The sequence below is a fragment of the Zootoca vivipara genome, chromosome 2, assembly GCF_963506605.1.
Source record: "Zootoca vivipara chromosome 2, rZooViv1.1, whole genome shotgun sequence".
Lineage (NCBI taxonomy): Eukaryota > Metazoa > Chordata > Lepidosauria > Squamata > Lacertidae > Zootoca > Zootoca vivipara.
Window position 1 is genome coordinate 107,748,287 of NC_083277.1, and position 125,345 is coordinate 107,873,631.

Consider the following 125,345-nt stretch of genomic DNA (forward strand, 5'->3'; position numbering starts at 1 on the left):
AATTAATTTATATATACATTAAAATACAAAACATTATGCAAAAGCCACGAAGACTTACAAACTACCAAATCTGAAATGAACTAACTGTTGACATCTAATTCCAATGAACTTTTCAATTTTTTGACTTAATCTACATGTCCACTTCAAATACGTTTTATGTTTTAATGTATATATAAATTAATTTGGAGATTATTGTGTGTCGCCCACGTGTTGCATGTTTTATACACCCCTTTTTTCCAGCAGAAACGATGCGATTGGTAATGCACTGCTCCTCCCATGATCCAATTATATTCTGAAGCAAAGATCTGATTAATATGAAGAAGATACGGCAAGTGCATTTTGGGGACAGATAACATCCTTTCATTTTACAGCTTTCTGTTGGCTCAAACTTGTTCGTTGGGCAGCACAGATATATGTAGAACTGGGGATACAGTGATTTGCAGATTCACGAGCTTTGATGTGGACACAGAAGTCTCCTTTCTCCAGTGGATTCCCTGCTAACTTCAATGGTGCTAATGACTGTGCAAGTGCAAAGGGGTGTGTTGAGCTAACAACCTCTACTCCCCCTGAAGTGCACAAAAAAGGCACAGAGGATCTTTAGGGGATTGTCTGCAGCTGTTTTTCAGACACAATTGAATGAGGCTAGTCCTCATGATTGCTAATGACAGCTTTGCCTCAAATTTTGAAAACTTCATTTATCCAATCCAATCCAAATAATTTTTATCGTGCTAGCCATTGGCCATGACAAATCTGAATCAAAAATTAATACAAGCAATAGGGGTGTCATGCCTTAATAGTATCTACATTTAGATCTCTGTGTCTCCCTTACAGTTCACTACTATATTGCCCAGGGTCTTCTTTCTGAACTTTCTGGCCACCAAAGCAAAAAGGGCGACTTTATGAGTCACTGAAGTGTTTACATTGCTAAGAAGCCATAGAATCTTCTCTGCTGGGGAGAGACATCTTTCCTTTATGGACAGTAAGGTGAGAAATTACCTCCTGGGTCCAATGTATAGCGGGCAATATACCGTAGTAAATAGTGCAAAATGTCTTCCACCTGTGATTACCCAATATACAGAGCCTAAAGGTAAAGGTAAAGGGATGCAGGTGGCGCTGTGGTCAAAACCACTGAGCCTCTTGTGCTTGCTGACTGGAAGGCCGGCAGTTTGAATCCCTGCGACGGGGTGAGCTCCCGTTGCTCTGTCCCAGCTCCTGCCAACCTAGCAGTTCGAAAGCACACCAGTGAAAGTAGAAAAAAAAGGTACCACTGCAGCGAGAAGGTTAACGGCATTCCCATGCGCTTTGGTTTCCATCACCATTGCGCCAGAAGTGGTTTAGTTCTGCTGGCCACACAGCCTAGAAAACTGTCTGTGAACAAACACCGGCTCCCTTGGCCTGAAAGCGAGATGAGCGCCGCAACCCAACAGTCGCTTTTGATTGGACTTAACCGTCTAGGGGTCCTTTACCTTTTTACCTTTACCTATACAAAACCTGTCTTCATACAGTACCCTGTTATATTGTCTGTCTAGGACAGGCATAGGCAAACTTGGCCCTTCAGATGTTTTGGGACTACAACTCCCATCATCCCTGACCACTGGTCCTGTTAGCTAGGGATGATGGGAATTGTAGTCCCAAAACATCTGGAGGGCCGAGTTTGCCTATGCCTGGTCTAGGACAGCGGAGGGCAGAGCTTGAAAACACAGCTTGGTAAAAATGAGTCTTAGTGAAGCTGGCTGGAGGTTCAACAGGTTCTAAAATTGACTGTGTGTTTTTTTTAAAGAAGGGGGGCATTTATCCAGAGACTATGACTGAATGCAAGGACAATCAAATGCCTTAAGTAGAGAGGAAGAGGATAAGGTGCAGAAGCCACAAGCCCTGAATAGTTTAGGAAAAGAAGCCAGCCAGAAGACCAAGGCACGGGAAAGGCAAAGAATAAAACCCAAAAGTTAGCACAATCCGTTTTATTATAAACTTCTAAAAGGGCATTATTGTTTGATGCCTGTTACAAACTGCTGAGGATTCATATCTTCAATCTGTCATCTCTACTTACAGTTCTCTGCGTAATCAAATTTACCTTGTGACTTAACATGGAAAGCAAGCAAGGCAGGATTGTAATGTTGTATGCTTTTAAACATAATCTGCTTTAATATACACTCTGGGTATCGATACGCGGCAGTAAAAAACTGCGATCCGGTGGTAGCTTATGTGACCAGCTAGCGTTAAGAAGCGGCGAAGCAGGAATAGCAATCCACTTCAGAAAAGCCATTAATTAGAAAGCAAAGATACACAAACAACTCCAGATTGCTGAAACATGATCAGGTGGAGATGAAGATTGTAGCTATGGCCATTAGTGGAATGATAAAAACCTTGACCTAATTAGACTCAGTTTATGCCTTGGTTGGAAAGGCAATGCAAGTGAAGATTTGGGGCTGGGAGGAAAATGCATCCATTCTTTGCTAGGAGCAAGAATTGCTTCTGCTTCCTTGAACAGAAGACCATTTCAGATTAGAGCCATGGCCGCTGTGCTGAATTGCCCTGGAGCAACGCTGTCTGAATTGGGCTACAGATTTAAGCTAGTTCAGTTGCCATGGTGTTTCTCAAGGACCCTGGGAACTTTTGCTGCAGGATCATACCAAGATCCCTGCTACCTTAACGAGTGATGGTTCTCTAGGGTCCCTCAGTGTGTGGAAACCATGGCAGGGGAAGTGATTTAGGATTATAGGTGTTGATTTAAGAACCCTGTTGGATCAGACCAAAGGCCCATCGAGTCCAACCAGATGCCTCTCTCCACTTGTGATCCCCAGCAACTAGGATGCCCTTAGCTCCATGTTGCCCAAAAGGTAACCCACTGGCCACTTGGAGCCTACTGAGTCTTACCCACTAGGGCTGGGCGAAATCTGGTTTTCAACAACGTGATATATCAGTAGCTAAATACCGCGATACACTCCCCACCTTAGGAGGGGAGGAAGAAGCAGCCAAGATGTAGCCCAGGCCTACTGAGCGAGCTCCGATCCCTCTCTGGCTTCTGCATGTCTGTCTCAGGCTCTGTGTCACAGGCTCATGTTTTCGGGCTCCGTACATTTGTCTGCCTTTGCCTTTGCCCGAGTGGGCAGGCCGAGTCTTTCCTTCTGGAGCAACCTCCTTCCCCAAGTGGAAATACACTGCCCAGCCGCTCGGGCGAAGGCAATTTGAGCCTCTGATACATCACAGCTGCTGGGGAGCTCAAAAAGTCTGAAACCTTTATCAAGATGTGAGCACCATATTGGTTTCAGGCAAGAATTCGGAGTACAGTGGTACCTTGGTTCCCGAACGGCTTAGCTGCTGAACAAATCGGCTCCCGAACGCTGCAAACCCAGAAGTGTGTGAATGTTTTTCGGAAGCTGAACTTCCGACACAGATTCCGCTTGAGTGCAGGAAGCTCCTGCAGCCCATCGGAAGCCGCACCTTGGTTTTCAAATGGTTTCTGGAGTCGAACAGAATCCCGGAACGGATTAAGTTTGAGAACCAAGGTACCACTGTATTGCGCAGCCCTGCGACCCACTGAGACTCTGGGTCTTCCCCTAGCAAAATGGTGAATGATGAAAATCTCCATCCGAAGATCGCAGGGCGGTGTACAATATAAGAACACAAAAATAGGTAGCATAACAACAAACAAAAACAATAACCCCTCCCTCCCTACAGTTTAATAGGCCATAGATTGTTTAATTCGCCAAAGGCCTGGGAGAAGAGGAATGTCTAGTCTGGGCTATCCTGTCCAAATCATTGAAGAAGTATGCTGCTGAGTCATTAAGCCGATACTCTCTTGATCTGTTGAAACAAGCTTGAACACCTCTGTGTTTCCATCGTCTCTTGATAACTCCAGCAGATTCTGTCGTCTTAAAGCCTTCCTCTGCTGATCCAGCTGGAAGAAAAAGTGGACGAGCGTCATCCGCTCTGGCAGAACCCCCAAAATCTGCCAAAAACCACTGTCACCGAGGGCTGGGTCACAGCATCAGGGGCAGAGGGCAGATTTTGCGCAAGCCACGACTTTGCCCGCAATTGTATTGCTTTACTTTTCTCCATGAATGGCAACCATTGACTCATACATGAGCAAAAAAAAACTGGTGGAATGTTGGGGATTGCCTTTTATATGTACAGGCTATAGATATACAAAGGATCAATAGTATTAGGCGGAGAAGCAGGTGTGAATTGCCGTTTTTTTAAATTAAAAAAACCCCAGTGGGCTTGCAATACTTGCTGCAAATCATCACAGGTGCTTGATCTGTGCGGCTGGGTTTATCTATACACCAGAGAAAGTCCGTTGACGCAGACTGCGACTTATTTAGCTGGCAGACTACACAAGCGAGAGCAACGTTGATAAATTGTTTCAGATGGAACTAGTTCATGGGAGCTAGACTATTGGAAGTAGGTCATCTCTTGACAATTGCGATGATACCACCATTTGCATCTGTTTTTTGCCAGTCGATGTTCTCAGCCTTTGAGATCTGGAAGCTCTCTGAAGCTATCCTCCTCCTCGTTCTCTTCGGAGCGTGGCAAGGCCAGTACGTGGGTGACAGGATGGATCCAAGAAGTTGTCTGAGTCACGTGGCTGGAGGGGAACAAAGAGAGAGAGAGGGTTAACAACAACAACAATTTTATTTGTACCTCGCCCATCTGGCTGGGTTTCCTCAGCAGCTCCCGGCACATATAAAAGCATAATGCTAAGCATTAAAAACTTCCCAATACCATGTTGCCTTCAGATGTCTTCTAAAAGTTGTGTAGTTCTTCATTTCCTTGACATCTGATGGGAGGTTGTCCCACAAGGTGGTGCTACTGCTGAGAAGGCCCTTTGCCTGGTTGCCTGTAACCTCACTTCTTGCACTGAGGGAGCTGCCAGAAGACCCTCAGAGGAGGACCTCAGTGTCCCGGCTGAATGATGGGGGTGGAGATGCTCCTTCAGGTATACCAGGGCCGAGGCAGTGTAGGATTTTTTTACAGTCAAAACCGACAATTTGATTTGTGCTCGGAAATGTACTGCTTACCAAGTACTCGGAAACTTAAAAGCTTACCAACTCAAGACCTTTCCTGACAACAAAGCAAATCCCTATAAATGGTGGCTTCTTCCACCAGCCCCCCCCCCCCCCAAGGAGAAGGGAGAGCCACTTGTAAAGAGTTTCCTGGATGTTACGAAGACTCAAGGGAGCTATCAGTAGGGTGGCCCTGCTTATATGCATCAGCAAAAGAGGAACGCATAATCTGCATTGACAGAGGTGAATGCGGGGGGTGGGGAGGCTATAATTTCAACAGATATATAATTCACCTCTCTGGTCTGTTGCCCAGGTGCTAACTGTTGATGGGGATTTCCTGGGGCTCTTCCTTCTTATGGTTCTTGGGCCAGGACAACCTTCAGGAAGAGGACACCTCCAATAAAGGGTTGTTCTCTGGAAAAGGTAAAGGCAAAGGACCCCTGGATGGTTAAGTCCAGTCAAAGGCGGCTATGGGGTGCGGTGCTCATCTCGCTTTCAGGCCGAGGGAGCCAGCATTAGTCCGCCAGACAGCTTTCCGGGTCATGTGGTCAGCGTGACTAAACTGGTTCTGGTGCAATGGGACACTGCGACGGAAACCAGAGCACATGGAAACACCGTTTACCTTCCTGCTGCAGCTGTACCTGTTTATCTACTTGCACTGCCGTGCTTTTGAACTGCTAGGTTGGCAGGAGTTGGGACAGAGCAACAGGAGCTCAACCTGTCACAGAGATTTGAACTGCTGACCTTCCAATCAGCAAGCCCAAGAGGCTCAGTGGTTTAAACCACAGCGCCACCTGCATCCCTGGAAAGTAGAACATACAGCTACCCTAACCATCACACACCCTAGTGACTTCATTTGCTGTTCTCCTGCTGCTGTTGTTTTTAAATGTAAAATTGTAATTTATTTCCCTCCTAGTATCCAGAATAGCCCATCAAAAAACAAATGAATGAAATGATGCTCATGCGGAAGTAAAAGGATAAGGCGGGCAGATTGCACCAAAGGAAACCCAGAAGTCCTATTAAGGTGATAGCCCAAGTTAACAGCATGTTGCTGGCCTTGTCAACACCTTCATTTGGATTTTTTTTAAAAAAGTTTTACTTAACAATCTGATGAAATAAGGACGTCAGAAAGATGCTGTCCGAAATGATGCTCACATATTTACAAACTGGCTCTGAGGCTGAATTATGCCATCCCTCCCTTTATTTCTTTTCTTTTTATTTGTTTGTTTGTTTGACAAAGTAATAATAATAATACATTAATAAGAATAAAAATGTGCACCCCACCACCAAGAGCATTCTATTGTAACTATCCAACCTCCCCAAATTTCAACACCTCTTGCGATAGTTGGACCCCTTTCCGTTTTAACAGTACAAATTCTACAAACACCTTCCCATATCTCCTCAAAATCATTTCTCCTGCATATTCCCCGCCTTACCTTAATGGCACATTTATTGTTAATAGCTATATCCCACACCTCTTTATACCACTCTTCCATTTTGCTTGCCCCTTCCACTTCTTAGCTATCATAATTCGTGCAGCTGTCAATAAATTTGTGAGCAAGTCTTTCAAAGCCTGCGAACCTTCCACCCTGTCGTAAATCGATAATAACACTACCTCTGGACTTTTGGTCAGCTTGTTATCCCTCTCTTTTGCCTTTCCTGGCTCTGCGCCACTGCTAGAGTTCCCATAAATCTTCTTCCATCGCTTCGTAAATAGGGGTGGGAGCCAGTAACTCCACAGAGGGGTCTCGTTGAAATTCCCTTTAATCAACTTAAATAAAATGGAGATGGTTGGGGAAAGCACTCCAGGAATGAGACTGAGTAAAAAGTAGGTGATTCTTCCACCTGTAACCACCTTAAGCGTCCTCTGAAAAACTGTGCCTATTTTCCTCAGGGTGCTTCCCCAAAACATTCATTTCCATTTCGTTTCATCTTAATGCCAGTGACCTGCTTTTCTTTCCAACAGGAAGTCCCAAGTCAGTTAACAATAACATACCACAACGAAGGCAATAACAGCAAAGGAAACAACCAGCAAACCAAACAAGAGGAAAGATGATTTAACAATGAAAATGCCACAATAGCCTCTCGGTAATGTTTCCACCTACTGCACAAGGGGGCCCGGGAGAAATGCACTTAATAAACCTGTTGCAATTCACCCGTAAACAAGAAATTCAATAAATTTAAACCATTTCAATGAATAACAAGGGAGCTAATAAAACGCAGCACATGCTTTACTCAGAAATGTCTTTTTCTCCCCCCCCCCCAATTATAATTTTTTATTGAATTTTCCCCAAAAATTCAAATGGTTACATCAGGCATCCCCAAACTGCGGCCCTCCAGATGTTTTGGCCTACAACTCCCATGATCCCTAGCTAACAGGACCAGTGGTTGGGGAAGATGGGAATTGTAGTCCAAAACATCTGGAGGGCCGAAGTTTGGGGATGCCTGGGTTACATTTTCCGTGTATTGACTCTCCACCGTGTTTCATTCAAACCCCTTTCTCCTGCATTATATATCCAACTCTCGTCTATTGCAGAAATCCCTCTCAAACAGTTACTTTATCTTTTTCTTCCGCTGCCCCTTTCTCAACTCCTGCCCGCAATTTCATTTGCCTGCAGCGCTTTCCCAAACAGTCCAGAAAAGGCCTCCATACTTCTATAAAAAGTTCGTCGTTTTGACCTCTTAATATTGCTGCCGGCTTTGACTTTTCCGCATGGTCCGTTACTTTTAAAAGCCATGCCTCCTTCATTGGAAGAAACCTCCTTTTCTGGAAACCTCCAGCCCAGCAGCCAGAACTTTTAGAAAATGCCTCTTCCCATTAGTGGTGGTGGAAGGGAGTGGGGGTGATGGTTGTAAACTGCCTCTAAACTACTATCATCCTTAACCATTGGTCATGCTGGCTAGGATGGATGGATGCTGGAAGTCCACTGCATCTGGGAGGCATCAGGCAGTGGAAGGTAACTCTAGCACAGAAATGGGAAATCCTTTTCGGCCTGAAAACTCAATTACCGAATGGGGAATTTTCTTTTTCTTTTCTTTTCTTTTCCATTTTCATTTTCAAAAACAAGAACAGAGAACATATTTAACCCCTTCCCCTTCCCTCTCCCTGTCCCACTTACAACTTTGTACCAAATACAGCAGGCATCCCCAAACTTCGGCCCTCCAGATGTTTTGGACTACAATTCCCATCTTCCCCAACCACTGGTCCTGTTAGCTAGGGATCATGGGAGTTGTAGGCCAAAACATCTGGAGGGCCGCAGTTTGGGGATGCCTGAAATACAGCATGTGACTTCCCTTCCACCCTTTTCCTGGTTACTTTTGCTTTTCTACTACTCCATGTAATCCACATCTTTTCGATCATCCAAATTGTTATCTATTAAATACTCTACCTATTTCAATTCTGTTGGATTGATTCGAGACCTGCTAAGCTATTTCTTTGTCTATACTAGTTCTTAAAACATTCAATAGACGAGTATCCATTCCTCCTTATATTCCTTATTTTTGTCTTCTCTTATCCTGTTACTCAGACCAGGCAGTTCAGGATATTCGAACAATCTACACTGCCATTCTTCCTTAGCGGGTACTATACTTGTTCTCCGCCTTTGTGCCAATAATGTTCTAGCTGCGGCAGCGGCGTATAGTAATAAACTCTTTTGTTTTGGGGGGCCTCCGTTGTTACGCCAAGAGGAAAATCTCAGGGGAAGTTTATTTTAAGTATCTTTTTAAATTCATTATATACAGTTTCCCAATATTCCTTAAATATTTTACAGGAACTCCACGTGTGAATCAAAGACCCCCCCTCCCAATTTCAATACACTTCCAACATCATAACAGTCGTACCTTGGTTCTCAAACAGAATGTGTTCCAGGAGTCTATTCGACTCCTGGAGAAACCGTTCGAAAATTGGCTTCTGAAAATTGTTCGAAAACTCACTTCCGGGTTTCGATAGTTTGGGAGCCGGTTTGTTCGGGAGCCAAGGCATTCAACTTCCAAGGTACGACTGTATGTTTAGTTGTTTAGTCGTGTCCGACTCTTTGTGACCCCATGGACCAGAGCATGCCAGGCACTCCTGTCTTCCACTGCCTCCCGCAGTTTGGTCAGACTCATGTTGGTGGCTTTGAGAATACTGTCCAACCATCTCGTCCTCTGTCGTCCCCTTCTCCTTGTGCCCTCCATCTTTCCTCCATCTTTTCCCTCCATATTTCCCAACTTCAGGGTCTTTTCCAGGGAGTCTTTTCTTCTCACGAGGTGGCCAAAGTATTGGAGCCTCAGCTTCATGACCTGTCCTTCCAGTGAGCACTCAGATACTGTATACCTTTCCCCCTTTTTAGACATTTTCACCAATTTGGTGGTGTTAAATGCCATCCCCCAAATTGATGCTTTTGAATTATGGTGCTGGAGAAGACTCTTGAGAGTCCCATGGACTACAAGAAGATCAAACCTATCCATTCTTAAGGAAATCAGCCCTGAGTGCTCCCTGGAAGGACAGATCGTGAAACTGAGGCTCCAATACTTTGGCCACCTCATGAGAAGAGAAGAATCCTTGGAAAAGACCTTGATGTTGGGAAAGATTGAGGGCACTAGGAGAAGGGGACGACAGAGGACGAGATGGTTGGACAGTGTTCTCGAAGCTACGAACATGAGTTTGACCAAACTGCGGGAGGCAGTGGAAGACAGGAGTGCCTGGCGTACTATGGTCCATGGGGTCACGAAGAGTCGGACACGACTAAACGACTAAACAACAACAACAAGAAAATGCCATCCCCGAATGGGGAATTTTCAGGGAGTTGGGGGCGCATACCAGTGGTGGCTGGGGACAGAGACAAATGTGGATGCAGAAACGGATGTGACTCTTACCTTTACAGAAAATAAATCAAAGGCTTACATATAAACACACACACCTGGGAAGAGGCATCATCACACTTTGGGGACTTAGTATATTCAAGGAAAGCACCCTAGGTGGGCAGGAAGCAGGATACGGGAGGGATAAGGAAGAGGCATGACCTCGAATAGCCCTGAGGGCCAGAAAGACAGGATTGGAGGGCCACATCATCAATACAATCATTTTATCATTTATACCTGGTCCATCGGGGTGGCTTCCAACACATAGAAAAATGTAATACAGTGGAAACTCGGTTGTCAAACGTAATACGTTCCGAAATGTTCGACAACCAAGGCAAAATCCATTGAAAAAATGGAGAAATGCATCTCGGAAGCCGTTCGACTTCTGAGGCGCATTCAAAAATGGAAGCATTCACTTCTGGGTTGTTTGCTTTTGAAAGCCGAAAGGTTCGGCTTCTGAAGCGTTCAACAATCGAGATTCTACTGTAAAGCATAAAAAACTTGATACAAGGCTGCCTTCAGAAGCCTCCTAAAGGTTGTACTTATCTCCTTGGCTTGAGGTTTGCATAACTCCATACCCTCCAACATTTTCCCGATGAAAGTACTGACATCCTAAGGAAAAGTGGGACATTCCGGGATCAAATCAGAAACAGGAACGGCTTCTGTAAATCCAAGACTGCCCCTGGAAAATAGGGACACTTGGAGGGTCTGTGATACAAAAACATTGTGCTCGGTGTCATACAAACTGGTCTATGCGGAGGAATCCTGTTTTCTCAACAGGATTAAATCTTTCTCCTGGGGTTCTTCATGGAAGTTTTTTTTTTTTGTACCTGCAGCACCTGAATGGGTTACGCAGGTGGAGGTGTCAAAGTCTTTTCCTGGCTGACAACACATAGAGAAATGTAACAAAGCATTAAAAACTTCCTGATAACAGGGCTGCTTTCAGATGCCTTTAAAAAGTTGTGGAGTTCTTTATCTACTTGACATCTTATTGTTAGCACAGCTGTAATGCAGGATTCGGGGTGGGTGGCATGCTCAGTACAACGTGGTCAAATCTTGACACAATACAAAACCACCTGACTACAGTCTTGGAGTGCCATTGTTTTGCTCCACGGACAGCGAAGGAAGCCCAGCGAGATGTGTGCTAAATGAGCACAGCAGGAGCCTCCAAGCCTCCTTTGCAAAAAAGCCCCGTCGTGTCCGGAAAACAGCTTGCAAGGCGAGACGGCATGAAGGCACCGGTTTGTGCATGGGGGGGGGGGCAAAGGTGAGGGGACACTGATGGTGGGGAAACACGAGACAAAGCACATTGCACCCCCTGTGTGTTCATGCAGAGCCAGCCCGAGGCCCCTTGAGAGCGGTGGGAAGGCTATTCCATCTTCGCCGCAGCAATCGCCCGGTCACGTTTTCCCCATTCAATAGCTGAAGGCTAGCTTTTGCGTCACAGGGCTACAGCCCTGACTTACCGGGGGAGAGATCATTCTGTTCTGAGGATGACGGGTGAATGAATGACGGCATCACCCCTCTATTCCTGCCTTTCTCCCGGCTGTACCAAGCTAATGTTAAATTGAGCATGACAGGCAGAAGCAGGGAAGAAGGAGGTTGTCTTATTATTATGACTGAGAATACTATATAAATCTAGACCGGGGAAAATCTTTCCCATTTTAAACCTGAGGTGTGTTAATTAGATTAACCCATCTTTCGAGCAGACGGGCCGCATATATCTCTACAAGGCTGAAGGTTTTGTTTTTGGTTGTTGTTGCTAGAATTGCTTCTCAAATGTAGACTGGATAAGAACATCAGGATTTGGCCGGCTGAGGTGCTTCCTTCCACTTTTCTGTAGCCTTTAATGCCGGCAGGTTCAAGAGGAGAGCTCAGGATGAATGTTAAGCCGCAGATGAAGGCTGCGGTAGACACACAGTAAAGGTAATTATGACTGCTAATTATACCTTTATTTAGCTGCTAAAATTTACTACTGCTACGACTAATTTCAATATGTATTCCATTTCTAACTCCATCTCAGATGAGAGCCCAGAGCGCATTGCCTTTTGCAAAGACAAACTCAATATGACCATTAAAACGCCAATAGCTATGCTACATTCCAAGCATATTTAAATAATAACAAAACGTCTATAGCTGGAATTGAAAACAAAGGAAGCAAATTAATCCCTGATGCCTCCTTCCAAAGAAATGCGCAAGCATACCTCTCAAGCATTTTTCCTTTGTGGGAAATTGCCCCCTCACTAAGGACTAGGAACATGAGAAGGCTGAACATTTATTATTTATTAATTTCATAAAATTCTTACTCCACTTGATTGTAACAAACAAACAACAACAGCCAAAGTGGTATGCACAAATGCAAGCTTTTGCTTCCTGAAAGCAGATGACATTGACCTCAGCTGGGCCTAGCTTTGTAAATCTCGTGGAGAGTTATGGAAAGTAACATTTGCGTTAAGGCAACTGAGCAGGGAAACCTCGGTAAATTGGAAAGGCATTTTCTTTTTTTGTTTTCAGAGCGTTTTGAAAGCCCTTAAATAACTTATGTGTTGCCAGGCAGTAGAGAACATATTTCTGTAGGTTTGGAAGCTACTTCAGTGAAGGGAGAGGTGCCGTCAAGGAGAAAAGATGTTTATTAGGAACCTACTTCGCATGGTTGTCATCAATAATGAAAGCATGGTATTCAACTAAGGGTTTAGGACACAGGTGGCGCTGTGGTCAAAACCACTGAGCCTCTTGTGCTTGCTGACTGGAAGGTCGGCAGTTCGAATCCCTGCGACGGGGTGAGCTCCCGTTGCTCTGCCCCAGCTCCTGCCAACCTAGCAGTTCGAAAGCATGCCAGTGCAAGAAGATAAATAGGTACCGCTGCGGAGGGAAGGTAAAGAGCATTTCTGTGCGCTCTGGTTTCCATCACAGTGTCCCGTTGCACCAGAAGTGGTTTAGTCATGCTGGCCACATGACCCGGAAAGCTGTCTGTGGACAAACGCTGGCTCCCTCAGCCTGAAAGCGAGATGAGCGCTGCAACCCCATAGTCGCCTTTGACTGGACGTAACTGTCCAGGGGTCTTTTTTTTAATAAAAAACAACAACAACCAAGGGTTCACTGAACGTAATTAATTAGGTCCATTAATTTCAAAAGGGCTACTCTGAGTAAAACAACAAATTTTAACAACTAAACGGAACAGCACCATTGATTTACATGATGCTTATAGAGGGAAATAGGGACCCAGGTGGCGCTGTGGGTTAAACCACAGAGTCTAGGGCTTGCTGATCAGAAGGTCGGCGGTTCGAATCCCTGCAACGGGGTGAGCTCCCGTTGCTCGGTCCCAGCTCCTGCTCACCTAGCAGTTCGAAAGCACATCAAAGTGCAAGTAAATAAATAGGGACCGCTCCGGCGGGAAGGTAAACAGTGTTTCCGTGCGCTGCTCTGGTTTGCCAGAAGCAGCTTTGTCATGCTGGCCACATGACCCGGAAGCTGTCTGTGGACAAACGCCGGCTCCCTCGGCCAATAGAGCGAGATGAGCATCGCAACCCCAGAGTCGGACACGACTGGACCTGATGGTCAGGGGCCCTTTTATCTATAGAGGGAAATAAGGAAGTCCCTGCCCCTAGGGGAGGGAGTTATCTTTGATAGACGGTGTGGCATGGGTTGCCAACATTTTCGGGCCTGTGGGCACATTGGCAAACCAGGGTAGATGTTGTGGGCACCACACCACCTAATCTGTTGGCTACAATAGGATGCTTCTTTCAAGGCTCACTTCAGCTGGGGGAGAGAAACATGTGGGCACGAGGGATGGTCTCTGTGGGCACCTGTGTATCCAGGGGGGCATGCTGGCAACCCCTCGGGGAGGGAGGGGAGGACAGAGAAATCATAGAATTGGAAGTGACCCTGAGGACCGCCCCCCTGCAATGCAGGAATCATTTGCAGCTCTCCCATACAGGGATCGAACCTGCAAAATTGTCACGATCAGCGCCATGTTCTCACCAACTGAACTGTCTCAGAACACCTGAGAACAGAGCAAATGTTTGCTCCAAACTAGTGCTGGGCCAAAGTATTTGGCTCAGGTGAGTTACATAATTTTCAGGTGCAGGTGGTGGATGTTGTGGTGGAAGCGGGGACACCACCCCTAAAGACTGGAGGAGTGATCTTAAGAAGACAGATGAGTTTAATGGTAATTGTGATCATAGAATTGTAATGTTGGAAGGGACCCCGAGAGGCATCTAGTCCAACCCCCTTCAATGCAGGAATCTCAGATATGAGGTAGCCGAGGACTTCGCTCTCTGGAATCCAAAAAACCTTGCCACTGCCTGAAGCAGCTGCGTGCCCCCTGAGAGTGATGGCAACTTCATATTTAAGGTAAAACTGAAATTTCAGTTAAATTCATCCCCTTTCTGAAAGTCGATGGATATTCCTTCCCCCCAACCTACTTTTCAGAGGCAAATGGCCCTTCAAAAGTGTGTGTGTGTGTGTGTGTGTGTGTGTGTGTGTGTGTAATATTCAGAACTCCTTCATTTCAAAATCACACTTTATGTCTGTCTTCGAACGTTATTTTTGTCTTTGAGCTTTATGTCTGTCTTCACCACATGGACCAGGCTAAAGCATCTTCATATTTTTGTTTGTTTACAACTTTCTATTTTTATTCATTTTAGAACATTTTAATCTCAGCTTTGCATCCAATAAACTCAAAAGCTGCTGACAAATAAACAAATCAGAAAAAACCTGTTACATCAACTGTCTTCATTTGAATAGGGTAACAATTAACAGAAACACAACTGAGAACTTAAAACGCTGTAATAGCCAAAAGCAAAAATCATTCATCTCGTAGCTTCAGGGCATTACTGTAAGCTGCAAATATCAAATCATATCACTATGAGGATCAGGGCTTGGCATGCAGTGGGCTTAAATACCAGCCATAATATTTCAAAAGCCATGGATCTGTGCTGTTCGTGATCCGTGTTCTGTATCATAGCAGGGCTACAGCACTAAATCCGAGGCTTAGTTCGGACGTCTTCCCTTAAAGATCTAGAAAGGCTCCTCTCTTGTTTTGTTTGGCGTGATGCTCTCTTGTTTTGTTTGGAGTGATGAAGAGGGGCCCCATCAGAGCTCAGAGCACCCCCACCATTCAGCCCGGACACTGAGATCCAGCACCAAGGGCCTTCTGGCAGTTCCCTCATTGCGAGAAGTGAGGTTACAGGGAACCAGGCAGAGGGCCTTCTCGGCAGTGGCACCCGTCCTGTGGAACGCCCTCCCAGCAGATGTCAAGGCAATAAGTAACTATTTTACTTTTAGAAGACAACTGAAGGCGGCCCTGTTTAGGGAAGTTTTTAATGTTTAATGCTGTACTGTTTTAATATTCGGTTGGAAGCCGCCCAGAGTGACCGTTTCAAGCGGCGCAGAGCCTGGGGGCGCCCAAGCCACAGCATCACTCCCAGGAGATACGTTTGGCCCGGATATGCTGCAGGCTCTGCGGTAAGTGCCACCTGGCATTCTGTCACTTCCCCTTAGTGGTGACACCAGGGGTGGACCGCCCTCACTGCCCCGCTTCCTTCGCCCCTGGTCGCCTCCCCCCAATTTTGGGTGCAAGATAGCACCTCTGCCTCTGAGCACATGGGAAAAGCTGTGGAAAGCAGATATGGAATTTACTGCTTGCAGGTTCTCGGTGGAACCTGAGGATCACCTAGTTTGCTGGGATGCAGGTGGTGCTGTGGTCTAAACGACTGAGCCTAGGGCTTGCCAGTCAGAAGGTCGGCGGTTCGAATCCCTGTGACGGGGTGAGCTCCTGTTGCTCGGTCCCTGCTCCTGCCAACCTAACAGTCCGAAAGCACGTCAAACTGCAAGTAGATAAATAGGTAAATGGCGGGAAGGTAAACGGCGTTTCCGTGCACTGCTCTGGTTCGCCAGAAGCGGCTTAGTCATGCTGGCCACATGACCCGGAAGATGTACGCCGGCTCCCGCGGCCAGTAAACAAGATGAGCGCCTCAACCCCAGAGTCGTCCGTGACTGGACTTAACGGCCAGGGGTCCCTTTACCTTTACGCTTTAAAGTAATAATTATATGAAAATGATGTATAGATGCTACTTAACACCTAACAAATTATCTAATTATCTAACAAATTACATATCCATCACTGGAAATGTAAACAGCTAGATGGATATTTTTTTCATAGGTGGTGGACTTGCAAGAAAGTGAGTGTATTTTGGGAAATGATACAAGATGAAATAAAAAATATGTTAAAAATGAGTATATTAAAAAAAAGCCTGAAGTGTTTCTGTTAAGGATTATAGGGGCAGAACTCCCTCCCCCCCCCATGCTAACATTGTATGTATGTAACAATAGCAGCTAGGATTTTTTATATGCAAAAAATGGAAGGAAGAAGTAGTTCCCACCAAAGAAGAATGGATAAGTAAGATAATGGACTATGCAGAACTGGGAAAATTAACAGCAAAATTAAGAGAATCTAATGACAAACGTTTTATGGAAGAGTGGATGCCCTTTTCGGACAACTTAAAGAAATATTATAGTATGATGAACTCGCAAGTAGGATTTCAGCTATGAGCAGCAGAAGTAATTACAGCATAATATTGTGGGAACCCAGGTGGCGCTGTTGTTAAACCACTGAGCCTAGGGCTTGCTGATCAGAAGGTCGGCGGTTCGAATCCCTGTGACAGGGTGAGCTCCCGTTGCTCGGTCCCAGCTCCTGCCAACCTAGCAGTTCGAAAGCACGTCAAAATGCAAGTAGATAAATAGGAACCACTACAGCGGGAAGGTAAACGGCGTTTCCATGTGCTGCTCTGGTTTACCAGAAGCGGCTTTGTCATGCTGGCCACATGACCTGGAAGCTATACGTCGGCTCCCTCGGCCAATAATGCGAGATGAGCGCGCAACCCCAGAGTCGGTCACGACTGGATCTAATGGTCAGGGGTCCCTTTACCCTTTATTGTGGTTATGATTTGATAGGCAGAGATAGGGTGCAGCAGAAGGGGGAAAAAACAAAAATGGAAAGCAGGGTGGGAAATCGACAAAAATAAGACAGAATTGTGTTTTGTTTTGATTATGTGTGTTAAAAATATTGAAACTTAATGAAATATAATTGGGGGGGGGACAAGACAGCACCTCAGCCTCAGGGACTGACTGGCTTGCCATTGTCACCTCATCTGCCACTCTCAAAGAAAGAGAGGGAGAGGGAAAAGAAGAAGATGGCGCCACTATTACACATCAAACTGCCCACCACAGCTGCTATGGGTGTCATTTGAAATAAAGGTGAATCCCAGGAAGAAATTGGGACCTACTTGCATATTTGGTGGCAGTGTAAATTTTGGGGAATATATATATATATATATATATAATGAATTGAAAAAGATATTAATTTTTTTTTAAAGGAGCCAGAAGTGTTTCTATTAGGACTACTAAACGATGAAAATAAAACCGAGAGATAGATCTTTGGTGATATATGCGACAGTAGCTAGCAGACTGCTCATCGCAAGAAATTGGAAAAGTGATAAACTACCAAATAAGAAGGAGTGGATCATAAAGTTGACAACCTATCAGAATTTAACAATAAAAGCGGGGAAGGTGAATGGTTTGAGAGAAGGGAAATTAGAAAAAGATTGGAAAATGTTTAAACAATATTTAAGGAAACAGGTAGAAAAAGCCAACCTCCTGGGAGAAATATACAAGTTCCAAATTCAAACATGGAAAAAATAGGAAAAAGTATGCGTAAAGACAGAGATATACATAAACCAGAGTAGAGGGAAGACTGGAAGTCACACGAGGTGAAGGGGTGGGGGTGGGGGGTGAGGTGGAGGAATCATTTTATTATTTGTATTTTATTATTTATCTATCTTTCCCCCCCTTTTCATTGCCTGTTAGCCTTTTTTTGTTACATTGTTACATTGCCTGTTTCATTGCCTTTTTTAGTTGTGTATTTCTGTTATGTTATAACTTTAGTTGTGTATTTCTGTTATGTTATAACTTTTATGTTATAACTTTTTAGTTGTGTATTTCTGTTATGTTATAACTTTTGATGTTTATTTTATGATTTCATATAAGATTAATTTATGATTTAAAGAGGACTTATATATGAGTTGCAATTATGTATGATTTATAACTTATAATTTTTATATGATTTTTAAAATATGATTTATGTATGTTTCTTCCTTTTTGGTTTTTTGTTTGTTTGTATGCGAATAATTTTTTTAAAAAAAGAAAGAAAAAAAGGTGAATCGTTTGTCTCAGGCAGCCGGTGGATTGGCCTGGTCAGAAAATCCTAATGGGGGGGGGGAGACACACCAATAAGCTTTCTAAATTTTAGTGCGTTTGAAGAACTTTTGCCATTAGCTTGGATAAAACCTTCGTTCACATGGAGCGACAGGGGTGTGTGTGTGTGTGTCGCAGCTCTGCAGTACTTTGACTCGGGGCCTTTTGTCTCTTCCAGCCTGATCCTGCCTCTTCACTGGAAAGCAAATGCTTATAAGTCAACCCTAAGTCCACCCAACATCGCGGACTCAGCCACACAATATAGCAGAGACGGCTTACGCACAGAAATGATTACCGCCTGCCTTGCCACTTATTTATAGCCCTCTGAGAGTGCTGTGGCTAAAGAGCTTTGACATAATCAGTCCAATGAGATAATCCCAGATTTAATGTTTTGGGGGAACATTGTGATATTGGAAATACGTCCTCCCTGACATGCATGTGGGGAACATCAGTGAAGAGGGCTAGTCTGGGGCGGTGCCATAGCTGTCAAGTCCCCCCCCCCTTTTTAAAAGGGAAATTCCCTTATGCTGAATGGGCTTCCTCGCGAGAAAAGGGAAAACTTGACAGCAGGCACCCTCCAGATGTTATGGCTTACAACTCCCATGATCCCTAGCTAACAGGACCAGTGGTTGGGGAAGATGGGAATTGTAGTCCAAAACATCTGGAGGGCCGAAGTTTGGGGATGCCTGCTTTACAGCTATGGGCGGTGCGGATGTGTGCATGCATGGGTGGGAGGAGGGAGGGTTCAAATTTTCCCTCTAAGGTTGCATTTAGTGGGAGGATGTGTTTTAGAAATGTGGAAATCTGCTATGGGTCCAGCTGGCCCGCTGTTTTCTACTTTAACTGTGTGTCTCTCCAAAGGTTGTGGATGGTTAAATGCATGTCCACACATTTAAAATGCAAATTGCATGGGGGCGCACTGATAATTTAATAGAATCCAAGCCAATGTGCAGGGGAGAATTTAACCCTTTCCCCCCTTGTGCTCCTGAGGAATATCCCTCTTCAGAAGCTGGATTTCCACTATATGAAATACAGTACTAACATCTGATGAGTGATATTCCGTAGGGCAGCAGTGGGAGAGAAAAGGGTTTAACTCTTCCTTATTAGTCCCCACAGCAGATGCAATTTGCATTTTTTTAAAAAAGCCTGCTTATTAAGAGGCAAAGACACATTTAACAATTTCATCAAATAAATTCCTGACACCCAGGAAGTGGTCTTTCCAAATCCTTTTGTTACCCGAGGTCTTTGTGACAGGAGATATCAGGGAACTGAATGGGAAATCCAGCGAGCTTTGGGCAGAAACAAACAGAAATTCCCACATGTAAATACCCTCCCCAAGCAAAAAATAAAATAATTTTTTCTCTCCATTTAACAACATGCTTTGGGAAAATATCAGTCTGAGCAGAGGCAATAACCGGAGCAATCAACAGACCTATTTGAAGCACCGGATGGATTTCCAAAGGCCTTGTTTTTCAGAGGTTAATTTAATTGTAAGGTGTGCTTTGCTGTCAAAATTTACAGATACGTTCATCAAATCCACTGCTATAGTGAAGTTAGAAGAAAAAAAATATTGGAAAGATGAGAGAAAGCAACAGGTTTTCCGCTGCAGGCGAATGCATGACAATACCGCTTCTGAAAAGTGAAACACGACAATTGATGGTCTAGTCCTGCATGGGACAATTATGGGCTACCACTTCTGTATAGGCATCTGGGCACTGAAGCCAACACCGAACAGTAAAAAGCAACGAGGGATGAAGCCCAGAGGCAAATGTCTGTATTTCAGAAAATGAAATAAGCTTGCACCAAAGAGTTCAGACTATAACAGGAAAAAAAACAAGATGGCAAATCCTCCAGCTACTGACTCCAAGATCTGGCTCTTACAAACTTTTTTTACGTGACAAGCCACATTGCGATGCAACACTTATCCTGTGTTTTCATTTGCCATATATGTTTTGATATGTGCTGCCTGACAGGCGGGGTATAAACAATAAAATTATTATTGCATTAACCCCAAATGTATTTGCATCGAAGTCACATCTATCGTGAGACCATCTAGCAAGTCTGCCAGGCATGGCCAAACTTGGCCCTCCAGCTGTTTTGCAACTACAGTTCCCATCATCCCTGACCACTGGTCCTGTTAGCTAGAGATGATGAGAGTTGTAGTCCCCAAACAGCTGGAGGGCAAAGTTTGGCCAATGCCTGAAGTATGCCAAGGGAGGAAAAAGGAATGACAAAAAGAAAAAAAGGGATTTAGCGGAGGCTTAAATGTGGCAAAGCCTGACACCAAAAAACTAAAGTTTTCCAACACATGGTGGATTCAGAAGGAAAGTTCAACATGCAGAAAAAGCACAGCACAGCGATTTTACATTAGCAAAAGCGAACCAGAGAATCGGGAGGAAGAAAATCCTGAAGATTGCACAAAGTCTAACTGATCATTTATGCAAAAACGTTTGGCTTTCGTGTAGGGACCAAAGGTGTAATTCGAGATCGACCAAGGTTTCTGCTAAAGCAGAAGTGAAAAACAGCTAGAAACTGAACGGTTCTATTTCTCCTGAAGCACACATCCTGAAACCCATTCTCTAGCTAGCAACTGCCCTTTGCTACACTGTTAATTTTCTGTAAGCTGAATGCTGGGTTTGCTAGCAACACTTAACTTGCTGCAGTGCTACAGTGCATTGATGCTTCACAAAACGCTAACCTGATTCGTGCCTTGGTGAGCATCACGGCACACGCTATCAGAGCATGGTAGAGAGTGAAGCCTGCTCTTGAGCTGAAAACCAAGGCTGGGGCACCCCATTGCCCCCAAGCCTAGGAGTGAGCTGCAAAATCAATGGGATCATGTGGCATAGAGCTAGTCAGACTATATCGATTTGCATTGCATATTTAAATGCTCTCTGTGCACCTATCTATGGACACATGTAAAGCAATATGAAACCCTCCTTCCTTCTAGAAAACTAAGGGTTGTCTTCTTGGCATATTGTATGCTGAAAGAAAATTATATGAAAATGATGTCCCTGACTCCAAAGGAGCAGAAAAGACTTTAAATGTATGCAACGACAGCCGCATGGAAGTTATTAGCTCAGAGATGGAAAGAAGACAAGGTCCCTACCAGAGAAGAATGGCAAACCAGAAAGCTCAGGAACCAAGAAGACAAAAACTTCAAGAAAGAATGGAGGAAATTTGTAACTTATCGGAGAGACCATTGTAAGGAGATGAAAACATTAGCAGGATTGCAATAACACTTGTAATGTAGAAAATATTATGGACAAAATGGAGTGACTTAAAATATGGATTATTGAACAATATGCAGTTGAAAAGGTTGACAACAGGACCCATGGAAGGGAAAGTGAGAAGTTCAGAGATTTGGAGGAATTTTAAAGTACAGTGGTCCCTCGACTTACGAACTTAATCCATTCCGAATGCACATTCGTAGGTCGAAAAGTTCGGAAGTTGAAACACAGCTTCCCATAGGAAAAGAAAATTCGAAAAAAATTGTAAGTTGAGGAAACCGCATTTAAAATTGCCAATGGTTTCCGTTCGTATGTAGAAAAATTTGTAAGCGTGCGGCCATTTGTCCCGTTCATAAGTCGAAACCTACGGATGTTGAGTAATTTGTAAGTCGAGGGACCACTGTATGGATATGTATTTTGTGTTGTTATAATTTCATGTTTGTAAAACCAAATAAAAATTATTTCAAAAAAAGAAAATGAAAACTAAGGGTTGTAGTCAACGAAGTCCTACTCAGAGCAGACCCACAGGGTGCAATTCAAGTGTGGCACGAAAGTGGGGAACAAAGTCTGCATCCTCAACAAAACTTCCTCCCTGTGCAGTCCCTAGACCGGTTCTGGGGTTTCCCCCCCAACATGCCAGAGCAGATTTATGGGTTGCAGGGGAAGAGGAAGTCCTGTTGTGTGAGCAGACCTTGTTCCATGCACACAACAACATAGATGAATCCCACCCATGAAAATCAACGACCCCAAGTTAGTCATGTCCATTAACTTCAGTGGGTCCAGTCCGAGGAGCACATTGAATGACATCCTAAATGTCAGGAAGGCTACAAGAGAACTTGTGTGTTACTTGTGGCATGGGAAGTTTCTGTACAAAAGGAGCTTGATGGGAGGGATCATTGAAATGTGTAGTGCATCTCCTGCAGACTACAGGAATATTATTCAGCAAGAGTTGCACAACTCCTGAGTAGTTTGGCTCTTAGTGCTTTGGAACGTTTTATGGAAGAGCTCTAAGCTCCTTGGAGAAAGGGTGAGATCCAGAAATAATAATAATAATAATAATAATAATAATAATAATAATAATAATAATAATAATTTATTATTTATACCCCGCCCATCTGGCTGGGTTTCCCCAACCACTCTGGGCGGCTTCCAACAGAAAAATAAAACACAGTAATCTATTAAACATTAAAAGCCTCCCTGAACAGGGCTGCCTTCAGATGTCTTCTAAAAGTCTGGTAGTTGTTTTCCTCTTTGACATCTGTTGGGAGGGCGTTCCACAGGGCAGGCGCCACCACCGAGAAGGCCCTCTGCCTAGTTCCCTGCAACTTGGCTTCTCGCAACGAGGGAACTGTGATAAACAATAGGTACCGCTCTGGCGGGAAGGTAAACGGCGTTTCCATTTTTGGGGACAACATTGAATCTGATGCATGAGAAAGTTTGTGGAATGAAAATTTAAAATTTACGGCATGTATAATTCTGAAAGAGAATGTAATGAAGATGATTTATCATTGGTATTTAACCCCTGTAAAATTAGCCAACATGTATAGAATCAGAAATAAGGCATGCTGGGAATGCAAAACATCAGATGGTGAATTCTACCACATGTGGTGGACCTGTGATGAGATTAAACCATTTTGGGAGAGGCTGTACAATGAGCTTAAAAAGATATTTGGATACACTTTTGTTAAAAAGCCGGAAGCCTTTCTGCTGGGGCTAATGGGTAATGAAATTCGAAAAACAGACCAAAGATTGTTTATGTATGCCACTGTGGCGGCAAGAACATTAATAGCCCCAAAATGGAAATTGCTGGAGGTACCTTTGATAGCGGAGTGACGGACGAAAATGATAGAATATATGGAAATGGCCAAACTGACACACAGAATTCGCGACCAGGACGATGGGAGATTTCGGAAGGAATGGAGTAAATTTGTAGAATATGTAAAAGATAATTATAAAGAAATGAAGACACTAGCAGGATTGATATAAAACCTACATCCTTGATAATAATAATAATAATAATAATTTATTATTTATACCCCGCCCATCTGGCCGGGTTCCCCCAGCCACTCTGGGCGGCTTCCAACAAAACAGAAATTCTAAAATACAGAAATCCATCAAACATTAAAATACAGAGATCCATCAAACATTAAAAGCTTCCCTAAAAAGTAAATTAAATAAATGTGTGATTGGATTGATATAGTATACCTGCGGCCGGGGGAGGGGGGAGGGGAGTCAGGGCTTGATAAAGCCATATGTTTTGTAAATGTTATGTATATGTGATATGTAAGAATATTAAATGAAAACAATAAAAATTTAATGTAAAAAAAAGAAAAGAAGTGATAAACAAACATGGTATTGCCTTATAAAAAAGCAAGAGACGGGTCGGTTTTGCTACCCTTCGCAGGATTAAATCACTTACGTCTTCATCGCAATTTTTCTGCTTTCCAGCTTTGCAGGGGAATCTACGGTCCAAAGAAAGCAAAAGAACAAACACCGAAGCAAGTACAGTAAATCTCTCTCAGGAGCAGCTGGCAGAGACAATTTGAAGGGACCCAGAACACGCCGACAGCTTGGGAAGTTACTTATTTCTACAATCAGAACCAGATGGCTTGACCTTAAACATCAACATGTCTTTTAATAACTTCTGTTTATTTGGTAGCCAGTTGGCCTGGGGTCACAGGAAAATTCTGGATTAAAAAAAAGGGGGGGGAGGCACCAGTTAAGGATGAAGAAGGCCAGCAAGGCTCACCTGACCATTAGCCATTCCACCTTGGTGCAATGTACCTGGGCTGTCCTGGGACAAGAAGGGAACAAAGGAAGGACAGAATGCTATGCGAAAGAATGGGAAATGGACCAGGAATCCTCAAGGACCAGATGCTAGGCAAAGAAACAGTCTTAAAGAAAGGGGGGGGGGAAGGCTGGTGGTACCACCAATTATTGTGATAAACAGAAGAGAGGGAGTCTAGAGCAGCTATGTTAAGGAAGACCAACATCTGGCTCTCCAGATGTTGCTGGCTGGACCACAACACCCACCACCCCTGATCATTAGTCATGCTGGCTGGGGCTGATGGGAGTTGGAGTGATAGTTTTTCCACCCCTTAGTTAGGTGAAGCATTGGTAGGGATGAGGGGCAAAGGGAGTCCTGATTAGGACCAGACTAAATGGCTGAGGAGGCTCATTGATTCCATCTGAAGTGGTCAGAATGACCGAGATGCTATGACTTGTGTTCAGTGTTGGTCCCACCCAGAGTAAACCCAATGCAATGAATGGACTCGAGTTGGTCATGACTATTATTTCAGTGGGTCTACTCTGGGTAAGATTAGCACTGGAGACAACCCTGTGTATCTGATGGTTTCAGAGAAGACCAACAGAACCTTCACTCTTCTTTTGCCTTTCTAACGCTGCAGAGCCTGTTTACCTGTTGTAAATGGCATCTCAAGATACCTAAGGTTACTCCAGGTCTTTCAAGTGATTGCAACCAGAATCTCCCATGAAAAGGGATACATGCTTATTTACTGGCCTTGGTATACACTGCTTAAGTATATGGAATATGTACAACCAACCGATCACTCTGCTCTGTGGGAGAGGGCAGCTGAAGATAGCATCTTATCAGGATTCTCCATTCTGCCTGATGTCAGTATTGGGTGTTTGGTGTGGTGGCAGCTACCTTTTCAAACTCCCTCCCATAATATATCAGACAGACACAACCTCTACTGTCTTTCCAGCATCTATTAAGATTTTCTTCTTTCAACAGATATTTTTCTGGGTCGGAACCTGCATTGGATTTGAAACTTTTATATATGTAACTGTTTTTAAATGTTTTTATCCATGCTTTTGTTCTATACAGTGGTTCCTTGGTTCTCAAACTTAATCCGTTTCGGAAGTCCATTCCATAACCAAAGCGTTCCAAAACCAAGGTGCATTTTAACATAGAAAGTCATGCAAAATGGATTAATCCGTCCCAGACTTTTAAAAACCCCTAAATTTACTATCTAACGAGACCACTGATCCATAAAATTAAAGCAATAAATAATGTACTGCATTCACACAATCAATCAATCAATCAATCAGTAGCTAAACTGGGTTCCACACAGTCACAAAAAATAGCCGCAAAACAAAAAACTCAAAATAAATAGCAAAAACAGACACTCAAAACAGAAGTGTGGCACTCAAATCATCAGCATAATGCTCAAAACGGAGCACGTTCGGCCGCTGAAAAACGTTCACAAACCAGAGCACTTACTTCTGAGTTTGCAGTGTTTGGGTTCCAAGTTGTTTGAGTACCAAGGCGTTTGAGAACCAAGGTACCACTGTATATGGTTTTACTGAAATTGTGAAATCACTTTGAGATGGTTCATAAATGATAAAGTGTTCAAAATCACTAAGGGAGCTATGGCAGAGTGAAAAGGAGGTGGGAGCTTTAGGGTGAAGGGAAGGTAATAAATGGAAATAAAAGCCCCGGGTCATCTTGCAGTGATCTGGTGGGCTGCAGATTCCAAAAGGGAGCCATATTCCAATCAGCACTGGGATCCATTTGCTGTTGGTCAGTTAAGTCTGCTTTGGATCCCTAGTTTCGCGTGCTCTCGGGTTTGTTATTTTACAGCCCAGTCTTATGCATATTTACTAATGAGTAAACCTCACCACATTCAGCAAGAGTTACTCGCGGGAAATTGTGCATGGGATTGAAGCTTTGACTACTTCTTGTTCAGCTACTTTGACCAGCACCTTGCAGAAGAAAAGTGGCACTGACATTTCAAAGTCTGGAAGGGCTGGCAAACGTTTTTGCAAATGAAGGACTCTCTCGTGTTTGTGTAAACCCCCCCCCTTAAGATATTAGGGGTTCAACTCACATTTTCTTTGGCAAAGGGCCTCACTTTAAAAGCAGTTTGCAGGTCACAGGAAGCGATACTCTGAACAGTGGCTTCGAGGAATACTCATCTAAAACACTGCTACCTCTGACAGCAGACAGTGTATTCGAAAGAGCTGGGGCTTGCTTTTTTTGCAGACAGCAAAGCAAATTTGATAGGGGCAAAAATCCTTTGAAATTTTACACATATGCAAGCGGTGGGCGTGCGTGGGAGGATAGCAAGACCTTGCCTACTTTGGGGAGTCAGTCTCATGATGTTGAGCTACAATATGGCAAAGATGAATACGGTAGGAGGGTAGAAGAGACTGCCTGCGGTGGCTTGCTTCGAAAAGTGCAGGTGTGGCTACTATGTTCTTTGCTGCTATGCCTGCAATGTAGCCCATTCAAAACTATGTGCGCTTTGCAATTGTCTCCCTCCTACATGCTCTTTAGAGTGGGTCCAGGTGGGAGATTAATATAGTTAGCAGGTTATTCAGATCTTGCAAATGGAATGTTGCCAGCACTTTTTTTTAAAAAAACGTATTGCATTTTCTACAGAAAGGGCGAATCCAGAATAGATTTGAGAGAGAGAAATAGGGGATGCCATCGTGGGGAAAAATACGTGAGCAGAACTGATACAACACGTCTGAAACCTTAATCTCTACTAAGACAATCCAAAACCACAGCGTGAAAAGCCATTTCCCATGATCTGCATAAATTGTGCACATAATTTTACTTATTTTGCATAATAGATACGGTAAAGGTAAAGGACCCCTGGACGGTTAAGTCCAGTCAAAGGTGACTATGGGGTTGTGGCACTCATTTCGCTTTCAGGCCGAGGGAGCTGGCGTTTGTCCACAGACAGCTCTCCGGGTCATGTGGCCAGCACCACTAAACCACTTCTGGTGCAACGGGACACAGTGACAGAAGCCAGAGCACACGGAAACGCCATTTACCTTCTCTCCACAGTGGTACCTATTTATCTACTTGCACCGGTGTGCTTTCAAACTGCTAGGTTGGCAGGAGCTGGGACCAAGCAACGGGAGCTCACTCCGTTGCTGGGATTCGAACTGCCGACTTTCTGATTGGGAAGCCCAGGAGGCTCCGTGGTTTAGACCACAGCACCACCCGTATCCCTATTTTGCACAATATATTCTACTGGGCACAGGCTTCTCTAAGACACTGAAGACCTATCCTATGACGGCTGTATGTCCTGCTCAGAAAGGGTTCAGAAAGATCACGGGGAGCTGATGACACATTTCTAAGCCCATCCTTACTGAACTATGCAGTTTTGCCCACCTGTCAAACTTGGCTCACAGAGGGTGAGGGAAGACAAGAATATGGCCCACTGGCAGGGTTCAGTTTCCCACCTCTGCCTTACATTATTGACCTCCAAAACTGCTTGGAACCAGGGAGGTAATAATACCAGATTGAACTATGTGGCTGTTACCTTCGGGAGGACAACGTCTTCCCCGCACGATTACAAGAGGGACCTACAAGTATAGATAGAATCTGACTTCATGAGGCACCTTATGAAATCATGCTGGATGGTTTTTTTATATATATATATAAAAGCTTCAATGTTTTATTGTTTTTATCAGTTCCAGCTCACAGGGATCAGAAATGTTTTCCCCATCATCAGCATGTCTTTGTATAAATGTTTCGTTCCTGTCTGTTATGTACATCGAATGTGCTCCACTGTAGCATGCAACGCAAACCAGCTGGTTGAGCTCCTTCTAAGCTCCGATTTCTCATGCAGCGCTTCATCCTGCTACGCCACTCTGCTTCAGAGATATTTATAGAAACTTAAGCAGCATGCTCTTCCCCAGCTTATGGGATATTCAGCTGCCATATTCCTGGAGCATTTATTGCATTCAATTAACAGCTACCCAAATTAATAGATTCAAGCTACTGGCTACGTACTTGGTACTGAACCAAACGTTCAAAGGACCCCATTACCCACAGTGAACTATATACTCCCCCCCCCTTTTTGGCATGGTGTTAACTTATAATGAATCCACCACCACCTCCAGTTCCTATGCAATATGGAGCAAAGCACAGAACCAAATAAGGTTTAGAGGATTCAGATGCAGTGCAGATCAGGAATTGAGAGATTTGGGGGAATTATGACTGTCATGACAACCAAGAGACGTTTCTGTATCTAATTTTGTGCTCTGGAAAGAGACCAGTGGTGAAATAGTTCTAAACTCCTCATGACTGCCGCTCTTCCAAAAACCAGAGAGCGAAAGAATGGATTGAAAATTCACAGCCAAGCAGTACAAGAGGGTTATAGTATTAGCAGGAGTGCGGTTAAGTACCAACCATTCCACTAATCCCTATTTAAATACACAACAGTTATATTAAAGCCCATTGAATGGGATCATCTGATCAGAAGCACTTCCAAGTATGTTCTCCTCCAGAGAAAGGATACCTTTGTCACTGGACAGAGGCTTTGTTGCGGAAATCTGGGACACAACTCACTAGGGTTGAGATGATGGCTGCCTGGCTTCCATGGGTCAGGGCGGAAATGAACTTGCTGACCCTACTCCCTGGCTTTCAGTCACCAACTGTGCACAGAGCCCTATATGCGCACACCCCACTAGGCATAGATGCTGAACAGGTAATCTGTAGCAACGGTTATTGCAGGGCACAGATCATGCATTCAGGATGCAGATCACATTCCAGCCAATGGAGGGAGTGGGTAGGTGTGCGGGATTTTCATGAAGGGGTTAAAACCACAGAGTAGGCTGTCCTGCCCGGCTTAGCTAGGCCACTTCATTTCACCTTGGGAGGAAAGGTTACCAAACTCTTTGTTCTCTCACACATTCTCTCACACATGCTACTTACTAGCAAGGCAGTCTAAGCTGGATGTACCAAGTTTAGACTGTGTGGCTTAAGCAAGCAACTTTGGTGCTTCTATACAAATAATTTTGGGAACCAAAGTTATACTGCCTGTTTTTCCCTGCTGCTGCTGCTGCTGTGTGGAAAAGCACATGAATCTGACCTTTGCAGAGTTTGTCAGGAAACCATTTTCAACTGACCAAATGTGTGCTTTCTTTCTTTGTTAAAGGAAGCATAGGAACCAGACTCAGGAAGGCAAGAAGGATGCTAGAAATGGCACCCTAAGAAGCAGTGGACAATGCAAGGCAGTAACAGCTAAAAATAACCAGGATAGTGGAGGTGCCATGTCACTCTGATCCCCTGGCTTCCCCATGCACACAAGGGCCTGTTGTTGTTGTTTAGTCGATTAGTCGTGTCCAACTCTTCGTGACCCCATGGACCAGAGCACGCCAGGCACTCCTGTCTTCCACTGCCTCCCACAGACAAACTCATGCTGCTCGCTTCTATAACACTGTCCAACCATCTCGTTCTCTGTCGTCCCCTTCTCCTTGTGCCTTCAATCTTTCCCAACGTCAGGGTCTTTTCCAAGGAGTCTTCTCTTCTCATGAGGTGGCCAAAGTATTGGAGCCTCAGGATCTGTCCTTCCAGTGAGCACTCCGGGCTGATTTCCTTAAGAATGGATAGGTTTGATCTTTTTGCAGTCCGCGGGACTCTCAAGAGTCTCCTCCAGCACCACAATTCAAAAGCATCAATTCTCCGGCAATCAGCCTTCCTTGTGGTCCAAGACGGACAGGTCATAGCTGAGAGTTTAGACTAAATGGAGAGTTTAGACCTGGAGAAGGAACTGGCAATCCACTCCAGTATCCCTGCCAAGAAAACTCCATGGCCAATAACAAGGGCCTGACATGCATACAAAGGTAAGCATGTACATATTTTCTTCAGTGGGGCTGCCTGCATAAAACTTTCTCTCGCACTGAGAGTCCTGGGTATGTGGAGAACCCTCCAGAGATATGCCACTCGTTTCAAGCTGCTACCATGCCCTGATGAGACACAAAGTCTTTTCAAAGACTGCACTTGAAATTCTTTAAAGATCCTCCTACAGCTGCCAGTTCTCTTTCAAGTCCATTTGATTCATCTCAAGAGGCCCTGCATCTATGAAATTCATTGAGGATCAGCCCGGCCGAAAAGAAAATTATTCAGGAAACCCTTTAATTTGGGGGAGGACGAAAGAACAAATGGGGAAACAGGACTGGAATCTTAATTCTTTGCAGGTTTCTCTTTTTAAAAACCTCTCCCCAGAGGATTGCCCCTTTTCAAGTTTTTGTGAAATCTGACATTGCATATCAGATGGTGTTGTTACTGCAAAATCTTCTCAATGTCAGCTCTGGCTTACGTCTCACGAGGGATCTTTAAAAGTAATTCGTTTGCACAGATTGTCTCACTTTCCCCACATATGCATATTTCCCCCTTAATCTTTTTTTTTGCTTTGATGATACGAGTTTTCTATTAGAACACTGAGCATATTGGACATTTTGAAGTGATGCCTTGTTATTGACTAAGCAAGATAAAGGAAAGACAGGCAGGGAGGCACGCATACACAACATGCAAGCAAGCAAGCAAGCAAGCAAGCAAGCAAGCAAGCAAACAGGCAGAGACCTCAGCTTTTCTCACCCCACCCCTGCCTCCTAGGAAGAACTTCTTCTACCAGGTCGTGGGTTTGAGCCCCACGTTGGGCAAATAGATTCCTGTAATGCAGGAGGTTGGACTAGATGACCCTTGGGTCCCCTCCCAACTCCTCAATTCTATGATTCTATAATTCTACCAGGAAGTGCTATCACTGCTTCTATAGGAACAAGCAAATAAAAATACCAAGCAGCTAAGTGATTCCCCGCCCCCCACCTAGCCTTGGAGCTCTATCCAGACAAGCATTATTAGCCCCAATAAAATGTTCAAATGTGGCTTAAAAACCACATTTCTTCCGTGTACTGTGGCCTGGTCTTTGAAATCCACCACCGATATACATCTGGTGTGGTGGCATAGGGGTTACGGAATTCTCTACCTAGTGAAACAAAGCAGGATGAGAGTTTTAGGCACTCATTTCGGCAATCTTCCTCAGGAACATTATTTGCTCTCTTTGCCAAGCAAACCTGCCTGCTCTTCAGCTTCTTCCGCGTGTTTTCCTTCCATTTTGTTTAGCTACGTTGTTTTGGTTTCGAGATCTTGTGCACTGCATAGACCAGGCATGGGCAAACTTGGCCCTCCAGCTGTTTTGGGACTATACAACTCCCATCATCCCTAGCTAACAGGACCAGTGGTCAGGGATGATGGGAATTGCAGTCTCAAAACAGCTGGAGGGCCAAGTTTGGCCATGCCTGGCATAGATGTATTTTACGTGAGTTTCGGGTGTAGCAACGATGGATTGAATGATATCCACGTTTGTGACTGCAATGCACCTTTCCATCGGGGCTGAGTTCACAAGGCAGGATAGTAATAATAATTTAATAATAATTTATTATTTCTACCCTTCCCATCTGGTGAAGTGAGCTGTTTCAGTTGGCAACGTGGGAGGGGGTGGGGTATTAGATGAAGGCAGGAATTGGTGTCTGAGTGATGCAGTGAGGCTTTTACAAATACAATGTGATGATGATGATGATGATTCCAGATGAAGCAACATAGTGTGTGCTCTCCGTGTGCACCATCTGGGCTTCACTTCAGGCAGCATGATGTTTTGGACTGGCACTATTGTTAATGAAAGGACAAATCTGGACTCCCATAGGGTGCCACAACCCCATTTGGGTGCCACAACCCCTTGCCTACAACCAGTATTGGAGGGTATGGTGAGCCACAGCTGCCCTCTCAACAATGACCCACCTAGAGGAGGGGTAAAGTGGGACAAGCCAACAGAGAGGTTAGGTCAACTAGGAGATCAGGTTATGCCAAGGATCTTAAAATCACCTCACATCTGGCAGTGAGACTCCCGATATGTTATAATTCCAATTTTATTCTGCCACAGCTGTTATAGATGTGACTGGAGTGTTTAGTCCTCTGATTTCGTGTCTCCCCATGAGAAAATTGCTTTGACTATACTATCGGTATATTAAAAAAAACAAAAAAACCACCACAATCACAGAACCCAGCAAGATATTATTCGATTGGTTTTTATCTTGGTGCTTCAAAGGAACAGACTAGAGCTGTGTTTCCAACTGTTTAGTGTTTCAAAGGCACATACTCCAACAGTTTGGTAACCAAAGTCCCGCTGGCTGAACTGTCACGATTTAAACTTAAGAAGTTACAGCCCGCCACCTTAATTTTACAGATATGCATAGCTGTTAAGTTTCAGAGAGCAGTTCAGCTGGAGGCTGGTTTTGCTACCTGCATGAAAGATAACACATTGGTCGCTAGGGCTGGGCGATATCTGGTTTTCAAAATCATGATATATCACCAGCTAAACTTCACAGTATCACGATGTCTGAACTAAGGATTTAGCTATGGCTGGCTTCATGGTTTTCCCCCACATGGTGAATTTTGTTCTGGCACCTCCTCCTGCGATCCACTGCCCCTTGCATGAGGCAGGGGAGAACTGTACCGGCAGAGGTCACAGGGGCTGCAGGAATCGAGGAAACCATTGGCACACACACACACACACACACACACACACACACACACACACACACACACAAACGTCATGATTTGAGATATATTGCCAGGTCAAAAATTATGAAACTGATATCACGATATGGACTACAGACAGGTTTTGGATGATATATCGCCCACATTTATTAAAACATGCACCTCAAATGTAGATCACATGTAGAAGTCTTTTAATTGCCCCATTCCCTACCATAGCTGCCAAGTACCCCGTTTTCCCCGGGAAACCCCCCGTTTTTACTTACCTTTTCCCGGTGGTCCCCCGTATCACTTCGTCTCCCGTTTTTCTCCGTTATTTTCTCCTGCCGGCGGCCATTTTTTTCCTGATTTGCCCTTCTATGGGCACAAAAAATGGCCGCCGGCTTCAAAAGTGCGTCGACACAACTTTCCGGTGTTGCCCTGCTTCAAAAGTGCGTCGACACAACTTTCCGGTGTCGCCCCGCCCTTCTATGGGCACCAAAAATGGGCGTTGCCGACACTGGAAGTCGCGTTGACGCACTTCCGGTCATGCGTAGAAGCTACTTTTGAAGCCGGTGGCGGCCATTTTTTGTGCCCGTAGAAGGGCAAAGCGACACTGGAAGTTGACGCAACTTCCGGTGTCACATGGCTGCCGGTCCCGGATTCTGCAGTCCGGGACTTGGAAGGTAAGCTCCCTACTAACATAAACATTTTTGTCCACTGTTTTCCAGATAATGCTATTAATTGCATTCAGACAGTTGATAGTGCTACTCACTTGATGAAGTACTTGATTCCATCTGCTGTATAGGCCTCTTCCCAACCGTAAGGCAGACCTAGGTGGATGTCAGGGGGGGGGGGACAAAACAAAACAAAAACCCATCACAAATCTCAGTCAGCACTTTCAAGCCTAACATGGATCTACATTTCTGAAGGGACGCCTGTTAAAAATATGCACCAGTAATGAAAAGCTAGGTATAAATAAATAAATAATAAGTTGTTTATTATTTATGACAATATTCATATACATTAGGTACAATATAGAGGTGTTGTGCATTAAAAAGCACACAACCTAAAACTAATGCAACAGTATAAAAGCATATATAAAGGGGGGGGATTGATACAGGGGATCCATACACATAAAACAGGGTCCCAGTCTTATGGGTCAGGGAATGCATGGGCAAAAAGATACGTCTCTACAGTGGTACCTCGGGTTAAGAACTTAATTCCTTCTGGAGGCCCGTTCTTAACCTGAAACTGTTCTTAACCTGAGGTACCACTTTAGCAAATGCTGCTGCGCCACCGCCGCGCAATTTCTGTTCTCACCCTGCAGCAAAGTTCTTAACTTGAGGTACTATTTCTGGGTTAGCGGAGTCTGTAACCTGAACGGTCTGTAACCTGAAACGTCTGTAACCCGAGGTACCACTGTACAAGACAACTGAAGCAGCTGATGTTTGCTGTTTCACAAACGGCAGAGAACGTGGCATTCTGCAGTACAGGGACAACAGGAGAAAGCCCCCATTTTCGGATCCCCACCCTGATAGTCTGTAAGGTGTAGTGCCTGAAGTCAAATTTCCTCAGATAATCTCAGTGATCCTACAAGTCTCTGCAGGGACAGGAGGTCTGTCAGGTGACCGAGCCCCAAGAAATATGTGTGTCTGAGAGAGAGAGACAGAGACAGAGAATAATTTTCCATGTGTGTGTGTGTGTGTTGTGTGTCTTTTTCCAGCTGGATCTTGCTGGAGCGGCCGAGACCACTAACACTGGTCTTGAAAGACCTACATTGGCTCCCAGTGTGTTTCTGAGCACAATTCAAAGTGTTGGTGCTGACCTTTAAAGCCCTAAATGGTCTCGGCCCAGTATACCTGAAGGAGCGTCTCCACCCCCATCGTACACTGATGTCCAGCTCCGAGGGCCTTTTGGTGGTTCCCTCCCTGCAAGAAGTGAGGTCACAGGGAACCAGGCACAGGGCCTTCTCGGTAGTGGCGCCCACCCTGTGGAACGCCCTCCCATCAAATGTCAAGGAAATAAACAACTATCTGATGTTTAGAAGACATCTGAAGGCAGCACAGTTTAGGGAAGTTTTTAATGACTGAGGTTTTAATGTATTTTTAATTTTTTGTTGGAAGCCACCCAGAGTGGCTGGGGAAACCCAGCCAGATGGGCGGAGTATAAGTAATAAATTAAATAGCACTCTTGTGATGTGTGTATACAAACACACCACAATTTGTTCAATAATTATAAACAGCGCTATTTCTCTAGAAAAAGAGGTAACAGAACTCACCACAAATTCCTCCCTCATTCTCTTAAATGGCAATGGCGCCCACCTGAGAGGTGGCAGAACTAGGTTCCGGCAAGTTCTGGCTCAAAAAAAAAGGCCTTGATTGTAAACCTGTTCTTTTGGCTTCAGTAAAGTGCCCTTCTAGGTAATTGCATTCAGCAGCCATAAGCACTGTTCTGTCAATGAAGTACCTGATTCGATCCCAGCAACTGTCAATACACAGCCAGAAGCGTGAAATCCGAGAACTGTCTGATTATTAAACGGCCAGGTGTTAACATATATAACGGTGTCATCTAAAATGAGTGGCAAACTGTCACCCCCCCCCAATAATTACAAATCAGACACTTGCTTCTTTGGTAGCTGCCTCTCTAGCCTTGACAATATTACCGCAGACTTCTCTTGAAGAATCAAAGATTATATTTTCCAAAGGTCTCAGAAACGGGTAAGTTTAGGAGCTGGGGAACCTGTGGGCCTTCCAGATGTTTTTGGACTCCTTTTTAAAATTTATTCATTTGGTTTTTCAAATTAAAAATTTACAGTCACATATGCAACTTACAACATAAAGACAAGATTCTCTTGGACTTCCCTCCTTTCTTTTTCTTCTTTGGCGATCACTCGTAGCTGAGTAAGATTGTCTTCCATAAACACAGTTTTAATAATGAGTCCGTAAGTGACTGTGGAGGCCAATTCTGGATCCACACGTCCTTCCACAGTGGGGACATAGGTTTCTGGGTGAGAGTTGATCACGGTGTGGGTTTGCCAAGCGTGCCTTCCTCTTAGCATGTTTCTCCCTTGCATCCTGAGTTCGAGTGTCTTCAAAGCCCATGACACCTTTGATGAAGGCTGTTCTCCAATTGGAGGTCCTATTGTTAATCATTTCCTCCTGCAACTTTTGTAATAATCCAAAGTCTTTTATCTCTCCATTGTGTACAAAATTCACCATTAAAACTACATGTGGTATTCCAATCCTACTGGAAGAATCAGAGATCAGGAAGACCAAAATTTTAATAAGGAATGGGGAAAATGTATAATTCATCTTAAAAACCATTCTAAACAGCGAAAACCGTTAGTAGGATTGGAATAATACTTGTCATTTAATTGTGAATTTTGGACACAATGGAGATGTACAAGATTTGGATTATCATAAAAGATGCAGGAGGAAATGATTAACAATAGGACCTACAAAGGGAAGGAGGGAAGTCCAAGAGATTCTTCGGAATCTTGTTTTTATGTTTTATGTTGGATATGCGATTGTAAAACTTTAACCTGAAAAACCAAATAAATAAACTTATATAAAAAAGAAGGTGGCAGGCAAATGAGGAGCAAGGAGGAGGGGGAGCAGGCCCAGGGTGGCTTGTTTTGGCCCCCTTTGTGGGGTGTGGGCCCCAGCAAGTATCTGATGGCAGCTTCTAGTGCAAATCCTGCTCCCAAGGCGAAAGAGTTGGAAACGCAAATTGCAGGCTTGCTCTACAGACAGCCTCTAATTTTCTCCTGCATCGAGCGAGAATTTCCTCGTGAAGTGGCAGTTCATGAGCTTACATATTTCACTGATGTACACAAACCCAGACCTTGACTCCTTACGAGCCAGCTATTCATTCAACAAAGGGCTGCATTTACAGACTGGAATGCTGGCAACTTATACAAAGCCTGTTGATGGAAAACAAGCCTCCCCCCCCCTCCGACTCTCGGAAAGGGGCCCTGAAAGCTTCTGCAGGCTTTTTGTGCGCCACAGACTGTTTCCAAAGCTCACAAAGCCACGGAGTCACAAGTGCACAACTTAATTTGTAGGTCTGTGCCCCAAGTGCCAATTTGAAAAGAAATTCCTCCGTGATAATATTCCAGCCTTGATTGAATTTCTGTCTGGAGGAAGGAGCTTGGTTTCAACTGGGCTATAAATAACCAAGTAATGCAAGCATTTTCAAGGAAAGTTAGCTAAGTGAGAAAGCAAATAGCTGCTTAGGATGAAACGCGGGCGAGACCAAGCTAATGTATTTCCACTTTTTGGTGCAAGCGATGTGCCCGTTGTTGTGACCCAACAAGAGACCCAACAGAGATTGCTACCTCCCCGTCGGAAAGATAATAACCAAGCAGAAGCAAGACAAGCCACAGATCCACCAGGCTCTCGCTCTTTAAAACAAAAAAAAAGTGCGGCAACTTCAGTTCCAAGGGGCACCTTCTCACAGCGTTCGGAATTTGACAGGCGCATTTTGCACCTGGCTATCGGCCGCTTGCAAGCAAGTGAAGATGCCTTGGCGCCAGGATGGCCCCTGATGTCTCCACCATCTGGAGGTGCATGTCTGGGGACGCTTGGATCTTGACTGTTTTTGCACACAAGCAACACATCCCGTAGAATTCTGTCCATGATATTTTATGTGCACAATCAGAATGAATTTCAGGAACCAAAAATATGACTTTTCTCACCAAATAACAGCCTTACCTAAGGCAATGGGGGTCATTTGGGACTTGCAGCTGTCCATGGAGGTGCAGGTCAATTCTGTGTCCAGGGCAGCTGTCTGCCAGCTTCATATGGTACACTGGCTGAAGCCCAGCCTGACTGTGCATGGTCTTGCCAGCATGGTCCACGCCCTGGTTATCTCCTGCTTGGAACGACTGCAAAGCGCTGTACGTGGGGCTACCTTTGGAGGTGACTTGGAAACTACAACTAATCCAGAACGTGGCAGCTAAAATGGGCGAAGAAGGCAATTTTAAGATGGATTCTCTCTTCAAGCAGAGCACTGAGGAGGCCGAGTAATCTGAGTGCGTCCCTGTAACATGCCCTAGAATCAACTTCAAGGCACATGCCAGATGGCTCAGGCAGATGCTTAGCTACGTTTTATAGGGAAGTGCTTCCTGAAGGCAGAAAGCTCAAGGACCACAGACTAAAGGGTAAGATTTGACGTTTCCCCAGAAGTAAGTGCATCCATTAGGTCTTGGTGGATATAGCAAGAATGTATGCACAGATTCTCCAGTTTCCGTTCCTGCTGCAGTGACATGGAAGGTCCTCATTTCAGCACAACTGATACCCCCCCCCCCCGGCCTTCCTGTACAGCAGGAAATGGAGGAATGCAAGCAACTGACATAAGAAGAATCCTGGCCTCCTTTCATGCTTAAGAGCTTGACTCGATGGAAACTGACAACAGCTCCACACGGCATGGAAGCGGCTGGTACAAAGGAGGGTTGGGCTGAACTTTCTTCTTGCTCTCCCTCCATGGAAACGTGAAAGCTAGCAGGTCTTCAGCTTCATTTCCCGCCGAGCGGTGCTAATATCCACAATCTGCGAAGGGAGAAGAGCCCTAGAAATACGAAACTCCAGGACTCCCTCCCTCCGTCTTTCCCCTACTAGTACTTGTCTTCCACTGAAGTGTGTGCATGCGCCAGATGCCAACTTTCCACTCCAGGAAGCAGAGCTGGTGTTCCATTCTCCCACCCCAGCTGTGTTATTCTGGGACACGACTCCTCTTTGACACCCACATGGAAGACCTGTGACTTGGAGGCGTACACTTTCCTTCCATTTCCTCACTTGCCTCTACGCCTGCTCATTGCGGATCATTTCTAGGAGGAGATGCTGTCTGCTGGAAAGGCGTCCCTTTTGTTCCTTCCTGGCTTGTCACTATTGATTCCATTGCTCTTGGCTGCCTGTCGACTTTCCCGGTTGCATTCCTCCCTTTGATAAAGTGGGTCAGAGCTTGGCACCGAGAAATTGCGTTTCCTGGGCCTGGTGAGAGACTCTCTAACCCGCCCCCCACCCCAACAGCATATAGACCACATGTCACGTAAACGCCTGTCCATTATGGAGCAATATGGATTTCTTAGAGCAGTGTTTCTCAACCAGTGTGCCTCCAGATGTTTTGGGACTACAACTCCCATCATTCCTGACCACTGGTCTTGCTAGCTAGGGATGATGGGAGTTGTAGTCCCAAAACATCTGGAGGCACACTGGTTGAGAAACACTGTCTTAGAGCTTGCATTAATGAGAGAGGGGGTTGTATGAGATAAATTGCACAATCCTATAGGGACCCAGGTGGCGCTGTGGGTTAAACCACTGAGCCTAGGGCTTGCTGATCAGAAAGTCGGCAGTTCAAATCCCTGTGATGGGGTGAGCTCCCGTTGCTTGGTCCCAGCTCCTGCCAACCTAGCAGTTCGAAAGCACGTCAAAATGCAAGTAGATAAATAGGAACCGCTACAGCGGGAAGGTAAACGGTGTTTCCATGTGCTGCTCTGGTTTGCCAGAAGCGGCTTTGTCATGCTGGCCACATGACCCAGAAGCTATACGCCGGCTCCCTTGGCCAATAATGCGAGATGAGCGCGCAACCCCAGAGTCGGTCACGACTGGACCTAATGGTCAGGGGTCCCTTTACCTTTACCTATAGATGCCTACTCTAAAGTGAGTTCCTCCCCGGTTTACTCCCAGGTGAGTGGGCACAGGATTGCAGCTACAGTTACAAATATTTCACAAAAGGAAAGGTGTGTGTGTGCTTAATTAAAATAATAACTGCCAATTCCTTTGTGAATGGTATTTATTTAGATTAATAGCTCTTCCTATCCCAAAGGAAGCTATGACTCAGTGACAGAGCATTTGATTTGCACACAGAATGGGGTCAATCTCCAATTTAGGGGTAATAGGGGATACAAATGGCCTCCAGACTAAGGGGGTAAAGCAGGCACCCCCAACCTACGGCCCTCTAGATGTTTTGGGCTACAACTCTCATTATCCCTAGCTAACAGGACCAGTGATCAGAGGTTATCGGAATTGTAGTCCAAAACATCTGGAGGGCTGAAGGTTGGGGATGCCTGGGATGAAGGATGGTATCAGATCATATGCTGCGCTCTATTGCACGGCACTGAAGAATGACGAAAGAAAACACAGATAACTAGCAGCAGATCACCACACCAGGCATTATGCATGACACCCACATGCTCAGTTTTGGATTACCGTAACATCTGGCTCTCGGTTTGTTTAATCCAGGGTTTCTCAAACTTGAGATTCCAACTGTTGCTGGACTACAACTCCCATCATCCCTAGTTAGCTGGACCAGGTAAAGGTAAAGGACCCCTGACAGATAAGTCCAGTCGCAGACGACTCTGGGGTTGCGGCGCTCATCTTGTTTTACAGGCCAAGGGATATGGCGTTTGTCCGCAGACAGTTTTTCTGGGTCATGTGCCCAGCATGACTGAGCTGCTTCTGCAGAAACCAGAGCAGCGCACAAAAACGGCATTTACTTTCCTGCCTATTTATCTACTTGCACTTTTTGGCGTACTTTCGAACTGCTAGGTTGGCAGGAGCTGGGACAGAGAAACGGGAGCTCACCCTGCTGCAGGAATTCGAACCGCCGACCTTCTGATCAGCAAGCCCAAGAGGCCACAGCACCACCCAGGATAATGGGAATTGTAGTCCCCCACAAAACAGTCAGAGACCTAAGTTCGGGAAACCCTTGAGGTTAAAGTTCTTTGTGTGTGTCAAGAAGCCCTGTGGTGATTTTAACTTCAGGCAACTGTTTTTGGTAGCAATTAAAGCAAGGTTTTACAAGGTTTCAGTAACCCTTCTTGAAAATCACCATGGGTGCTGGGATATCAAGAATCCTGTTCCACACTTTTCACAAAAGTGGGCAGCCATTATCTATCTCACAGAAGACATTCTGACCTGTTCCTTTTGTGCAATTCTCACCAAATAACAGCCTTACCTAAGGCATTGATTTGTTTTTGCAGACACCCATTAGCGTTGCTTTTTGTTTCCTCATAGAAAGATTCACACAACTGTTGCTTGAATAATCCCAAAAAAAGCACTTTTGAATCTACAGTCGTACTTTGGAAGTTGAATGGAATCTGTTCCAGATGTCTGTTCGACTTCCAAAATGTTTGGAAACCAAAGTGCGGCTTCTGATTGGCTGCAGGAAGCTCCTGCAGCCAATCGGAAGCCACAGAAGCCCCATTGGATGTTCGGCTTCCAAAAATAGTTCGTAAACCGGAACAGTCACTTCCGGGCATAGCTGCCAAGTTTCCCCTTTCTCGTGAGGAAGCCTATTCAGCATAAGGGAATTTCCCTTAAAAAAAGGGAGAACTTGGCAGCTATGCTTCCGGGGTTGTGGTGTTCGGGAGCCAAAACGCTTGAAAGCTAAGCTGTTCAAAAACCAAGATACGACTGCACTGGTCTTTCATATTTGGCTAGAGAATCTCTCGAAGGAGAGGATCTTGTTGGCACAAGGAACAGGGCCCTTTTCTGATGTAGCTACAGACCCTTGGAGTCCTCCTGAGCAAGAACGGCAAGTGACCTTGTTGACTTCAGAAAAAAGCTATCCCACCCAACCCTGTTTTTGGGGTGGGTGGGTTATTAGTGTATCCACAGACACTGTGGATCCATGCTCTACACTGATAGGGAAATGTGGGGAAAGACAAAAAAAACAAAAACTTTTTGTGATCTTATAGAGTGGTTTATGCAGGACAGGCTGCGTAGCCCACACTGGTTTTACAGCAAGGAGACTGGGTTTTGAGCGGATATTCATTTCCACTCTTAAGTTCATTTCTCCACAATCCCACATCAGTTTGCAATCCATATTTTCCCCCCAAACACCCCATGAAAATTCAGCTGCGTGCTGGTGTGAATTTTTCCTAATCTCATATATTTGGACGCCATCTGGCCTAACATGTTTAACAAAGCAATTTTCCCCTAATATAACAACTTTTTGTGTAATTTCCACTAACACATGCATTTCAATCCACACTTTGCCCTAGTAAATGAATTTTTGCACACATTATTTGGTTGGACAGCTGTACTGCAAAATTGGGAGAAGTGTCCATTTCAAAGGATGGCCGTGTTTTGATTTGCATATGGTTTTGGAAAGGGTGTGTTGGGTAGGTTTGCCTATAAAAGCAAGCTGAGCCAAATTTCTCCCCTACCCCCAGCTGCAAGTCATACAAAACCCAAGGCACTTCACACTAAGAGCAACTCACCATTACAAGATATGGGGGAAAGATTCGAGATCCAAGTCTGAGAAACAAAATGTGTGCCTGCAAGTTTGCGTGCCTCTCCATTTTTAAAAAGAGGCTTCTAGCTCTCTCTCCGCCTAAACAAATATGTATTCTCATCTTAATAAGGCTCTGCTAAAGGGACATTCCATTCTCTTTTGTCTACATTGCAAATTCCATTTTAAGCAGCGGATTGACTTCTTTTGTTGTTGCTGCTGGTTTGGAGGAGATGGCGCTTCACAAATGGAGACACCAAGGACACCAAGTCTGAGTGTTTGATGTTGTCGCCCCAAACACCCACATCTCCACAGGCCTTATGTTTCAAGGCAGCATTGAGGGACAGAAAAAGCCTTATGTTCAACCAAGTTTTGTGGCTAACATGCATCTCAAAGCCATATCAGCGCAAGGAGAAAGAACATGAATGCACGTTAGTTAACAGTTTTCCCCTTGAAAGTTCTCAGACTCATCTGCCATTACCCTTGCAATGTACAGAGGTATTGCTAATGAAGAACTGTGACCGAGAGGAGCATAAATGTGCTTTAAATATTGCCCCTTTAACTTACTGCCCTGAATATTAACAGGGAGGCGTTTGTCTTCCAAGAAAATCACCAGCATCATAAACAAGATAGAATAGAAGAGGAGCACGTCCCCGTCAAAACAGTAGCCTTTCACAAATTAAAACCAGAGCATCCATCATAGATCTGGACGGTTATTAAAATCAAAAGTGGAGGAAAAACCCAGCTGTGACCTTTTTTAAAAAATCTAGGCAGGAGTTGAAAATTGAAAGAAATGAGTACACCCCACAGAACCGAGCAACAAATCACTTTTTCTTGCTCTACGGATGGCACTCACAAACAACCAATTATACTCAACTGTTGCATTCAATAAGCTGAAACCAACCAAGTTTGTAGCATGTACTTAAATCTAAGTATGTCGAAAAGCACTCCTGAGTACACATTTACATGAAGAGAACGTAATTTAAATTAAAAACCATTTCTCCCCTTATTCCTAGCTCTCTCCCCACTTGACTCTTATTTTCTGTAGTGACACAGGGGGTGGGGTGGGCCAGTAAGCCACAGGGTGCTCTATTGCAAACGCTCTAACTGCCTCTGTGCCATAGTTAATATTATGCAGAAAAGCCAAACCTTCATAACCCAGCGCTAGTACTTATTATTTATACCCCTCAGGCAGGTTGAGTGGGTGGGTGTCAGGAGAAGCCCCAAAACAGCTCTATGGGCGAGTGGGGAGATTGTTCTATCAGGCAAGCAGAAATGCATATGCAGATACAGTGATATCTCAGTTTTCAAATGTAACCCATTTTGGAAGACTGTTCGGCTTCAGAAACATTTGAAAACTGAAACACAAATGTGTTTCAATTGCAATGGAGAAAATTTGAAAAACAAAACTCAGCGGAAGCCGTTCGACTTCTGAAGCGCATTCGAAAACAGAAGCAATTACTTCCGGGTTTTCGACGTCTGGGTTCTGAAATGTTTGGGTTTGGAGACGCTCGAAAACCGAGGTTCCACTGCAGATCTCATTTGCGCTACACTGAATGTCTCTCTACGTTCTCAGGCTCTCTCTCCGTCTCTCTTTTAAAAGAAAAAGAAAAAGAGGAACACATCAAAATTTTGATTGGCACATTTCACTCTGGAATTCATCTGCTTCTTTTGCTTAATGGAGTAACTTTCCTTTGTAACTTATTATACCATCCGCCCACCTCTGTCATTGTCATTTTCTATTGCTCACTGACGCATGTGATTTTAAAATACAAGTTCATATATATATATATATATGTATGCATTTATTGTTAACAAATCCAATAGTGTCATCTAAATTTAGAATGAGGCATACACTGGCTATATTTCGCAGCAGTTACAAGGTTGAACGACAGACAAAAATATCTCTGGGTATAGGGTGGTATATAAATTCAATAAATGAATGAATAAATGAATGAATATCTTGACAACAATCCTTCCCATGCTTTGCCGACATTGGTGTCTGCCTCAAATCAGGTTAGATCGTTTGGCATCTAATCCAGTGTTGTCTACTCTGATTGAAAGCAGCTCACCATGGTTCCCCCCCCCACATCATCTGCTCCCTGAGTCTTAAAAAAATGGATTTGCCAGGGACTGAACCCGAGACCTTCCACATATAGTGCACAATATGCTCTGCCATTGAGTGATGATCAGATCACTGGATCAGATCTGTCCATCCCAGTTGATTGAGTCTGTTATCTGGCTCCCACCAAGACCCTCCCTTCCCTTCCTTCCCTTCCCTTTCCTACCAATCCTTTCAGCTACTTCCAAGAGGTAGCCCGCTCAGAAGTAGCTAGCCCAGTAAAAATCTCTCACATGAATAATAGGAAACTTATTTCCTGCTCTACCCTTCAGTAACCAATGAAGGAGTAAATACACAGAGACGTTCTTCTTGCCCCTGAAGCCAAGTACTCTTCCTAGCACTGATGGTCTTTGGAGAATTCTCCAGACTAGGGATGGGCAATGATGGGAGGTTGGAGTCCAATGACATCAGGAGAGCTGCAGGCTTCCCAGTTCTGCACTAGACATTTATGCCGAAGTTTTAGACCCCTGAAGCCTTTTCTGGTACCTCCCCTTCCATCATGCCTGCTGGTGAAGGCTGTCCACTTATAAATGCAGGCTTTGAAATGTAGATTCTCTTCTAGGAGAAAAGCTGCCAGGACATGCTCAGGGAATTCTTCCCAGGCACTGGGTGAATCTGGTAATTTCAGCTTCATATTTTCCCCGTCTTCTATTCCGTTTTGTATGCTATCGAAGCTAATATATTAATTTCGACGTATACTTTACCCTAGTATATGCAGTTTTGTATTGGACTGGAGCACTGCATTACAAAATGCAGAAAAGTGCAAATTTCAATGGGGGGCTATGTTTTGGTTCAATTGCAGTTTTGCAAAGTGTGAATCAGGTAGGTTGGCCTTTAGAGGCAAACGGAACTGAATTTCTCCCCTACCCCTAATTCTTGCTCAGAAAAGCTGGGAGATAAATGCTAAGAGTTATTTTGAGAAATTCCTATTTGGTCTGAGCACAATTTAAAGGGCAGGAGATTACCAGAACATTAATGTTTAAACCACCAAGCTTTACTTATTTAGTAGATGCCCTTTTCCAAAGTCTGCACGCCGAAAACTAACTGGGGGGGAAATCACATACAACTTCGTTGCTTGCCAATGCAACGCATGCACGTGTTAACAAATTTATCAAAGGCCAGTGTAAATAAGTTTCATGCCATTAGCTCAAGCTCCCCAAGCAGGAATTCTCAACAAACAAACAAACAAACAAACAGGATCAATTTAGTTACAGGTAGGTAGCCGTGTTGGTCTGCCGTAGTCGAAACAAAATATATAAAAAATCCTTCCTGTAGCACCTTAGGGACCAACTAAGTTTGTCATTGGTATGAGCTTTCGTGTGCATGCACACTTCTTCAGATAAGGTATCTTCAGATAAGGTATCTTCAGGGGTGTGCATGCACACGAAAGCTCATACCAATGAAAGCTCATACCCCCATCGTTCAGCCCAGACACTGAGGTCCAGCACCAAGGGCCTTCTCGTGGTTCCCTCCCTGAGAGAAGTGAGGTTACAGGGAATCAGGCAGAGGGCCTTCTCGGTAGTGGCGCCCATCCTGTGGAATGCCCTCCCATCAGATATCGAGGAAATAAACAACTATCTGACTTTTAGAAGACATCTGAAGGCAGCCCTGTTTAGGGAAGTTTTTAATGTTTGATGTTTTATTGTGTTTTTAATATTCTGCTGGGAGCTGCCCAGAGTGGCTGGGGAAACCCAGCCAGATGGGCGGGGAACAAATGATAAATTATTGTTATTATTATTAAAACTGTGAAAGTTGCTGGGGACGAGACAAAAGGTCTTCCATAAGCTGGTCCCAGAAGCTCCAGATTATCTCTGGATTCATGCAGCCCTACTGTGCAATGCCAAAAGCTGTGCCAGAGACAATCCTAGCCTGGCAAAACAAGGAAAGAACCCTTCCCTACATCTGGAGATCCAGGTGTCCTGTTGCTGTCGTGCTTATACTGCTCACAGACCTAAAATGAATGAAGATGTAGGAATCTGTGGTACCACACCAGAAATCCCTGGGGTAATAGTGAGGTGTGGGCAGGGCAAGCTGGCTCCCAGCACCCTCTGTCAGCAGTATGGCCCCATAGTAATTATGATCACTGTTGCAATTTCTAGAGCGCCGATCACGCATGCACATCCTCAGGTAGCCTCATACTGTGTGTGGCCATGGGGGTTGATGAAGAAGATGCTGGAAACCGTGGTCTGTACACTATGGTTACCAGATGTCCCCGTTTCCCGGGGACAGTCACTGGATTTACAAATCTGTCCCCGGACAAAATCCATCCCCAGAATGTCCCCGGATTTCATTTAATTTATATTTTAAGTGTTGTAGATTTAATAGTAGGGAATGAATGTTGCATGATTGGTTCAACGGCACAAGACACATCATATGGGGACTTCCGGTGAGGCAAAGTGGCGGGTGCCACGGCAGCGAGCAGCTCCTGAAGCCAGCCAGAGCCAACTGCGCTACCAGGCTGGCTCCGGGCTGCTGAGACTCCTGCTGCCATTGCCGAGGGGGAACCGGAGGGGAGATAGGGCACTGGGAGGGCAAGGGCATGTGGCTGAGCCCAGGCCTGACCCAAGCGTACTCCACAGTGGCTAGTGCTCCAAGAGAGCAGGCCGGGGCCCAGAGGAAGGCCGCGCGACAGAGGAGACCACAGAAGAAAAGATATTACTTTAAAAAAAACTTGTTTAAAAAAGATACAGTGGTACCTCGGTTTAAGTACACAATTGGTTCCGGAAGTCTGTACTTAACCTGAAGCGTACTTAACCTGAAGTGAACTTTCCCATTGAAAGTAATGGAAAGTGGATTAATCCGTTCCAGACAGGTCCGCGAGTACTTAAACTTAAAGTACTCAAACTGAAGCATACTTAAACCGAGGTATGACTGTAACTTTTTTTCTCTTAAAAAAAAGTGTCCCCAGATTCTTTGAAAAAATCTTGTCACCTTACTGCACACCCCTCCATTAGCTGACACCACTGGGATCCCAACCCTTGAATGCTGCCAAGCCTTGCTTTCCATATGCAAAGTCTCCAAAGGCTATGGGCATTGGCAGAGCCTTATCCCGTTCTCCCGTGTGCCAGCAAGGAAGCCCTGAGACAGCAACCTGTGGTGGCATAATAATATACACAATATATATATGAAAACGTAAGAACTCAAGAACCAAGGAGAGAGGATGGGTGGGGAAAGGGCTGCCATCTCCATCTCCACATTGTCCTGCCTTTGCGTTCCATATGGCAGCTGAGCAAAAAATGGGCTGGGCCTCTTGTTTCTCGTTCTCTCCGATGAGTTACTTGCACACTGCGTTTTGTTTGTGCCGCCTGTACATTGTTTGCTATTATGCTGCACAGAGCATGGCCGTGGGTGGCGAAGGCTGTTTTATAAATAACATTATCCCTTTCAATTCAAGGCAGAAATTCACCACCACCCACATTTCCTGAGCTCGAGGGTCCTGATTCCCATCTGAAACCCGTCCATTTTACTTGCTGCTACATGGTGACGTTTTTCTGTGTGCTTTGCATATAAATGAGCAAAGTTTGCATTTTCACTTACAAATAATTCCCTCCCCTTGCTACAGAACTTAAATCTAAAGACGGATACTGCATCAGTACAGCACAGAAGCACCTAACCATTGTTGATACAAATATCTAGCGTTAGCTCTCCCCCCCCCCCAGTTTCAAGGACTGTAAAGCTACACACACATTTGAGTCTTGCACCAGTGAGACTTCAGCAAGGATCTCCTGGGGGCTGACCAGAGTGAGAACTGCCTGCAAGTCTGGATCAAAGGAAACCAGCTGAAGTCCTCTGTATCTGTTGGTGAGATTGACTGGGAAAGAGGGGCTAAGGGAAATTGGCAATTAAGTTCAATAGGTTTAGGAACTAAGTTTCATCAACCAGCCTAATGCAAACCTCTGTCATTTAAAGATACTGTATACCCTTATTACAGCAAATCGAAGTAATAGTAGCAAAGTATAACAAAGAATACAATTGTCGCAAATAAAGAATACAATTGTCACTTTTATTTAACCTAATTGTAAACGTTTGTTTGACTTGCTTTGTATCATGAAATTGCCACAGCTACCCCCCCCCCCAATCTGACCGGGTTGCGCCAGCCACTCTGAGTGGCTTCCAACATATATAAAAACATAATAAAATATTAAGCTTCACTATACAGGGCTACCTTCAGATGTCTTAGAAAGGTTGTATAGTTACTTCTCGACATCTGATGGGGGGGGGTGTTCCACAGGGTGGGCGCCACTACCAAGAAGGTCCTCTGTCTGGTTCCCTGTAGCTTCATTTCTCGCAGTGAGGGAACCACCAGAACCACTTCTGCTTCCCTTATGCTGGATTGTTGCTATAATGATCTTCTGGGGGCAGGGGATGCAAAGTCCAAACATACAAGAGAGGCTGATGCTACTCTACCAGTTTGAGTCAGCCCTAATACTGAGTGAGTGGCAAGGGAACTTTCAAAGCAGCCTTTTCGAAGCACCAGGACTTTCCTTGTGGTAGATGGTGGTGCCCCAGTTCCGGCTGTCAGGACGTACCCATTAGGAAATAAGACAGAGGCTTGTGTATGTGACTACAGCAAGCAAGGATCCTCTATGCACAGAAATGGAAGGAGGAGAGAATGCCCTCAGAGGAAGAATGGTTGATGAAAATCTTGGAAGAAGCAGAGGCGGCCAAACTGTTGGCACTAAGAGACACAAGTTTAGAATCCTTTAAAGAAGACTGGAAGCCCTTTCTACTGTATTTAAAATGCTATTTCCCATATGCGAAGATCACAGTGGGGTTTGAAGTGCAAGAAAATAGCAGGATATATTAAGGAACACGTTAAAGAGGATGAAATTAGATAAGACGGAACATTAAAATGCAATTTTATGCGATTTGGGTTATAAACATCGATGTTGGGTGAGCAGGAAGCCGCTAGTCTTGTTGAACTGGAAGATAACTGTTGAGGAACAAATGCAATTGGATATATATATATATATAATTTTTAAAAAGAAAACAGGACAGCTGGGAGTTTGAAGCCACCAACTACCACGAGGAGTGGATCAGAAACTCGAAAAGGTGGTTGAAGAGGAAGAGAAGGTGTTAAGAAAATGGGCCCCAGAAAATAGCCAATCTGGAATCCATAGCTGTTGTTGTTGTTGTTGGGGCCCCAGAAAATAGCCAGTCTGGAATCCATTGTTGTTGTTGTTGTTGTTGTTGTTGTTGTTGTTGTTGTTGTTGTTGTTGTTTTGTTACAAGAACTCCTCACTTAGCATTTCACATTTCTCTTGGACAGGTTGTATCTGTTTCTTATTTATAACACTCGGCTACATCAGCTGTTCATATGCTTCTACTGCTCATCGTGGGGGTGGGAGCATTGATGGCTGGTTCTTCAGAGCCTTCGTGGGCACAGAAGTGTTTGATACCCTCCTATTCCCTGCCCCCTTGCTGATAACTGCTATGAGTGAAAGTCAATTCACTCTGCGCAAAGCTGGCATCAACAGGATTCATTTAAGGAGCCTGGCAGGTGTTGGGTGGCATTGGAATTCAACAACCAGCCCACAGGCAAGCTGCAGAGCACCAGTGACAGTGGGGGCAGGCGTCACTGGCCGGCTGGTGTTAAAGAGCGCTCTCTAAATGCTGCCTGGGAGACAGATGGCTGGGGCCCTGATCCTGCAGCTAAGAAGCTGGCAGAGCAAACAGCTCTCCAGCACAATGCAATGAGCTTGCAGTGCAATACAATGACATCACTGGAACTGGAGAGCCAGTCAACAGGATGTCTCATGGCAGATGGGTTAAGAGGTGGATTGGAGTTCGCAACTGGCAGGATCAAGGACAACAACCCAGAGCTGAGCCAGCGAACGGTGAGAGCTGGCAGAAGAAGTCCTAGATGTTTGGAAGACCTTTCAAAAGGCAGCAGCGGGGAAATTCATTGCATGCTTGAGGGCAGTCAGATGAGCTTCAGTAAGGGATATGGTCTTCAAGGACAGAATGGGTAAGAAGCCATCACTCAACCTGGGTGATTTGGTAGGCTGCGCCAGTAGGGCCAGCTTTGATACCTAGAAAGTAAGTATATGGATAATCTATCTGGAGGATATTTGTATTTAGAGGAGTTAGTGATCTAACTCCTTCCTGCCCCCCTGTTCCTTCCTTTTCCCAATCTTCTGTTAAGCTCTTTGATGGCTGAGAACAGCCTTTAATGTCCTAATCTGTTGGAAGGAAGAGATAGTGATGAGTACTTTCTTTGATGCTGGACATTGTCTGGAGAAAGTGAAGCACTGGCAGAGGGTGGCTAATGAATAATCTGCACTAGCCACACGGCAAGACATACGGCCTGGCAAGCTATCTATAAATCGGATGATTTTGGGTAGGGTTTGGGAAAAGCTCGTGCACGGACTGATGGCCATGGGGCCATGCAAACTCACTCACTTGTGTTTTTTATTGCTTCTGAATCTCATTCTAAAAGAACCACTTTGCACTTGGCAAGACAGTGAGGGGCTGCCTTGTAACCACACACACACACACACACACACACACACACACACACACACACACACAGAGAGAGAGAGAGAGAGAGAGAGAGAGAGAGATATGGAGATGAAGAGAAAGAACAGTCCTCAGCGAAAAAAGCTCTGCTATAATCAAACAGCACATTGTAGAAACTAAACCCTGCTCTTAAACCCCTTACTGCTTGAGGATATGGTTAGGGACACCTAATGGTGCATTAGTTCCAGTTTTGCGCATGATGTAAAACTTTGTCTCAACAGAGAATTAAAAGTGTGAGAAACAATGGATAAGTGTGGAGCCTTTAGCACAAGGGTTATTCTTGCACAAACACCATTCAATATGAACATGGCTAACAAAGGAGCAGAGAGATCACAGAAAATATTTTGGAATCTGATCACCCCCAAGAAATTGGAAAGTATGGTTACAGACCACAATCTGTAAACTTAGTTTCTACGTTTATGTACACGTGCACGCACGCACGCACACACACACACACACACACACACACACACACACACACACACAAAAACCCCATCATTTGTCTTGCCTACAGAAATGTCACAATGTTGCTTTTGTGAAGATGGCACACAGCACGCTGCATCCTCAGTGATGGACTGCATTTTTGAACATCTTATCTTTTCAAAGTGTTCAGCCGACTAAACCGAAGGGAGCTTGTGGGGAGGGCGGAGGGGTGGAGAAGGTAAAGTGATGTTTCAAAAGCAAAACTAAGGCCCCTTTTCAAAGGCCTACCAAATGGCAAGTAATGACTGCTGTAAACGTTCAGTGTAGCAAACAGGAGATCGACTCGATTCAAACCAACATATGGTTCACATGGAGAGTCTACAAAACATGAAGGCAGATGAAAATAGCACTTGCAAGTGTGACACTGCAATAGAGATTTGAAACACTGGCAGTAGGAAGCTAGCCTGGTGTGTCTGTCCAATTCTCTCTCAAATTCTCACACTCTGAGCACTTATGGAGAACTCTAAATGTCCTCAAATGCAGGCAGCGGAAGGAGGGCTTGCTGATCAGAAGGTTGGCGGTTCGAATCCCTGTGACGGGGTGAGCTCCCGTTGCTCGGTCCCAGCTCCTGCCAACCTAGCAGTTCGAAAGCACATCAAAATGCAAGTAGATAAATAGGAACCGCTACAGCGGGAAGGTAAACGGCATTTCCGTGCGCTGCTCTGGTTTGCCAGAAGCGGCTTTGTCATGCTGGCCACATGACCTGGAAGCTATACGCAGGCTCCCTCGGCCAATAATGCGAGATGAGCGCGCAACTCCAGAGTCAGTCACGACTGGACCTAATGGTCAGGGGTCCCTATACCTTTACTTTAGGATTCAAAATACAGAAAAGGAGAAATAAAATGTGTGCATGCATGCGCGCCCATGCATCCCCATTTACACCTAAGCAAAACTGGGTTTTAAGAGATGGCGGGGCACCTAGTCTACCATGGAAAGTTAGTCAATCCTCCCCCCCCTTTTTGGACAGAGGGCACGTTTCAAATTTTGAGAAAGTGCCGTGGCCTCCAGTCAAAAAACAGCTGCTGTGGGGGACATGGCGCAAAGCAAAACACCTGCTAAGGGGTGTGTGACATAGCAAATAATAATAATAATAATGGCTGCTATATCTAAAACAGCATAAATAAAAAGAGACAGGACCACAAAACAGTGGAGGGCACAAGCACCTCCATCATCTGCTGCCACACTCGCTCATGAGAAAAGCTCTTTGCATCTCTCATCTGTGCAGGAGAGGTCAAGCTGGTTGGACAGTGTTCTCGAAGCTACGAACATGAGTTTGACCAAATTGCGGGAGGCAGTGCAAGACAGGAGTGCCTGGCGTGCTATGGTCCATGGGGTCACGAAGAGTCGGACACGACTAAACGACTAAACAACAACAACAACAAAGCAGGGAGAACAGTCTTTCAAGCATTGTGGGGGGATTTTTTTTTCTGAGACCCTTTTGCAGCTCCCACAGGAGGTGCAACTCCTTTGATTCACATGGAAGAACCAGCTAAAAGACCACTTAGGCTTAAGCATTTGGCTTTAAACAGAGACATCTATCTATACAGCAGACACTATAGCAAAGTTCTTCTTCCTATCTCTATGCCGAAGTCTGATAGTACGGCATCTATTCCACTTTATGTAGCCTGTAAACTGGTTTGAGCAATCGGATGGGAGCTGTGCCAATGAAGAAAAATCAACCGCGGCTCAGCCTAAGGAGGAATCCAGATTGCAGAATGCCAGGTGAAAAGACGGCAGCGTGCATTAAGTGGCTTCGGATTAAAGAGCATTATACTGCCTGGGTATGCAAAGCATCAGTTCGCTTCACTCTTTAAACTTTTGCGAAGGCCGTAAATATTTAAGGAACAATTTATTGTGTCTTTCAAGCAGCACGCTGTGATGACTACAGATCCTGACGCAGGCAAACTCACAGATCTCCTCGGGCTTTTCTGTTTCTTAGGAAACGCATTTCTCCCAAAGCAAAGCAAAACAAAACAACATTCACCTGCACATTCGGAAGGACTGAGTTCATAAGGTGACAGTAAAGGCCGTTTTACCCATACCAAGATGCTAGCTGTTTGGCATCACCTCCAGACCAGGTAACCAGGAAAAGCATACTATCTCTCTCCCCCCCCCCCCCCCGCAAAAGAATAAAGACCTCAAGGGCAGTGACATTTAAATCTATTAAGTTTCGGGTGTTTTTTAAACACACACACACACACACACACACACACACACACACACACACACACACACACATTACTGAGAAGCTTTATGAGGTTCACAATCTGAGCCAAGGCAAGTTTGTTCTGATTTAGCACTAAAGAGCGGGTGGAAGCGGCAAGCCAAATGCAAAACTGCTGGGACCCTTGCTTTCTAGGCATGGAACAACTGGGCAAGCCGTATTAAAGGCACACAAGCTCTGTCCTCCTTTTGCATCTGCCCACCTGAAGCGTAGCGGAGTAGCTTTCAGACACAGGGAAAGTGTCGAAGCAACGATTCTTCAACATCAACTTCGCTGCACTGGCCATGTTGTGCGGATGCCTGATTATCGTCTTCCAAAGCAACTACTCTATTCCAAACTTAAAAATGGAAAGTGTAATGCTGGTGGTCAACGGAAGAGGTCTAAAGAGTCTCTCAAGGCAAGTCTAAAAAAATGTAGTATGAACACAGACAACTGGGAAACACTGGCCTGCGAGTGCTCCAGGTGGAGAACAGCCTTTACCAATGGTGTCGTGGGCTTTGAAGACACTCAAACTCAGGACGATAGGGAGAAACGTGCTAAAAGGAAGGCACGCTTGGCAAACCCTCTCTGTGATCAACTCACAACTCTGTGATCACCCGGAAACCTATGTCCCCACTGTGGAAGGATGTGTGGATCCAGAATTGGCCTCCACAGCCACTTACGGACTCACTGTTAAGACCGTATTAATGGAAGACAATCTTACTCGGCTATGAGCGATCGCCAAAGAAAAAGAAGACATCCTGTTGCACAGAGCAAGCTTAAAACAGAGCCATATGCACTAGGGCAATTGTTGACAATGCACCCCCAGCATCACTTGACCCACCCAGAAGGAAAACAACAACATCATTCTCATCTATTGAGATTCATTCTCCCTATATTTATTTATGTGTATAATTTTGTCTTTGAAAAAATGTTTCTGAGACACACCGTAGCCCTTTTGATGTTTGGCTATGTAATAAAGAAATATGGATTGACTTTGGAATATTGGTCCATACATCCCTTAGGGAAATACAATCTGGACTATAACAGGCCTGTCTACGGTTGCGATGAAAAACAGCTTTTCTCAAAAATGCAAAAAGCTCCCCCATCAATTTGCCACTCCAGGGCGGGCACCTACATGCTCTTGAGCCATGTAACTTAAAACAGGTACAATTTGATAAGCATAATTTTAAATCAGGGCAAAATAAATCTATTTCCCATGTCAGTATTTGGGATAGTTGTGACCAACAATAACAAAGGGTGTTAGAAGATTCTGCTGATGAATAATCAGACTCATTAGCAGGTAGTGAGGATGTCTCACCCTAAGTTGATCTCTCACTTGGAAAGGTAGAACAGCAACTACTGAAATGAGGGTGAATCTAATGAAACAACTTGCCCCAAAACACCTAGCGATTCTCTGCTTGATCCTGCTTTGTCCTTTCAAAGGATACAGGGCTTAGTATCCTGTATACTTTTCTACACTGGATTAATTTGTCTAGGCAATCCTACACATACTTATGGGTCCTAAAAATATACACTTCAGGTATCGTTAAGTGAAGGCTCTTTTTCTGACAGGTCTCTGGGAAATGACTGTTAAAAAAACAGAGAAAGTGCTTTAATAGTGCTTTTCTGTTTTTATTATCTGTATTTTAATAGATTTGGGTTTTTTACATTGTTTTAATTCTGTAGAGTTTAATTACTGTTTGACGCTTACCTTTCATATGTTTTTTAGCTTTTTGCATTTTATCTGTTGTGTTTTAATTCATATAAGCCACCTTGAATCCCACCTGGAAAAAAAGGTGGGATATAAATAGGATTTATACCTGAGGTCCAAGAAGCGAAGTTACAGGGAACCAGGCAGGGGGGCCTTCTTGGTAGTGGCGCCCACCCTCCCTGTGGAATGCCCTCCCATTCGATGTCAAGGAAATAAACAACGATGTGATTTTTAGAAGACATCTGAAGGCAGCCCTGCATGGGGAAGTTTTTAATGTTTGATGTTTTATTGTGTTTTTCTATTTTGCTGGAAGCCGCCCAGAGTGGCTGGGGCAACCCAGTCAGATCGGCGGCATATAAATTTAAAATTTATTTATTTATAAGTATACCCCATTGAACTCAACAGAGCCAACTTCCACATTGATGTGTACACTGTTAGAGGTTGAGATGTTTCACTACAAACTCTGCTTCACGGTATGATTCCTCCATCCCTCCGCAAAAAACCTGGGACGCTTTAATTCTTTAATCTCAGATTCAGGCTCAACTGAACTTGTACATATATTTGGAATGTTTCCCAAGTCAGAATGAACCCAGGGGGACGATGCTCAATCTTTAAATCCTTCTCTGTGCAGCTATTTTTAACTTCCAGGTTCAGAAAATGGATCCACCCTCTGGCCCCAGAGCTTTCTAACCAATTCCTACCTATTGCGGTCGACACAACCAGATGTTAAGTCTTCAGCTGCATTTAGGACTAAAGGTTTCTTTTGCATGACTTCTCGCGCAGCCTGCTGGAAGTAATTTAATGTGGCAGAACATTTCCATCCGCATTTCCTCCATCGCCCTCCTCATCTCAGACAGAATCTTTGTTGCTAAATAGTCAAGAGCTATTGACTATGGAAAAGTGTGCGTTGCTGACAGAATTCTCTATTGCTTTCCAGTGATGCAACATGTTGCTTGTGTGTGTGTGTGTGTGTGTGTGTGCGCGCGCAATCAGAAGCTGTGATCTCAAATCAAATTAGCCTGTCATAATGTATCTCTGCTCCTGTGCTCCAAGCTTTGCTGACATGTTGTGAAAACCTGGCAACATCTGAACACATTCTTTATATATTTCTGTATGCATAGAACAAGGAAACAAGTCCCATATCTGATAAGCGAAGGCACTCAATTGAAGCTTAGCCATTTTTCATTGGGATTACTTTAGAGGGTGGAAGCCTCCTCCAATTAATCATTCAGAATTCTATCTTGAGGAGCTGCCGATCCTGGTCCGACTGCACTGGCTACCAATGAGTTTCCAGGTCCAATTCAAAGTGCTGGTTTTGACCTATAAAGCCTTAAATGGCCTAGGACTGCAATACCTCAAGGACCGCCTCTTTCCATATGAACCTACCCAGAACCTAAGATCATCTTCTGCGGCCCTCCTTCATGTGCCTCCTCCTTGAAAAGTCCGGAGGGTGGCAACACGAGAACGGGGCCTTCTCTGCAGTGGCTCCCCATCTATGGAATGCTCTCCCCAGGGAAGTTCGCCTGGCGCCTTCATTATACAGCTTTAGGCACCAGGGGAAAAAAATGTTCCTTTTTAACCAGGCCTTTGGTTGACCTGATCAACATCCTATATCCTTTTAAACTAAGTCTCTTTTTTGGAGGGGGGGGGGGTTATTGGGTAATTGCTTTTATTTTGATTTTATATATTGTGATCATTTTGTGAACCACCCTGAGATCTCCGGGTGTAGGGCGATATATAAATTCAATAAATAAAAATACTGAAAATCACTGAGAGGTCTAGGGAATCTGGTACGGCAGTGTTCTTCCCATCCATTGACTATGGAAAAATGTGCATATCACACAACACTGCCTGAAGTTGTCCAGCCACCACTCGCTCCACCGCCCTGCCCCAAAACAGAGACAGGGCAGTAATTTTTTCACACTAAAGGAACCAAAAATTTGCCTTCTTCAAAAGAGGTTTGACCACTGCCTCCTTTAGGACAGCAGGGACTGCCCTACCCCTCAAGGAGGCAATCACATAGAATCACAAAGTTGGAAGGGACCCTGAGGATCATCTAGTCCAACCTCCCACAATGCAGGAATATGCAGCTGTCCTGTAAGGGGATCGAACCTGCAACCTTGGCAATATCAGCACCTGCAAAGTTCACCTACTTGTTTTAGTATCACATGATAATCTACACTGAACCTAAACTGAAGATTGAATTATAGTAATTCTGAAGGATAGGAAAATTACAGGAATACGTCCAGGAAGTGCTATTACTGAAAGGTATTATAACTCCCATTATATTTTGCTTCCTGTCTAGAAAACGAATCAAGTCAGTGCCTGACCATCAGTTCTGAAGGCAGAATGTGTTTAGCAAGCTGTTCAGATAGCCATCCTAAGGAGAAAGTGTCTAGGGTGAATTTATACATTGTTATTTTCCAATTTAAGGTGTCTTTCTGCTGTCACCCCACAATGAAAATTCACACAGAGCCTGGTTTTATCAATGAGTTCCATTTAGTTGCCTGGTCATGGCAGTACAGGATTAATATTTTTAATAAATTATGGGGCGTATGACCACTGTGTGAAGTGACTGCAAGGAAACAACTTGCATGAAAACTGTGATTGTGTGAACACACCTTTAGTTTTCCTTTTAGAGGTGTGGGTGTGTGTCACAACTTACACAGGGAGCAATCTATATAGAGGGGAAAGCCAAATCCAAAAATATAGAAGAGGGCTTGGTGCCTTAGGATAGATCTGCAGATTTGGAGCAATGGAAGAGTACCAAGAGCTCACCTCAAAGCCTTATGACATGGTTTCAGTGCAGAATCACCTTTCAGGGATCAGGATTTCGGAGTAGGCTGGGCTTTTTATATGCAGGGATGCTAGTTATGAGTGTAGGGGGCCAATATTGGTATCTTCCCATCAGTCTCATATGAAAACACACCTGTCTAATCATGGCCGTCTTAATTTCATGATATAATATTCTGAGTATGGATCGTAATGAGTGAGGGTTGGATTTTATCCAGGGAAGAAGGTATATTATTTTCCCCCCATTAGCCAGTCTGGCATTGAAAGTTAGCAGCCATGCCATTCACTTCCTATTCTCTAAGAGGGTTTAAGAAACCAGCCTTTCAACAATTTTGCCAGTGGATGTTTTCAAAGCAAATTTCCTGGTCTTGCTGTTGTATTGTAAAAACATTTCCAGCTTTCTTCCACCCAGCTGCTAGTGACGCTGAAAATTTCAGCAAGGTCACAACGGAAACAAAAGGTGAACTGAATATTGCGTAAACATCATATTCTTCCGGAATCTCTGATAACTGAAGCTTTACGCAGTCTTGAGAGAGTGTATTTTCCCTTATGATCCATCATTTTAGCTATTGAGGCTTTGCAGTGCATTGAATTCGCATGCACAGCTAAATCTACAAGGACTCAGAACTTTGTAGAGTGTGTCTCCTTTTCCGCCACCACATCTACAGAGGTTTTTGCAGGTGTCACATTCCAGATTTAATTTGAGTGCATTTTACTGCGCTGGTGCATATTTGGTTCGGATTAATCCCAAAGTGAAGTGAACCACTATAAAGAGAATCGGGCTGTTCTTCAAAGCAGATTCAACAGACTTGGGCTCTTTCTGGGAGCTTCTGGACTCATTAAAAATTATCTGTGGTGGTATAACCATGAAAACTGGTGTCTAGATCTTGGGGCATCACACCAGGACTAAGTAACTGTCATCTAGCAATCACGACTTTGCCATGTTGAAAAGGGACATAAGAATCTGGCCTAAAGTGACCACTATACAGTGGTACCTTGGGTCTCAAACTTAATCCGTTCCGGAAGTCCGTTCCAAAACCAAAGCGTTCCAAAACCAAGGCGTGCTTTCCCATAGAAAGTAATGCAAAATGGATTAATCTGTTCCAGACTTTTAAAAACAACCCCTAAAACAGCAATTTAACATGAATTTTACTATCTAACGAGACCATTGATCCATAAAATGAAAGCAATAAATAATGTACTGCAGTCACACAATCAATCAATCAGTAGCTGAATTGTGTTCCACACAGTCACGAAAACAACAAAAAAGAGCCACAAAAACAAAAACGCAAAATAATTAGCAAGAACAGACAGACCTCAGTGTAACACTCAAAACAGAGCACGTTCGGCTTCCGAAAAGGATTTGCAAATTGGAACACTTACTTCCGGGTTTGCAGGGTTTGGGTTCCAAGTTGTTTGAGTACCAAGGCGTTTGAGAACCAAGGTACCACTGTATTAAGAAATATTCAGTGATTTTTTTCTTATGGAAGTACCAGTTGGCCTGCATCTTGCTTCAACCGAGTTTTTAAAAGGAATGTATTATGTAGAACCTTCCTTTTTTTGGCAGAATTATCCGTCTCCTGTAAACCTTTTGCTATCGCCTATGTCCTTCAGTGAGTTGGGAAACTCATTCTGCTTGCATAATCGAGGTCAACTATTATTTCTCTCAGTTGACTCTAGAATATGAGGGCAATTAACTATTCTCTCCCAACTTAAAGCGAATGGATAATTACTATTATGACTATAGCAAGGGTTTTTTTTGGGGGGGGGGCTAATTGAAGAGGCAAATTATACACTTCTCTCTCCAGAAATGTTGCCACCACAGCTCAAATGCTGAGCGACTCATGAATAGCTTGAACCAAGAATGGACCACACTTCTCAGAACAACATCTGTAACAACTAAATTGTAGGGGAAACATGTTGTTTGTTGTTTAGTCATTTAGTCGTGTCCGACTCTTCGTGACCCCATGGACCAGAGTACACCAGGCGCTCCTGTCTTGCACTGCCTCCCACAGTTTGGTCAAACTCATGTTGGTAGCTTCAAGAACACTGTCCAACCATCTTGTCCTCTGTCGTCCCCTTCTCCTAGTGCTCCATCTTTCCCAACATCAGGGTTTTTTCCAGGGAGTCTTCTCTTCTCATGAGGTGGCCAAAGTATTGGAGCCTCAGCTTCAGGATCTGTCCTTCCTGTGAGCACTCAGGGCTGATTTCCTTCAGAATGGATAGGTTTGATCTTCTTGCAGTCCATGGGACTCTCAAGAGTCTCCTCCAGCACCATAATTCAAAAGCATCAATTCTTCGGCCTTCTTTATGGTCCAGCTCTCACTTCCATACATCACTACTGGGAAAACCATAGCTTTAACTATACGGACCTTTGTCGGTAAGGTGATACCTCTGCTTTATAAGATGCTGTCTAGGTTTGTCATTGCTTTTCTCCCAAGAAGCAGGCGTCTTTTAATTTCGTGACTGCTGTCACCATCTGCAGTGATCATGGAACTCAAGAAAGTAACATCTCTCACTGCCTCCATTTCTTCCCCTTCTATTTGCCAGGAGGTGATGGGACCAGTGGCCATGATCTTGGTTTTTTTGATGTTGAGCTTCAGACCATATTTTGCGCTTTCCTCTTTCACCCTCACTAAAAGGTTCTTTAATTCCTCCTCACTTTCTGCCATCAAGGTTGTGTCATCAGCATATCTGAGGTTGTTGATATTTCTTCCAGCAATCTTAATTCCAGCTTGGGATTCATCCAGTCCAGCCTTTCACATGATGAATTCTGCATATAAGTTAAATAAGCAGGGAGACAATATACAGCCTTGTCATACTCCTTTCCCAATTTTGAACCTTAACAGCATCATCTATTAAAATTTTAAATAGTTCAGCTGGAATACCATCACTTCCACTGGCCTTGTTGTTAGCAGTGCTTTCTAGGGCCCATTTGATTTCACTCTCTGGGATGTCTGGCTCAAGGTCAGCAACCACACTACCTGGGGTGTACGAGACATCCATATCTTTCTGTTATAATTCCTCTGTGTATTCTTGCCACCTCTTCTTGATGTCTTCTGCTTCTATTAGGTCCTTTCCACTTTTTTTCCTTTATTATGGTAATCTTTGTACGAAATGTTCCTTTCATATCTCCAATTTTCTTGAACAGATCTCTGGTTTTTCCCATTCTGTTGTTTTCCTCTATTTCTTTGCATTGCTCATTTAAGAAGGCCCTCTTGTCTCTCCTTGCTATTTTTTGGAAATCTGCATTCAATTTCCCGTATCTTTCACTATCTCCATCGCATTTTGCTTGCCTTCTCTCTCTATTTGTAAGGCCTCATTGGACAGCCACTTTGCTTTCTTTCATTTTCTTTTCATTGGGTGGTTTTCGTTGCTGCCTCCTGTATAATGTTACGAGCCTCCATCCATAGTTCTTCAGGCACTGTGTCCACCAAATCTAAATCCTGAAACGTGTTCCTCACTTCCACTGTGTATTCATAAGGGATTTGATTTAGATTGTGTCTTACTGGCCCAGTGGTTTTTCCTACTTTCTTCCGTTTAAGCTGGAATTTTGCCATAAGAAGCTGATGATCTGAGCCACAGTCAGCTCCAGGTCTTGTTTTTGCTGACTGTATAGAGCTTCTCCATCTTTGGCTGCAGAGAATATAATCAATCTGATTTTGATGCTGCCCATTTGGTGATATCCATGTGTAGAGTTGTCTCTTGTGTTGTTGGAAAAGAGGGTTTGTGATGACCAGCTTGTTCTCTTGACAGAACTCTATTAGCCTTTGCCCTGCTTAATTTTGAACTCCAAGGCCAAACTTGCCAGTTGTTCCTTTTATCTCTTGATTCCCTACTTTAGCATTCCAATACCCTGTAATGAGAAGAACATCCTTCCTTGGTGTCATTTCTAGAAGGTGTTGTAAGTCTTCATTGAATTGTTCTAAAACTCCATGGACAAAGACAACGGGAAACATGTTAAAGAGACATTAAAGGTAACAATAACTGATTTCATTCCATCAAAATACCTTCAACCAACATTTGCCAGTGTCCCCCAGTTTCAATGTTTTGGTTGAAAAACTCAGATTTCCGGAAAGTGGAAGGGTTTTTTTTTTTTTTGAGGCAGGCTTTGAAAAATATTATTTTTAAGCCACTTCAAGTCTATGCCTGCTGCCCTCCTAACTGCCAGTGCAAAGATAGCATCAGCTAGCAGAAGAGTTGGGGACAGCAAAGGATATTTTATTTTTAGGCACCTGCTAAGTAAAATGTTTATTGTTAAGTGTACACTTCATTAAAATTGTGTGCAGCATTGCTTTGTTTTTCAGAGAAATAGTAATTCATCATGTTTCATTTCCCCCCTCTTTCGAACAGGACTTGGCAACCTGCGACCACCAAGATGTTGTTAGATTCCCAGCTCCCATCATCAGCACAACCAACGTTGGGAGCTGAAGTCCAAAAAATATCTGGACAGGCCACAACCAGGTTGTGTCCTGGTTCCCATCCAAAACACACAGACAGAGGCTCTTGCCTGTCACATAAGAAAGAGACATTTATTAAGGAAAGTAATGGCACAGGCTCGGCAACAGAAACAGTGCTCAGGTGTCACGATTCAGAAATTCAGGAGCCGGGCAAGTAGTTCAGAACTCGGTGGAAGTGACCAAAATGTCCCAACAAGTTTCTCCATGCCTCCTGCCAAACTTTTAACGATGACATGGGGTGACTCACTTGTGAGACTCTCTCCCCTTGCGGGAATGAGATGCTTGGTTCTAGGCGACATGACCATGCCCTCTAGTTCAGTCACTGCTGCCAGATGTTCAGTCTACCCCCTCAACTGATCAAGACCCTCCCTCAGTTCTCACTGAGGTGATTGATTGATTGATTGAATTTATATACAGCCCTATACATGGAGATCTCAGGGCAGTTCACAGAAAATATCACAATATATAAAATCAAAATCAAAACAATAACCCAATACCCACCCCCCAAAAGAGCCACACCTTAAAAGGGTATAGGATGTCAATCAGGTCAAACAAATGCCTGGTTTAAAAGGAACCAGGTGTATAAAGGTGTATAATGAAGGCGCCAGGCGAACTTCCCTGGGGAGAGCATTCCACAAATGGGGAGCCACTGCAGAGAAGGCCCATTCTTGTGTTGCCACCCTCCGGACTTTTCAAGGAGGAGGCACACGAAGAAGGGCCTCAACAGATGATCTTAGGGTCTGGGTAGGTTCATATGGAAAGAGGCGCTCCTTGAGGTATTGCGGTCCTAAGCCGTTATCTGATCTGCAGAAGGATTGGAGGCGAGAGCTGTCATCTCTGCTTCCCTCTCCAAAGCAGGGAAGCCAGGGTGGAGAGGGTAGACCACCTTTCCTGTAACCCAGGTTCCTACCCTCCAGCCCCCTCCCCTCATTTCTTCCTATTCCTCCTTCATCTGACCCCATCAATCCAAGCCCAACCCCGGCGGCGTTGTGGGGCTCACGAAAGGTTGCCCACCCCTGTTTTAGAACAGCAGTGTCTGAACATCACAGAGTTATGACCAATGATAACTGCTTTCAAAATCCTGCCGCGGCTCCTGCTTTTCTCCCTGCCTCTCGTGGTAAGAGTGCTACTTATCCGTTAGACGTTCCCATTCTCTCCCTTACCTCTTAATTTGGTCTAGCTTGTTAAACAAAGCTACGGAAGCTATGGCAACGTAGCTTAAACCGAAGCTCATGCACCTAGCAATGAGAAGCCTGTAAATAATCTGCCTCCCACACCCAAGAGAAGACACTGCATTCTGTTTCCTGGGAGAGGGGAAAAAGTGGCTAGAGTGACTTTATATACCATCAACTTTTCAAATGTCTTAGTCCATACAAGGGAGGGTAGACAGAAGATTCTGGCAAAATGGGCACTAGCCTATGAAAGCTTATGGCACAGTGAATTTGGCAGCCTAAGGTATCCACTGTAGGGATGTGTATAGTTGCTAGGAGAGGATGCATTTATTAGATATTATCCTTCCTCCCTCATGTTTGTGAGTCCAGCAGAGTGTCATCCCTTTGCAGCTTGAAAGGGAAGCTTAGATAGGCTAGTTTTAGCCTTTGAGTTTAAGGCAGGGGTTCCCAACAAAATTTTCTCGAGGACCCCTCATCGAGCCGCTATTGTGACAAGGACCCCCATTAATTCCTAATCCTAAAATTAAAAAGTGAGAGCCAAATTAAGAGTCTTTTTATATTTTATATTTATACGTTTTTTACAGTTACAACAGAATACTCCATCAGTATACAGTTAGTTTTAATTTTCAATTCTTAATGAGATGAACCACTTTTTAACCAATGGTCCATTGTTAACTACGCGAACTGTAGCTTCCGTGAAAAACAACGTTTTGTTTACAAACACTACTGTTTTGCAAAGAGGCAGTGCGCGCCAAGGAGGAGGGAGGGGAATGGAGAAGACAGGGTACCTGCGCAGTAGCGCACAAATGAAGCCGACGCGCGCAAAGCATCTTGGGGAGGTGAGCGTTAGTAGAATGCGCGCGCTGCCTCTTTGCAAAACAGTAGTGTTTGTAAAGCGCCACCTAACGGCATACAGCAGAACTACTGCCTCTATCTAATTCTAGTTTTGCGCTAGACTCTGCTCATGCAGGAAGCGGCCAAAACAAAAAATCTGTTATCATACGAAATATATTTAATATATTTTTTATTCTAATAGCATCTTGCGGACCCCTCTGGCATAGCTCGCGGACCCCTGGGGGTCCCCGGACCACCTGTTGGGAACCACTGGTTTAAGGAATCCAGGATGCTTTAGGGCAGACTGGATTCTCCTGGTATTTCCTCCCCCCTTTCTCCCCCTTAAAAATATATTCACAAAAACAATCTGGTAAAAGCTAAAAGTAACATTTACCCACTCAGAAAGCTCGCTGATGAGTAACAGATAACGGCAGCTTTGTTCAGGCAAGCTTAAAATGGCAATCCAGTTACAAAGACATACTTTAGTCTAGTTTGAAATGGAGTTCTGCATGGTTCTACATTGCTGGAATGAGGTGAAAGAGCAAAGAGGAAGTGCTCAGCCAGGTGAGATTATGAATGGCTACAGGCAGTGCGAGTGGCTCTCAAGAGTCCTCTCTAGCAAAACTTACAGGAAAACTTTGTGAGCTTCAGCTCCTATCATGTGCCCATCTAGCAAGCATGCATTGTTGGTTTGACTGCATTGTAAATATTTCACAGCCCAAAGGCTTTTCGTTGCTTTCATTCACTGACTGTCCCTTCAAGGTGTGTCAGAACGGGAAAAGAAGCCCACCAAAATAAACTATGGCAGATAACCAAGCTCCGACTCTTGCAATTTATGCATGGAAGAAAAAACTCAGGAAGCCACAACAGCCCACCGGTTTTAAAATAAAACAGCAGGCTTCATATGCCCAAGTCAACATACCCCCTCAGTCATTCACAAATAGGCACTGAAGGTTCGTTTGCTATTGGACTGAGCATGTATAAAGGATATCTTTTGGTGTTAAAAGATCAGGCATCCTGGAGGTGAGCTGCAAAGAAAAGGACACCTGGTCACCTGGGGTCAATTCAGGCTCACTCCAGGTGACCAATTTCAGACTGCACTGCATTATCTCAGAAACATTTTTCCTTTGCCTCAATTTGCTGTTTACGTTCACTCAAGATCACACCTCTGCTTCAAGGAAACACAAGACGACTGCTCAGGAAGTTTGACAATGGCCTTATAACCATACCATCCACACTTCAAGTTCCAAGGACAAGGACAGCTGCAGAGATGTTCCATGTAGCTTTAGTCACTGTTAATTAGGAAGCCACCATCATCTGACCAGTTCAGAAAGCACTATATAATCTCAACATTTGCATCCCAAGTTGCTCTTCTCAACCTTTTGCCTTTCACTTGCTTTGCACATGTTGAACAATATTGCTCCCTAGAACAGGCACAATTACGGAACAGGGGTGTTTGCATTCCATATCAGCAGTTTTCTATTTCAATATCTGAATTCTTAATTCCAAAGCATAAATATTGGAATTACCTGAATTGCTATACCTATTTATTTTCACCCTTTCACTGATTGCTTTTTTCTTTTCCATTTGACAAACCGCACACAGGATGCATGGCACAACCCACAATTAGCCAAACATTTTTCTTTATAAAAAGAGAGAGAGAGAGAAAGAGAGAAAAATGGGGAAAAAACATTTAAGACTCACAGTCTGCTTCTAGAATGGCACGGACAGATTTAGTAAGTTCCTTCGCTTCTGCTGCAAGAGATGCTGGCAGAGTGCGTCCATTCCGTCCCAGGCGTGCAATGAGTGTTTTAGAGGAGAACGTGGCTTTGCTGTCACTGAAGGAGACACACACAAAATGGCCATGTTTTAGTTGCAACACTGCAGCATTCTTGCACATGGTACTGAATGCATGCTCATTTTCAGCTATAACTATGCTGCAATGGTAGTCAAGAGAGTGAGTTAGAAGAAAGCACTGTTCTGAGCCTCCAGCATAGCTTTTTATTTTTAACTAGGTAAAGGTAAAGGGACCCCTGACCATTAGGTCGTCGTGACCGACTCTGGGGTTGTGCGCTCATCTCGCATTATTGGCTGAGGGAGCCGGCGTATAGCTTCCAGGTCATGTGGCCAGCATGACAAAGCCGCTTCTGGCAAACCAGAGCAGCACATGGAAACGCCGCTTACCTTCCCGCTATAGCGGTTCCTATTTATCTACTTGCACTTTGATGTGCTTTCGAACTGCTAGGTTGGCAGGAGCAGGGACTGAGCAATGGGAGCTCACCCCATCACAGGGATTCAAACCGCGACCTTCTGATCAGCAAGCCCTAGGCTCAGTGGTTTAACCCACAGCGCCACCTGGGTCCCCTAGGAAAGTGCTAATGGTGTGTGTGTGTGTGTGTGTGTGTGTGTGTGTGTGTGTGTGTGTAAGGCCAAACCACCCAGTATTAGTACTGAAGGGCAGGCTTTACATCACTGCATCACTGACATCAAGCACAGTGCTTTACTATTTTCCATGTGTCAGTGAATGACAGCTATTATATGGAAGTACGTTCCCAGTACGCTTCCGAGCACAATTCAAAGTGTTGGCCCAGTATACCTGAAGGAGCATCTCCACCCCCGTTGTTCAGCCCAGACACTAAGCTCCAGCTCCGAGGGCCTTCTGGTGGTTCCCTCACTGTGAGAAGTGAAGTTACACAGAACCAGGCAGAGGGCCTTCTCAGTAGTGGCGCCCTCCCTGTGGAACGCCCTTCCATCAGATGTCAAGGAGATAGAGAACTACACAACTTTTAGAAGATATCTGGAGGCAGCCCTGCATCAGGAAGTTTTTAATGTTTGACATTGCATTATGTTTCTATATGTGATGGAAGCCACACAGAATGTGATGGAACCCAGGCAGATCATCGGGATACAAATAACAAGAATAATGAAGAAAGCAAAGAGACATTGATTCCTTCCTTCCAACTGGCATTTGGAGTTGTAATGAGTTTCTATGGCCATTTGGTAGGAACCAGGGCATTTGGCACCCATTCTTTTGGGTATGTCCTGAACACAAACAGGAAAGGAAGCTAAATCCGAGGAACCCTGACTATTTAGAACCTTCTGGTTGGTGTTTCTTTGGGGGGGGGGAGAGAGAAGGGGAGAAAAAGGGCCACAGCACAGTGGCAGGCACATGGTTTGCATTCCAAGGGCCACAGGTCCATTCATTGCCAATTTATTCATCTATGTCATTACACGATTCAGACGTTTGCTCCAAAAGTGGCTGGCATCAATTGAAAGCATGAGAAAGGAATATGAGTTTACAAAGACACACGTGGGTTGGGAAGTTGTGAGAAGGAAGCAAGCAAGGAAGGAAGACTTGCCCTCACAACCACCTTTGAACATCCCTCATTTCCTTGAAGTCCCAACCTGGGCAGAACCCATGTTGCCAGCGGCCCTCCAGCCTGAAGAGGTCATATTGCCTTCCTTCGGACTCCAGCTCAGAGGTCATAGCAAAAACCTGGCTGCCACCATACCACCACTCCTAAAACTGGCTGGGCTCCTTTAAGAGTAGAGGTTCCACTCAACAAGAGTGGGGCTAGCTGCTAAGGGGAAGCTGTGGTCCTGCTTAAGCCTCAGGCTGGTTTGATTGTTTTTTTTTGAGCAACAGTCAAGTCTGTTTCCTAGCCAAAGCAGCACTGGGAGCTCTCCAGGGTGCTACCTGCCCTGCTGCTCTTTTGGACCTGGACTTCTGCTTTGCCTCACCTTCCTTTGCTATGGTCTCAATTCTGCTAAGCTTGACTTACTGGCTGAAAAACTGGGCTAGTGACTTGGGGTTCCTGTCATCTATGCCTAGCAGCTCCCCACCCCATTTGTCCACCGGCTGGAGCACTGCCTAGAATGGAACAAAGACTTGCTCTAGATTGCCTGCAAGCATTCTTCCAATTCTTAGGTTTCTATTAATACATGGCGAGTGGTCATTAATGGGTTTTTTAAACCCCAAACTGGTGGCTTTATTTGTAATTTCAACATTCCTGAAAAGAAACAGGTGTTAGCTCAGGCATCCCAACCTGCGGCCCTCCAGATGTTTTGGGACTACAACTCCCATGATCCCTAGCTAACAGGACCAGTGGTCAGAGATGATGGGAATTGTAGTTTAAAACATCTAGAGGGCCGAAGGTTGGGGATGCCTGTGTTAGCTGGACTCAAAACTGAGAACTGGGGTCAAGCGCCCCTTCTACTACAGCCTCAGTTGTGCAGCTATGGGCAAGTCACTGTTTCCTAGCCTCATTTTACTCTGGGTTAAAAGAAAATGCACGACTAATTGTCCTACCACACGGGCCATTCTTAGTATTAACACAATAAAGATGATAAAACTCCTGCAAACTGAAAGCGCTACAAGAAGTGACTAGCAGAAACAGTTATTGTAAGATTCAGAAAATATTTCAATATGTATTTATATCTATTTCTAAATGTTCATTACGTACTTAGGATAATTTCACCAAATAAGCTGCAGTGGCACATACCAATCTTAGGTTTTCTTACCTTAAATTGGTCAATGAAGTAGAGGTATCCGACAGCACTTCCGGCACAACCTGTTGGCAGATAGTCAAGAAATACGGTTTCAGAAAGTTTGCTAGAGCATCATCTTTTTTCTCTGCTTAATAGGTTGCTAAACGTGAAACATCGAGACTTGTGTACCTCGCGCTTAAGATGACCTTTGCCCTGCTGGCTGAAATTCACACCTGACTCGAACCGGTAGCAAAGTTGCTGTTCATCCTAGTGGTTGCAAGATTTTTGAGTTGCGTTCATGAAGATCGGTAGCCTGATCCTACAAGGGCCTGGAAGATTTGTTGCTGCATCAGCACAAGCTAGGCAGCATTCAGCTTCTAGCTGACATTCTATGGTCTCTGCCCACATCACAGAATACTTGTGGCTTGAATCTAAACCAGTGGCGGGCAGATTTCTGGCTTGTTGGATCTACTTTTCTTTTCTTTATTACTAGAAACTCAAGGGCTTCATGTTGTAGCCTTATCAGCTGCTAAGGGTCCTTTAAGTTGCGCCCAGGCAAGACAGAGAGAGCCAATAATGACACCGGGGGTTGAATCCAGAGAAAGAGTTTAATTCTTAATTAATTAAGAGACTCTTGGTGGTTAAGCCTCACGACAAGAGTAAAGAAACACAAATTGCAAAGCTTCTTATACACTTCTTTGGGCTCCTTTTCCCTTCCTTTCTAAATGTGCCTTTCCCCCTCCTTTCTAAATGTGCGCACGCAAGGGGGTCACGCACGCAAGGGGGTCATAAGTACATATAAGGATCTTCCTGTGTCCGGTTTTGTGCATAATAAACATGCTGACTCAACAAAGCCTTCAGCCTTCAGTAAGCCTTCAGTTTACGCGTCAAGCTAGCAACTTCCAGCAGCCTTGAGTAAGACTGCGCGTCAGGCATAGCAGCTGATAAGCCCTTCTGTGTTCCAGACAGGGCCAGCTCATGCGGCCTTGATAGCTTAACATTCTGTCTGGCTTCCCCTTTGGCACACAGAGGCATAGAGGCAAAGAGAAAAGGATTTTAGGGGAAAAAGCATCCCAGGAATATGGGGCTAAGCCACACAGTCAGAATTATACAATGCAGGCTATATGATCAGATTTATAGCTCAATAACACAATTGGCAATTCTCTTCCTACAATGTCAGAGTCGGGTGCAAAAGGCATAGAATTAAATAATTTTGCTCCTCGGAGCACATACTTCAACTGGCTTTCAGTATCAGAGCTGGACCGAGCATCATCTCACACAACAGGCCACTCATTGCATTCATTTGTTTCAACAGCCAAATTCAGGTGGGGAAAAGTCATTTGGTTCCTTTTGCTAAATAGCTGGGAGATGGAGCCACTGAAAGTGACCCAGAGATCTACCAGTAGATTTTGCTTTGAAATCTTTAATGTAATTAAGTAACTTTTAAACACACCACACTACCTATGTTTATGATCTGGCTGCCCTTCAATAACGCCCTCCTTTGCTCACCACAACATTTCTGGCTACAGATTTACTACTTCTAAAGAGGCCTTGCCGCAGCAGTTTGTTTTAAATCTGGACTTCACAAACCGCAGCTGATGAATTCGTTCTTGACTTTTATTGTGCTTGGCTCCAACTGTCAGCTCTTGAGGTATAAAGAAACAAAACCCACACACCCAACAAAAAAAATGAATATAAATCAGCACGCCTTGCTCCTTTCGGGAGAAGGAAGTTGCCCAAAAGCGCCTTTTACCTCAACAAACTGCAGCAGCTTTTCAGTTGCCACCTCAAACATCTTCTTGGCAGTTTCGGATTTTCTCAGCTGGCAATCGAGCACTGTAATCCTCTTCCTTAAATCTTGGATGCTGTCCTGAGGAACAAGAAATTCAGGTAGGCTACAAAGCCAGACGCACAGGAAGTGAGGTGTCGAGGAAAGGCCAGGAAAACTTTACACTAAGTTGGTGCCCAAGAGATATTTTGGACTATAATTCCCAGCTAGCATAGTTTGAAGCATGTTAAAGTTCAAAACATCTAGAGGGAACCAGTTTGGCAAAGTCCACTCTACAAGAATGAGCAGATGGGGGGCTCATTGTATCAAGATCTGGTCCAAATCGCAGGAACTGTACAAAGGGTGCGTGCGTTTTTTGGTTTGTGAGGGGACAAATGGACTTGAAGTCTTTCATGCCACTGGAAGGGAACATCAAAAGAGTAAATCATAATGTAATAATGGTTTGGGTTGCGGACCTAATATATAGAATAAGAGAACAAGAAGAACCTACGTTTAAAGAAGATTGGAAAATGTTTATTGACTATAGGGGGGGGGAATTGTGTACACTTGAAAACGCTGGCAGCATTAAGATAAATTCAACAGTGTAAACAAATTTTGATGGATGTAATAATAGGAACCGCTATAGCGGGAAGGTAAACGGCGTTTCCATATGCTGCTCTGGTTTGCCAGAAGCGGCTTTGTCATGCTGGCCACATGACCTGGAAGCTATACGCCGGCTCCCTTGGCCAATAATGCGAGATGAGCGCGCAACCCCAGAGTCGGTCACGACTGGACCTAATGGTCAGGGGTCCCTTTACCTTTACCTTTAATAATGGAATACCGAATGGTTTAGTTTATGTAAAATACGCAGGGATTTCTGATTTGAAAAACTGCCTCCGAGATATAGATCTCTTTAAAATTAACAATCAGGTCTCTAACATGGTAAGAGAACATAGGAAAAAGTGTATTTCCCTTCCCATTAAACCAAATACACCTTTATTTAAAAACAATATTTTTAAACATTGATTACCTTCCGGGGGGGGGGGGGGATGAATAGGAAACACAGCCTAGCAGGCATCGCAGAACTACAACTCCCATCAACCCCAGCCGGCGTGGTCAACAGTCAGGAATGATGGGAGTTGGAGTGCAACAATCTATGAACCGGCTAGTCACTCTGATGTAGTCCACAATAAGGAGGTGAAGAAATGTATATCACGATAGTGCTTTTGGTGGCATGCAGCTGTAATGTGCGTTGTTTCTCCTGAAATTATGTATTACAAGACAATACAGCAGCTGCATTTCCACTTTATATAATTTCCACTTCTTCCTCTTCAAAAAAATAAATGGCACACGACAAAGGGATGTAAGAAATCATGGTTTGATAATAGTAGTAGGTGCAGTTTTCTGCTGCAATGAACGGAAGCAGAAATACACACACACACACACAATTTCACCTTTATTCCACGCATTATGTCAAATCTTTTCTCAATGCACACACGGGGAAATTATTGTGACCTCAGAGAAAGTCAGCACAATGAAGGGATGATTAAAGGTGACTCATTCTCCCAAAACCTGCACTATTTTAGCCACAGAGACTCTGCACATGTGGAGTGAATATTTCCGAATTAATATTGATCGCCTCCATCTTGCCTTCTGCACCCAGTGTGTGAGAGGTGCATACACTATACAGCAAGACAGGCTAGTTCACAAATCAGATACCCCCATGTGAAAGCTTCTCAGGAGAAAGTAAGGCCATCACTGGTCATATATGGCAGTGCTAGTTTGTGTGAACACAGCATTTAGGAGCCCTTTCACTCTCTTCCCACCCTTCAGCCCCACCTTTGAAGGTGACTTGGAAACTTCAACTAATCCAGAATGTGGCAGATAGACTGGTGACTGGCAGTGGCCACTGGGACCATATAACACCGGTCCCGAAAGACCTACACTGGCACCCAGTACGTTTCCAAGCACAATTCAAATTGTTGCTGTTGACCTTTAAAGCTCTGAATGGCCTCGGCCCAGTATACTCTACCTCCATCATCCAGCCCAGACACTGAGCTCCAGCTCCAAGGGCCTTCTGATGGTTCCCTTGTGAAAAGTGAGGTTACAGGGAAGGAGGCAAAGGGCCTTATTAGTAGTGGCTCCTGCCCTGTGGAATGTCCTTCCATCAGATGTCAAAAAGATAAACAAATATTTGACTTTTAGAAGACATCTGAAGGCAGCCCTGTTTAGGGAAGTTTTTAATGTTTGATGTTTTATTATGTTTTAAATATTTTCCTGGGAGCTGCCCAGAGTGGCTGGGGCAACCCAATCAGATGGGCAGCATATAAATAATAAAGTTGTTGTTGTTTTTCATTCAAATAGGGCTCCTCAGAATTACAAACAAATGAACTGCCTCGCCACTGTAATGGGCAGCATTTGCTTTTCCTCCTACTGGTCCATGACATTCACTAACTTCTACAGACAGGGCCTCCGCTGAGAGTGGAGTTATAACCTGTCCCTAGATGCTGTTCCCACCCACTGGCATTGATTTACAGCTGTTTTACATTGTCCCACAGAAATGGACAGCTCCCACAGATTTCTGGGGGGGGGGAGGGAAATAATAAGGCACCCTTAATGATGGGACAAATGGAAATTATAGATGTACCTTGGTTTTCAAACAGCTTAGTTCTCGAGTGTTTTGGCTCCCGAAAGCCACAAACCCGGAAGTGACTGTTCCGGTTTGTGAACTATTTTTGGAAGCTGAACGTCCGAGGGGGCTTCTGCGGCTTCTGATTGGCTGCAGGAGCTTCTTGCAGGCAATAAGAAGCCATGCTTTGGTTTCCGAACATTTGGGAATTTGAATGGACTTCTGGAACGGATTCCGTTCGACTTCCAAGGTACGACTATACTAACACGATGCAATCCCTGAAGTCAATTGCAAAGGTTTTCAAACTGTTTCAATGAGGCAAAGGGTGCTTATTTTGAGGAACTGTGAATTTCAAAACTGAGGGACTGGAGGTGCAACCCTCCACTCTGGTCATCAAGATGCAGATACAGAAAAGTGTGATCAATGGATTAGCATGCTCTGAGGGCGTGCAATGCAGCCCCATTGCCAAGCTGGTCAGGGGCTCATCAAGACCACTCAGACACCCCAAGTCTTCTGCCTTGAGCTCCACAGTGTAATGCAAGTCAGAATTTATGCGTTTGAAATAATAAATGCATGTGCGTCAAGATGGAATGCATTATCAACCATGGCAACTACTATATCTCCTATGGATGGTCCTCCCCTGCACTGCAAATAATAATAAAAACCCAGTGGAAGCACATCACTTAAACAGAGGTAGACTAAGACACTTTAAACAGCCCCATTGTTCAATATAAATTACTTCTTCACTGAAAACCAGGAAACATGAACGCACATAATACCCATAGTTTTCTTTGTCAGATCTATGGCTGTTCTCAACATCATGAAGTCTGTTTGATTAGAAAGCTTCCTTTCCTCAAAAGGGAAATTCTAAACTGAATTAGTGTTGTGATTATAAAACGGGCAATCATCTACTGCTGCTTTTCTTAACACAGGTTATTTCTCTCTGCCCTTTCTCCTAATGTGCCCATTACCTTAAGGAGAGAGAAAAGGTGGTATTGATTTAATGCAAACTCATGGTTGCTTCAATTAAAAGGAGTGTCAGTTTGAAAGCTATACATTTTTATGGAGATAACATAGAGAGGTGTCTTCTGTACCTTGTACTGCTGCGGTCACTGGCACCTACGCTTTTCAGGAACTGGTTTGGTTAAGACGTTAGAAAATCCAAATGCAAGGCCTTCATAACCAATGGCTTGAGCTTATAGCAGCTGGCATCCTTCTGCACTATCTGGCGGGGCCAGATGCAAAAGTGAGCGGCTTGAAGGATGCAACTCTTACTTTCTACAGAGGTGCGGAATCTTAAGTGTGGAAGATCCTCCTACCAGAAAAACAATTTCCCCTTTCCTTACCGGTGAAATCATGGCAAACCTTTCATTAGAACTTGATTAAAAATTGACATGGTTACCCAGAGAGTGGTTTAAAACTGCCTTGGCGCGAATTCAAACTCTGGGCTAAGAGATTGCCAGTGGTAAAGGAAGCCGCTCGGGCGCCGTGCCCAGGGCATAGCTGCCAAGTCTCCCGTATTCCCCGGGAAACCCCCGTTTTTCCAGCCGTTTCCTGCTGGCAGCCCGGATTTAAAAACAACAACCCGTAAATCCCCCGGATTCTTACCAGCCCGGGGAGGCTCCTTCTGCGCATGTCTGGAATCTCTGGACATGCGCAGAAGCGATTTCTGGTGCTGCAGCCATTTTGGAAATGGGCAGAGCATGCGTAGAAGCAACTTCCGGTGTCGCTCTGCCCAGTTCCAAAATGGCCGCAGCACGACTCCCAGTTCCGCGCAGCTGCTGATCCCGGATTTTTCAATTGGGAAGTTGGCACCTATGGCCCAGGGGCAGGGCGCACCGTGGGGCCTCCGGAGTCTGCCTGCCTCCTCCCACTCAGGCACCCTACAGCTGGAGGGGAGGCAGCGGGCGGACCGTTTGGGCAGCGTGGAGCCTGCGCGTGCCCATGCTATCGCATCTCTCCCAGGAGAGACGCATGGTTCGGGCGTGCTGCAGTGAGTGCCGCCCGACATTTTGTCACCCCCCTCAGTAGTGAAACCCAGGGTGGCCCGCACCCACAGCGCCCCCCTTCCTCTGCCCCTGGGGATGGCCCCCCCATGTACTAAAAAGCGGCAGATTTGCAAAACCCAAGAGCAATTGAGATTCGCTCTTTGAAAGAAGATAGCTATTCATTCAGATCTGACTTTGTTTTTGTTTGGTTTTTTTGGTTGGTTAGAGCAAAAAGTAACTTTTCTAAATAAGCACCTTTACTAGGCAGGAAGACCTGAGTCTCAAAGAGCCCAAATCATCACTGACAGCTCAAATATGCACTGAGCTGGCCTTGTAACTGAGCAAAAATTAGATTCCTTTTTCAGCAAGTGGCTCCCTTCAGTACTCTGCATGCCAAAAACAAATGAGCCCCTGACTCAAAGAGAAAGTCAAGGTAATCATGTTGCGTGGGCAGTTTGCGAAGAGGATGGGATTCACTAAATAATCTGGCCCAGCTGTGGGTTGTATCAGTCTGGATAACAAAAAAGTCAATTTGATGGGCATCTTTAAAAAAGGTAAAATGGGTTTTATATCATTTCTGGGAAATGCACAGATCAAGCTTTGGTAAACGATCTGGAGGAAATTATCTTCCAGCTGAGATATAGTTGTCAAACCAGAGTTTTATGTAATGAGATGCCTAAATTTATAGTAGACTAGCTGGCCCTGCACGCGTTGCTGTGCGTTAGTCTGCGAGATGGAGGGTAATATCCCCCCTTCATATCCCCCTGAGCCTCAGAGTCCCCCTGAGCCGAGGCGAGATACTGTGAAGAGGGCAGGTTTCATCCCTGTGTCTCCCCCCACCCTGTTGTGACCCATTACATATCCCTGCCCTCTATTCAGGCCCCCATCCCCCCCCCAGGCAGGCCCCTACCTCCACTTGGCAATGTTGGGCCTTGTTGCTGTAAAAGGCCTGTTTTCAGTTCTGCTGAGATCTTCAATACCTCTGCCGGATGGATGGATGTGAGTGGTGGATCTTGTGGTGGAGGCGGTGTTTGTGGGTGTGGTGTAAATTTCACAGGAAGGGAGGGGGTGTACTGTGGGAGGAAATGCACTTGAGGGCACTGTTTTACTTTGTTGAAAAAGAGGTCTGTACCTGCGCAGATGTGAGTTCTGAGGTATTTTTTTTCTAGGAACACTCAGGGAGCGGGCTGGATCGTGCTTAGGAACTTGCTTGTGTGCATGGAAATGCAACTTTTGACATGCCACACAATGAGTAAGGTGTATGCCTTGCCTCCGAGAAGATTGCATTTCGTGCATTGGTACGTGCATAGTTATCCCTTGATGGCTATAGCATTCAGTGCAAGGAATGGGGACATGTGTCCCTCCAGATATTGTTGGATTCCCATCAGCTCCAGAAACCCTGGTCAGGGCATCCTAGCAACACCAGGAGAGCCACAAGTTCCTCATCTAGTGGGTATTTACATGTGTGAATGCGCCAGAACTTCTGCATCATCTCAATTGTGGCGTTTCCCAGTGGAGTCTGTTCTAGCCATAGCAGAGGGCCGGAGGTTCTTTATACAGAATGGTTCTTTATACAGAATGATTTACTGCAAGGGAACGTGGGCCTATTTGTGGTACCTGCTCACACTTTGAAAGCTGGCAGCTAAAGGCTACTGGGTTCAAAATACAAATACAAGGTACCCGTATCTTCCAGAGTTACATAAATGGGAATTGACAGTTATGTGTCTTCCAGCTATGTGTGGGTCTTTCAGGATACGGCAAGACCACTGGATACAGCAAATCTATTATTACGAACCTGCACCTACACTAACCTAAATGAAAAGGCGGAAAAGAATGCTGGTTCCATAGTTGATGGTGCCTAGAAACTTTAGAACACAATTCTTGTATATGTCTTACTGAGTTCTTTCAGGCTCTGTGGTCCTGCCTTGTATTAGCTGTGCGCTTCCATGGCTGGGTTCTGTTGAAAACAGTTTCTCCATGAGAACCAAGAAGTGACCTCTCCAAACAACGGAATGGCTATTCTTTTATCTCTGCAGCCAGGATCTCCTGGGTGACACAGACACCGTTAGGCAATTTAACACGCATGCGCCTGTTTCCTTCCCACCCATCCCTTCTGCACGGCCCTGGCAACCCACGCTACACCACTCTTCAGGCTGACTCCATTAAGTGGCTATGGGATTGCAGCCCTGGTTTTCCATGTCTTGGAACACGCTCTTAAATTGAAATATTGTTCTATATTTATTATTCTGTATTTATTTATACCCCACCTTTTCCCCTGACAGAGACTCAAGGTGGCTTACAGATAAAAACAGCTAAGGACATAGAAAAAGAATCATTATAAAACCATTAAACACTGGTAGAATAACTTAACTCTTAAACTATAACGCTTTTATGCAACGTATTAGTTAATAGGAAAACCTATTTTCGAGGGAAGTAATAGTACCACTGTATTCTGCTCTGGTCAGACCTCACCTGGAGTACTGTGTCCAGTTCTGGGCACCACAGTTCAAGAAGGATACTGACAAGCTGGAACGTGTCCAGAGGAGGGCAACCAAAATGGTCAAAGGCCTGGAAACAATGCCTTATGAGGAACGGCTTAGGGAGCTGGGTATGTTTAGCCTGGAGAAGAGAAGGTTAAGGGGTGATATGATAGCCATGTTCAAATATATAAAAGGATGTCATATAGAGGAGGGTGAAAGGTTGTTTTCTGCTGCTCCAGAGAAGCGGACACAGAGCAATGGATTCAAACTACAAGAAAGAAGATTCCACCTAAACATTAGGAAGAACTTCCTGACAGTAAGAGCTGTTCGACAGTGGAATTTGCTGCCAAGAAGTGTGGTGGAGTCTCCTTCTTTGGAGGTCTTTAAGTAGAGGCTTGACAGCCATATGTCAAGAATGCTTTGATGGTGTTTCCTGCTTGGCAGGGGGTTGGACTGAATGGCCCTTGTGGTCTCTTCCAACTCTATGATTCTATGATTCTCTATGATTCTATGAAAACAAATGAGAAATCCCAGCATATTGTGGGCTTCACAATAATTAACCTTGAGCTGCGTCACATTGGCCAGTGACCACCCAAGCAAGGCTGTGGCTCAAATTTCCCCCCCGACCAAGAGAGCTCTCCAAAAAAAAGCAAGTTCATAGCTTTCGTTTCGCCCTTCCTCAGCTGCCTCCACAACACACTCTATCTATTGAATAATACAAGACAAACAGTGACCTACTTTAGGAGAACAAAAGGAAGAAAAATGAAAGACGGGATACATGACAACAGCGAGGAAAAACCATGGCAACTCTCCGAGCGGCTACTGAGGTGCTTACTTTATTTTGACCACAATGATCGCCGAGCTGAGCCCTCAGATCTGCAATTTCTACCTCAAGCAGGTGGATTACTTCCTCGTAGTCCATTTCCATGCCGCTAGCTTGCTTTTGCGCAGCTTCTGCAAGATGGATTCTGCTACGCAGGCCTCTCGCTTCCTCCACTGATGCCTTGGCTTCCTGCAGGGGGAAACCCCCCAAATATTAAAAACACGCCAACTTAATGGGGGGGGCGCAAAGAAGCAAAACCAGGGGTCAGCAAACTTTTTCAGCAGGGGGCCGGCCCACTGTCCCTCAGACCTTGGGGGGGGGGCGGACTATATTTTGGAAAAGAAGAAGAAGAACGAATTCCTATGCCCCACAAATAACCCAGAGATGCATTTTAAATAAAAGGACACATTCTACTTATGTAAAAACATGCTGATTCCCAGACAGTCCGTGGGCCAAATTTTGAAGGTGACTGGGCCGCATCCGGCCCCCGGGCCTTAGTTTGGGAACCCCTGAGCAAAACTGTTTCTGAATACGCAATTAAAAACAAATCTCTATCCTTTAATAAATAGAAGGGTTTGGGTTGTTGTTTTTTAGCCACCATGTCCTGTTGTTAGACTCCGGCTCCCATCAGCCCCAGTTTGCATGGCCAGTGGCCAGGGGACAAAGGGAGCTGTAATCCAGCAGTGTTGGCCACCCATGATCTAATCAGCATTGAAAAGCAGCTGGCAAGTCCCTTACGCACGGAATATTGCAATGCTGAAAACTGCATTGGCAGAAAGCGTGCCATGGGCTCACCCTTTGAAAACATCCGTGGGCAGAAACATCATGAATCAGCCAGATGCTGGCATATCCAGCCATGCTTTTGTTACGCCCTTTGGCTGCAACCTTGCTCCCCGGCCACTAGCCTGGTGAAAAAAAAAGGGGGGGAAGGCCTGCCTGAGAGTTTCAGAAACATTCCTGTTTATACCTGGCATGACTGCACAACGCTCCAGGAATTCTCAGCAAGAACCTACAGGCTTGACCCAAAAATATCACAAGCAAGCCCCACTTGTGCTCTTTACTGTATTGAAAATCAGGAGCAACAGCAATGTGTGAATTCACAGCTGAGGATTTTTCAGGATCTTATTTCAAGAAAAAACTTAAGGGCTTTTATCTTTTGAAGATCTCATAAACAGAATTGGACTTGTAAAAGGGTAAAAGAGTATTGAGAAATGTTCGTAATGAATTGAATGTTTAAAAGTACCTTTCCAAAAAAAAACCTGAGTCCTTTCTGTTGGGGATAATTCAGACGGATATTCCCAGGTGTGAAAAAAGTAGTAGTGCATGCTACTACTGTGGCTCATTGTTTTGTTAGGCCCCAAATGGAAAATGAGCAAGGTCCCAACCAAACAGGAATGGCAACTTAAGCTAACGGAATATGCACAGCTTGCGGACTTAAAACATAGAATAAGAGAACAAGAAGCACATATGTTTAAAGAAGATTGGAAAATGTTTATTGGATATATGGGAAATAACTGTGTACAGCTGAAAACGCTGGCAGCATTAAGATAACTTCAACAATGCAAATAAGTTTTGATGGTTGCAATAATGGAATACTGAATGCTTTAGTTTTTGTAAAATATGCAGAGATTTATGGTATGTAAAATGAACCATGGAAAGAGAAGAAGGGAAGTCAATGATATCTTAAGGATGTATAAAGGAGTACATCAAATTGTAAAACAGAAAAATTAATTAAAAATTATATATATATATATATATATATATATATATATATATATATATATATATCAGGAGGAGCAGCAACACATGAATTTGCAGCTGGGCAATTAATTATTATTTTCTGAAGATCTCATAAACAGAATAAGCCAACAACAGAGGATTACTGGTGTAGCATGGCAGTATAGATAGCATAGCATAATAGGAGGTAAGCAGTACGACAGCTCAGAGTTAAGAAAACATGGATGGTGGGTGTGGGGGGACAGGGTTTCCAGATTCAGAAAAGGAAGACAAAGCTTAGACTTCTCATAGCAGGATGAAGGGGAGGCTCTCATGCTGCTATTGAAAGGTATAGGGATCCTCTCCTCCCCTACATTTCGATATCCCAAAGGAAAATAAGAGTAAATATGCTGGCGCATGGTGAAAAACTTGCAAACAGAAATCAAAAGTTGGCCCAGTCAGGCAGATTGTGGTTAAAGCTGGAAGCAAAGTGTGAAAACATTGAGGACTACTGACACACCGAAACTGGCAAGCCCTGATCTGGTCAATGAACTGGCCCTGTCAAGTCATTGAGAGGAAATGAGAAATTACAGGAGCCACAGCTCTCTGCAGCAGCTAGGCAAACACTGAACTGAGAACCGCAAGGATTAAAGGTGCTAAATCATGGTTGCCACTGTCACATCGCTGGTGTCCCCCTGGGAAGAAAAAGGAAAATTCCGCAACAGCCCTGACTTGGCGGACGGTTTCACTTACTTGTTTGGCAGTTTGCAGCTCTTCAGCCAGCTGTTTTCTCCTATGTTCGGACTCGGCCAACTCTTCCTGTCAATGCAAAAGAGAGAAGAGTTAGTTAAGCAGTAAGAATTCCAAGGCTCTTTGAATCAAGGAAATCCGAATGTCATTGATGAGCATCACTTGTTGCTACAGTGAACTCTATATGCAGCTGCTAGCCAATGATTTGGGTTGAACAGGCATTCCCCTATAGAGTTCATCCACAGAGTTCAGTCTGGTGTGCAGGCTCATTTTAAACAAGCATATCCTCTGTGTTGCCTCTTCTTTCTCAATAAACTGGATGCACTTTTCTCTCTCTCCATCGGTTTATAGGTAAGTGATCTTGTAGGATCTCACAAAGTTCCTTGGCAATCTCTCTTTAAAACATTTCCTTATCTTAGCCACTCTGAACACCATTATTTCTGGCTGTGCTTTTGGACTGTGTGATTTGATTGAGATCCGAAGAACATACAGAACATTCTCCAAGAAAGACATTGTATACTGGCAGACTCTGTAGCCACCCCTTCCCAAAACAGATAGCTGTTTAACCCTATTACGGGACACGGGTGGTGCTGTGGGTTAAACCACTGAGCCTAGGGCTGGCCGATCAGAAGGTCGGCGGTTTGAATCCCCGTGACGGGGTGAGCTCCCGTTGCTCAGTCCCTGCTCCTGCCAACCTAGCAGTTCGAAAGCACAAAGTGCAAGTAGATAAATAGGTACTGCTCTGGCAGGAAGGTAAGCGGTGTTTCCATGCACTGCTCTGGTTTGCCAGAAATGGATTAGTCATGCTGGCCACATGACCCAGAAGCTGTACGCCGGATCCCTCGGCCAATAAAGCAGCATTTCTTTCTATATTGCTATCACATTTGAAGTATCAGAAATAAAGAACTTCTACTGGCCTGTCTCTTAAGGGGACCAATGAGGACCTTTTAGAAAGCAGAATTGCTCCTTCATTGCCCCAGACTGCTGACCTCATACTACTAGAGCACATTTCAGCCAAATCTCTGAAGTTCTTACTGACTTTTTGCCAGTTTTATTGTAGAGTCACAACACCCAGGAGGGAGGGCAAGATAATCTCTCCACCTCTGCTTCCAAGATAACAGAGTTATTGTTTTGCTGTTTTGATTATTTACTTGTTATTACCCTGTAATACCCTGAACCACCCTGAGATCTTATGATGAAAGGTGGTATATAAAACTAATAAATAAAATACTAATAAATAAGAGAGTGGCATTGGCCAGCTATGCCCTAGAATAACAGAATCAAAGAACTGTAGCGTTGGAAAGGACCCCAAGGGTCATCTATAGCTATATAGACTATAGTCCAGCCCCGTGCAATGCAGGAATCTCAGCTAAAGCATCCATGACAGATGGCCATCCAACCTCTGCTTAAAAACCTCCAAGGAAGGAGAGTCCACCACCTCCCAAGGGAGACCGTTCCACTGCCCAACAGCTCTTACTGTCGGAAAGTTTCTCCCATGTTTAGTCGGAATCTCCATTCTTGTAACTTGAAGCCATTGGTTCGAATCCCACCCGCCAGAGCAGGAGAAAGCAAGTTTGTCCCCTCTTCCATGTGTCAGCCCTTGAGATATTTGAAGGTGGCTATCGTATCTCATGTACAATATGAAGTCTTCTTTGTTTCCTCAATGGAAGAACTTAAGAGTCTGTTGGATCACGCCACAGGCATCTAATGGACCACTGTGAGAACAGGGTGCTCGGCTGCAGGAAACTGGCATATATAGGATGCTCCAGCCTGAGGGAACACTCTTTCATATGTGGTGGACTTGTAAAAGGGTAAAATAGTATTGAGAAATGATCCATAATGAATTGGCAAAAAAAAATGTTTAAAAGTACTCCCCCAAAAACACACCAGAGTCCTTTCAGTTGGGGATAATTCAGACTGAAATCCCCAGGTGTCATAAAAGGTGATTTATGTATGCCACTACTGCGGCCCGTGTTTCGTTAGCCCAAAAACGGAAAATGAGCGAGGTCCCAAGCAAAGAAGAATGGCAACTTAAGCTGATGGAATATGTGCAGCTTGCAGACTTTACATATAGAATAAGAGAACAAGAAGAACATACATTTAGAGAAGATTGGAAAACGTTTATTGAATATATGGTAAATCATGGATACTGCTGAAAACGCTGGCAGGATGACGATAAATTCAACAGTGTAAATTAGTTTTGATGGATGTAATAATGGAAAACCAATTGGTATAGTTTTTGTAAAATATGCAGGGATTCATGATATGTAAAATGAACCATGGACAGAGAAGAAGGGAAGTCACTGATATCTTAAGGATGTAAAATGAGTGTTTTTAATTGCAAAACAGAAAATTTAATATACATTATATTTATTTATTTAAAAAAAAAGAACAGGATGCTGGCCTGTGGGAAACTGGCAAGTAGAGAACCTGTGCATAACAGCACTCTCCCCTCCTGTGGCTTCCAGCAACCGGTATTCAGAAGCATTACTTCCTCTGACCATGGAGGTGGAGCAAAGCCAGCACAGCCATCAGGCACTGATAGCCGTATCCTCCATGAGTTTGTCCAATCCTTTGTTAAAGCCATGTTGGTGGCTATCACTGTCTCCTCCTCCTATAACTAAACTCTGTGAAGAAGCACTTCTTTTTATCTATCCTGAGGTTCGTTCCAAAGTTTGGTGCAGTGGCGCCCTCCATACATTTGTGGACTCTAACTCCCATCAGCCCCAGCCAGGATGGCCAATGGTCAGGGATCATGGGAGTTGGAGTCCAGTAATAACTGGAGAACCACAGGCTTCCCATCCCTGGGACGGGGGGGGGGGTAGCAGGCAGGGCTCCTCCCCCCCAGGTAGAACTCCCTGGAACTCAGTTCCGGCACCTCTCAGGTGGGTGTCATTGCCATTATAAGAGAAGAAGAAGAGAATAAGAGTTTGGATTTGATATCCCGCTTTATCACTACCCTAAGGAGTCTCAAAGCGGCTTACATTCTCCTTTCCCTTCCTCCCCCACAACAAACACTCTGTGAGGTGAGTGGGGCTGAGAGACTTCAGGGAAGTGTGACTAGTCCAAGATCACCCAGCAGCTGCATGTGGAGGAGCGGAGACGCGAACCCGGTTCCCCAGATTACGAGTCTACCGCTCTTAACCACTACACCACACTGGCTCTCACAGGGGAGGCATTCACGGTGAGCTCCAGCACCATTTTTTCTAGGAAAAAATAGCACTGGCAGGCATATAAAAGTTGAGATGACAACAAGAAGAAATGGTTTTGGAGAGTAATAGCAGGAGCTCACATTCTACCACAAAGACTAACATTTTCAATCCCAAAGAGACAAATCAATGTGTCAGTTAATTGCAGCAAGCTATTATCATCCGACAGCTTGTCTGTAGACCAAATGAAACACAGCAGCAGCCTCATTCACCCCTCCCCTCCCACATTTCAATGGGCATGTAACAATACTACATGAACAGCATGTTACGGAATCTTCAACAAAGGAGAGTGAGCCACCACCCTAATTTTACAGGCAGTCGTCATCAGAAGGAAGGAATTATGCATACACATAGACAGACAGACACAGAAGGGGGGGGACCTTGGTCCTGAACACTCCTAGTTGCACCACCCACCCACCCCAAATTGTGACTTTATTCTGAGGGTTGACTGCAACACCACCAATTCCAGGTGCTACAACAGGGTAGGGCAGGGCGATATATCGTCCAAAACCAGTTTGAAGTCCATAGCATGATATCGGTTTCATAGTTTTTGACCTGGCAATATATTGCGAATCATGATGTGTCTGTATGTGCTAAGCAAAAATCACAATGTGGGGGAAACCATGAAGTCAGCCAATGCCTCTACATAAAGGTAAAGGTACCCCTGAGCATTAGGTCCAGTTGCGGACGACTCTGGGGTTGTGGCGCTCATCTCACTCTATAGGCAGAGGGAGCCTGCAACTGTCCGCAGACAGTTTCCAGGTCATGTGGCCAGCATGACTAAGCCGCTTCTGGCGAACCAGAGCAGCGCATGGAAATGCCGTTTACCTTCCCGCCGGAGCAGTACCTATTTATCTAATTGCACTTGACGTGCTTTCGAACTGCTAGGTAGGCAGGAGCTGGGACCAAACAATGAGAGCTCACCCCATCACAGGGATTCGAACTGCCGACCTTCTGATCGGCAAGCCCTAGGCTCTGTGGTTTAGACCAGAGCGCCACCCGCGTCCCTCTACATAGCTCCATCCTTATTTCAGACATTGTGCTTTATCAGCAGATTGCAATGTTTAGCTGGCAATATATATGACGATGTTGAAAACCAGGCATCGCCCAGTCCTACAACAGGGGATGTGACTCACTGCCAGCAACTCTTGCTTACGGGCCTGAGTTAGGGTGCCAGTGCTGCAGTTTTAAAATCAGGGCATCCCTATGCAAACCCCCAGCACAGTGCAGGTTTTTCCTCTTTCTTACAATGACAAAGAGCGCTGGGAACTCAGTCCTGAAAGCCAGCCCTCTAATCTAGCAGCTCTTAGAATCATAGAATCATAGAGTTGGAAAAGACCACAAGGGCCATCCAGTCCAACCCCCTGCCAAGCAGGAAACACCATCAAAGCATTCTTGACATATGGCTGTCAAGCCTCTGCTTAAAGACCTCCAAAAAAGGAGACTTCACCACATTCCTTGGAAGCAAATTCCACTGCCGAACAGCTCTTACTGTCAGGAAGTTCTTCCTAATGTTTAGGTGGATTCTTCTTTCTTGTAGTTTGAATCCATTGCTCCGTGTCCACTTCTCTGGAGCAGCAGAAAACAACCTTTCTCCCTCCTCTATATGACATCCTTTGATATATTTGAACATGGCTATCATATCACCCCTTAACCTTCTCTTCTCCAGGCTAAACATACCCAGCTCCCTAAGCCGTTCCTCATAAGGCATCGTTTCCAGGCCTTTGACCATTTTGGTTGCCCTCTTCTGGACACATTCCAGCTTGTCAGTATCCTTCTTGAACTGTGGTGCCCAGAACTGGACACAGTACTCCAGGTGAGGTCTAACCAGAGCAGAATACAGTGGTACTATTACTTCCCTTGATCTAGATGCTATACTCTTCCTTCCATCTCACATGCTTGGGGTGGCAAAAGTTGCGATTGTGCAGTTCTAAGGGAGCAGCGCTCGGCGCATGTCTGAGACGACTTCATTTTCAGTGGGTCACATTTCCCAGGACATTCAACACAGATTTAAGGCAAAACTCCAGCTTTCCCGGGTCACTAATCCAGTGCTGCCAACACCACAGACTGCACTCGTTCCCATTAATATCTATGTGCTGTGCATGTGTTTGCAGAAGCAGGAGTTCTCTGGCTCCAGGAGATGAAGCTGCTTTGTGAGCACTGCCAGGCTTGCAGGCTCTTAGATCACCAGTCCAGACCTCTGATCAATAGCAATTATTTACTTCACAGGTCTACCTGAAATAATCAAGCCAAGTGGTGACCTAAATTGGTTGGAAGAGGATGACCTGCGTGCTTTCAATTGGAGGGGGGAAATCGTTAAATTAGTGTGCTCCTTTCAGCCACACAGAGGAGCAGCCAGTATTTCCTGCTCTTGCTTTCCCCCTTCTTTCTGCAAACATGGCCTACAGCTGCTCAACGCGTTCTCTCTTTTTTTTATTTATGGATGTGGCTGCCACACGAATAAACAGTGAGCACAGGTCGCTTACAGCACTAAATATAAAGAGGTGCCAGTTCTGTTACGAAAGGGAAAGGGGGGCAGGGGATCATTGCCTTTTCCTCCAGAGGGCCTTCTCGGTAGTGGCGCCCGCCCTGTGGAACGCCCTCCCAATATATGTCAAAGAGGGAAACAACTACCAGACTTTTAGAAGGCATCTGAAGGCAGCCTGGTTTAGGGAGGCTTTTAATGTTTAATAGATTACTGTGTTTTATTTTTCTGTTGGAAGTGGCTGGGGAAAACCAGCCAGATGGGCGGGGTATAAATAATAAATTATTATTATTATTATTATTATTATTATTATTATTGGCACCTCAAAGCAGTAAAACTGGCCCCTTGACCACATTTTTAATCACAGAGCATTTGATGCATAAACACTGTGTCATCAGCCCATGTCGTCGTCTTCTCCCTAACAACTGCCATGAATGGGAGAGGAAGCAGAAGTCAGGCCTCATCCCTGAATGGCCTGGTGAACTTTGAAAGAAAGAACTCCAAGTTTTCATTTTTCCTCCTCTCCCCCCATCCCTTTTCCTTTAGTGTCGTGTCCTTCGGATTGCAAGCCTAAAGTCAGGGAATGTATTTTTTGATTACCGCAAGCCTCTCTGTGAGACTGTTTTCAGATGAAAAGCGGAGCACAAATCCTTTTAGACAAATATACAGTGGTACCTCGCAAGACGAATTTTTCGCAAGACGCATTCGTCTTGCGATCTGATGGTGACTCGCAAGACGAATTCGTTTCGCGAAAAATTCGCCTTGTGAATCGCGGTTTCCCATAGGAATGCATTGAAATTTAATTAATGTGTTCCTATGGGCAAAAAAAATATATCAGTACATTCCTATGGGGAACCGCGATTCACAAGGCGAATTTTTCGCAAAACGAATTGACTCACAGAACGAATTAAATTCGTCTTGCGAGGCACCACTGTATAATCTAAACACCCCTGAGGAACTATGTCACAAAATGCACTGAGCCAATAAACTTTCCTTCCTGTGCACCTTTTGAGATTTCATCTCGTCTTCTCCCCGCCATCAGAAATGTTGGAAAGGATTCCCCAAGAGACTGTACTTCTTGACTTCGCTTGGTGTACAGCTGACTAAATAGTCTTTGTGAATTCTGTCTAATCAAAGTCTTACACCAAGAAGACCTACTACTAAATGATCAAAAGGAAAGCAATGTAGCAGCAAATTAAAAACATTTCGGCTGTAGCAGAGGTAGCAACGGCAATAACAGCGGTTGCCAGCACTGAGGACTTATTGTGGAAGTCTACGGAGACTTCTATCCTGGGGGCAAGTCCAAGGGACATAATCAGAAATGTTCTTTTATTACTGAACAAATTAAGTCTTACTACAGTCAGTCACACAGGAACAGTGATTATTCCATGAAGCTGGCAGAGCACTACTGAAATCTAAATTACAGAGTAGGAAACCTTCTGCCAGTAGAAAATTAAAGAATGCCTATAATAAGTAACAGTTTAAAGAGAGGTGTTCCCCCCGCCCCTCAATCTCTCTTTCCAAAAGCACTTGTGCAAGAATAGAAATATATACCTTACTTGTTGCTTGGAACCTTATCTCCATGCGACGTAAAAGGAAATCAGTTTTATGGAATGGGCAATCAAATGAACATTCACACTTCCCAAGCTACCAAAGATGAACCTATCACTGATTAGTGATATTTGGGTTAAAAACATATAAAAGGGGGAGGAAGAGAACTCATTTAGAAATCTGGGAGTCCTTAAAAGACAATGAGAAAATAAAAACAACAGGATGAAAGCAGGTCTGCAATGTTTAGTTTGATAAATTGATTAGATCAGGGTTCCCCAAACTTGGATCTCCAGCTTTTTTTTTGGACTACATTTCCCATCATCCCTGACCACTGACTCATGCTAGCTAGGGATGATGGGAGTTGTAGTTCAAAAACAAATGGAGACCCAAGTATGGGAAACTCTGGATTAGATCCACCAGCAAAGATGTTTGGAGCCATTTTAAAAAAGTGCCTCTGATGAACTGGGAGGATATTTAAAAGCATTTTCCAACGTTTGTTTCCTGTCCTTCGGCCAAAAAGCAGATATGCACCCATCCCTTTATTCTCACAAGAGTAATGCCATATATGTTAAGCTAAGAGATACTATCTGGTCAAAGGTTAACCACTAAGTTTGTGGTTAGCCAGCTAGTCCTTGATACAAGTCCCACACTGTAACCCAGCAATTCTCCAATGCGCTGCTCTCCAGGGTTATGGTCTGCAAGCATATGAGGCTACCACCTTGCTGAAGCTTAGTAGGCCTGGGTGGTCTCTTTTACCCCTGGAGGGACGCGGGTGGCACTGTGGTCTAAACCACTGAGCCTCTTGGGCTTGCCGATCAGAAGGTCGGCGGTTCGAATCCCCACAACGGGGTGAGCTCCCGTTGCTCTGTCCCAGCTCCTGCCAACCTAGCTTTTCGAAAGCACGCCAGTGCAAGTAGATAAATAGGTACCACTGTGGTGGGAAGGCGAACAGCAGTTCTGTGCACTCGGGCTTCTGTCACGGTGTTCTGTTGTGCCAGAAGCAGTTTAGTCATGCTGGCCACATGACCTGGAAAGCTGTCTGTGGACAAATGCCGGCTCCCTCGGCCTGAAACCAAGATGAGCGTCACAACCCCATAGTCGCCTTTGACTGGATTAACCGTCCAGGGGTCATTTACCCCTGAAACCATTTGAATGTCTTAGAGCCCCTAAAGGAAAAGACTTATTAACATAAAACTGCTGTAGACCACTCAAAGCCCATAAAGGGGGAGGGCAGGAAACATATATATGTATATGCATGCACAAAGACATATATAAACAATGGTTCAGTTTGACCTTCCTTGGAGAAGCAGAAACAGTTATCCCAGATATGCAAGGCAGCTCCCTAACCACCTATTTCTCAAAATCAAGCCAAAAAAAAATCTAACTCAATGGTGTCAACATGGTATAAAGAATACACAAACACCAGTTTCTATGCTCCTTCAAATTTATTTTAATTCATTCCATTTCCACTTTTCAAAAACCAAAAAGTACTTGCATTATAGGGTTGCCATATTTCAAAAAGTGAAAATTGAGTTGTTGAGCTTTTTTTTTTGGCAAGGTTATTGAGTTTTTGGGTTGTTTGTTTTACAGTTAACCGGCTATGTCCGGTAAATTCCAGATGCATGGCAACCCTACACTTGGAGAGATGAGTATATTTTGTTTCAGATGAGCAAAGTAAACTATTACCTTCAATTTGCATATTTCTTGTAAGGCCTCACTTCTCTCTTTCTTAAGTTCTTCCAATTCCTCTCTTTCCAAAGGATCACAGGAGACAAACTGGATGCATTGAAATATTGGGGGGGGGGGGAGAGTGGAGATTGTTAACAAAGAAATTTTGGAATAATTAGGTCAGTTTTATCCATGATGATACTTAAACACCTACATTGTATAACACCTACATTAACCATTAATATTTTAAGATTATGTAAAATGATGCTATTTTTATTGTTGTTGTTACTTTGCGGAGACTGTATTAAATTTTATTTAATAAAAATAATAATGAAAATAAAACCAATTTAATCCAGTCTTATTAAGAGATCTGCCTGTTACTCCAATGAATTAACTTGACTTGCAAAATCAATAAGTACAAATTAGAAAAGAATCTAACATGCTGGCCTTCATACATGTTTGTGTGGGGTGGGGGTGGGGGTGTTTATCAAAGCCCTAAGTTATTGCTTAATAGCCAATGGTTTTTAGAAGAAGCTAATAAGAGAATTTCATTTTAAAATGCAAGATTGAACAGGGGTTTGCAATATTAAATTCGTAAAATCAACCATTAGAAAGACACAAAACTGAAGGGAAGAAAGCCCAACAATATACTATCAGGAGAAGGACAATGCAGGACAGCTATATGAAATAAAAGTAACAAATTATTGTTGTTATTATCTATTAATTTATTCAATGAATGAATGAATGATTAAATAAACAAAGTCCAGAATGTTGATCAATGGACAGAGCTCCATATTACTTACATTACACACTTTACTTACCTGTGAATCTAGTAATTGGGCAATTTCGTGGGGATTAAATGCTGCTTGTCCTTGGGCACCACCTGCCCCATCTAGCTGCAAACAGAATAGGTTTCTTGCCACCTGGACAAAATCTAAAACAGAGGCTAAGTGAGCATGAACATGCCTGATCAATGGCAAAAGAAGCAATTTCAAGATTGGGCCCAACTTTTAGCTGCCTGTTGAACAATTGCTATGTTTTCCCGATCTTCCCCAAGTTTCTCCCCATCACCCATTTCCTATGAAACACCAGTTATGAATTGCATGTAGGGAAATTTGTGAGCAAAATGACAGCAGGGTTTTTTAACAAGTTAGCTAGGTTAACTGCCATCAGTGTTATGTTAACTTTTGGCAACCCTTAAAAAGGCTTGGATTAGATGAGAGAGCTATAGATTCACACACATTCTCCTCTCACTTACGGGCACTGTGCTCATTAAGCTACCTCCCTTCTTTGGCACAATCCATAGTTTCCCATTAAATCGGGCATAGGCAAACTCGGCCCTCCAGATGTTTTGAGACTACAACTCCCATCATCCCTGACCACTGGTCCTGTTAGCTAGGGATGATGGGAGTTGTAGTCCCAAAACATCTGGATGGCCGAGTTTGCCTATGCCTGCGTTAAATAGTTGGTAAGCTATAGGTTGCACTTCTCCACATACTAGGGACAGAGGCACTTTGGTTCCCCCCCCCAATGTTTTGGGTTTTTTTTAGGGGGCCGACCAGTCTCCCATTGTTCTGAGGGTGAACATGGAGCTGGGCACAAGGCAGCTCCTCCTCCTGCTGCCACAACTGGCTGGGGGGCGGAGACTTCCCCTGTCTTTGCCTTGCCGCTGGGGTCATACGGCCACCGCGTTCGACTCCACCCCCTGGCTCCACGCCCTAAGCAAGCAAACTGTGAGAGAAGCCCACAATATTACATAGAGCTGCCCAATGCAGAGGCTTGTGTGGTCCAACTTAAACACAGGTTTATTGCTGTAATGAATAGGGCTGGGCAATATACTGATGTATCGTCCAAACCCAGTAGGAAGCTCATATCATGATAGTGGTTTCCTAATTTTTGACCTATAAATATATCCCAAATCATGGTGTGTGCTATGCAAAAATCATGATGGATGCGGAAAAACCATGAAGCCAGCCAACGCTTCTCCATAGCTCCATCCTTATTTCAGACATCATGATACCATATCAGTATGTCATGATGTTTAGCGGATGATCTATCACAGGGGTCCCCAAACTAAGGCCTGGGGGCTGGATGCAGCCCGCACGAGCCAATTGTGCGGCCCCCGCCGACCCCTGCTCTTATCGGTGTGCCGTGGCGCAGTTGCCCATCTCTGGGTCGGGTCGGCGCCAGAAATAGCTTGTGTGCACGCTCGAGCCGGAGAACGCACTCCCATAGGCACGCGCACAAACTATTTCTGGTGTTGTGCCGACCCAGAATTGCACCAGAAATGACGTCTGCGCATGCGCAGAAGCCATTTCCGGCACCGCACCAGAAAAAGCGAGTGTGCGCGCGTATGGGAGTGCGTCCCCCCCCCCCCGCCCTCCGCACGATCGGCGCCAGAGGAACCTGCCCGAAGCCGGGTAAGTTTGGGGACCGCTGATCTATCATAATGTTGAAAACCAGACACCGAGAGGAAGGCTTTTATGCAGCGTTCCCTGTTACCATTTCCCTAGAACTCACTTCATTACCTCCAAAAGACACTGTTCCTTTAGGATCCTTTGGTAGCTGCTGCCTTAGGATTTCTTGCTGTTCTTTCGTGGGTTGAATCCCGAGATAATTCAGAGCCTAGAAGCAGGATTAGGCGAGAGAGAAAGCACAGGGGTTCGAATTCTCTATCTGACAACAATGGGACACATTGCACCTCCTTTTATTTGTGTTGTTTTAACTTGCTTAAGTCGCCTTGCCAGTCTGGAAGAAGGTGGGATGTTACTACTACGACTACTACTAATAATAAATAAAGCCCTAACACACTTCCTACTTTCTCTCTCCAACACTGGATCATGGGGTGCATCTGTTCCATAAAAGCCAACTCCTCATGGTTGAGGTCTTTTCACAGTAAAATATTTGAGGGGGCCAGCCCCCCCCCCACGGTTGGCATTACTATTCAAATGGTGTGCAGCTGCTGTGTTTCATTATCACTTATGTGGGGCAAGGCTGACCTGCCCAAACTGTTAGCATAAATCCTATGCAAGGAAAAAAAGCTGCATGTGACTGATTGTTTACATTATAAGACTGCTGCAACTTTCCCACACACAGGAGACACTGTAACTTGATCTCCTGTCATGTGATGTTCTTTGTTCTGTTTCTACTTTCACTTTTGACTGAGTGAGAGTGATGAAGCACACACTTAATAATCGCTACGATTGTTTGCTGTCTTCTTTATTGAACCCTGTGGATTGGGCTCCCTTGATCTGTTCCTACACATCAACAGAGAGAAAAGTTTTGCATACACTCGTAAGTGTGCTGTGGCGGAATCGAAACCCTGATTCTGCAAAACGCCTTCACGGAAGAAAAGCATTTACGTGGCGCTCTGGAGCTTTCAAAGTGGTTTGCGCACATTATCTCAGAAGGACATAAGCACAGGTTTATCCTTTCTCTGTTGCCTAACCCATCCTCCTTGTAATGTTTGAATGGGTCTCCTAGTGGCTGCCAAGAAAGCACACAATGTATCAGGGCAGGTGCGCAACAAGCAAGAGTCCCGCGTGAAAGCTGGCGGGTGCTTTCTAGAGACAATCCAAAGCGGGCCACTTTGAAACCTCCATTCATTCCAGCGGGCTCTTCCTGAAAAGGTTGGGGAGGTGTGCAGAGAATGCGGGGGGGTAGATGGTGCTTCTTCTAGGTGTTGGGTGGGTGGGTTGCCTATTGAAGTAAGATAAGCAGGGGGATAAAGCAGCCGGGCTGATTTACAGTGCCATTTTCTGGCACCCAAACAAGGATTTTAAAGGAAGGAGATTTGAAAAGAGGCGTATGCAGCTTGAAACGCAACTCAGGTGGGTTGCATCAGCACTTAGTCTCCTAAAACAAACAACTGACGGCAAGAAAAAGGAAAGAAAGAGCAAATTCGGAAGCCCAATCTTCAAGCACTTACACAAAAATGATATAAATATCTAAGTGGTCTGCCCTCCGCAGCTCTTTCCCCGCTTATTTTTCTGCTCTCGGTATAGATGAAGTGAGAGAAGAGGGTATCACCAAAAAGAGAAATGAGATCTTTTTAGCAAAACAACTTTGGGAAATAGCTGGGGAAGAAGGCGGTGGCAGAACTTTGATAAAAGCACCTTGATGGAAGCACTTGAAAAGAAAAGAAAAATTGTATCACTGATACCCAAAACACTTTCCTCTCAAACTGTAGGTGTTTTCAGGGAAAGAAGAAATTTTAGTAATGGGAGACTTGACTTCAACTTCTCTATTATCTGCTGGGTTACAAACGCCCCTAGGCATGAAATCTCCAGCAAATTGCAGCCATAGTTTGCTAGCACAACTTCCAAACTCAGACGTAGGAGGAAGGAGCAAGGGTCATCCGTTACCCTTGGCTTGTTCTTCACTAACAGGGAAGAGCTCACACTTTCCAAGAGAATACACAAGCTGAAATCCAGCTATTTTCTGAAATTCACACTTGAATTTTGCAAAGCTGTTTCTCCACCCACCCCCCCAAAAAACGTGCACAAACATTCACATATGCATGCATTGCATTATGAAAGGCTATTTGCAAAAAAATGTGCAAATTGGGCAAAGTAACGCCCCCGAAACATGCATATGAGGAAAAAGGCACCCAAAAATACTGATGAATTTTCATTAGGTTTTTATATGATTATGGACAAAGCAAACCGATGTGGAAATGTGGCAAATGGAATTTAGGATTGGAAAAAAATGAGAAACGGTAGTAGAGAGCTGTTTAAAAACAAATAAATGTGTGTACAAGCAAGGCTGCCCTGTTGAATATACTTCCTTGCTCCAAACTCACAATGAATCACAGGCTTCCATATTGTTCTTCCGGGAAATAATCTTTGGCTGGAATCCTGCTCTCGCTGCATGGAGGGAGTGAACACATTGTGGAGTAGCACTTAATAAGAGTTAAGTAGGATCCGGCCCTTCAATGTAGCCAGGGAAGCCACATTCATGACAAGGATGCTGAACAAAGCCAAGCTATTTACTCCAATCAGAGGCCCATCCGTGCTATAACACAGGGTTTCCCAGACTTGGGCCTCCCCCTGTTTTCGGACTACGATTCCCATCATCCCCGACCACTGGTCCTGCTAGCTAGGCATGATGGGAGTTGTAGTCCGACAACAGCAGGAGAAGACCCTAGTTTGGAAACCCTGCTCTAACACAAGGTCTCCCACCCACCTGCTCCTCCAAGGTCTATAGCCTGTTGCACCATACTCAGCAGCCATGCACCCAGGTTGGGGGAGCTCTGCTCAGTTCCTTTCAGGAAGCCAACTTGAAACTTGCTTTCAATGCACACAGGGTGGAGTGAGGAAGGAGAAGGACTGCAGCCCCTAAAAACAGCTGGGGGGGGAATGCAGGATGGCACCTCCACTGTGAAATTTCTTGCAACCATTTCCAAGAGAAAATGTGGCTCCAAAAACTGTCTAATCCATGGGTAGGCAAACTAAGACCCAGGGGCCGGATCCAGCCCAATCGCCTTCTAAATCCAGCCTGCGGTCGGTCCAGGAATCAGCGTGTTTTTACATGAGTAGAATGTGTCCTTTTATTTAACTCTGGGTTATTGGTGGGGCCTGCCTGGTGTTTTTGCATGACTAGAATATGTGCTTTTATTTAAAATGCATCTCTGGGTTATTTGTGGGGCATAGGAATTCATTCTTTCTTCTTCTTCTTCTTTTTCAAAATGTAGTCAGGCCGCCCACAAGGTCTGAGGGACCCCTGCTGAAAAAGTTTGCTGACCCCTTTCTAACCCTTTTCTTCAGCTGCATTAACGTGTAAACTCCTCTATTTGGATCTCAATCCACATAAGCACTCAGTCCCTGCCACTCTCTTTGTGAGCCCAAAGAGTCCTTGCTGAAATCCATTTACTTGGCAAGAAGAACAAAAGCGCTGCAAGTTCATGTCGTAGCCACAAAGTGCTCATAACTCCCGGCCAAAATGGGAATCTTCCAGTTACTTTGGCTGGAGACCTACAGTAATATATTGCGAATTTTAGAGATCGCTAGAAATAAGCTAGTGTGACTATGAAAATATTTTAAAAGGAAAGACAACAAGGGCCCCGAGCCAAAGTAAACCGCTAGAGCCAAAGTAAATTGCCGAAATTAATGGGATATAAAGTCAATGGGAGCTCAAGCACAACTTTCCCTAGATTTGGGCTAAAGGTTCCTGCGTCGTTTGCAAAAGGCAGTTGCGACGCTAGGAGAGGAAATCACAGCAGAAAAAGTAGCATCGAAAGCTTAAAAACATTTTCATCCAGCCAGGCCATTTCAATATTTGCTAAATAATTTCATCAGGCAACAAATGTTGATTCAGCACAGCAAACCATTGGTCTCATGAGTATTATTTACCTGCGTGGAATAGTAATTTCTGTCCCCAACTTGCCACAGGAACAAAGGTAAAAAAATCAGACAGAAGATATTTACCATCTCTAGTTTATCTGCTTGGAGACGAACAGTGGGGTTTAGGGAAATCTTCCTTCTTTGTGGTCCATAATCATCGCTCCACGTGGGGCGAGCAGCTAGGAGGCAACAGGTTGCACATTAATTGGAAATCTAATTGGAACTTTTTCCTCCTGAAGGATGTGTTCCGAACTCCTGCTGTTCAAACAACTGGAGCTAATCACCTGAATACCAGAATCAACCCGTGTTTGTTATTCTGCCCCCCCCCCCTTAAATGGTAAGCAAGATGCGATTTAAATGTTTATTAGAGATCTCAAATGGAAACTGATGGATGCTGCTGAAATACCAGTTAGACCTTCTTGTACGAACCCACCAAGATATGAGGGTGGTGGTGGGGAACCTCACCCCAAAACCTGGAGGATAATTGGGGAATGAACGGGCTGTGGATCAAACAGACATTATTGAAACATGAACGGTCATATAATGAGAGAGGCACATGGCTTGGACCTGTGACACCTCTTTTAAAAAACAAACAAAAGGAAACACACACACAGAGAGAGAGAAATAAGTTGATAAAGGCTGTGGCACAGATGCACATAATTTCTTTTGGTGGGGAGGGGGCATTTCTTTGGACTCCTGCCAAGTCACCAAAACTGCTTTCTAAAACATCCCCCAAAGTCTGCATATTTCCAGAACAATAACAATAACAATAACAATTTATTACTTATACCCAGCCCATCTGGCTGGGTTTCCCAAGCCACTCTGGGCGGCTCCCAACAGAATATTAAAAACACGTTAAAACACCAAAGATTAAAAACTTCCCTATACAGGGCTGCCGTCAGATGTCTTCGAAAAGTCACATAGTTGTTTATTTCCTTGACATCTGATGGGAGGAATGGGACATTCCACAGGGCGGGTGCCACCACCGAGAAGGCCCTCTGCCTGGTTCCCTGTAACCTCACTTCTCGCAGGGAGGGAACCGCCAGAAGGCCCTCGGAGCTGGACCTCAGTGTCCAGGCTGAACAATGGGGGGTGGAGACGCTCCTTCAGGTATACTGGACCGAGGCCATTTAGGGCTTTAAAGGTCAGCACCAATTGTGCTCGGAAACGTACTGGGAGCCAATGTAGGTCTTTCAAGACCAGTGTGTTATATGCATGGTTGAGCAAGCATGGCTGTACCAACACTAGACAACCCAAACAGTATTCTACCACCCAAGGTGCATGTGCTTTTAGAATACCCCAACATATTTTTGCATCTATAGCTGTACGTACATACATGAACTGCTTGTTTAAGACATATGGGAGAAGCGGCTTGGAGGTAAAACAAGGATTTTGCCTATGCCTGAGCCCTTGCCTCCTACCCAACCTTCGGCAAATGTGAAAACAAAATGCAGGGTGCTTTTTTTACACTCATTTTATATCCTTAATATACATGTGCCAAATATATGTTAAGTGCAGAGTCCTATAAGCACCGGAAAATACTTAAGTTTCTATGGCAACTGGATCTTCAGATACGCTGGTGTTATCCACCATGCTGTGCCACAGTGAGCCTATTGATTACTAACGCTATAAGCTTGACAGGTTTTCAATCTGCCTACTTCCAGGGAAGCCTGACCATGTCTATTTGTTTGTCACAGGTGTCCGGTGTGGCATTGCAAAGCATTCTGGGAGTGTTAGTTCATGCAGGGCTCCAGCCAGGCCTACTGAATGGAACGACTGCTGCAGAAACCAGGGCTTAGCTTAGAATTCACTCAAACAACAACAACAATTTATTTGTATGCCGCCCATCTGACTGGGGTGCCTCAGCCCCTCTGGGTGGCTTCCAACGAATGAAAACATCAAACACAGTAAAAACCCAAACATTAAAAACTTCCCCTATACAGGGCTGCCTTCAGATGTCTTCTCAAAGTCAGGTAGTTGTTTATTTCCTTGACATCTGACGGGAGGGCGTTCTAGGGAAGAACTGTCACGGAGGGCAAGCTTGTCCAGCGTTACAGATATTCTCAAGGAGGAAGCTTTTGTGTAAGCTTATGAAGAACCCCATATTCATGGAATTGTAGAGTTGGAAGGGACCTTGAGGGTCATTTAGTCCAACCCCCTGCAATGCAGGAATATGCAGCTGCCCCAAATGGGGAATGAACCTGCAACCTTAGTATTCCCTGAAACAGACTTTGAAAACCATTTATTACTCCCTTTATAGGTAAAGGGCCCCTGGACGGTTAAGTCCAGTCAAAGGCGACTATGGGGTTGTGGCGCTCATCTCACTTTTCAGGCCGAGGGAGCCGGCGTTTGTCCACAGACAGCTTTCTGGGTCATGTGGCCAGCATGACTAAACCACTTCTTGCGCAACAGGACACTGTGATGGAAACCAGCGCACACGGAAACACCGTTTACCTTCTTGCCACAGCAGTACCTATTTATCTACTTGCACTTGTATGCTTTTGAAATGCTAGGTTGGCAGGAGCTAGGACAGAGCAACAGGAGCTCACCCCGTCGTGGGGATTCAAACCACTGACCTTCCTATCGGCAAGCCCAAGAGGCTCAGTGGTTTAGACCACAGCGCCACCCTTTATATCCCACATCTTTTCCATTATGGTACTCAAAGTGACTTGCATGGGCCTCCAAGATGGTCTCCCATCCTTTCACTAGCCAGACCCAGATCTGTTTAGCTTCAGAAAGGTAGCTACATCATGAGCTTTGGAAGAGACCCTGGCACCCACAGCCCCAATCCCCAGGTGTCAATCCTATAGCTGTACAAGACAAATGAGCAAAGAAAGGGTGCATTGTCCTTGCTGGTTACAAGTAGGGTTGCCAGACTCAATAGAGGACAGGACTTCTGTGCCTTTAATTGCCCTGCTCTCTTTTGAGTCTGGAAACCTTAAAAAGAAACCAGCAGACCCTTTGTTTAATTCAGTGTTTCTCAAACTTTTTTGGGCCAAGGCACACTTGTTCCATGAAAAAAATCACGAGGCACACCACCATTAAAAAAGTTAAAAAATTTAACTCTGTGCCGCCCTATATTGACTATATAATTATGACTGTAAGAAACACTTGCCAATTGCTGTGTTGGTTGCAATCTCCTGTAATAAGGCTTCACAAGCCGCTGATTTCTCTGCCAGCACAATCCTTTGCTCAGCAAGTTTCAGGTTGAGCTCATCCAGCCAGCTTCTTTAAGTTTGTCTAAAACCACCCTCCCGTGGTGGTGGCTGTTGAGAGCTGCGCTCGCCCCGCGTCGTGACCCGGCCGGCTTCCTTTCCGGCGGGCCAGTGATGTGCATTGGCGGCCGCCAGGCACGTGACAATGCACGTGACAATGCAAATCGCCCTTCTCATCGCCGCACGTCGCGGCACACCAGCCAGCGTCTCGCGGCACACTAGTGTGCCGCGGAACAGTGGTTGAGAAACGCTGGTTTAATTTCCAAGCAAAGGGTCTGCTGGTTTCTCTTTCAGGTTTCCAGACTCAAAAGAGAGCAGGGCAATTAAAGGCACAGAAGTCCCGTCCTCTATTGAGTCTGGCAACCCTAGTTACAAGCCAGGACAATCCATCCTTCTTCAGCCATCCCACAAACTAATCAATGGTCATTATATTAGAAATGGACTGCTAAACAATCCATCCATTTGTGTTAGGGGAACAATTGGCGCACAATAGAGGCTTTTTCAAAAGGAAAAGTAAACACATTACATGCCACTCCTGTGAGAAAGGTAATGGCAACTATGTGATGAGAAAGCAAAGAGGTGAGAGTTTACCCCCAGCAGAGGCATCAGCGGAACTGTTGTTTGCAGAAAATGCGGGAGATTGTTCTCTCTTCTTGAATCCGGCTTTCGCCTATGAAAGAAAGAACACAAAATAAGGAGGTGCCTTTTGGTAAAGTAGGTCAAGGACCAAACGAACAAATGTCATTAAAAACCAAACACACAAACACACACACACACACACACACACACACACACACAGGCTGATTACAGAAAAGAAGCCCTGGCTAATGCTTTATCTAAACTTCAGATGAATATACAATACATATCAAAAGCTTTAAAAGAAACTGGTTCCCTTTACAACATGCGCCCATAGAATTATGATAAGCAGCTTTGGAAGAGTGGTCTGTTATTGATTGTTCTTCAAGCAGCCCCAGAACAGCTGGAATAAAACCATGGTTATTTAGTTTTTTTCTCCGCCTGCCACTGCAAAGAAATCCACCTCCACCCTATCAACTCATGCAGCGATGCAACCAGGCTAGAAGGGACACTGTTAACTGCAGAGAGTGAGAGAAGCTACATAAGCCAAAAGGAACTTAATTTGGCAGGCCGGACCAATCCGTGGTCACCAAGCCAAACCGCCAGCCACAAAGAACGGGAGGGTGCATTCCGTCAGATATGTGGGCAACCTTAAGTACTGCGCGACTGGTAAAAAGCGCACTCCCGACTGAGGGCCTCTAGCTAAGGAATTCCAGGCTGGATCCAAGGCTGGAAAAGGGCTTCAATACACTCCTACTTCCCTGACATGGCTTTTTAAAAATGTCCAATTTCTCTTAGTAGCTCTGCACAGACAGTGGCTACGGTGGTGGTCCCGAGAACGAGGAGATCCAAAGTGGGAACTGGATGCCATTTATTACTCAAAAGGCACGTATAACTCTTGCCAGACAGATCGCTGTCCTTTTCTGACAAAAAAAAAAACAAGCCCAGTAGCATTGAGAATTTCCACTGTTTCGTGCCGTGTCATAGAATTAATAATAATAATAAATTTTTATTTATACCCCGCCCTTCCCGGTTTAGAAACCGGGCTCAGGGCGGCTAACAACAAATATAAAACACTGATTCAAAATGACTTAAAAACAGATTAGAAACACTATAAAATACAACATCAATATAGCATCGCCAGGGCTAACTGGCCAAGTTAGTCCTGCTAAGGCCAGCAAGGAGACCAGGGAAGGGTTTCTTCATAAAAAAGGGAAGGGAAAAAGGAATGGAGGATCAGGCTATATTAAAGGCCAGGCTCTGTCTTACAGGGCCTGCGGAAGGAGATCAAGTCCCACAGGGCCCTAGTCTCATAGGACAGAGCATTCCACCAGGTTGGTGCCATCACTGAAAAGGCCCTGGAGGATAATCTGGCTTCTTTAGGGCGCCGGAGACTCTTAAGCTGTCAAGAATTCTAGAAAGTGTTAATGGCTAAAATTAAAAAAAAGAATCATAGAATCATAGAGTTGGAAGAGACCACAAGGGCCATCCAGTCCAACCCCCTGCCAAGCAGGAAACACCATCAAAGCATTCTTGACATATGCCTGTCAAGCCTCTGCTTAAAGACCTCCAAAGAAGGAGACTCCACCACACTCCTTGGTAGCAAATTCCACTGCCGAACAGCTCTTACTGTCAGGAAATTCTTCCTAATGTTTAGGTGGAATCTTCTTTCTTGAAGTTTGAATCCATTGCTCCGTGTCCGCCAAGAGCATGGGAACATTTGATCATATGTCCCAGGGAAGCTCTGATTGATTGATTGATTTCATTTATATATCACCCTTTGCTACAAGGAACTGAAAGTGGTGTGCATGGTTCTCCTCCTCCCCATCTTATCCACCCAACAACCTTGCGAGGTAGGTTAGGCTGAGAGTGAGAGACTGGCCCAAGGTCACCCAGTGAGCTTTCATGGCTGAGTGGGCATTCGAACCCTGGTCTCCCAGGTTCCTAAGTCTGACACTCATAGAATCATAGAATCATAGAATCATAGAGTTGGAAGAGACCACAAGGGCCATCCAGTCCAACCCCCTGCCAAGCAGGAAACACCATCAAAGCATTCCTGACAGATGGCTGTCAAGCCTCTGCTTAAAGACCTCCAAAGAAGGAGACTCCACCACACTCCTTGGCAGCAAATTCCACTGCCGAACAGCTCTTACTGTCAGGAAGTTCTTCCTAATGTTTAGGTGGAATTTTCTTTCTTGTAGTTTGAATCCGTTGCTCCGTGTCCGCTTCTCTGGAGCAGCAGAAAACAACCTTTCTCCCTCCTCTATATGACATCCTTTTATATATTTGAACATGGTTATCATATCACCCCTTAACCTTCTCTTCTCCAGGCTAAACATACCCAGCTCCCTAAGCCGTTCCTCATAAGGCATCGTTTCCAGGCCTTTGACCATTTTGGTTGCCCTCTTCTGGACACGTTCCAGCTTATCAGTATCCTTCTTGAACTGTGGTGCCCAGAACTGGACACAATACTCCAGGTGAGGTCTGACCAGAGCAGAATACAGTGGTACTATTACTTCCCTTGATCTAGATGCTATACTCCTATTGATGCAGCCCAGAATTGCATTGGCTTTTTTAGCTGCTGCATCACACTGCTGACTCATGTCAAGTTTGTGGTCAACCAAAACTCCTAGATCCTTTTCACATGTACTGCTCTCAAGCCAGGTGTCTCCCATCCTGTATTTGTGCCTTTCATTTTTTTTGCCCAAGTGTAGTACTTTACATTTCTCCTTGTTAAAATTCATCTTGTTTGCTTTGGCCCAGTTGTCTAATCTGTTAAGGTCATTCTGAAATGTGATCCTGTCCTCTGGGGTGTTAGCCACCCCTCCCAATTTGGTGTCATCTGCAAACTTGCTCAGGATTCCCTCAAGCCCATCATCCAAGTCATTGATAAAGATGTTGAACAAGACTGGGCCCAAGACAGAACCCTGTGGCACCCCACTAGTCACTACTCTCCAGGATGAGGAGGAGCCATTGATGAGCACCCTTTGGGTTCGGTCAGTAAGCCAGCTACAAATCCACTGAATGGTAGCATTGTCTAGCCCACATTTTACCAGCTTCTTTACAAGAATATCATGGGGCACCTTGTCAAAGGCCTTGCTGAAATCAAGATAGGCTACATCCACAGCGTTCCCTTCATCTACCAGGCTTGTAATTCTGTCAAAAAATGAGATCAGATTAGTCTGACATGACTTATTTTTCAGGAACCCATGCTGACTTTTAGTGATCACAGAGTTTCTTTCTAGGTGCTCACAGACTGTTTGCTTAATGATCTGCTCTAGAATCTTTCCTGGTATTGATGTCAGGCTGACTGGGCGGTAATTGTTTGGGTCCTCTCTTTTCCCCTTTTTGAAAATAGGGACAACATTTGCCCTCCTCCAGTCTGCTGGAACTTCGCCTGTTCTCCAGGAATTTTCAAAGATTATTGCCAGTGGTTCTGAAATCACCTCTGCCAGTTCTTTTAATACTCTTGGATGTAGTTCATCTGGCCCTGGAGACTTGAATACATCTAAACTAGCCAAGTATTCTTGTACTACCTCCTTACTTATCCTGGGCTGTGTTTCCCCTGCTGAATCATCTGCTCCATATTCTTCAGGTCGGGCGTTTTTTTCTTTCTTGGAGAAGACTGAGGCAAAGAAGGCATTGAGGAGTTCTGCCCTTTCTCTGTCCCCTGTTTGCATTTCACCATCTTCTCCTCTGAGTGACCCCACTCTAACCACTATACCACACTGGCTCCCACATATTCATGGCTTTTAAAGGACTCTGTTTTATACGTTACTGGGCAGGCACATCTCAGTTACATGCAAGGCTCCTGAAAAATCCAGGTTGCAAATCTAATGCAAGGGGATGGACAATGTAATCTATGAACTATCGTGTTTTGCTTTCCTCCTCCTGTTTGTCATTTCCCAAGGGAGCTGTTTATACCAGACAATGCCGAGAATGCATTTATTTACAGGACAGTCTTATGCCTGTCTATGTTCCTCTTGTGTCTGATGGAGTTTACTCCCAAGAAAGCATGCTTAGGATCCAAATGGACTCCCAGTTTATCAAAATAATGCTTAAAAGAGAACATCCAACAGAACGAAATAAAAAGGTTATTCAGTTCCACTGTAATTTCTCCAGCTGTATTAGCATGCCTTATGTTGGATTTTATATTTCAAATAAGAGCAGATTTTTCATGCAGAGCTTTGGGGTTTTATTGGGGGGGGGAGTGAGGTGGGGAGGAGGAGAAATCATGTGTCTGTTCAAACTTCCTTACTTCCTCCATACTAAGAATGATGACAGGATGCTGGCTGTGGGAAGAAGCCACACAGCACGCTTGGCAGAGAAATTCCCCCTACTCTTTCTTTCCTTTCCTTTCCTTTTTTAATTTAAAAAATACATTTTCCTCTCGACTTTTTTGAACTGAGGAGGAGCTTAACATATCTCAATAGCTGGTGGAGCTCATGAATTTGCCTACATACAAAAATAAACCCTGCTTGCCACTTACGTTCCATCAGACCAACACAGATAAGAAAACTTCAGTATAAATTAAGGTGAGTTTTTTCTTAAGGAAAGGAAGATTTTAAGATTTTTTTTATTGTACCAAAATAAGAAACATATGGGTGTTGGGGCACACAGGGTATAAATGAAAGTGAGCTGTTGACCGGGGGGGGGGGGGGAGAACCTTTGGATAGCTCAGTTAGAAGAGCATGAGACTCTTAATTTCAGAGTTGTGGGTTCGAGCCCCACATTGGACAAAAGATTCCTGCATTGCAGGGAGTTGGGCTACATGACCCTTGGGGTCCCCTGCAACTCTACAATTATATGATTCTATCTGAGGCTGCTGTCCTTAGGGTTGCCAGAGTCAATGGAGGACAGGACTTCTGTGCCTTTAAATGCCCTGCTCTCTTTTGAGTCTGGAAACCTTAAAGAGAAACCAGCAGACACTTTGTTTAATTTCCAAGCAAAGGGTCTGCTTGTTTCTCTTTCAGGTTTCCAGACTCAAAAGAGAGCAGGGCAATTAAAGGCACAGAAGTCCTGTCCTCTATTGAGTCTGGCAACCCTAGCTGTCCTATATAACCGGGTTGGGCAACCTTTTTTTTTCCTGTCAAGGGTCAATCACTTGTGAAATGCACACTGGTGGTTAGTTGAAGTCAAAACTGGGAGAGATTGGAGCTCAAAGGAGGTGGGGCCACCCTTTCCCTCTCTTTCCTCCTTTTCCTAACACAACTCTCTTCCTTTCTTGTCAGTTACGTAAAATAACACAGAGAGCTACATCCTGACATAGGACTGCCAACTGCCCATTCCTGCTATGCCTGCATGCCTGGGTGCAAGTCACCAAATTTACATATAAGCTAAACAAGCTACAGCTCAGGGCCCCCCAAAAAAACTAAAGAGAAAAAAACCTGGATGTACATTTCCAAAATATAAGATAAAAAACAAATAAAACAAAACCTTCCTACAGCAACAGTGTTTTGTGTTGTGTAGGCTCCTATGATGCAAGTCATGGGCCCCGCCTGCTAGACTGCACCCTAAAATAACCACTGGTTTGCTCATTCCTATATATAGGGTGCCAACATTCTGCATTTGCAAATGGCTTTGGATAGCTATTAGGTCTATAAATGACCATATAGTATATATTCAACACACAAAAAACAGTGGCAATTTGTTGTTGGCAAAGGACAGCTGGACATATAAAGGGCCCCATTACCTTCAGTAGCTTAGGGCCTCATCAAACCTAAATCCGGCCCTGCCAGCGGGGCTCACTTCCAAGCTAGACATATATAGGACTGCCCTGCCAGTCACTTGTGCCTTCTGAAAGAACAGGCTGCTCCTACATACAGACCGATGTGTAAGTGAGGAGGTCAAGGAATTGATTTCTGCTAAAACAACTGGCTGCCTGTGAATTTGCGACAAGCAAGCAGGACTTGGATAATCTATCTAGTTTAGCAGTTTGCTTGCTGATCGCTGCCCCTCTGTCAACAGACGACCCTTAAATTGGTTTTCAGAGAATACTTACCATATTCAGAATTGACATCTTTGAGTCTATGCTCTCATTCGGAGACAAAGATGGAGGAAGCTGCAGTCCGTATCTTTCCGAAGTTAACAGGCTGGAGGGGGGCGGCACAGTTTCCGCTTGACTGGAAAGAGGTCCATGTCGAATGAAAGCGATTTCCCACGAGGAGTTAGATCTAAAAATGAAGTAACAGGTTGGGCACAGGTATTGTACGTTGTGTTCTTCCTGAAATAATAAAGACCTCCCTCTAATTATCAAAATGGGTCAGGCAGCAAGTGATATTTGGTGGGTCAATAAAATTCAGTGGTACAGAAATCTCTTGCACCAACTTTTTAAAAAATTATTGCACTTGTTCTTGATGGTTAGGAGGGCCAAATTTGAGAGGGTCTTATGTTTTTAACGTGCTGTTACCACCCCCCCAGAATGTTTGGGCTTACATGGCATCTGTCTCGGGAGACAATGTAGTGCCCTTACGGGGCTGGGGTCAAACCGCTGGAGAATCACAGCACCTGAAAGTATCAGGATTTTTGCCAGCAAGACAGGGAGTTCTTTTGAACGGCTCTATATTTTAGCATTTCCAACAACACATGTCCAAAATCCTTTTTCTAATCATGAGGGCTAGAGAAATAAATCGACCAAATCTATACTAGGGAAGACAGACAGGTGTGAAATGCAGTGTTCGGAGGACTTGTTTTGCAGGGCAGTTGTTACCTCAGCTTTGTTCTGTTGATTAGGCTTCTTGCTTCTTCGTAGGTGATTCCAATCAATGACTCCTTGTTAATGGAAACAAGCTGGTCCCCAGCTCTCAGCCGGCCATCCTAGAAAGAACAAGGACAATCGTTGGCACTCGTTTTTGCAATCAAGTTGCCTTAAGATGTCAAGGCAAACTCTCCAAATTTATAAACTCCCAAGGTTGTTCAGCCTGTCAAATTGCCTTTAGAGAAGGGGAGGGCCCCATTTGATCTGATAAGAGTGCCAGACTCGGCCTGGTACAAAAAACTGCCCGATTGAAGCAAGCTGCTCTCTGCCCCTTGCTCGGCTCAGTTTAGGAGCTGTATGTGGTTTTTTTGTACGACTGTGTAGAAATGTAGAGCTGAAACGGACCCCAATGGTCATTTAGTCAACCCCCCGCAATGCAGGAATTGCAGCTATAGAATCCACGACAGATGGCCATTCAAACTCTGCTCAAAAACCTCCAAGGAAGGAGAGTCCGCCACCTTCTGAGGTAGCCCGTTCCACGGCTGAACAGAACTTACCATCAGAATGTTCTTCCTAATGTTTAGTTCAGGGGTCAGCAAACTTTTTCAGCAGTCCACTGTCCCTCAGACCTTGTGGGGGGCCGGAATATGTTTTTGGGGAAAAAAATATGAACAAATTCCTATGCCCCACAAATAACCCAGAGATGCATTTTAAATAAAAGCACACGTTCTACTCACGTAAAAACACCAGGCAGGCCCCACAAATAAACCAGAGATGCATTTTAAATAAAAGGACACATTCTACTCATGTAAAAATCCGCTGATTCCCGGACCGTCCGCGGGCCAGATTTAGAAGGTGATTGGGCCGGATCCAGCCCCCGGGCCTTAGTTTGCCTACCCATCTTTATCCTGGACTCTCTTTCTTTTAATTGAATTCACGGGTTTGGGTCCCACAGCAGAAAACAAGCTTGCTCGATCTTCCATGTGACAGTTCTCCGGATATTTAAAGAAGGCTATCATACCACCTCTCAGTCTCCTCTTCTCCAGGATAAATTAATATTATGCTGTATTTGTGTTTCTGTTTTTCCCCAGTATGTGGCAGGTCAAGTGTGTGACAGGTGACTAACGAGTCTAACCACCGCCAGCAGCAAGCAGTGCAAACCTTCTATGGAATACAAAGGAAGAAGAAAATACCTCAACTCTCAGCTTGCATATTAGAAGAAGGAATTCGAGCAGAGCCTTGGCCCTGATGCACAAGTTTTTATCCATTCAATCCCCTTTATTGGCATATATAGAGAGAGTGTGTTGTATACAAGGGTCAGAACACAACACAAGTAACAAAACATAGCAGGAGGCACTTTTAGGTAAAACTATCCAGACATTGTGAGAAACAAAGGTGGTTCTAAAGATCTATGGTGATGCTATTTCATGGCGTCACTCAAAAATTTCGCCAAATTCTCCACAACGTCACTCCTACAGACAGGACACCCTGGAAGAGGTTTTAGAAATGGCCGCCTATTAAAAATGTTGGTACCCTTACATGCATTCTGAACTATTAGGGTCCCAGTAGCACTGCACTATATGTGTGTGTTTGTCTGTAGAGGTAAGGTAAAGGTAAAGGACCCCCCTGGACAGTTAAGTCCAGTCAAAGGGGTTGCCTCGCTCATCTCGCTTTCAGGCCGAGGGAGGCGGCGTTTGTCCACAGACAGCTTTCCAGGTCATGTGGCCAGCATGACTAAACCACAACGGGACAACGTGATGAAAGCCAGTGCGCATGGAAATGCCGTTTACCTTCCCACCGCAGCGGTACCTATTTATCTATTTGCACTGGTGTGCTTTCGAACTGCTAGGTTGGCAGAAGCTGGGACAGAGCAACGGGGGCTCACCCTGTGGCGGGGATTCGAACCACTGACCTTCCGATTGGCAAGCCTAAGAGGCTCAGTGGTTTAGACCACAGCGCCACCCACACTTCAGTCCGATAACTCTGCCTTTGATTTAGGAGAGAGAGCAAAATATACTCAGAAATGTGTTAAAACGCATGTTGTGGAACAGAAGGGGTCCCTGTAGGTGAAGCTTGTATTTTATTCCCTCTATTTTATCCTGATGGGGAGCAATAGCCACTGTGATGAAGCGAAGCAAGTCCTCACAGCTAGGGCTGTCGAAATCAGCAGTTGATGGACTGGACAGCCACGTGGATGCCAGGGGATGAAAAATAAAAATAAAGGATAAGGGACAGGGAAGTGGATAATCAGGCAGTACTAGATGTTCTGGAAAGGAGAGGCTGGCATTAGGAGCTGAACTACTTTGCTGCTGCAGAGCAGAGTAACAGATCAGTGAGAGATATCAGTGGAATTTCACTGGGCACAAAATTGGACACAGATGGTCGTTTTGTTTTAGAATTAAGCCACAGACAGTTTGTGAGAAGTTTCTGTCCCAGTTAATCCAGCTCTGAGCTGGATTAATTCGCACCAGAGGGGTTGGGGGTAAGGGATCCAGTTTCAAACAGCTATACATACAACCTTGGCGAACATTTGGACCGAGCAGATGCAAAGACTTTGGCATCAATAATTTAGCGCACAGTTCAGGAAAATGTGGGTGGGTGGCTGGGGAGGTGGAGAACGAGGCCAGAAAAAAAGCACTTTTGCACTCAGCTCAAACCAACGTTTAGCCTTCAGCACATCACATTTCTGTTTTTGCCAAGTTCTACACTTAAAATTTAAAAAGAGGCTCTTTTAAAAAATCCAATGCAAGCAGCAATTCAGTCTGTGAAAATTGCAGACCCTCCAAGTGTCTCTATTTTTCCAGGAAGAGTTCCAGACTTACAGAAGGTTTCTGCTTTGAACCCGCAATGTCCTGCTTCTCCATAGGATGTTCCTATTTTCATCAGAGAAACATTGAAGGGTACGGTAGGACACCCCTATTTTCAATAGAGAAATGTTGGGGAGTATGGAGTTATGTGACCCCCCTGAGCCAAGGAGATAAGTAACTATGCAACCTTTAGAAGACATCTGAAGGCAGCCCCATAGAGGGAAGGTTTTTTTTAAAAAAAAATGTTTAATGTTGGGTTATATTTTTATATATGTCGGAAGCTGTCCAGATAAGCTGGGGCAACACATTCAGATAGGTGGGGATATAAATAATAAAACTATTATTAGCATTAATATGGAATAAGACATCCATATTTTTATCAGAGAAATGTTGGGGGGATATGGAATTGCTGTCAACATGAAAACAACAGGAATTCTAAACATATAGGTCACTTCTGAAGGCACAAAAGTACTCTATAAAGATGTTCAGTCACAAATCCTTATGCAGTGCAAGGGGTTGGACTAGATGATGACCCAAAGGGTTCCTTCCAACTCTACGATTCTATGAGTGCACCAGGCTGACAAAACTGGAGAGGCTGATTATTCCCATTTTACTGACACAGGACTGAGGCAGATACAGGTTTTGAACCGAAACTTTCAGGGCAGAATGCGTCAATAAGGAGGCAAATGCCCCTTCTTCCTCCCTAACCACTGAGATAGCCTCTAGATCAGGCATAGGCAAACTTGGCCCTCCAGGTGTTTGGGGACTACAACTCCCACCACCCCTAGCTAACAGGACCAGTGGTCGGGGATGATGGGAGTTGTAGTCTCAAAACATCTGGAGGGCCGACATTGCCTATGCGTGCTCTAAATCAATAGCGGGAATCTCTGCTTCGCAATGCCTGGAGGCTGTCGCAAAGGGATGCCCAGTTGTGAGAGCACGAGTTAATAAACCCACACTAATCAAATGAAGGCCGCTGTTGCCACTGGGGGAAAGGATGGCTAGAAAAAGAGAGAGAGAGAGAGAGCGCAATAAATCAAGCAGAGGCCACAGTGTGAGCTTGTGGACTAAGACTCACCCCCCACCCCCGCCCAGATATGGCAATGGATGAGGAAAAGAGTGATTACTTGACACTTCACCTATGGCAAGAGAAAGAAAGGGATGCCACACACTTATTTTGTCATGCACACGATTAAACCATTAATTGCTTTTTAATATACACACCAGCAGCCTATCTATGAAAATGCACGCAACAACCTATTTCACAAGAAGCTAATCCTGGTTTGCTTTCTTAGATGCCAGTTTATAACTTCTGATACTATACCACTGAGCAACAGCATCTCGTTGCTTCCTCGGTGATTATTATTATTATTTGACTAGGCTAAAATACTTCTTAGCTGGCGGTGGCAAGCAACACAAGTGGCAACAGTGGCCTCTGGTGGCCCGGGTGCCAAACAGCACACACAAACTTAAGCTAGTTCACAGCTAAAGCTCCTAACTGCCTATAAATTGTAGGATTGATTTGGAGGGGGTGGGACTTGGGTCTTAAATGTGAGAAAAGTGTAAGGTAAAGGTAAAGGGACCCCTGACCATTAGGTCCAGTCGTGACCGACTCTGGGGTTGCACGCTCATCTCGCATTATTGGCCGAGGGAGCCGGCGTATAGCTTCCAGGTCATGTGGCCAGCATGACAAAGCCGCTTCTGGCAAACCAGAGCAGCACATGGAAACACCGTTTACCTTCCCGCTGTAGCGGTTCCTATTTATCTACTTGCATTTTGACGTGCTTTCAAACTGCTAGGTTGGCAGGAGCTGGGACCAAGCTACAGGAGCTCACCCCGTCACAGGGATTCGAACCGGCGACCTTCTGATCAGCAAGCCCTAGGCTCAGTGGTTTAACCACAGCACCACCTGGGTCCCAGGTGAGAAAAGTGTAAACGAGCATAAATAGGTTTCTTTAAATTAGCACGCTTGCAAAAGGAGGAGTTAAAAATTTGACAGCCATGCGTATTCTCCGTCTGTGCTATAATTAAATGCACTTTAAAGGTAAAGGGGTAAAGGGATCCCTGACTGTTAAGTCCAGTCGTGGACGACTCTGGGGTTGCGGCGATCATCTCACTTTATTGGCCGAGGGAGCTGGCGTACAGCTTCCGGGTCATGTGGCCAGCATGACTAAGCCGCTTCTGGCGAACCAGAGCAGCACACGGAAACGCCGTTTACCTTCCCGCTGGAGCGGCATCTATTTATCTACTTGCACTTTGACGTGCTTTCAAACTGCTAGGTTGACAGGAGCAGGGACTGAGCAATGGGAGCTGACCCCGTCGCGGGGATTCGAACCGCCGACCTTCTGATCAGCAAGCCCTAGGCTCATGCACATCAAACAAAGCATTTCTGGTAATTAAAGGCACTGGCCACCATCTAATGAAGGACAAAAGGTTGTATGCGAATGCCAGAGAGTTGTTTCTGCTATACAATCTCACCAAAAAAGAAGCTTAACGGAGGTCCCAACACAAGCTTTCCATGCTGCTAAGTTCAATAAAGAGAAAGCAGAGGAGGGAGGGAGACTTGTAACAGGAGGCCACTGAGAGCCTTCATTAATTCCAGTGCTGTGCTCTTCTTGTTATATTTTACGGCCCAGTTTCCAGACTGGGCAAAAATTAAAAGCAAGTCAACTTTGAACCTCTATCCGACATTTTTGTTTTACTCGAGGCGTATATGAATCTAGCCGTGCTGGGGTTCACACTTCACTGCTTGTAAAACAGCATGAAGATAAAGAGAGAGGTGATATTTCAGGGGACAGGGATGAAAACAATACGCCCAGCAGGGCATGTGCTCTATTTACGCACACAGGGGACTCAGCTAGACTGGTAAAGAAAAAGCGATTTATATGTGTTGTATGTACGATACAACATCGTGCCACCAGGTGGCAATGTGGAGCCCCGTTTCCCTCTACCTGTTTTACCTGTTTCAATTGACAAGGCTTTAAACTGAAACGCTACTTTGAGCTCTCTAGATCAGGGGTCCCCAGACTTACCGGAGTTTGGGCCGGTTCCCACCGCGCCGATCGCGCGGCGGGCTGGCGGGCAGGGGAGTGCGCGGCGGCACTCTTCCGGGTCGGGGGAAAAGCGCCGAAAATCCATTGTGTGCATGCGTACGGGCCTCCCCCGACCCGGAAGTGCACCATAAATGACCTCTTCCGGGTCGGGAGAGGCCCATACGCATGCGCACAAAGGATTTTCGGCGCTTTTTCCCCGACCCGGAAGAGTGCTGCCGCGCTGCGCGCCACAAGAGCGGGCGGCGGGGATCGTCGCGGGCCGGATTGGCAGGCCAATTGGGCCGCATCCGGTCCCTGGGCCGTAGTCTGGGGACCCCTGCTCTAGATCCAGCCAGGGCTTGAGTCAATGCATCTGTAAATTCTCTCTATCAATGCCTCTATTAGAATTATGAAAAGCTATAGCTTTTTCTTGTTCTTCTCTTTTGTTGCATCCTTCTCTGCTATCTCCCATTAGTTTCAACGGTAGCAACTAAGTGAAAACCCAACACACGGTAACTAAACAGGACTGAACGTGCTTTTCTTAGCAGGGGGTAACAAATAAGGCAAGAACGTGGCACAAAGCTAACACCACTTTAGGCAATTGGAAACTGGAGTGCAGTTTCAAAGATTTAGGAAATTAATCTGGTGTTGGTAAGACTTAATTGGAGCATCCTGTTCTGTTGTGGCAAAAACATTTCAGGAAGGATGAAAAAAAAAACTTGGAAAAGGTTTAGAGAGGAGCTGTGAAAATGATGAAGGGCAGTTTTTTTACGAGCTAAGAGGAGTGGTGCATTTCAGCCAGGGAAAGGATGGTTTTTAAAAAAGGGACTATGTTGCTATTTAACAAGTATTTATGAGATCATACAAATGAGGGGTGGGAATAATTGCTTACTCTAGAGGTAAAGGGACCCCTGACCATTAGGTCCAGTCGTGACCGACTCTGGGGTTGCGGCGCACATCTTGCGTTATTGGCCGAGGGAGCCGGTGTACAGCTTCCAGGTCATGTGGCCAGCATAACTAAGCCACTTCTGGCAAACCAGAGCAGCACACGGAAACGCCGTTTACCTTCCCGCTGAAGCGGTACTTATTTATCTACTTGCACTTTGACGTGCTTTCGAACTGCTAGGTTGGCAGGAGCTAGAACCGAGCAACAGGAGCTCACCCCGTCGCAGGGATTCGAACCGCCGACCTTCTGATCAGCAAGCCCTAGGCTCTGTGGCTTAGACCACAGCATCACCTGTGTCCCTTTGCTTACTCTATCCACTGCCTATAGGACAGACAAGGATATCTAATGTAGACATCAGGAAATATTCTAAGTGAAAGAGGTTCTTCAGAGGAACAGACTGCCCAAGTAATGAGTTAATCTTCATCCCTAAGGTAAGTACATATACATATACATATACATATACATATACATATACATATACATATATCGACAGGTAGATCTATCAAGGATGTTTATGCTGCAGAACTGCCTTCCTTGGCATTAAGATGGCCATGTCTCCTACTTTACAAAGGGCAGTCCTCTAAAGTGGTACCTTGGTTCTCAAACTTAATCCGTTCCAGAAGTCAGTTCTAATACCAAAGCTTTCCAAAAACCAAGGCACGCTTTCCCATAGAAAGTCATGCAAAATGGATTAACCCAACCCCTAAAACAGCAATTTAAAATGAATTTTACTATCTAATGAAACCACTGATCCATAAAATGAAAGCAATAAACAATGTACTGCAGTCACACAATCAATCAATCAATCAGTAGCTGAACTGGGTTCCACAGTGTTCACAAAAACAAAACAAAAAAGCTGCAAAAACAAAAATGCAGACCTCGGTGTAACACTCAAAATGGAAGTGTGGCACTCAAATCAGAGCACGTTCAGCTTCCGTAAAAAGTTTGTTTTCTGACTGATTAAGGTGGTCCGACTGGAATGATTTATGGAGCTGGCTGATGCAGGGGAAGGGGGGCAGAAGTAGATATAAGTGGTTAAAGGCTATTATGATAGAAGAAATAATATTTGAATGTATTTTTTAAAAAAATTGGGGTAGAAATTTTGAGGCTAAGGGAAGAAACAGAGATGGATGGGAAAATAAATTTAGATTTGGATTAATTAATGAATTTATAGGTTGAGGATAGTTGATGTTCTGTTTTAGATTAGAATTGGTTGTGAAATAATGGAAAAAATGTGATAAACTGATTTAAGATGATAAAGGAAAATTGCTTAATTTACATTTAAAATTGGACCCAGTGTGGGGGGAATCGAGGAAGTCCACAATGTTAATTCCATGTAAGAATTGATATATTTTTCTCCCCCCCCCCCGCTTTTTATGTTTTATTTTTGCCAAATTTTGTATTTTGAATTGTTTGAAAATTAAAAAATATTATTGTTTGGGGGGGGTGGAGTTTGCAAACTGGAACACTTACTTTTGCAGTGTTCGGGTTCCAAGTTGTTTGAGTACCAAGGCGTTTGAGAACCACTGTAATTAAAGGATTGCCTTTCTCAAGTCTGGTTTAATGACAAATAAACATAAGGAAGGGACAGCACGGAAGCCTGGAGTTGATTTTGAAAAGTGCCACGATACAATAAATAAGATCCGATTTTGAAAAGCACTTACAACACCTGAGCAGATACTAAGTAATACCCCCAGCTCGAAAAAGGGGGAAAGGAGCAAATCTCTCCCCTCATCTACCTTATGACAATCACCTCCAGGAATAACTTCCAGAATATGCACCAAGGGCCCTTCATTCCTGTTAATGCCTCCTACAACGTTCAAGCCGAGGCCGGTTCCCTTGGAAACAGTGATGATCTGAAACACGCTGTCACTAGACAAGAAGAGAAAACAAAGTTAGCTTTCAAAGGTCAGCGGCTGAAACGCCAGGATCAGCCTGAAGCAGGCATCTCCTTTTGTTTTCTCCTAAGGATGCTATGGAATCAAGGTTGCTCCAAGATGCTTACATTTTAATTGGGGGGAGCTGCCTTCATTTCAAAAGATGCAGGCAGCTACAGGTGGCTGTTTGTGTAACCAGAGGTTGAATCAAGCAGTGCTGTGTGGACGGGAACCTTCAGAGCATTTACTTAATGTAATTCTGCTCTCATAAAGGACAAATCCGCTTCAGTGAGCCCAGGAGGAATCCCTATACAATCTGCCTTTGATAATAAAGCCGTCAAAGGAAGATACCCCAGCAAGGTAGATAAAAATCAAATATTTTCTAAAAATTAATAGGATTTTTAAATTATTATTTAAATTGGATTTTTAAAATGAAATGCTTTTGGAGGAAAATCTTTCTAAAGATAGTTTTCTATTTAAGTTACATTATAGTCCAAAGGCTATTCATCAGGAAATAAGGATCTGTTTAAGTTTTTCATGTGTGCTAAAACTCAGTCTAAGTTTGTTTGTTTTTTAAAAACTGTTTAACCACATCAGTTAACAAACATGGATACATATGCTATAATGTTATTATTTTAGTTAAATAAATTGTTGAAATTGTTATTAAGGAAATGATTATTTTTCTCCTTCCAGTAAAGTGCTGCAGAAAAGTTGTCCAAATATAAACAGTTAACTTATTAAACGTCACAATAATTTCATAATTATTTGTCTATGTATTTCCAATAGTATAAACAATAGTATAACCAAATCAGTATTTTTTGATATAACTGTAAAAACTACTCTAAAATTTATTGTTCCAAAAATGAAACCTTCATCTGGTTGTAAATATTAAGATTATACCAGCAAGAATGAGTCTTTCTGTAAAAAAAAAATTTAAATTAAGTCTTATGACTAGTGATTTAAATTGTGATTTAAATTGATTTGATTTAAATCAAATCCACCCTGTACCTCAGAAGATGATTTTTGATCCCGTCACGAAGCCTTTGCATGCGCAAAGATGAGTTTTATGAACTAGGGCTGGGCGATATGTCGATATATCACCCAAAACTGGTTTGAAGTCCATATTTTTATTTTGTTTTATTATGGTTTGTGTCTGTGAGTGCTTCATATCTGCCAAGTTGCTGTCAGAGAAATAAGGGACCGGGCGGAAATAGGAGACCGGAAGTAGCGCTGCCGCCATTTTGGAACTGGGTGGAGCATGCTCAGAAGTGACTTTTGATGCTGCTTTGCCCAGTTCCAAAATGGCCGCCATGCCAGATGTCGCACTGCAGCCATTTTGGAACTGGGCAGAGCAGCATCAAAAGTCGCTTCGGAGCATGCTCTGCCCAGTTCCAAAATGGCCGCCGCACCAGAATAAACCGGGAAAAAACAAAAAAAAATCCGTTTTTTCAGCTAGGAACAGCTGGAAAAATGGGAATTTCCCAGGGAAAACGGGGGACTTGGCAGCTATGGTGTGCTTTGCAAAAATTACAATGTGGGGGAAACTGTGAAGCCAGCCAATGCTTCACAGGCCCGTTTCCTGTGTCCCTATAGGCTGTACGCATATCCTTGAGCCCTCCATATATTGGCAGACTGCAGTTTCCATCATCCTCTGACCACTGGGCCTGCTAGCAAGGGCTGATGGGAGTTGGAGTCCACAGCACCTGCTTTGCAGAAAAACAATCCGTGCTAGACCAGACTGGGCGAAACGGCCCTGATGAAATCCACAGCCAACTCACTTCCCCAAGCAGATTGGCAGAAAAACAGAACATGAAATAAATGAATGTGTCAGAATTCATACAAATTCCGCTTTGATAGCATCCATTCGCTTTTGGCAGCTCGGGGTGGGTAAGATGGTTTCTGCAACGCTAACACTGTCATGCTTTCAATAGCTATTTCCCACAAATTCTTGGAGCAGGCGGGCGGAGAAACAATCTCCAAATGATTTCAAAAGTTACTTTGTGGTGGCTTGAAGAGAAGTCGCTGGCAGGGGCTTTCCGTGGAGGTTTGCAATGATGTCGCTTGGATGCAGCAGCTGTGGGCTTAGTGACCTCGAAGACGATCCCCAACAGAGGCTCTCAGCAGGTTTACCTTAGAAGGAGAGAGAAAGGCAAAAGGACATACGGTGGTACCTTGGTTCTCAAACGCCTTGGTTCTCAAACACTGAAAACCTGGTGGTTGTCGGCTATTTTTCCGGGGCGCCTGCACCAATCAGAAGCTGCACCTTGGTTTTCGAACATTTCGGAAGTTGAACGGACTTCCGGAACGGATTACGTTTGGCGTTTTTGTTTTTGCTATTTATTTTGCGTTTTTGTGGCTTTTTCGGTTAATTTGTTTTGTGACGGTGTGGAACCCTGTTCAGCTACTGACTGATTGATTGTGTGACTGCGGAAATGGATAAAAGCCCCCCATCCAAACAATGACCATCATCAGTGCAGGTATGAAAAAAAATAATTTTAATTTTTATCGTCTACAATGCTCTCTTACAGTGGTACCTCTAGTTACAGACTCGATCCATTCCGGGGTGCCGTTTGCACCCCGAAAAGTCCACAACTAGAGTGATGCTTCTGTGCACAGCGCGAAAGAGCACTTCTGTGCACGTGCAAGATGTGCAGAGTGCATCTGCGCACGTGCGCGGGGTGAAACCTGGAAGTATACACTTCCAGGTTTGCCACGTTTGTATCCTGAAAAAACGCAACCAGAGACTGACGTAAAAAGAGGTACGACTGTATTTGTTTTATAGTGCAGTACATTGTTTATTGCTTTCATTCTATGGATCAATGGTCTCATTAGATAGTAAACATCATGTTAAATTGCTGTTTTAGGGGCTGCTTTTAAAAGTATGGAACGGATTAATCTGTTTTGCATTGCTTTCTATGGGAAAGCTCGCCTTGGTTTTGGAACAGACTTCCATAACGGATTAAGTTGGAGAACCATGGTACCACTGTATATCCTCAGTTACATTCTGGAAACCTCGAATCCACAATTTGCAACACAGATGATCAAATCTGATGAAAGAGAAGCCATACAGGTTTCTTGGGGCTGGACTAGTGCTGAGCAGTTGGCTTGCTGGTCTTTACTTCCATTTGCTGTTCATAAGGCTAATACAAGGTGTGACCAGAAAGTTCGGTGAATGGTCACAGAAATCGGACAGGGGGGAAAATTCGAACACACATAACTTACAGGCCTTCAAAGCAGGCCCCCTCTGATGCAATGCACTGTTGACAACGTTCATAGAACTGTAGGAAACTTCTGGTGAAATCCTCTTCTCTTACTGCTTTCTTTTCCCTTGTTAAAGCAGCTTGGACGTGTGAAATGTTGGAAAATCTGTGGCCTTTCTGTGCAGATTTCAGTTTGGGGAAAAGGGAGAAATCCGGTGGGGCCAGATCGGGAGAATGTGGAGGATGGGACAACTCAGTAACGTCAGTAACAATTTCACGCAGAATATGCAATTCTTCCGCCATCATTTGACGGAGAAACGCTGATCAATAACTCACAAACTCTGCCAACATTTGCCGCCGTTCTGCTCGTTGACAGTCTGCCAGACCGAGGGTCATCTTCGATGGTTTGCCGCCCTTCATGGAAACACTTAAACCACTCATACACTGTCCTTCGAGTTACAGTTTCATCTCTGTACACAACAGTGAGCATTTCGTAGGTTTCCGATGCCGATGGTATGTCTGAATATTTCTCGCTGTCAGATTTCTGTGACCACCGAACATTCTAGTCACACCTTGTATTTAGTGGCAATTGCCTTGTATAGTAACTGCTTGTGCAGCTCAGAGTGTTCCCAAATTACAAGCAAGGAACTTTATGCTGTTACAAACCCAATGAGGACCAAGACACTGCTTTGTAATGTGTGAAATGAGCCCCTAGGGGGCATTGCCACCCTTCTCTCTTGCTCAACTGATTTTTAAGGAAGTATCGATTGAACAGAGGTGTTCTTTCTGTCCATCAAACATCAACCCACACATAAAATCTGGGTTAAGGGTCTACCTTCCAAATCATGCAAGCATTCCTAGCAACCTGAAATATTAATGGAGGCCGCCAGGCCACCAAACATATTCTATGCTGCACAAAGAAGATATATAACCAGCAGCTCACCAGCTAGGAGTTGCGTCGGGGAATTCCTCACAGAGCCAGTGTTGCTATGCGAACTGCACTTCTCCATCAGGTTCAGAAATTCTATCATGGAAACAAAGAAGATGAAGAGATGTTATCAATGTCACTTCTGAACGTCTCGTTCTAAGGCTTTTCAAGGAAATGGCACCGAGGATTGCATCCAACAAAGTTGTTATAGCACAACAACGGCTTGTGCAACAGGACTTCCTCTCCCACTTCTCGCAGCCCCTCTAAGTCAGTTCCATTGTGCAGGCCTGGGACAACTTGGTTGTGTGCAACCCTTACCAAATGTTGGACGAAAACTTTGCTTTCATTCAGCCTCTTACATGGCAGCGAATTCCTGCAGCAGTGCTTGACCTAGTCCCACTCCAGAAGGAGAATGGTGGAAGAAAAAATGTTCAATCAGTATAGCATGAAACTCTTAATCACAGGGCCATGGGTTCAATCCCCATGCTGGGCAAGTTTCCTGCATTGCGGGGGGCTCGATTGGTGACCCTTGTGGTCCCTTCCAACTCTACAATTCTTTAAATTCAAGAACAAATGATACAAGAATCAACGGCCCCAGTTCAAGCTGGAGTTCAGTTTCAAATATGGTTAAGATGCACCACTTGCAAAGTACAACTGAGCACATTATTATTAGTAGTAGTAGTAGTAGTAATGATATACAGTGGAACCTCGGTTTACGAACGCAATCCGTTCCATGGAGGCATGTGAGCTGCGCAGAAGCGATCTGCGCATCCGACGCCACGGAACCCGGATGTAAACACTTCCGGGTCCGCGGCGTTCGTAAACGGAGGCGTTCATAAACAGAGGCAGTTGTAAACCGATGTTCCACTGTGGTGCCCTATACCCAGAGGTCTCAGGGTGGTTCATAGAATAAAATCAAAATATAAAACCAAAAAATATATAATCAAAATAAAAACAACCCATAACCCCCATCCACCCCACCCCCAAAACACATTTTAGAAGGGCACAGGATCCTCATGACATTTAAAGTAAGATAATAAACAAACCCGGACAAGAGCCACTCATTGGAAAGACCATGATCTCAGAAATGTTTGCACATTGTGAGGGACGAGGGATACAGGGAAGTCCCTCCCATCTTAAGTTCCAGCCCATCCCCAAGCGCGGGAGAGAGTAAGGAGAGCTCTGCCTCCAGCGGAGAGTCAGGAAGTGGTGTCCGAGGCTCAGGCAAGGTTGTGGAGCCCAGGCCGCAGGTGGGACAGGAAGTAGGACGCACAGGGGGGAGGCCAATTCCCCCAACTCCCGAATTGCGACGCAAACGTAGGGGGAAGAGGTTGGGTCTGCCAAAGCTGTGGTGCTGGAAGAAAACGCGCCAATCGCCATTCGGGAGTTCAGACACCTCACCTTAAGGATGCATTTTTACTGCTCTGAACACTGTAAATAATCAGCACTTAATAAAAACCTTAAAAGACCATGCTGGAGTCGTTACTCTAGAGTAGCCATACCAGGCCCTCTGACACACATCCTTGTATGAAATCAAACAAGAAGCCAAATATACGGTAGTCTACAGATAGGGCTGCTACAGTGCAGTGTCAGATACCCCTCAAATCCGAAAATCATGAGCATGGCCCACAAGTCAAATCTAGTCCCTCACACCTGTCTTACACAATCTTTCCTAAATGCCTACTTCTTTGGGAACTGGCAGTCTTGACTGAGAAGCCATTTTCCTAAAATTGGAGCCACTATTAAGTCTCTGTCTTGTTATTGCACCTGACTTTCATGAGTATAAAACATGGGTCGGCAAACTAAGGTCCGCGGGCCGGATCAGGCCCAATTGCCCTCCGGATCCAGCCTGCAGACAGTCCTGGAATCGCCGCTTGGATCGGCGCGATCATTGGGGCTACGCCATATTTTTTGCAATTTTGGGGGGTGGCGCCATTCCCCACACACACACACTGCGGCGGCGGCACCTCCTCCATCCCGGCTTCTCCCCACCCTGTGGAGGAAGGGAGCTGGGCTTTGATTGGTGCCAGCCAATCAAAAGCCTCGCCGCCCGCACGCTGGCCTCTCCGTCCATGACGGCGCTGTGGGCATCGTGACGGGCGCATCGTGGGGCTTCGCCTGGAGCTTGGCGCACCTGCTGGCCCCGCGCTTGGTGCCCGGGAAAGCTGGCCCGGAAAGGAGAGGCGCCGCCACCACCACAGGATCCCAACCGCAGGCAGAGCGGCAGAGGAGGTAGGAAAGGGGGGGTTGGGGGGAGAGGGGGAGAGAGAGAAGCCCCCCTCCGCTATGTGTGTGTGCAGTCCGGCCTGCTGCAAGGTCTGAGGGGCAGTGAACCGGCCCCCTGCTTAAAAAGTTTGCTGATCCCTGGTATAAAAGGAAACTCAGCAGAACTCAGGGAGGGCAAGAGAGTGGAGCCCTCCAAGATATGCTGCACCTAGGTCCTATAAGGCTTTGCAGCTGTGGATTAAAGGCAGGGCCAGCCCTACCTTCAGGCAGATTGAGGCAGGTGGCTCAGGGGGCTGGAGCTAGAGTGGAGAACATCAGAAAGATATGGGAGGAAAGAGCTATGTCTGCTATACAGCCTGCCCAGCACCTCCCTGAACTAGCTAGATGCCTTCAGGTGCAGTATGTAGAGGACGACCGGTGTTAGAAACTCAAGATATATAAACTAGGTGCCAAATCAGAGGCGTCTTTGCCATAGGGCCTAGTGGCGCGTTGCGCCAGGGCGCCAGCCTCTGGGGATGCTGGCGGGGCGCAACCGACCACTAAGCCCTATGCTGGTCCTGCCGCCGCGCTGCGCCTCCTTCTCCTTTTCCCCACGCTGTGTGCGCGCTGGTGGCGAAGCCTCTCCGGAGGCCGCACTCTCCCCTTCTCGGCCCTGTGGCTCTCCACGCAGTGATGGCTCAGCTGAGGTGGATCATTGAGGCCTCCCGGCGAGGGGGAGGCAGCGAGCATGGCGGACCTGTTGCGGGATGTGGCGGCGGCGGAGGACGAGGCACCGTGGTTGAGGCCGGGTGGGAAGGCGCACTGCGCTCCCCAGGAGGCTTCGGTGCTGCTCTTCCCCGGCCAAGGCAGCCGCTGAGGAAAGTGCGGGAGAAGCGGCAGGCGTGCGTGTGGGGGAACCCCGGGGGGGCGACCTAGGGATCCCTGCACCAGGGCGCGAGACAAGCTTAAGACGCTACTGTGGCAAATGGCTCCTTAAACCAGGGTTACAGTCACCAAAATTAAATGCATAATTGCCATTTAGGGGCTAGACGGCTCGAAAGCCGTATTTGACAATGTGCTGCCTTAGTTGAAGTACAAGATTCCACCCACCCCCACTTCAATTCTATGTAGAAAAGCTGTTCACATTGGCAGTAGAACCCTTTCTTCAGCTCTGGCGATGGGACATCCTCCGCAGCCTTTGAAATTAGCCAGGCGCCAGGGACATTTTGCTCCTGGCTATCGGCCACTGGTGACCAAGTGAAGATGCCTGGGCACCGGCATGGCGCCTGATGTCTCCACCATCTTGAGGTGCATGCCTGGGGATCCTTGGATTGTGACTGTTTTCACCCGCTAGCAACACACCCTGTAGAGTTCTATCCATTATATTTTATCTGCACAGTCAGAATGAATTTCAGGAACCAAGAAACCGTAATGTGTTAGGCTGGCCTTGATGAAAAGGCACTGGAAATCACAGAACAGCCTTGCTACTGCTAGAGGAAGAAAAAAATTCCCCACTGCTATTTCGACAACAGTGACGGCAAGTGTACAAGAAGGAGTTTAATTCTGTCTACCGGAATGATCAAACTGCTTGTGGATTTTAATTATTCAAGAAGGATAGAGGAAACTAGGTCAGCATTCCTTGGCTGAAAGTGGATTAAGAAAACACCTCAAATCTGTACAATAGGAAGAGACGAGACAGGGAGACGGAGAAAGCCGTATGTATACAGCTGGCAATTGCAGAGTGAAATGATGTACGGACAATGCTAGGTCAAAAATTGAGGGAAATTAACAGAGCTTCCTTTGGACACAGATGGCTGCCACCAATTCCTAGTGCCTTGTGTGAATCTAGAGACCAGAGGATCTGGGATACTTGTCTGCATTAGCAGAAGTGTAATGCTGATAAAAGAAGGGAAGGAAATCAAACCACTACAATTCACAAATGAGAAAGACAGCAGCTATTTATCCACGTTTCAGGAAAAGATAATGTAAAACATAAACTGATGAGCTTGTCACACTTCTACTTCTCTTTTGATTTCAAAGGGTGAGGGGAGAGATTTTAAAATTATAGCAGGAACAAATTCAGTTTGGTTTCTTTAAGCACCCACCTTTCCCAGCAATAAGCTGTTTCAGAAAAGTTCTTTTGGATAAAACTGAATGGCCTTTGCTATAAGCCAGGAGTCCCCAAACTAAAACTCGGGGGCCGGATGCGGCCCGCGCGAGCCAATTGTGCGGTCCCCGATGACCCCTCCCCGCCTGCTCTTACCAGCGCGTCACAGTGCATTTGCCCATCTCCGAGACGGCGCAGCGCCAGAAATATTTCCGGTGCTGCACCGACCCAGGAGTGCACCGGAAATGACGTCTGCGCATGCACAGAAGCCATTTCCGGCACCACCCTGCGCCAGAAAAAGCGAGTGCACGCTGTGCGTATGGGAGCGTGTTCCCCTGCCCTCCGGCCTGCCGCGTGATCGGCGCTGGAGGAACTGGCCCGAAGCTGGGTAAGTTTGGGGACCCCTGTGAGCCATTTTCTGATTGCTAAAGAGAAATGGTGATGGAAAGGCTAACGCTAAGGCAAGGTAAGGGAAAATGGAGGGGTGAAGAGTCTATGGCCATTTTGCTCCCTTATAGGCTTGAATAAATCTTTTAAAATGTTTTCTTACTTTCTGCTTCTTCAGCTCTGGCAATGAGTAAAGACACGTGACTGGTTGCTGATGCTGTTTGCAATTATGTCAACAGCTCTGTGGGGTTAAACAGAAAATGTAGGGGTTAAAATATACAGATTTTCTCCATTAAGCTGCTGCAAGGACTCTGCTACTATGCAACAGGAAATTGTCTCTATGAGCTGAAAGGCAATGCATGCCTAGCAAGGCATAGCTTTAATATCACAGCACAGTAAGACCACAATCCTAAGAATCCTTGCTGGAAGCATGCCCAACCGAAAATCCTGTTAATTTTCAGATCAAAGGTGTTAGGTTTTTGCTTTAAAAAGTGGAATATGTAATTAATTAATTAGCACAGCACTTCAGTAACATGCTAGCATTAGGGAGCCAATGTATCTCTGTGAATGTTTAAACTCTGAAGACCTGGGTTTGAGTCTGTAAAATGGGAACAACATAGAGGTGCACATCACAGGGTTATTGCGAGGGGAAATTTCTCATGTGGTTCAATCTGCAGCCATTATGATCCGTGTTTTAGTTAAATGTCTAAATGCTACCTTTCATTAGCTACACCAATTAAGTTTTTGCCATTGACTTCTAAAATCAACTCTCCAGTAGGCAATCAACATTAAGAAAGCAAGAGGCCAATAATGAATGACAATTTGATTGTACGAGTTAGCAGGGACAAACAAACACTAAGCACATAAAACACAAAATATTTTGATATCAGATTTACCATAAAATGCCAGCAATATATAATTCACAGCTTTCAGATTTGCTCCCTTATGGCTGAGCTCTGAATGAATACAGGTACATCATTTCCGTATTTTTCTGTCTATAAGACGCCCCCATGTATAAGACACCCCCATGTATTTTTGTGGCAACAACCAATCGCCAGTCCACCCTTGGCACTATCCATGTATAAGAGGCCCCCTAATTTCTGACATTACTGTATTTTTTAGGACAAAAACCTAGTCTTATACACAGAAAAATACGGTACGTTATAATAGAACATCCTGAGAACATCATAATGCAAACTGACATTTTGTCTTCTGCCACAATGTTCATGCTGGGATATAACTGCAACCATTATGTGGAATGGCCATCACCGATCAGCTGTTCTGACCCGCCGACAGGAAGAAAGTTGATAA

General features: G+C 44.8%; 1 protein-coding gene across 4 annotated transcripts; it reads right to left on the reverse strand.

The window, feature by feature from the left end:
* Positions 1-1,603: 1,603 nt before the first annotated feature.
* On the reverse strand, positions 1,604-119,455 carry STXBP4 (syntaxin binding protein 4). Of its 4 annotated transcripts, none has more exons than XM_060272007.1 (17): positions 119,351-119,455; positions 117,205-117,337; positions 115,084-115,202; positions 106,558-106,664; positions 105,850-106,021; positions 99,864-99,942; positions 96,142-96,236; positions 92,245-92,341; positions 90,538-90,650; positions 89,735-89,824; positions 80,807-80,872; positions 78,350-78,526; positions 70,403-70,519; positions 68,683-68,732; positions 65,866-65,999; positions 33,400-33,457; positions 1,604-4,588 (listed from the first exon to the last, which is right to left on the reverse strand). In XM_060272007.1, exons 3-17 carry the CDS (start codon positions 115,123-115,125, stop codon positions 4,471-4,473), a joined length of 1,515 nt encoding a protein of 504 aa, XP_060127990.1. In that variant the 5' UTR covers positions 115,126-115,202; positions 117,205-117,337; positions 119,351-119,455; the 3' UTR covers positions 1,604-4,470. The 4 variants fall into 4 exon arrangements, with proteins under 4 accessions (XP_060127990.1, XP_060127991.1, XP_060127992.1 ...); XM_035103825.2 differs by having other exon boundaries at positions 1,605-4,588; positions 115,070-115,202; XM_060272008.1 differs by lacking the exon at positions 117,205-117,337 and having other exon boundaries at positions 119,351-119,454.
* Between the last annotated feature and the right edge of the window lie 5,890 nt (positions 119,456-125,345).

Coding starts and splice junctions, on each gene's coding strand:
- STXBP4 (XM_035103825.2), bottom strand. CDS start 119,438: ATGATAGAATTTCTGAACCTGATGGAGAAGTGCAGTTCGCATAGCAAC. Junction 92,342..96,141: donor AAGCAGATAAACTAGAGATG/GTAAATATCTTC, acceptor TCCTGCTTCTAG/GCTCTGAATTATCTCGGGAT. Junction 80,873..89,734: donor AAGAAATATGCAAATTGAAG/GTAATAGTTTAC, acceptor TTGCATTGACAG/GAAGAGTTGGCCGAGTCCGA.